General features: G+C 36.8%; 1 protein-coding gene across 1 annotated transcript; it reads right to left on the bottom strand.

Moving 5' to 3' along the window:
- Positions 1-3,615: 3,615 nt before the first annotated feature.
- Positions 3,616-5,599, bottom strand: LOC143569820 (homeobox-leucine zipper protein ATHB-40-like). Its single transcript, XM_077055638.1, has 3 exons — positions 5,509-5,599; positions 5,106-5,416; positions 3,616-3,914 (listed from the first exon to the last, which is right to left on the bottom strand). The coding sequence occupies exons 1-3, from the start codon at positions 5,597-5,599 to the stop codon at positions 3,693-3,695; spliced, it is 624 nt and encodes a 207-aa protein (XP_076911753.1). The 3' UTR covers positions 3,616-3,692.
- Between the last annotated feature and the right edge of the window lie 138,580 nt (positions 5,600-144,179).

Raw genomic sequence — 144,179 nt, 5'->3', positions numbered from 1 at the left:
ATACATTTTATTTTTATTATATTTACATACTTATGAAAAGATAAACTACATAAATCTTTTGAGTTATAGAGATTAAAAATTGAAAGTTCATCTTTTTGGTTAATAATTAATGTAGTTGAGCATCACCATTTTAAATAATTAGGATGTGATAACTTTAAACGATTTATTTATTTTATAGAGTTGTACTTCTTATTAAAAAAACTCAAATTTATAGTGGTTTGGAAAATGAAATATATTTTTTTAACTGAATTCGAATCGATTCGAATTCGAATTGAATTTGTCGAATCTATTTCGAATTCGTATCCTGCTTCAAAATTTTAAAATTCGAATAATTCGATTCGAATATTCAAAATTCGATTCGTTAAACACCGCTATGTGAGAGAGAAAAGAGGTTGCTTCGAATGGATTTATGGGGGGCGCAAATCCTTGAGTTCTCGTAGAACCAGGCTAGTGTTCCATGACCAAAATGAACACAAAAATGAAGGGTTAACCAGGGTAGGAAGAGTGTTGTGTGAAATATAATAGCGTCTACGTCAAAAGGGTTGGTTCAAAGACATCGCGTCTACTAACCGATAGGAGACAAAGTATATTTCACAAAAGAATGTTCAAAGGGAACACTTACTTCTCCTACACACTCAGCCACTGTAAATATATATTTGACACTTGGGTGTACGGATAGATCTCCATTCATGTGGGGGATTGTTGGAAATTTTAGTATAACAATTATTGTAATGTAATTATTATTACTAAATGTAACTATATTTGAATGAGAAATCGATGAGTTACAAGAGTTAATTGAGTTATTCAAGTCTCATAAGTGTTGCACTCAAATTATAAATTAACTCTTATAGTTAATGGTGTACTAACTCAAGACCTTTGGTTGGGACATGGCTCATCTATATATATTACCATAGGTTCTTGGCTAAAATTTTGAGAGAGTAATTTTGTTCATGCAATCTCACACACAACCAAAAGTATTTCCTAACTTTTTGATCTTATGCGCTCTTGTTTCAGTTATAGTTCAGGTGTTAGGCTAATCCCGACAGTACTTTCTGCTACGGCTGTTGTACCCTGGAAGACAGGTGGGTTCACCTGGGTGGCTCAAAATCTGTTTTAAGAGGAACGTGTTTTACACGTGCCTAAGTCTCCATGTTTCTCGCTTTGTTATTTCCTTCTAATATTTTTGTAATTTGGCTTCTTTAATGTGTTCTCCATTTCCTGTTTATGTAATCTGGATTATGATTAATAAAATTATTGGTTTTGTTTTTTGAACGGTTGTCCTACAGAGTTTTTTCACAAGGACTACAAAAAACATACATTTTTGCAGGTGGTGGGCCTAGGTTAGGGGGGGGGGGTCTTGTACTAAAATTTAGAGTAAAATGCCAAAATAGTTCGTGAGGTTTAGTCAATATTACAAATTTCATCCAAAAAGGTTCTTTTTCGCATATGAACCATCCAGGTTTCCTACTTGTTGCTAATTACATTCAAATTGTTAACTCCACGAATTTTATTTGTTGACTCAAGGGCAAAATAGTCTCTTTAGTATTATTATTAATAATTTTGATCTTTTACCCGAACATATGTGTTTTTCATTACAACATATCTTCATCTCCATCAGTTCATCACTACTTACCGCACGCCAATCCACCCCACCACCACAACTTCGGCTGCCTTCCTTCACAAATAGTTAGTCTCATATACCCTTTTGGGTTTCTTAGTTCTTACTGTTTGCAAGTGACTTCATTTTCCTTTTAATGAATTTACCTTAAAAAAACGTGCGACATTTTATGGTTTATGTTGTAGGATTCCATCTAAAATACAGCCCATAAATGGGTTTCCAATTATGCATGTTTCATGTCATCATCTAGAATCATAAAAACATTTAAAAGGCAAGATTATCCATAAACAAGAATATCAGCCGTTCATTATTTTCGTTTGGCCCCATCTTGCAGTTTAGTTGTCAACTTGGGATAGGTTATAACAAGACATTTTACTTTGGGGGATAATGACGTGAAACAATCATTTGACGGGAAAATTCCCAAAATAGCTTTTTTTAGAGGTAAGATTTCTAAAACAGTCCTTTTTTTTTTAAAATAATTTAAGATTTGGACTGAAAAGACGTATTAGGAAAAGATAATAATAATAAGGGACCAGTCCAAATTCTAAAGGAAAGTAATGTAGCAGACGGGATATTAGAAAATAATGAAGTTAAAGTTCAAATTATTTTGTAATCTTGGAACAAAAGTCCAAATTTTTCCAAAACTTTTTCTTTTAAAAAACCGTTTTGAGAGACTGATTTTTTATGTTTCCTACCTCTCCCGTCCATATTTTCAAATTCTTGAAAAAATATATTTTTTACAATTATACCCCTAAACCACCGGCACCACCTTGAACCACCACCATGACCGACGCCTTCGGCCCAACCCCATCACCACCACCGTCACTACCACCATAGCCGCCTCCACCACCGCTGCACCCATCACCGCTGCACCATAGCCGCCGTCGCCCCCACCCCATCACCACCACCGGCTGTTTCTATGGGCATGCCATTGACCCACAAGACCACTCTCCCACCCACAACCTCCTTCTTCAACCCACTATTGTCACGGCGTTGGCTGCGGCAGTTGTAACGGCGTCCATGGTGGTTCCGAAGGTGGCACAGGCGGCGTCCGGTGTGACTCCGTCGATGAATAACTTCTTGCTCAGTATCGGAGCCGGTGGTGTTGTGTTTGGTGGGATTTTGGGAGCAATCATCCGGTGGTGGTGATGGGGTGAGGGCGACAGCGCTATGGTGCAACGGTGATGGGTGCAGCGGTGGTGGAAGCGGCTATGGTGATAGTGACGGTGGTGGTGATGGGGTTGGGCCGATGGCGTTGGTGATGGTGGTGGGGGTTTAGGGGGTATAATTGTAAAAAATATATTTTTCCAAGAATTTGAAAATATGGACGGGAGAGGTATGAGTCATAAAAAACCAGTCTCTCAAGACGGTTTTTTAAAAGAAAAAGTTTTGGAAAAGTTTGGACTTTTGCTCCAAGATTACAAAATAATTTGAACTTTAACTTCATTATTTTCCAATATCCCGTCTACTACGTTACTTTCCTTCAGAATTTGGACTGGTCCCTCATTATTATTATCTTTTTCCAATGCGTATTCTCAGTCCAAATCTTAAATTATTTTGAGAAAAAAATGGCTACTTTAGAAATCTTCTCTTTAAAAAAGGCTATTTTGGAAATTTTCCTATCATTTGACTAAATATATAATCAAAATAGCCATCAACATATTTTTCAAAAGATCAATTTGAGTAATTGAGTCTTAAATAAATCTTTAATGAATTAAGGAAACTTTAAAAAGTCAATATTGAGTGTCTTTAGGTTTTTATGAACCATTTCTAGTTTGATCATATAAGCCAGAGTTAGTTCTTTCAACGATCAAATGACCATGCAATATGCATGGACTTGCATGCATATTTTAACAATCAAATGACCATAATGGCCTTCGTGCAATCAACTTGAAAGAAAATGTTCATAACAACCTAGCTACTAGTGTTAATTTTCAATTGACTCAAAGGACTATTAAGTATTCAATAGCACCATAAGCATTAACCATAAAGCTAGGATAAAAGATGTACATTAGATGTTACTATCTACAAGACTAGAATTCTAAAATTATTTAATTACATTTCCCCTAATTAATTAGATATTAAGCCAGTCCATTCCTCCCTGTATATAGCTAGTTTCTTGCAAATAAAATGCATCTTCAAATCCTTCCATCCCAAATCCTCCAAACAATGGTGCCTCTATTGCATCCATAGAGAATGACGAACTCGGGCTTGTGCTCCATATCCCTTCAGACCGCTCAACTAGTTGATTTATCTTCTTTTCCGCTTCTGAGAGTCGTTCCTTAAGCTTTAAGACCTGTGTCATGCTTGATGATTAGGTTTATTTTCTAAAATGTCACTCATAACCCGTACATATGTTATAAAGATGAGTTTCTTATTTATGGACACTATTAAAAGTATCTAAATTTAGTGAACTTTTTAATAGTTTTGAAAATTGGTGTTGTATTCTGGAAGATGAAGGCCCACGTGGGAGATGTGTCATGTGCTACTCCACCAAAAATACTGTCAACAACCTTAAAAAACTATGGATCAACACTTGTGTGATAATAACATCTTTTGCTGGACCAATGGGATTCAAGTTTCCTTATTCTTGTCAAAATCACATGGTGTTTCCTGTTACTTTGTTTCAAACCTCGAGCCATGCACTTCCAATTCCAAATTAGTCTTGCTTATTTTTGGATTAAAAAAAAATTATTGTTAGGGCCACTTGGCACCTACCCATTAGTCATCTGCCATATTCATACTCTTTTATTTTTCTATATTTATATTTTTCTTAAAAATATGTTCTTGAAAAACAATATTGGCGTGTCTAAAGTAGCACAAACCAATTCAAGTAACAAATAAAGATTAAGAATAGTGGTTGTATCCGTTTCAAATTAAATTAACTAACTAAACATAAAAATATATAGCTAAAGTAATTACTATTACTTGATAATTCATCATTATCATCATCGTACTCAGTATATCCCACCAATAGCAGAGCTATGGTAGGGGTTTGAGGAGGGTAAGATGTAGACAGTCTTACCTCTATCTCGTAGGAATAGAGAGGCTGTTTCCAATGAGACCCCTTGCTCGAAAGTAGTTTTGCATCAAGCCTTGGACATAAGACACATAACACTCAACCATCGGCACACCGGTAAATTGGTGCATGTACCTTGTCTTTCGGCTATCAATGCCACCACATGATGCCTGATTAACCTTCCGTCACTTTTAACGTTATTTTCATGAGATTAGTAAAATAACGTCAAAATTAGTGCAATTTCATTTTTGCCCACCCGAGGGTTCACACATATATATAATATATGCGCGCACCGCAAACAGGGCGTTATTACTTGATAATTATATTAAAAAAATGAATAACTTTAAAAACTGTAACTATAATTATTCTAAATATTTGTATTCGATGTGTGACACTAAATGATATATGCTAATTAAGTATCTATATCGTTTGTGTGTGAAGATTGTTTAAACAATAAACAAAAGGTACCTCAGTTTCAAGTCTGCATTTTTCAACAACGGTTGAATCATGTTCAGATTTAAGCTTGGAGTACTCTTCCTCAAGCTTCTTGCTCTTCCACCGAGCTCGCCGATTCTGAAACCAGACAGCCACCTGGCGCGGGTCAAGCCCGAGCTCAGACGCGATCCGGTCCTTTCTTTCGGACTCCAGCTTGTGCTCATCCCCAAAGTTTTGTTCAAGCATGCTCACTTGCTCATCACTCAGCTTCCTCTTCCTCAACCCACTGCCGTTAGCATCTGTTTTGTTCTTCTTTCGCCTTCTTCGCGGTTTCGCAACTTCTCCTAGAGATCAGTATTACAATTCAATTTAATTTAATCACACAAATGTATATAACACAAAACAATCAAAAATATTATTGTAAATTAGTTCAAACCTTGTTCGGGTATGAGTTGGTCATAAATCCCAGGATAATATTGGGAGATAAGAACCATCTGATCGTCGATACGAGTTTGAGGTTTCATCATGGTTGGAAGAGGTGTTGTTGTTTGGTGACAAGTGGGTGGTTTAAGGTGGGTACATCAAGGGAGACTTAATTTATTTATAAAGGTGGAGTGGAGAGGAAGGAGGTTATACTGTTACTTTGGGTCATCCAGTGACTTTATTTGTAAAGCTTTAATGTCTATATTGACCTTGTATATTAGAACTTTTCCTTTTCTATCCTCCATTAGGTTTTAACCTTTTAGTTTATTGCAAAGATATAAGAGTGAGTTGGGTGGTTGTCTATTTTCTCCCTTGGGGTTAAACTATAAATTTTGTGCATATATGGCTTAGCACTTGATTCCCCTATTTGAGAAGAAGTAAATTCGAATATTACTTCTACCACTTCTCATGGTTTGAGCACCCACAAATAGGTGGGTTTGGGACGATTTCCACGCATGTTTTCTTTCCCATTTATGTTTAATTTATTTTCATCCCTATACTTCTTTTCCGAAGTTTATCCAAAAAGTTTTGGCAAGTCATGTCTGAAAAAAACTTTTAACATTATGAGGAAAATAAATTACCAGATTGTGTAATAACGGGTAGAACACTTTAAAGTTAGTAAACAAATACATTTTATTTATATATTTCTTATTATTTTTGGCATGGTCAGGGGGTCTCTGGATTTGGACAAAAGCTCCAATTGACCCATTGGGTGGCATTTATTCTCATTTTAGTCGGTGAGTCACTCTTACAGGGAGAACCTTAGCATCTTAAAATATATATATATATATATATATATATATATATATATATATATATATGGGAAGTATAAAATGAAAACCCACTTGAGTTGTGAAAACCCGTAAAAACCCTATGTAATATCATTTTTTTTGGACACACAATATATATATGTTGTAACATTTAATACAAAACCTCGAAAAATAAAAAAAAAAATTTGTTTTGCTATTTTTTAATAATTTTTACAAACTTTTATATATGTTTTCAGACGAGAAAAAAAGTTATATTTATATTTACATTTTAACTTTAATTATGAACCACAAGATATAAACATTAATTAAAAACATATGGTTAAGAATGAGTTATAAAGTTTTCACAACTCAAATGAGTTTTTATTTTAACCATATATATATATATATATATATATATATATAATTTTGGGAGATGCGCTTTAAGGGTTGTACAACTTACATCAAGTGTTGCACATTTGGTAGCTTAGATGTTCAAACCACATGTCATCCATTAACTTTGATTTTTTTAACATAGTTATTTAATACACACACTTAAGAGCATTCCCAACCCATTCTCTAAAATTATGTGAGGAGGGTTTGTAAATTATAGGGTGGGGTTGTGAGTGTAAATTATAGGATGGAGGGAGAAAAGGTAGTGATTTTTTGTAAATTTGGAAAAAAAGTAGTGATTTTTTTTGTAAATTATAGAGAGGAGAGAGAAAACTGTAATGAAAAAAGTATAAAAAATATTATTTAATTGAACAGGAGAGAGAAATATAGTGTTTTTTAGTGTAATTATATGATATATAAAGATATAGGGATAGGGAACGGGATGAGAATGCTCTAAGTTCTTAACTAAAGAATGTAGTTGGTGACTTGGTGTAGTGGTAAGGTTTTTGGGTTGTTAGAGCATTCTCAGCCCATTCTGTTGATACAAGTTTTGTACGTCTCAGTCTTTATCAGGGCATTAATGTAATTAGTTTAAAGTATAGGGATCTTAATGTAAATATGGCTAAATGGGCCATTCGCTCTAATGTAATGTTACATTCGTTACCCCGTAACGAATGTAACACATTCGTCTAATCTGTAAGCTCATTCGTTAACCCAGATTAACGAATGAGATAACGAATGAGGGCTATTCGTTATATGTTAAATGTATTAACGAATGAAGAGTTCATTCGTATGGTTTAATGTAACGAATGACACATTCGTTAACTGTTAAGTTAACGAATGTGGTCATCCCCTATATATAGTCTGTAAATATTCATTAAAAAGGTTTCCAGTTTGTTTATTAATCATCTCTCGTTACTCTGCCAATTTATTCTCTCATATCATTCATATCGATCATAACGTATATCAACCTTAATCATATACCTAAACATCATGTATCGTCGTAATCATAAGGTCTAGATCCTTTCCGTGCTCATCCAAGTACTTACAAGTGGTATCAAAGCCTTGGAGCTGATCTTCGATACATAATCGAGTTAAAACCGTAATCAATTGATCAATTTCGAATATGAATTGATTGATTTTGTGAGTTAATTGAAGTTCAAAACCAGAGACTGGTTATTCGTTAAATTGAAACTGATTGAAGAATGTTTGTGACTTCGGACATGGCTAGATAGGTTCGGATTTGGTATTGGATTGTTTTGATATAAGTTTTAAGTAGTTTCAGTAAGATTCGGACGAGTTCGAAGTTGAAATTGGAAGTTTGAATCGTTGAAGACTTATTCGTTAAGATGAAGTCTTATTCGTTAGGATGAAGACTGATTCGTTACACTCATTCGCTAAGACCTAACCGCTCATTCGTTACAATTTCAATCTCATTCGTCACCTTATTCGCTAAGATCAAACCTTATTCGTTCAACCTTCTTCGTTAAGCATGATTCGTTAAGCCATATTCATTAACTTTCATTCGTTAACGAATATATTAGACATTCACTAAAGTAATCAACTTTTGACGAATATCCCATTCGTTAAAGTATATCAGTTTTAACGAATATCCCATTCGTTAAAACCCATTCGTTACTGGTTCATTCGTGTGAACAGTAAACTTTGTTAATCCCTGAAGTTTATTAGTTGGTTTATCATGGCTGCTCAGAATTCATCTTATTATGCGTTAGCGTCACAGAACGTCTTATTGCAACAGATGCTGACGATGGATAACGAGATAGGCAGTCATAATAAATGTCCCAAGCTGTTGAAACTATCGGACTTTGCCCGTTGGGAACCAAGATTCCGTGCACATCTGGGATCCGTGCATCCTAGCAGTGTTCGTTTTCTTGATGATGTTTATGCTGCACCACTGATCGGTAATGACAACACGAGTTGGACTTCGAAACCTTTTAAAGATTATGAGACACATGAGTTGAAGGACTTTGAAAGTGAGACGAAAGCATATTCTACACTCACTATGGCTTTACCGGAACATATTTTTCATCAATATAGTACGATCAAAGTCTATGCTTCACTGTTTACTACCTTGAAAACGAGAAGTTTGGGCAATACTCTCGAAAGCAAGAAGACTTTAGTGAAATTCCAATTCAGAAACTTTATTCTGATGAAAATTGAAACTGTAGAAGAAATGATCAACCGTTTCAGCCACTTGATTGTTGAGATGACTTTTGTTGATCTTGAGCCAACAGAACAAGACAAGATTGATACTTTGAAAAATGCTTTACCTACAGACTATACGACTTTCCTGTTTGTGCTTAAAGAGAACGGATTCTTTCAGAAACCCGAACTAACTACTGTACAATTCATTAACAAGATTGAAGAAAGGGAATTCGATCTTAAATGTCAATCTACTTTGAAAGAAAATCAAAATCAGCAATCGTCAACTCAAAACCCGTTACTTTATGGTGGTGCATTACCAGCAAATAATGCGACAAGCTCAGTGCCTATTAATGCATTCTTTAATCCCAAGAGGATCCTAACGTAAACAGTCCCCATAATGTATGTTTCATGGAGAGTGGTGCAACTGGCAACTCAAATGCTCATACATCAAGCTTACCCAAGGTTAATTTACAAGAAGCTGAACAACAGTTCGCTTTTGTATGTGCGTTCATGACTTCATATGAACAACTGGTGGGAAGTAAGATTGCTACGAGCGATCTCACAGATGAGGACTGCGATCAAATCGACCCAGATGATCTTGAGCTTATGGATTTGAAGTGGAACATGGCCATGATTGTTCGAAAGGTTAAAAGATTCATGCAACAAGAGGGAAAAGATCTTCCCAAGTTGAACAAAAGGGTTGGGTTTGATAAGTTAAAAGTCAAGTGTTATAATTGCAGTGAATTTGGCCACTTTGCCAAAGAGTGTGACAAGCCGAGGAAAGATTATTCTGGCTCACGCAATTCTGACCGTTCTTCTACAAAGTCTTCATCTGGAGGAGATAAAAGTAACACTGCTGGCTCTGATGATCAAGACAAATCTTCTGTTACTCAAGCTTTATTGGTAAATGACGGAGTTGATTGGTCTCAACGTTTATTGGGAAACCAGGCAAACGTTGCTATCGTTGAGCCTGTGAAGAATTTTGAGGATGCAGTAGTGATAATATATTGGAGAGTAGTGATTCGTCTGACTCGGAGACTGACAGTGATCAATCTCTGTCATCTCAACCAGAATCAACTCCTGAGAAAACTGAATCTTATGCCTGCATGGCTAAGATTGATGAGGTAGGTCCTACACCTCAAATTAATGTAAATGAACCTGCATCAATAATGGTGGATTGTTCTGAGTGTGCTGTGTTAAAAGCCAAACTTGAAACAACATTAACTCAAAACAATACATTTACTAATGATTACTTTACGATCAAGGAATGCTATAAGCAAAAGACAAAATTGCTTGAGCAAGCTAATCTGAAAATTCAGAAATTATCATATAGTAATCATGATCTTAAAGCAAAGGTTCATTGTAAAATTATTGAAGTGGGTCAACATTTAAAGGAGATTCTTCGTCTCCGAACTTGTATTTCCAATCTCGAACAAGAAAAAATGGAATTAAATCATAAACTTAGTAAATTCAGATATTCTTCTTTTCTGTTGAATGAAATAATCGAGGTTAATCATTCACATAAAAAGAATGGAAAAGCAGGTTTGGGATACGTTGAAATTCCTCCTCCATTTAATCAGGATTACAGTAGCATTCATAAGGCAGAAAATTCTTTAAATATGCCTACTGATAAACTTGAAACTGTTGATTCATTTGAACCAACTCGTGAACCAGTTAATATTGAAAGCAAAAAGGTGTTTACCAAAAATGAAATGGACGGTTCAATCGAGGAGCTGACTGAAACAGATGTGATTGTTAAAAATAAGGACATTCCAATTGACAATCACATTCTGTGTGAACCAGAAGATTTTGAAAAAGCTGTTTATGGTGCAAAATCCTCAAGTGTTTCTTCAAACAATTCACGTGTTCCTAAGGATACTCCTAAAGTAATTCCAAAGGAACATTATGTAACTTCCACAGACAAGCTTTCAGTGTCTGATGAGGAATTAATGCGATTCAATAATCCTCCACTGAAAACTTCAACTGGAAAAGTATTTAAATTAAAAGGTCTCTCAAAAGTGTTCTCAGACAAAGAAGTTCCATTGAATCTTCTTAAACCAGAATTAATTGAAAGTGTATTTCAAGATGAAACTACTAAAATGACTGAACTTGAGAAGAAATTCTTTCAATCAAAAACTAGTAATGTTCAAAAACAAAAAACAAATGTTTTCAAACCTATAAAATTCATAAAATCGTCAGGTTTGGAAAATTCATCGAATTTGACAAATCTTGAATTTTACAAAACGAAGAAGGGTTTAAAACATTAGTCATCGAAGAAGGCCACTTTTGAGTCACCTAAATCTGATGATCTTAAAACTTTGATATCACAACCGATCGGTACATCATCACAACAAAGTTTAGACTCTCGACTGTGTTTCAAGTGTGGTGAACCGGGTCACGTTTCAAGACGATGCAAAGCAAAGATCGACAATATCAAAGATTATTCAACTTGCAAGACTAAATCTTTTTCAAACACAAAGGAAAATCAAGTTGATGATTCTATGATAATGTATTCAAACATCAATCCGAGGAAAGTAATTCGGGTTGATGCACTTAATGTATTGAACACATGTGTTGATCGTGCTCAACCCATCTGTTCAAACACAGATTTGGAAAGAATCTGTGATGGTTATCTTAAGAAGAAACTTAGAAAACTGCCACTTATTCTCAAGTACCGAATACGTGTGTTAAATTATTAAGTTCTCCAAAAGTTTCAAAGGGAGAGCCCAAGACTGAGGCTTGGGCTGCCTTTTTGGACTAATCATTTTACTTGTTTATGCAGGGTACATCTAGGTTCATATCAAGTCAAAAATGGATATTGGATAGCGGATGTTCTCGGCATATAACCGACAACCTAGACCTTCTGAACAACATTAAAGATATTCAAGAGGGTTATGTGGCATTTGCTGGTAATCAAGGAGGAATGATTACAAAAGAAGGGAAGTTTCAAATGGTAGAATAACGTTTGAAAAGGTTAATTATTGTGAAAAGGTGAATCATAATCTGTTGAGTGTTTCACAGATTTGCGATAAGAAGTTCACCACCATATTCACCGACAAGGAATGTGTTATTCTTCAACCGGGATACACAATTCCAGAAGACATGGTTGTCATGCGATCACCTCGATCAAATGATATTTATGTACTAGACATGTGTTACGATTTCAAAGTTTCGCCCTCATCTACTTGCTTCGTGTCTAAAGCAACGGAGAAAGATTCTATTCTTTGGCATAGACGCATGGGACACATTCACTTAAGAAAAATGAACTTTTTGATGACAAATGATTTAGTGAATGGAGTGTCCCTCAAGAACTTCAAATTTAATGATCATTGCGTCGCATGCAAGAAGGGGAAACAAAAGAAGAAATCACACCCGACCAAATCACTAAACGATATCGTTACTCCTCTGGAACGACTTCATATGGATCTCTTTGGTCCAGTGAACCGTGCTAGCATTGATGGAGATTTTTATTGTTTGGTTGTGACGGATGATTTCTCTCGTTACTCGTGGGTGTTATTTATTGGATCGAAAGATCAAAATCCTGTGCTAATTCAGAACCTTATTACAAAGATTGAATCACTTTACAAACTGAAAGTGAGACGAATTCGTAGTGACAATGGAACTGAGTTCAGGAATAATGTATTGGATTTCTTCTGTATACAGAAAGGAATTCATCGGGAATTCGGTGCACCTTATGTTCCTCAACAGAATGGGGTATCTGAAGGAAAGAACCGTACGCTGATTGAAGCTGCACGTACAATGCTAGCTTATTCAAAGCTACCTGTTCAATTCTGGAACGAAGCTGTGAATACCGCTTGCTACACATTGAATCACGTACTAACGGTAAAGAAGCTCAAGAAGACTAGTTACGAGCTTCTACATAATTGTAAGCCGAACTTAAAGTATTTGAAACCATTTGGGTGTCCATGTACTATGTTGAAGAAAGATGTTGGAAAGTTCGATGAGAAAGCTTTTGAGGGTTATTTCTTGGGTTATAACTCTCCGAAGAAGCGGATTTTCAATCTTTCTTCTGGCTGCTTGGAGGAATGGTATCACGTTGATTGTCAAAGTTATACGAATCCACCAACTGGTACAGGACCCGATTGGATGTTCGACTACGATCGATTATTTAATTCATTTACATCAACAGTTAATGACATACCTGAAGATCACGTTAGTTCTTATTTGGAGGACCAATGTCTTCCAAGTCCAAGGTTTTCCTCGGTTGATGCAAGTGACTCTCCTAATGTATCTGATACGTCAAACGATGTTTCTGAATTTTCCGATGATGCTGAGTTTTGTTGGTGCATGATGTCAGTAGTTCAGTGTCGAATGTCTGTAATCTTGTTAGTTATATTTGAGTTTTGTATGTAAGCGAAGTTGCTAACAAGTTCGCTGATATAGGCGAACTTGTTAGACAAGCGAAGTTAGTGACAACTTCGCCTGAACATACCAGGCGAAGTTGTCGTGTCTATATAAGCTGATTGTTACGGTATAGAAACAATAATCAAGAGTTAGAGAGTTTATTCGTGTATTCGAGTCAGAGAGTTTTGTATTCAGTGATCATAGTATCACGTGTTTAAGGTTGGAATACAACGTGTGTTTGGTTATCGTATCGTGTGTTAGCTCGTATTGTTTTCTATACTCGTAACGTCTTACGTAGGGATTCCGCACCTACGTAGAACGCGATATCTCGTGTAGATCCGGCTGGGAACCTACAATTGGTATCAGAGCTTTTGCTCGATTGTGTGGTTCGGGATTATCACGCGGGTGTAGAAATCGTTCCGTTCGACTATTCGCGGGACGAGTTTTCTGAGTTTTTGTGCTATACTCTCCTCCTACAATCTTAAACAACCCATAACACCTTCGCAAACCTCGAAAAACCCAGAAATCTAATCTGCAGAAAGTTCGTGTTCATCAGGCGAAGTTGCCGTCACTGTTAGTAGGGTTTCGGCGAAGATATAAGGTTAAGCGAAGTTATACACAACTTCGCCTACCTCTGCAAGTTCGCTTACCTCAAGCGAAGTTACCCACAACTTCGCCTACCTCCCAAGTTCGCTCAACTTAAGCGAAGTTATTCTCAAAGTTCGCCAATCCGGCGAATTTAAGAAAGTGAGCGAAGTTACAAATTCACGCGAAGTTAAGTTTTAAGCGAAGTTATCCACAACTTCGCCTACAGTGCTGTTTGAAAATAAATTTTTTTATTTTCGGATTTCTTTGAGTTTAGAAAAAGATGTCTTCGATAAACATTACCGAACTAGTAAAGATGGAAGTAGAAGCAGGTTCGGCTACAAAGGCACCTAAGATGCTTAAGAAAACTGATTATGTAGCGTGGAAAGATCGTTTTGAACAATATGTCAAGTATCAAGATGCCACGATGTGGGTGTGCATACAAGATGGTTACATTCCACCTACTGCTGAGTATGAAGGTCGTGATCAGATCAAGAAATACAAAGAGATGGAAGAAGAGGAGAAGAAAATGTATGAGGCATAAAGCAAAGCTCATGCAGCAATTACAATGGCTCTTCCATAAGAGATACTTCACACCTTCCGAAAGTATAAAACTGCTAGAGAGCTTTGGGAAGCACTTGAGAACCGGTTTGAGGGCAATGTGGGAATTCGTGCCTCGAAAATTAAACTTCTAAAAACTCAATTCTCGGTCTTCAAGTATCTGAAGAATGAATCACTTGATGATATCATCACTAGATATTATCATCTGATAACTGAACTCAGCAACTATTCAATTGCTTACAAAGAAGATGAGATTGTTGAAAAGCTTCTTGATGCTCTCCCACCGAAATGGGAGATGTATACTGTGTTGATGAGAGAAGACAAAGACTTTGCTGACTATGACCTGGAGACAGCAGTTAACAAGCTAAGAACGTTTGAACTGAACATGGTACGAAAGGAGACACCTACCGATCAGGTTCAAGATCCGGGTATGTATGGGGCAAAGGTTAACTCAGGATCAAGTTCTAAAACTGAATCATCTGCTTATTACTCTAAGGGAGAGTCAGGCGCTAACTCAACACACGAAGGGCATGTATCTCTCAACATGAACGGTGATGTGTGCTTTGTAGCAGGAGGATCAAATGCTTCTCAACCTCAAGCGACCAAGAGTAGTTTTTCCCCAAGTGTGTCAAACAACAACTACTCCAAGATGCCCATGAGTGTTAAATCTGCTGAACAGCAGTTTGCTCTCTATGCATCTTTTATTGCTTCGTATGAGAATTACATTTAGGGTAAGATTGTTGATCCTGCAATTTTGGATGAAGACTATGATCAGATCGATGCTGATGATCTGGAGGAGATGGATCTGCAGTGGCAGATGGCTATGATTGTCAGAAGGGTGAAGAGGTTCATGAAGAAGACTGGCAGGAAGTTTGTCGGAGAAAGGCCAGGGTTTGATAAGTCGAAGGTACGCTGTTACAACTGTCAGCAGAATGGCCACTTTGCAAAAGAGTGCAAAAATGAACGTGTAGAACGCAGTCAAAACAGATCTACACAGCAGAGTGGTAGTGGTAATGACTATAGAGCCATGATTTCCAGACAGAACGAGGAGTACAACTGGAATCTGCATGTTGAAGAAGTATTTGAATAGGCCAACTTGGCAAACATCCAAACTGCAGATAGCGAGAAGGGAACTGGCGAAAATGAAGCTTACATGGCAGATGTGGCAGACCAGCTCTCCGAGGTAAGTACCGAACTCCCTTGTACTAAGTGTGAACATCTGTCTGAACAACTGACAACTTTAACTGATCAGTTTGTTAGTTTGGATGCGCAATTTAAAACTTTAAAAGAAGATCATCATTTCACTAAATCTAGAGAAAATAGTTACAAAGTAAAAATTAAAGCTAGTGAAAAAGATATTAAAAGTCTTAAAGCAAAGCTTGCTGAAAAAATTCAAATGATTGATCTTAGCTGTGAAGTACTAGAAGAGAAAACCAAACTAATAGCTGAAAGGGATAAGCAGATAGCTGATCACCAGGTAAAAGTGGTGGAACTCAACAGGAAACTTGAAAAATTCAGAAATTCCACTGCTATACTTGATCACCTCGTTAGTGATCAAGGTTCCCCAGTTAAAAGGGGAGGAATTGGTTATCATGAAGTTCCACCACCTTTCAATCATAATTACACTTATGACCCTAGTAATCAGAAATCTGTCGATGTTGACTATGGTCAGACAGTTCCGGTTAAAGTAACGATTAAAGAACCAGAAGTTAGTAAGCCTGTTGCAAGTGATAAGATTTCTGCTCCGAGTCCTGTCTCATCTAACTCAGACAAGTCTTCTGAGTCGAGTGAGACCAAACAAGAGGAAGTATTACCAAAAGGTGGAGAGAAAAATAAAACACCTGAAAAGAAGTCTCCACTAAACCCGTATGTCCCACCTTATGTGAGACAAACGGGCAGTAATACAGCCTCAACATCTAAAACAACTATGGAAAAGAAAATTGAACACAGGAGTTGTTTCAGATGTAATCAAATAGGACACCTAGTTGCTGATTGCCCTCTGAAACAGAGATTCAGAGGTGTGAGGCCTTCGAGAACTGAGAATAGAACTAACGGAAATGTTAAAACTGAAAACCCATCAAAATTAAGAAATTGGTCTAATTCAGGTTTTCAAAGAAAAAGATCTCAGTTTTTCACTGCTAACAACCAAACCATAAGTAATAATTCTTTTAACTCACGAAGGTTTGGATGGCCTCATAGTCAATCCACAACAAGGTATCCTGTTAGGACTCACAGAAATTATAATGATACTAACTTTGGACAGCCAAGGTACGGAATGTATCGACCCAAGACCAATCGGTCTTGGGTCCCCAGATTTTAATGATCTGCTTTAATCGTGCAGGAACAGTTGAACAGGGCTGCCAACAATCAATGGGTTGTGGATAGCGGCTGTTCCCGGTACATGACGGGTAACAAGAAATTGTTACACGACTTGAAACCTGTTCAAGGAGGAAGAGTGAGTTTCGCAGGAGAGAGCAGTGGAAGAATTACAGGAATAGGGATGGTGTCAAATGGAAAGATGACTTTGGAAAAAGTAAATTTTGTTGAAGAACTGAAGCACAATCTGCTGAGTGTTTCGCAGATCTGTGACAAAGAATACACCGTACATTTTACAAAGAATGAGGCGATCGTGCTATATCCTGGTTTCAAGATACCAGAGGATTGGATTGTTTTGAAGGCTCCAAGAGTGAAAAATACGTATATCATGGATATGAGATCGACTGAGATGGCCACAGAAGAATCGTGTCTTCTGTCAAAAGCAACGGAATCGGAGTCCGAGTTGTGGCATAGGAGAATGGGCCATATTCATCTTTGGAAAATGAACTACCTTGTCAAAAATGGGCTTGTGCTGGGTGTTCCCTTGAAGAATTTCAACTTTGAAGACAAATGCTTATCATGCAAAAATGGAAAGCAACACAAGAAATCCCATCTCACCAAGAAGGTCAATTCAATTGTCAGTACCCTAGAATTACTTCACATGGATCTCTTCGGTCCCGTGAATGTAAGAAGTCTAGGAGGAACATCTTACTGCTTGGTGGTCACTGATGATTTCTCTCGATATTCCTGGGTATATTTCCTGAAGTCAAAGGATGAAACAGTGCAGTTGGTAAAGAATTTGATTACCAAGGTTGAGAATATCATGGGGAAACGGGTTAAATTCATCAGGAGTGACAATGGAACTGAGTTCAAGAACTATGAGATGGAGATCTTCTGCTTACAGAAGGGGATAGAACACCAATACAGTGCACCGTATACACCGCATCAAAATGGAGTGGCTGAGAGGAAGAACAGAACTTTAATTGAAGGAGCCAGGACCATGCTGGCTGATTCGAAACTTCCCGTGGTGTTCTGGGCTGAAGCTATTGCAACAGCCTGTTATATCCTTAATAGAGTGTTAACTATGTTGAGGAAAGAATTTCTACGAAGATGATATGTGATGAGGAAGACACTTTGGTGCAACGACCACAGTTTGATGAATGTCAGCCTTCCTCGTCAAATGCTGTCAATACCCCTGCTGCCTCTACTGAAGAGGAATTCATCAATCCGTTTCACTCTCAACATCAATCACCCATTGATGAGCTATCTTCGAACTTGGAAGATAATCTGAATGTCAGTTCGGTTTCGACTACGAGAATTCACAGAGATCATCCTTTGGAGAATGTGATAGGTGATCTGTCCGCCGGTGTACAAACAAGACAAAGCTTGAATGAGCACACCTGTGTTTACACAAGCATTAAAGAATCAGGCATAATCAACGAGTGCTTGTACACCTGCTTTATCAGCCTGATTGAACCAAAGAACTATCAAATGGCTCTTAAGGACAGCTCGTGGGTCGAAGCCATGCAAGAAGAGTTAGCTCAGTTTAAGAAAATGGAAGTATGGAACTTGGTTGCAAAACCACGGAATGTGCATGCGATAGGCACGAAATGGGTCTTCAAATGTAGAAGATATGAGAAAGGGATTGTTATCAGGAACAAGGCGAGGCTGGTTGTAAAAGGTTTTAATCAGCAAGAGGGGATTGATTACAATGAGGTGTTTGCTCCTGTGGCAAGATTGGAAGCCATTCGGCTGTTTTTGGCATTTGCTGCTCATAAGGAGATGAAGGTCTTTCAGTTGGATGTGAAGAGTGCGTTCCTAAATGGTAAAGTCGATGAGGTTGTGTACGTTGAGCAACCTCCGGGTTTTCCTGACCCTGACTTTCCCGATCACGTGTTCAAGCTAAGTAAAGCGCTATATGGACTACATCAGGCACCTCGTGCCTGGTACTCAACGTTATCAGATTACTTGCTTGAGAATGAGTTTGAAAGAGGTAAAATTGATAGCACATTATTCTTCAAGAGAAAGGGTAGCGACTTTCTGTTGGTGCAAGTCTACGTGGATGACATTATCTTTGCTGCATCAAAAGTCTCCATGTGTCAGGAGTTTGAGGCCGTCATGAAGAAGAGATTTGAAATGAGTGCTATGGGTGAACTAACTTTCTTTTTAGGATTGCAGGTTGATCAGAAGAAAGACGGGATGTTCATTCATCAGACGAAGTATGTCCATGATGTTCTCAAACGCTTCAAGATGGAGGACAGCACTCCATAAGATACTCCAGTCTGCGTCAATCACAAATTGGGTGCTGATTCAGACAACGATGCAGACGTGGACCCAACCCAATATCGGGCAATTATAGGTTCTTTAATGTACTTAACTGCTTCTAGGCCTGATATAATGTTTGCAGTTTGTCTTTGTGCACGCTTTCAGGCAAACCCAAAAGAATCTCATTTGAAGGGTGCAAAGAGGATACTACGGTATCTCAAAGGCAAGCCGAAGCTGGGGTTGTGGTACTCGAGAGGAGGAGACTTGGAGCTAGTCGCTTACACATATTCTGATTATGGAGGGTGCAATCAGAGTCGGAAGTCTACAACTGGTGGATGTCAGTTTCTTGGTGGCAGACTTGTGTCGTGGCAATGCAAGAAGCAGACCTCAGTCGCAATTTCAACCTGTGAAGCAGAATACATGGCAGCATCCAACTGCTGCTCCCAGGTTCTTTGGATTCAACAACAGTTGCGCGATTATGGTCTGAATTTCTCACTTACTCCTATTTGCATTGATAACACTGCTGCTATCTCAGTAACTAACAATCCCGTAAAGCACAGTAAAACTAAACATATTGATATTCGTCATCATTTTATACGGGATTGTGCTGAGAAGAAACTGATTGTGCTCGAAAAGGTTGACACGTTAGATAATTTCGCTGACTTGTTCACGAAAGCGTTTGACAAAACTAGATTTCAAAACCTTGTTGAGCTGAATGGGATGATCAATCCCGAGTAACCATGTCGTGTGTTTTAGTTTAATAAAAAAAAAAAAAACGTCACTATCGCTTAGAATTATGTCGGTTACTTCAGTTTGAAGGACATGTCTTCGGATATGTTTGGTCCTCATTTCTACTTGTAGAATATGAGAATAGCCATTAACCAGATGACTGAAAGTGACCGGGGCGGTTTATGATGTGTTTTTATTCTTTCGCTGAAAATTAGTCGATCATACTTAGTTAGAAGGACACATACTTGTATGTGGTCGGTCCAGCTGATCCATTGGATCTTCAGGATAGCCGTTTACCTAAAGTCTTTGACTTGATCGGGGCGATTGAAGTTAAAATTTTTTTATGGGAGATGAAATTATTTTTCAAGTCTACTACTTTGTAAGAAGTACCTTTACTATGTTTAACAGAAAATTGATCTAACCTTGGAAAGTGATAGATATACTGATTCTGTGTGTTTAACTAGTGAAGTTATTAGGCTTAAAAGACTTTAGAACATTCATTGTATGTCATGGTAGCTTTTTATGGTGCGTAAAAGTAGAAGTGATACTAACTAAATCTACTCGATTTTATGTGGAAACTCCTTAAGAGTTGTGCATGTCTTCATACATATCTTTCCGTATGATAGGCAGAAAAGCGATTACCCAGTCATACACGAGCCCGTGAGTGTTCTGATTCCGTAAAGATAGCGTGTCAAGACGCTGCAGTGATCCAGATTCGGGACTTGTAGTTATTTTCTACTTGAAGTTGTGAATATACATGTTAAATAAAAAAAAAAAAAAAAATTTAGAGTTCATAATGTTAATGATTATCAATCAAGACGCAAGAAGGTGAACGGCAAGATGAGTCTGAAAATCGAAGAGTAATTTCTATTTAATCAGACACTACGGGTCGAGGTCAATTCGGGGTGACTTGGGGAAAGCCAAATACGCCTTGAGAATAGATAGGAGGCATCATAATCTCTGAGTTGTTGCCCACTTAAGTTTTGAGCTTAATTGAACCTAACTCGTATCACAGAAACGATGAAAACCATTTTAAGTAGATTACCTGCTTACAACCTGTTTCTTTATGTCATAATACAGCTGTGCACGGATCTGTGTGACAGTCACGAAATTAGTATGATTCCAGTTCGGATCTTTTCTAAAACATGGTAGTCCCTGACGAGACTGAAATTTGATCCCGTGTACTTTAATTTTTCAAATTTTTGTTACTTTTGTAACTGTTTGATTTTATACCTGGTTACTTGGTCTTGATCGTATCATTTAACGCTTTAAAGGATGTTTGTAAAACTTTATTGAAAATTGTTAAAAGTGTAGGGGTTTGTTTTGTAAATACAGGCGAACTTGTTCATAACTTCGCCTGGAATAGGCGAAGTTATCGACAACTTCGCCTGTACTAACTTTGACCCTATATAAAGAAGTTTTAAGGTCAAACTGTTCATTATTTCAAAAACACCAAGCGAACTTACTCTCTGTCAACCTAAGCGAACTTATCGATCAGCTTATTCTCGATCCTCTGAGTTTAACCTTACTTAGATTCTAATCCGATTATAGGTGTGTAGGGTTCTAATATCAATGTTTTTGAGGTTAATCATCTGTTGTTTCGACTCGATTATCGACCTCGTCTTTCGAAACCTTAAACACCCGATTTCAAACTTGTTTTTACGTGATAGTAAACTACTTGGACGTCTAAAACTTCATAAATTCATGTATTTCGGAGTCCTCGATCTCCGAAATCATCATCTACACGTCGTTAAAAATCTCTAACTGTTGCCGATTCAAATTCAGCGAAGTTACAGTTTAGGCGAAGTTATCCGTAACTTCGCCTGATTATTGATTTTGAAACAGTTTATGAGGCGATGTTGTGATTAGGCGAAGTTATCAGTAACTTCGCCTGGACCATTTTACTTAACTATTATCAGACGAAGTTCAAGTTGAAGCGAAGTTGTTTCCCAACTTCGCCCCACCTTTAACTTCGCCTATACAGAATTGATCACAACTTCGCTCATGGTAACAGGCGAACTTGTGATTCGCTTTGACGGTTATCTAACTTAACCTGTTTGTTGCAGATATGGCTGTTGTTGCTGGAGCAGGTGGTGCAGGCGGTGATGACGGAGGTGATCACCAGAGACAGTTCTTCCCGGGTCACAACATGTACATAACATTAGACCCGGAGGCGAGCGGAGTTGATGATTTCCGCGAAATCATCACATTTCTTTTACGCTCGAGGATATTCCACGCGATTACAACAACTCTGCCAATATCCTTGCCCAATATTGAGGATTTCTGGCAGACAGTGGAATACGACTGTAGAGTCGAGCCCCCGGTGATGCGCGCAACAGTCAACAATCAGATTGTTCAGTTCTCTTCTGAACAAATCCGGGCGGCTTTACGATTTGGGAATGAAACAAGGGATGACCCAACAGAGTTTGTAGCTCCTTTCCGTGATGGAGCGTTTTTGAGGATGGGATACTCTGGTCCTTTGGGGGATACGCAGAGGAGGAAAGGTTTTTTACTTGACCAGTGGCGCTTTCTCATGCATGTCATGATTGTATGCATGTCAAGGAGAAAGGCGGGCACTGATGGCATGGGCGCGACCATGCAGTCAGCGATGACTGCTCTGACTTACAACAAGCGATTCAGCTTTAGTCAGATGGTCTTTTATGAGATTGATCGTCAACGAAGAGCGATGACGCATGAGCGATTCATCATGTATCCAAGATTCCTACAAATGATCTTGAATCATGTTGCTCCAACGCTTCCTCAGCGCCGTCCGATCCGATACGTTGAGAGTGTGAACAAACGGATCTTCGCCCAATGTAGATCCTCCAGTGCGAGGAGCAAACCTGAGCTCCGTCCTCGCCATACTCCACTTTTTGGGTACTTAATCAACCCAGGGTATGTGCCTGCTCGAGGGGACGAGTTTAGGGACCCGGCACCACAACAGGCAGGAGCACCTCAAGCTATACCTGCTGCTCCTGTTGTGTCACCAGAGGAGAACGTGGACCTTGATGCAGAATTTGGTGGTCAAGGCTTCTTTGATATGGATCGGGTGGATCCAGAGGAGAACGTTCAGGTTCCGGTTGAACGTGCTTCGACTGTGAATGTTACTAGGGCAGCTACAACGGTGGCTGGCTCAGATTCTGATGATGAAGTGGCAGAGGCAAGAAGGATGTTGGTTACTCGAGAAAGACTACATGGGAAAAGAAAGAGAACAGATGATGATAGCGAGTCTGATTATGAGGATGAGGTACAACAGTTGATCCGGAGGTCAAGAAGGGAACGAATAGGTGCAGGATCAGGAGCCGGTGAGAGCTCTAGGGTGGTACGTTTCACTCCACCAGCACTATCCGGTATGACAATGGTTCCCTCATCACTACAGGTTACAAGGCCAAGCGCTACGGGTGTTCCCGTGGTGGCTACCTCGTCTACTTTTGGCCTCCCACCCACTACTTTCCAACTTTCAACTCCTGAGATCGTTTCATTGCCGCCTCCGACCGTTACTCCATCGGAGGTCGTGGCACAATTTATAGAGTCGGCTGTTGTGGCCACTACAGGGCTATCGGTGACGATACCACCTGCGGTTACGTCTATTTCTACTTATGAGGTCCCGGTGACATCGGAAATCCCTCCTCAGTACACTCAAGATATATCACATATGAGGTTCGATTTCGATGCAACCCTATCAGACTCTGAACGAATAGCAGCACTGGAACGGGTAGTGGCAGAGCAGTCAAGGATTAATCTTATCCAGACCCAGGCTATTCAGCGCCTGGTTACAGAGAATCAGATGCAGTCGTCCCTGCTAGTACAACATGGAAAAATCATAGATGCTTTCAAGGAGTTCTTGGCATCTCAGGGGGAGACGAGCTGTAAAGGCGACGAGTTGAGGACCAAGAGACGAAATGATAGAGACGATGATCCCAATGCATCGAAAGATGCAGGTGGTGAGTTGTCAAGAACTGATCAAGCTCTTGGAACTTCCACAACTCAGGGGGAGTCGACAACTGCAGCTGGTGGTGATGATGTGGTGGTGGTGGATGTAGAGGAGATGGATGATGTTTTGGTTGGTGATGATGATGTACTACCGAGTGATGTGATAGAGAAGATTGGTGAAGAGATTGTGATGGATACAGAGATAGAAGAGGGAGAGATAGTAGAGGAGAATGTGGAGCATGAGATACCGCAAGTCGATAACGTAGATATGAGTCAACAGATTGGGAATGATGAGTCTGAATGGGAAGAGCAGCCTAGATGGAAGGAAGGCTATGCTCAGTGGTTCGTCAAAACGAAGAAACCGGCGGTCCCTACAATGTTTAAGAAGAGTTACAACATTAAAGGCTATGCTGAAGCGAAGAAAGGGATTATATGCTGGATATATGATGAGCAGTTGAGGCTCTTCGTGATTAAAAGGTATGACGGTATTCAGTACTTTAGAAGGATGTTAAGATCGTTGAATACACTGCCAGAATGTGAAGTGAAAGACTTAGCCAGATTGGGATTGATAAACAGAAGTGATGATAATATGGCTAGAGTCATTGGGAAAATTGTGTGGAAAGAGAGTATAAAAGAGAAGAAATTTGAGCTGCTGAAACCACAAAAGGGAAAACTTGTTGAAGACAAGGATAGAGGTTTAAGAGCTGATGGAAAACCTTGGATGATTATGAAGTATAAACCGATCCGGTGTTTGAAAGAAGTACCGATGAAATTAATGCCCAAGGATGTGCTTAAAGACCTAAAGTGGTGGTATGTATATTGTGAGACAGCTGAGGCAGTGATGGAAGACGAGGATGAACAAGAGGTGCTAAGAGTTTACGATCCGATGCACTTGGTAAACTTATCGCAAGCTGATTTGCAGGTGTTGAATGATAAGAAGATATTTTATATTCCTGCTTGGAAAGACGAAGCGAGGAAATATCAAAGAGTTGTCTCGGTTTGTGTTCGAGAAGAAGTGCATGCTTGAAGATAGAAGATTGAAGATTACAAGACACGTGTTTGAAGCTAAAGAGATGAAGCTACTGCCAAGGGGGAGTCTGTTGGTGCATGATGTCAGTAGTTCAGTGTCGAGTGTCTGTAATCGTGTTAGTTATATTTGAGTTTTGTATGTAAGCGAAGTTGCTAACAAGTTCGCTGATATAGGCGAACTTGTTAGACAAGCGAAGTTAGTGACAACTTCGCCTGAACATACCAGGCGAAGTTGTCGTGTCTATATAAGCTGATTGTTACGGCATAGAAACAATAATCAAGAGTTAGAGAGTTTATTCGTGTATTCGAGTCAGAGAGTTTTGTATTCAGTGATCATAGTATCACGTGTTTAAGGTTGGAATACAACGTGTGTTTGGTTATCGTATCGTGTGTTAGCTCGTATTGTTTTCTATACTCGTAACGTCTTACGTAGGGATTCCGCACCTACGTAGAACGCGATATCTCTTGTAGATCCGGCTGGGAACCTACAAGTTTGTTGATTCATCATCTGTAATGGTAGATGAAGCTCAAGAGACTACCGAGCCTATTCTAATTAGTGATGATTCATCATCTGTATCTTTAGACACTGCGGAGGAGAATATCACCAATTTGGGTGATAATGTATCTGTTCCTGCGAAACCTACTTTACATATTCATTCGCAACATCCACAGGATCAGATAATTGGTGATGTGAACGACAGGGTTCGCACAAGGCACCAATTGGCTAACATATGTGATGATCAATCTGATCATAATGTATCTCCTACTGAGGATTCGATTGTTTGTGCTTACGCGGATTTGCACTCTTTGGGTATCCTTAGTATCACACAATACACCTGCTTTCTATCACAGATAGAACCGACAAGTGTCGCAATGGCACTCAAGGAACCATCATGGGTTGAAGCTATGCAGGAGGAGCTGCAACAGTTTGTTAGACTGGGTGTATGGAACTTAATCGGCAAACCCGATCGCATTAAAAAGGCGATTCCTACAAAATGGGTTTTTAAGTGCAAGAAGGACGATCGTGGGGTTATCGTGCGAAATAAGGCGCGATTGGTCGTTCTTGGTTACAATCAACAGGAAGGCATAGATTATACAGAAGTGTATGCTCCGGTGGCACGACTGGAAGCTATACGAATCTTTCTTGCCTATGCAGCCTACAAAAACTTCAAAATTTATCAAATAGATGTGAAATTGGCATTCTTGAATGGAATTCATGAAGAAGTGTACGTGAAACAGCCTCCTGGCTTCGAGGATCCAGAATTTCCTGAGCGTGTTTACCGTTTAAACAAAGCGCTGTATGGTTTGCATCAGGCCCCGAGAGCCTGGTACAGCACGTTGGCTGACCATTTGATTGAAAGTGGATTCAAGAGGGGAACTGTGGATTGTACGTTATTTTACAAGAATATGGGTGATGATCTGCTCCTCGTCCAAATTTACGTGGACGATATTATTTTTGGTTCGACAAACGATAGTTTATGCAAAGAATTCGAGAAAACGATGCAGACAAAATTCGAGATGAGTTCGATGGGAGAAATGAGTTTCTTTCTGGGTTTGCAAGTTCACCAGTCTGACGCTGGGATCTCTATCCATCAGACAAAATATGTGAATGATGTCTTGAGCCGATTCAAGATATCCGATGGCAAAATTCCCTCTACTCCTCTTCCCGTGGGTCACAATTTATCACCGGATGAATTGGAGGATACCGTATATCCGACCCTATATCGAGCTATGATTGGATTACTCAAGTATTTGACTGCTTCTCGACCGGACATTATGTTTGCTATCTGTTTGTGCGCTAGGTATCAATCGAGTCCCCGAGTGACTCACCGGGCGATAGTAAGGCGTATCTTACATTATCTTAGGGGAACTCCAGACATTGGGTTATGGTTCCCCAAAGACGATAACTTCGATCTCACCGCCTTTACTGACTCGGACTATGGAGGTTGCAAGATCAATTTCAAATCGACAACGGCTGGATGTCAATTCTTAGGAAACCGGCTTGTTTCCTGGCAGTGTAAGAAGCAGACAACGGTCTCAACTTCAACAGCCAAAGCGGAGTATGTGGTGGCCTCGAGTTGCTGTTCACAGGTTCTCTGGATCCAGCAACATTTGTGGGATTATGGTTTGAAGTTTCTTACTACTCCTATTTTTATTGATAATTCTGCTACAATCTCTATCACCAAAAATCCGGTCCAACATTAAAAAACAAAACATATTGAAATCCGTTATCACTTTATACGTGATTGCTATGAAAAGAAATTAATATCAATTGATAAAATTCATTCGGATTTTCAAAAGGCTGACCTTTATACCAAAGCTTTTGACAAAACGCATTTTCAATACTTGCTTGGTGTAAACGGTTTAAAATCTTTCACAGAAATTCAAAAGCTTGGTTAGATCATTTTTTTATGTTATTTCAATTTTTACTGTTTTTAGGAGGAGAAAATAAAAAAATAAAAAAATATTGTGTTTTCGTTTGTACAAAAAAATTCTATAAACTCTAAAAACATTCAAATATTGAAAAATCCAAAAACATTAAAAAAAATGCTTCTCAAAAATGAGTTTTGAAGCAAAAAGGAAAAATGATAGTACATTGACTTAGCGGACCTAACACATGAATAAACTAGACTAAAAAGTGTCGTAAGATCAATAGCATGATGTGTATGATAGGCTTAACAGATCGTATAGGTGCTGAAAAGATACAAACTTAAATGCTTGCCAAATCTAGTGGTGGTACATCTTGATGCATGGTTAATATCCGTATTAAGAAACAAAAAGTTTAAAGATTGCTGTGTGTGCATGCGTTCATTTTTGAAGAAAATTATGCTTTGTTTTATCTTTTATTTTGCAAAGAAATTCAACTTAATTTTTTTTTCTTTATTTTTTTGTTCAAATATTGGATCCTCTCCTGCGCGATAAGATTATCCGACCTGAGGGTTAATATTTGAATATTCTGGTTTATTTTTCTTGGTGTTTCGTACAAGCCTTGGATCTCTTCCGCGTATACTATAAGCACAAATGTGTGAAAGTCATGTATCGAACTGGGGGTTAAGGCCTGTAAAACTTCAACTTATTTTTATCTTTTTATTTTGTTAAAATGAAACCTTATCTGCGTGTAGTAATACTGATCTGAAGAGAAAATTTTAACTTTCTGCTGTATTTTCTTTTTATTATTTTTGCATAAGTCACAGCTAATCAATTTAAAGAAAAATGAAACACGTACATGTGAAATTCACTGTAAAAGAGATGTAAAAATTGTGTCTGATAGGTGGGTTCCACATAAGATTTGTGCTTAATTGAACCTTAAAATTACGGACGGATCTGTCTAAAGTTTAAAGTGGACAATTATATCTGCAATCATCTTTGGGTTACGTGCATAACAATGTCAAAATTGAAGTGTAGTCTAGGACGTTATTAGTCAATATTATTCTCTGCTCAACTCACAAAAATATGTACTGCTTTTCATTTACTGTGTTTAGTTCTTTGCTACTTGAAAATTTTCAAAATATACAAAAAGATTTTATATTCTTTTTATTTTTCTGCTTTAGTTTCGATTTGCCAAGCTAGCGAATTAATCATTGAGAAAAGGAAAAAGAGTTAAACCCCGGAAAAAGTTTAAGTAAAATCGTGCTTAACGTATTTTCAATTGGTAACAATTGATGTTTTAACGTAAAAATCCATTTAAGTTAATCAGTACCGATACTTGTTAATCGGGAATTTTAATGTATACAATTAAAACCTAATTTGGATTTAATTGATTAATTTAATTCATTTGAAAACCCTAATTTGGTTTTTAATGATTATTTAATTCCTTAATGAGAAATTATTTTTCTCATTCGTTATGGAGGTTTGGTGATTCGTTAACATGTTTAACGAATGTAAAGCCATTCGTTATTTAAATATAACGAATGAGTTATCTCATTCTCTATATAGACATTCGCTTCCGTTGTGCATAACGAATGGAAGACATTCGTTTAAACATTTAACGAATGAGAATGGTTAATGTATTATTCGTTAAAGATTAACGAATGAATTATTTATTCATTAAAGATTAACGAAAGACTTAGTTATTCGTTAACAATTTAACAAATGAGAGAAGATTTGCCTAATTGATTCAACAGTTAACGAATGACCTCGATTCGCGTGAAATTATTGGATATAATCCCAAGGTTAGACGAATAACGGTTCATTCGCCTAATTCCTATTCCATTGCCTTCTCTAAACGAAACTCTGCCAAAACTTCATCAGAATCCATTACTTGCATATTTGCCTAATTGATTATTATCTTTGTGATCAGCAGGTAAATACGATAATCGTCATATGTGTTTCACGAAGATTTATCGGTGGTTTAAGTGTCAAACTGATTCAATAAAGACGTGAACCTTAATTGAATAATTAGAAATCGATAATATTCGTATATGAGATTACATTTGAATCGATAATTGATGGATTATTACATGCACTTGGTTTCCGAACACAAACTCAATGGTTAATCGTACAGATTGTTTGGAATTTTAATAGATTCTGATATGAACACGACGATTTTGACTATAAATAGCCAAAATTGTTTGTATTTTGACTCTCAGATTAGTCGAACAGACATTCTAGACTGATTCGTTATTTTAATAACGAATGAAGCATGATTCGTTATCTTTATAACGAATGTAGCTTGATTCGTTAAGACAGTTAACGAATGACTGTCTGATTCGTTAAGGTAACGAATGGATTCTTTAATTTCATAACGAATCAGATTGGATTCGTTAAAGTATACCGAATCAGAGTGATTCGTTAAATTTGATTCGTTACTTGTAACGAATAGGTTAACAATTAAGGATAATTCTTTAAAGATAACGAATGAACCTTTTAATGTATAACAAATGTCCCATTCGTTAACGAATGTGATTGTCATTTGTTAAATAGTTTGATTATTTTGGAATATTTTACTAATGTATGTTTGTTCTTAACAAAAATGGCACTTTCTTGGAATAAGAGCCACAACATATGTGCGTTTTTAGAGCCGAACTTTGAAGATACTCCTATCTTTGGGGGTATGATTATTTTTCTCATCCGCTCAAGAATCTATAAGGCCATCTCTACCCGAACAATCGTTTATCAGAAAATAATCAGGGAATTCTGGAATACAGCCAGAATTAATGAAGCAGAAAATCAGATTGAAGCGGTTGTTCAGAACAAGCGGGTAGTGATAGATGTTGGGGTTATACGAGACTCACTGGGTTTTAACGATACTATTGATGATAGGTGTGAGTTCGATCGAGCGTTGATCAGAGGATTATTCGGCCGAGTAAAGTATAATGGAGATTTAGGCAAATCAATGTACAACAAAGCGAACTTGTGTGAACAATACAAGTATCTGCTTCATGTTCTTATTCATTGCCTGGGTGGTCGGAAAGGAGGTTTCGACGAGTTTAGGGTGATGCTACAATCTGCATTCGTGGCTCTAGTGCTGAATAAACCATTCAATTTCTCCGAATTGGTTTTTTATCATTTGAAAGAAAACATCACCAGCAGACATAAGTTCTTAATGTATCCCAGATTTTTACAAATGATGATAAATGATTTGGTGCCTGACTTGGAAAAAGATCAAGCACACGTGATGAAGCTAGATCATATGAATGAAGAGACGATGCGACGTTTGAGATCGTACAGAGGTCAGAGTTTGGCAGATCGACCAAGGTATAAACGTTTGATTGGTCATCTAGCAAATATTGATTATGTTGCGCCACCTAATGATCGTTGGGCTCATGACGATTCCGATTCAGAACGTGAAGGTGGTGATGGTGATGATGGTGGTGATGGTGATGATGGTGGTGATGGTGGTCCAGGACCACAAGCCAAGTTAAGTTATGAACAGAAGCGTAAGCGTAAAGGTAAAGAACCGATGACGGAAAAAGGGGAGAAACTCAAGAAATAACGAGTTAGAAGGGGTTCGGGTATTGAGATACCGAGTCAGCCGTTTGTGCCTTCTACTGCTGTTTCTACTCCTATTATTTCTTCTACTGCTTCTCCAGTTCCACAGATTCCACGATCTCCTACTCCTACTACAATGACAGATTTTCCTCGTTCTCCAAAACCTGTGCAAATGCCTACGTCTCCAAAGCCTCCAACTCTGACTTTGGCTACTATTGTGAGGCCTGATCCTCATTTTGGAGACATATTACATACTGTATTGGCATAGATGCCTACACCACAGCCAACGACATCTGTTACTCCTGTTACTCCAACATCGTTGCCGAGGCCTGAGCACTCTTTTATGTCATTCAGTCGTCCTCAGGGTCCTATGCAACCAGTGCATCCTAATTTCTATCACATCGCTCCTCATGCTCAATCATGATGAATCTGTTGCATTTACAACACACTCAAATGCAAGCAGACAGAGCTGCAAATGAGCTAGCGCAACGAAATTTGCTGAGGCATCTTCTATCGGCTCAGTGTGATAATAAGGAACTTCGAGCCCTAGTTGTTGCTCAGGGGGAGAGGTTAGACAAACAGGATGAGATTATTCCTCAACTGACATGCAAAGAAGATGAATTAAAGAAGTTGAAGAATAATGAAGACGATCAGGATGGTGCAGGGGGTGGGGTAGATCAGCAACAGGGCGGAAGTTCCACACCGTTGGCGGGTAATAAGACTGATGCGAGTGTTGGTGGTGGGTCTGAAGCTAGTAATCTACAGATTGTTCCATATAAAGATTACACGAGAGCCAAGCCAATAGATGTTATTCCGGCTAACATGCTTCTGTTTGTAGGAATGGATGGGATTGTATACAGTATGGTGAATGCTGATGAGATCGAAGAAGGTGAATTTGTTGATCATTCTTTAACGAAAGAACAAATTTCCTTGCTTCTGGATCTAAATGATGATGAGATTGAGGAATTGGGTAAGAACGTGGATGTGGATATGGAAGATAGTACTGATACAGGTATTCCTCACGGGAATGTACCTAATTTTGAAGAAGTGGAAGATGTTACTGCTGAAGAATATCCGGAGTTTTACACAGATAATAACAATGACTCGGGTATTCCATTCTTTTCAACTTAGCATTTCAATGCGGCAGAGCGTCGATTACATGAAGAAAAAGATAAGTTAAAAACTGCAGAATCGAGCCATGTGTCCACTACAGAGAAGAAGCGGAAACGTGCTTTTGATGGTATTTTTGAGCATAACGTTGAGAAGATGAATAAGATGATCGAGACTTTCAGATATCATGACCGAGAAGATGTGAAAGTTGAGAAAGCTCGGGAATCTGCATACCAGATGAAGAAGTACAAGCCTGCTAAAGACGTTAAAGGTGATATGGTGGCCTGGCAGTACGATTCAGATCTTAAGGTATATATCGTTAAGTGGGAGCACGATATTTATTATTTCAAACGCCCACATGATATTTTATCTATGCCTCGATGGGATGTACGAACCTTAGCTAATTGTCCGTTTGTTAATCGTGGAGACGATAAATGGGCTAGCTGGTTCTACTGGCAGTTATTGCATGAAACCCGCTTTGGTTTCAAATTCTTCCAGCCTCAGGTGCCGACACACAAATATATTGACGAGATAGATGCACACACGGGATGGAGGAAGTTAATCTTAATAGTGAAGCCGCCGAAGACAATGAAGAGGGTTTCGATGAAGATATTCCCTCAGAGTCTCTTCACCTCATTTAATTATTGGTATTATGATAATCGTACAGGTGAAGCGGTTATTGTTTATGGCCAGGGTTCACGCACGAAGATGTTACGTGTAATTGATCCGATGTGGCTGGTCAATCTATCTGAGTCTGACAACGACGCGTTATTCACAAGTCAGATCAGATTCGCTAATGTAAAGGATTATGATCTTGCAATGCAGTTTCAGAGGGTTGTTCGTGTCTGCTACGCATACAAGATTCATAGCTGCGTTGATTGGGTTTCAACGCTAAAGTATGATAAAGAGCTCGAGACGAAGGGGAGTTTGTTGATACACGTTTTGTACGTCTCAGTCTTTATCAGGGCATTAATGTAATTAGTTTAAAGTATAGGGATCTTAATGTAAATATGGCTAAATGGGCCATTCGCTCTAATGTAATGTTACATTCGTTACCCCGTAACGAATGTAACACATTCGTCTAATTTGTAAGCTCATTCGTTAACCCAGATTAACGAATGAGATAACGAATGAGGGCTATTCGTTATATGTTATATGTTAAATGTATTAACGAATGAAGAGTTCATTCGTATGGTTTAATGTAACGAATGACATATTCGTTAACTGTTAAGTTAACGAATGAGGTCATCCCCTATATATAGTCTGTAAATTATTCATTAAAAAGGTTTCCAGTTTGTTTATTAATCCTCTCTCGTTACTCTGCCAATTTATTCTCTCATATCATTCATATCGATCATAACGTATATCAACTTTAATCATATACCTAAACATCATGCATCGTCGTAATCATAAGGTCTAGATCCTTTCCGTGCTCATCCAAGTACTTACACATTCCCTTAAAATATGTGAAGAGGATTTGTAAATTATATGGTATGATTATGAGTGGTTGTGAGTAGAGGAGAGAGAAAATGTTATAAGGAAAAGTTAAATTTAAGGATTCACTATTCATACCCTATAATTTTTAAATATTTTTGAAAAGTGGATGTGAGTAGAGGAAAGAGAAAATATAATGATAAATGTATAAAAAGTATTATTTAATTAAACTTGAGAGAGAAAAACAGTAATTTGTAGTGTAATTATATGATATATATATATAGGGTAGGGAATAGGTTAGGAATGCTCTTAAACAAGCCACACCTAGGTTCAATTCTTGTGTGGTTGTTTGATAGAATATTTTTATTCTTTTTTTTTTAATTTATAACATAATTAAAACACATTAGTTTTAATCAAATTTACATTGTTGTCCATGAACTTCACAATAATTAAACTAGAGAATATAAGCTTTAAAAATTTATTATTTTGTTTCCTTTATGTTATTTTTGAAATTTCTATTTTATTTTATTGTATGTAAAAATGTTGTGTTGTGTTGTATTTATTGTTTTGTTGATGTGTTTCGTCAACATGAACCATCGTGCATGGTTCAACGTTTTTATATTTACTTTTCATTTGTTTTCTTTAATGATTCATGAAAGGTGGTAATGATGACGACTTCATATTTTTGAGTAAAGTGAATTTGTAAATAAATGATTTTACACCCTCCCTTCTCCAATACCCCTACAATGCGGGGTGTAAACACTAGTTGTTTACTAACTACGTGAGACATTCACTTACATCACATGTGTGACTGTGTATAAAAACGTTGTCATTATTTTCAAAATTAGTCAAGCTCCTATAATTTTTTTTAGGTATTATAACCTTAAATTAATTTGTTTCAATCCTTGATCTTCTTAATATTATGGTAATAATTTTGACTTATATTTATCATTAGTTGGCTAGCTTTATCTTTAACTAGTTGATTTCCTTTATCTTTTTCCTTAATAAATATCAACTTTGATATTAGGATAATATTGACGTTTTTATTTTATCATTTATTAGTTAGCCTTTTGATTTGTTCGTTATTTTTATCATTATCTTTTACATTTTAATTTATGTCAATAAATAATATAGTTTTATGTTATTCGATACCCTTAAATTATTATTACCAACTTCATTTTACTTTTTGTTCAATTTTTACATTAAAGATATTTTAGCTTACTTGTTAATCTCTTGCATAATAAGTGCATTTTTGAATATTAAAACTATTGTTAGTATCATGATAGTTAATATCGAGAGGAATACCGCTTTATTGACTTGTACGTAACTCAAGCAATAAAATTTATATTTGTTTTTCATTTTATAGATATCAATGAAGTAAATAAATTTATGATTTATGGCAAGTACATTTCAAATAATTTATTTATTTTTCCATTAAACCGACCATTTTATTGGTTGAATATAATATACTTTCACGAAAATATCATGTTTGTCTTACTTAAACTATGCTTGATATTTTTATATATCACCCACCAAACTTATGGAAACTTATGAGTGCCACAGCCATTGTATCTTAAGCACAAAACAAAACTGATTTGGATTACAGTCAAAATGGCAATACGTGCAAGGCTTTTGATCACTCACTTGAGGAAATGTTGTATATGGATAAGAAAGCCTTCCCTATCTTTTAGCTTTTAACCTCAGTTTACATATGTAGACGACTATGTTTATGTCTAATGTCTTAACACATGAAAGAGAAAAAGGTCTAGGATTGGGTCCCAATGTTTTGCACGCCAACTTTTTTTTTGTTTGCTTGAAACCCAGAATATTAAGATAATTAAGTTATTGATATATTTTTTTTAACGCTTTTGAGTTTTGAAAACTTAAGATGATAAATTGATCCTTAAGATGATGACTTAAAATTCTTGAAGTATGCTTATCTCACTAGATAAGATAAGTATCTAGAAGTTTTATCTTTTTTGCTTTTAAAGTCGCTATCAGATTTAAATTCTAATTTAAAACCATCAATTTATCCATTACAGCTTCGAATAGTTTGTTCGGACAACTATTCGGAGCTAGTTTGTTCAAAGCTAGTTTTTTTTTCCATTACAACCTAAAAAAACATCAATTTATCAACAGGAATTTAAAAAGAACCTTTTTTAAAAAAGTTTATGAATGAGTCATCATCGTGATTTTATTGTTCAATTTGTTAAAAGCAACATATTTTATGGGTGCCGAATTAACAATGATATATTTGCACCCATACTACTTGACATTTTATTGGTTCTTGAACTTGATCAGGTGGCTTTCAAAGTGTTTTTTGATTGATCAATCAATGGGCTCCAATATCCTGTTAAATTTCAACGTTTTATATTAAAGTTTTTAGGATGTGACATATGCTTTCCTTTTTTTTTCTTCTTTTTTTCGTAATATAGCTCACTAATCATAGTGTTGATTCTATATTAAACGCATAGATGCTACAGAATATATAAGGTTTTTATAGTTGCAAGACCAAAACTTCATGCTTCTAACGTCTGTAAAACCTGGTATCATTTTAACTCGGGTTAATCTGATGTTGGAATCTAAACAACTTTATGATAAAATGTAGTCATATGAATAAAGACATGTTTCCACGCCAGGGGGTGGTCGTACTGGCATATGCACATGGGGGGCTTCTAAAATCTAAAACTACATTTGACACGCGTCACACCCCCAAATCCACAGTATCTAGGACCACACCTCCTATCCATCTGCATCCTTCCACCTAAACACAAACATATGTTAACGGTAGCCGTCAATACATACAACTTTCATGTATCTATACATGCTATTCCACTCATGGACTCATGGTCCAATTTTATGTAAAGTAATTCAACAACTTAAATATAAATATTAAATAAATAGGTATTGGATTTTAATAACTCCAATTCATCTATTATCTAGAAACTAATCCGAGCTTAAAAAATGTTTACAGGTGATCTCACTTTAATCGTATTTTCCTTCAACAATTTCATACTAACTAAAAACTAACTCCGTTAGTTTTAATGGAAATCAGAACATCAATTGATATGATAAACAACAATGGAACTATATTATATCGGATTAATTGAATGATTATTAATCTTTGTGATGAACACCTAAGATCAACGTGGTATTTATACAAGAGTTTGGATGGATAGCTGCTGCAACTACCCTCACGACGGTTATAAAGTTTATAACGGCTGCAGCAATTACCATAGGTTTATCCATAATAATAATACAATTCTAACCCTAAGTAATAAGTATATTTATAAGTAACAAATAAATAGTAAACCTTAGTAATGTTCATATCTCTAATAAGCTTTTTATGACGTATAAAATACATATAGGATTACTGGAGGGAAATACGTTCAAAACTGCGACCGTCTGCAAACATTTAATAAGTTGGTAATTGAAGAAACACTAACCGGACCCCGGACAGATTACAAGTAACCTGGGGGTTGAATAGATGTTTCCCACGAGGGGTTAAACCCGGCAAAGATGGTTCTTCTGATAACCTGCAAATCAGACACCGTGAGCTCGTCACTGAGAAGGGGGGGGGGGGGGTTCCTCCTTGTGACCACCCTCCGGCGTGAGAATCAGACTAGATTGCTCTTGAATATAAATGTATATTAAGAGATTGCTAGAGCAGATATCAGGTATAATATATCAGATACAAGATGGTATATGATGATAATGTGATAAGATGAGATGATCATACCATTTGGGGTATTTATAGCCGAAGGTAGGTTTCCAAGGAGGTGTAGCCGGCTGAATAGCATTCATGTTCTACCAACTGTGGCCTACGCACGTGCCATGCTGGTAGTTGGTGGGTAGGCAGCGGCTGATAGTGACCAGGCCTGCTGTGTACTATTCCTTTTCCACCAACTACAGGCTATGCACGTGGTATGACAGGAGTTGGTGAGTAGGTAGCGGCTAATAGTGACATACAGTACAAGAGCATGCTGCTCGCCATACTGTTGTCAATGAGCTGTCGTATCTTTGGTCAGATCTTTTACCCATACCTCGTCAGGTACAGTACAAAAGATCTTTCAGTATCGTACGGACTGGCTCATTTGGGCGGGAGTATTCCCCCTCCCGCCTTTGTGTGGGATTGTTCCCGGCTTGCTCATTCCTTCTTCAGGTGACTGCTGAATTATTATGAGAGTTAAGACTTGTGCGTGTAGCCATGCTGCGCGGGTGGCCTTCCCTGATGGCATGTATCCGCAGCTGCGGGAACAGGCGGAGTACTTCACCATTGGGAGGCATTTCCAGCGGGGACAGCTTGCGTACTGCGCGTAAGGACGTCACGTCTCTGAGCGTGGTGGGTCCTGCTGATCCAGTTGGTTTCTGCACAGACGTTCCTTTAGTTAAGTCTTGCGGGTTCAACCGCGCAGACGTCCGTTAAGGAGTCTTGCGGGTTCAACTGCGCAGACGTCCCTTTTCAATGTGAGTTTTTTCGGGTCCAACTGGGCTCTGCTGGGACCTACCTCTTCAAGTCCCCCCAGTCCAATGTTCTTCTCATGAATGTTTAATAAAGTGAGGTGAACTTTTGGACTTAAGCAAAGGGTTTTTGAAAAGGGTTTAGTTTTAAGGTTTTCTATGGGGATTCTTCCCGCGGAAGTCCTAATGTCACGCAGAATTTCCCACTGTTCTGCTAGATCTTTGGGTATGATGCGGGTAGGTCTGTAACCTCCTCGCAAGTCAGGAGCGTTGAGTACCTCTTGTGTAGATTCTCCATGAGGTTTTGGTAGTTTTGAACATAGTGATCAATTATGTTAAAACCACCAATTCCATCTTGAAGTTTCAGACAATCTAGTTCTCGACGTTCCCGCTATGCGGGGATGTTATTCCCGTTTGCACAAGCATGGCCCAGAAGATCCTTCTTGGTTTCATTTCCCTGCGGGTGCTAAGTATGTGAAGGGTTTTGCCTTGACAATGTACCCGCACCCGTCTTATAGTTACTTTAATTCCAAGGTATTCCTGGCGTCAATTCCCTGCAGGTGCTAGGTATGTGAAGGGTTTTGCCTTAACACTGTACCCGCACCCGTCTTATAGTTACTTGGTTGCCGAGGTATTCCTGGCATCAATTCCCTGCAGGTGCTAGGTATGTGAAGGGTTTTGCCTTAACACTGTACCCGCACCCGTCTTATAGTTACTTGGTTGCCGAGGTATTCTTGGCTTCAATTCCCTGCGGGTGCTAAGTATGTGAAGGGTTTTGCCTTGACACTGTACCCGCACCCGTCTTATAGTTACTTGGTTGCCGAGGTATTCCTGGCGTCAATTCCCTGCAGGTGCTAGGTATGTGAAGGGTTTTGCCTTAACACTGTACCCGCACCCGTCTTATAGTTACTTGGTTGCCGAGGTATTCTTGGCTTCAATTCCCTACGGGTGCTAAGTATGTGAAGGGTTTTGCCTTGACACTGTACCCGCACCCGTCTTATAGTTACTTTACTCCCAAGGTATTCCTGGCGTCAATTCCCTGCAGGTGCTAGGTATGTGAAGGGTTTTGCCTTAACACTGTACCCGCACCCGTCTTATAGTTACTTGGTTGCCGAGGTATTTTTGGCTTCAATTCCCTGCGAGTGCTAAGTATGTGAAGGGTTTTGCCTTGACACTGTACCCGCACCCGTCTTATAGTTACTTGGTTGCCAAGGTAAGGGGTATATACCCGCTTACTTTTGAATCTTTGAGACTTGCGTTATAAACGTTATATGAATTGCGCATGATTATTTTAGTTTATTTTAGCAATTTTCCCAGTACTTTGGATAAGTTAACCGTTCGACGCGCGGTTGTCAATAGGTTCGGTTTCTTCTTATGATTTGTGCGGTTAGGACCGGCACTTTCATTTAGTGGAATGACCAAAGTTTACCTATGACTGACCTGCGTGAAGGTTTGCCGTTTTCTGGGTTTATGCGGGTTTTGCCGCCTTCCCCACGCAACGACTTTCCTCGTAATTATGCGGTGAAGACCGGCATATCCGTGTGGAAAGTTTATAAGTATAAATGTAAAATCATCAGCGTCAATGTTCTAAGGAGAATCATTTCCATTAGAAGTGGCTCTGGGCCTTTTCTTTACAAATTTGGAATTGATCTACATGTAACATTTGCGTAATTGAGCTCCGTTCCATGTTCTTGGGACGGGAGTGCCATCGAGCCTTTCGAGCCGGTATGCGCCCTTTCCCAGTACTTGTTTGATAACGTACGGTCCTTCCCAGACAGGGGTCAGCTTTCCTGGGCGCTCTTGGTTCGAAGCCTCGTTGTTACGCAATATGTAGTCTCCTACGTTGAAGTTGCAGAGTTTTACCCGCGTGTTGTAGTACTTTTGCATTTGCCGTTTGTAGTTCTCTTCACGCATTGCGGCTAAGTCTCTGCGTTCCTCGGTTAGCATAAGGTCTAGCCGTCTTTCCGCATTATTGTCCTCTGGTTGAATCATGACCCTTGGTGAGGGTAAACCAATTTCGACCGGGACCATGGCTTCGGTGCCATAAGTGAGGCTGAACGGGGTTTCTCCCGTACTTGCCTTTTTCATCGTTCTGTGTGCCCAAAGTACGTGTGGAACTTCGTCCACCCAGCCGGATCTGTGTTCCAATAGTCTTCTCTTTATGCCGTCGACGATGCTCCTATTTGCTCTTTACACCTCACCATTACCCTGCGGTCGCACTCACTGCTCATGTTAACCGGGGTAGTGTTCGTAAAAATTGTGTAGTCGCCGGTATTCCCCCCAGTAGCTGGGGTTGTGGTTACCGGAGTTTCTTTAACCATTTTTCCAGAAGTTTGAAAAAACTGAAAAGAAATGAAGTTCTAGCTTTTATGCACGGATGGCGCCAATGAAGAAACACTAACCTGACCCCGTGCAGATTACGGATAACCTGGGGGTTAGATAGATGTTTCCCACGAGGGGTTGGACCCGGCAAAGATGGTTCTTCTGATAACCTGCAAAACAGACACCGTGAGCTCGTCACTGAGAAGGGGGGGTTCCTCCTTGTGACCACCCTCCGGCGTGAGAATCAGACTAGATTGCTCTTTAAATATAAATGTATATTAAGAGATTGCTAGAGCAGATATCAGGTATAATATGTAATACGAGATAGTATATGATGATAATGTGATAAGATGAGATGATCATACCATTTGGGGTATTTATAGCCGAAGGTAGGTTTCCAAGGAGGTGTAGCCGGATGAATAGCATTCCTGTTCTACCAACTGTGGCCTACGCACGTGCCATGCTGGTAGTTGGTGGGTAGGCAGCGGCTGATAGTGACCAGGCCTGCTGTGTACTATTCCTTTTCCACCAACTACAGGCTATGCACGTGGTATGACAGGAGTTGGTGAGTAGGTAGCGGCTAATAGTGACATACAGTACAAGAGCATGCTGCTCGCCATACTGTTGTCAATGAGCTGTCGTATCTTTGGTCAGATCTTTTACCCATACCTCGTCAGGTACAGTACAAAAGATCTTTCAGTATCGTACGGACTGGCTCATTTGGGCGGGAGTATTCCCCCTCCCGCCTTTGTGCGGGATTGTTCCCGGCTTGCTCATTCCTTCTTCAGGTGACTGCTGAATTATTATGAGAGTTAAGCCTTGTGCGTGTAGCCATGCTGCGCGGGTGGCCTTCCCTGATGGCTTGTATCCGCAGCTGCGGGAACAGGCGGAGTACTTCACCATTGGGAGGCATTTCCAGCGGGGACAGCTTGCGTACTGCGCGTAAGGACGTCACGTCTCTGAGCATGGTGGGTCCTGCTGATCCAGTTGGTTTCTGCACAGACGTTCCTTTAGTTAAGTCTTGCGGGTTCAACCGCGCAGACGTCCGTTAAGGAGTCTTGCGGGTTCAACTGCGCAGACGTCCCTTTTCAAGGTGAGTTTTGCGGGTCCAACTGGGCTCTGCTGGGACCTACCTCTTCAAGTCCCCCCAGTCCAATGTTCTTCTCATGAATGTTTAATAAAGTGAGGTGAACTTTTGGACTTAAGCAATGGGTTTTTGAAAAGGGTTTAGTTTTAAGGTTTTCCATGGGGATTCTTCCCGCGGAAGTCCTAATGTCACGCAGAATTTCCCACTGTTCTGCTTGATCTTTGGGTATGATGTGGGTAGGTCTGTAACCTCCTCGCAAGTCAGGAGCGTTGAGTACCTCTTGTGTAGATTCTCCATGAGGTTTTGGTAGTTTTGAACATAGTGATCAATTATGTTAAAACCACCAATTCCATCTTGAAGTTTCAAACAATCTATTTCTCGACGTTCCCGCTATGCGGGGATGTTATTCCCGTTTGCGCAAGCATGGCCCAGAAGATCCTTCTTGGTTTCATTTCCCTGCGGGTGCTAAGTATGTGAAGGGTTTTGCCTTGACAATGTACCCGCACCCGTCTTATAGTTACTTTACTTCCAAGGTATTCCTGGCGTCAATTCCCTGCAGGTGCTAGGTATGTGAAGGGTTGTGCCTTAACACTGTACCCGCACCCGTCTTATAGTTACTTGGTTGCCGAGGTATTCCTGGCGTCAATTCCCTGCAGGTGCTAGGTATGTGAAAGGTTTTGCCTTAACACTGTACCCGCACCCGTCTTATAGTTACTTGGTTGCCGAGGTATTCTTGGCTTCAATTCCCTGCGGGTGCTAAGTATGTGAAGGGTTTTGCCTTGACACTGTACCCGCACCCGTCTTAAAGTTACTTGGTTGCCGAGGTATTCCAGGCGTCAATTCCCTGCTGGTGCTAGGTATGTGAAGGGTTTTGCCTTAACACTGTACCCGCACCCGTCTTATAGTTACTTGGTTGCCGAGGTATTCTTGGCTTCAATTCCCTGCGGGTGCTAAGTATGTGAAGGGTTTTGCCTTGACACTGTACCGGCACCCGTCTTATAGTTACTTTACTCCCAAGGTATTCCTGGCGTCAATTCCCTGCAGGTGCTAGGTATGTGAAGGGTTTTGCCTTAACACTGTACCCGCACCCGTCTTATAGTTACTTGGTTGCCGAGGTATTTTTGGCTTCAATTCCCTGCGGGTGCTAAGTATGTGAAGGGTTTTGCCTTGACACTGTACCCACACCCGTCTTATAGTTACTTGGTTGCCAAGGTAAGGGGTATATTCCCGCTTACTTTTGAATCTTTGAGACTTGCGTTATAAACGTTATATGAATTGCGCATGCATATTTTAGTTTATTTTAGCAATTTTCCCAGTGCTTTGGATAAGTTAACCGTTCGACGCGCGGTTGTCAATAGGTTCGGTTTCTTCTTATGATTTGTGCGGTTAGGACAGGCACTTTCATTTAGTGGAATGACCAAAGTTTACCTATGACTGACCTGCGTGAAGGTTTGCCGTTTTTTGGGTTTATGCGGGTTTTGCCGCCTTCCCCACGCAACGACTTTCCTCGTAATTATGCGGTGAAGACCGGCATATCCGTGTGGAAAGTTTATAAGTATAAATGTAAAATCATCAGCGTCAATGTTCTAAGGAGAATCATTTCCATTAGAAGTGGCTCTGGCCTTTCCTTTACAAATTTGGAATTGATCTACATGTAACATTTGCGTAATTGAGCTCCGTTCCATGTTCTTGGGACGGGAGTGCCATCGAGCCTTTCGAGCCGGTATGCGCCCTTTCCCAGTACTTGTTTGATAACGTACGGTCCTTCCCAGACAGGGGTCAGCTTTCCTTGGCGCTCTTGGTTCGAAGCCTCGTTGTTACGCAATATGTAGTCTCCTACGTTGAAGTTGCAGAGTTTTACCCGCGTGTTGTAGTACTTTTGCATTTGCCGTTTGTAGTTCTCTTCACGCATTGCGGCTAAGTCTCTGCGTTCCTCGGTTAGCATAAGGTCTAGCCGTCTTTCCGCATTATTGTCCTCTGGTTGAATCATGACCCTTGGTGAGGGTAAACCAATTTCGACCGGGACCATGGCTTCGGTGCCATAAGTGAGACTGAACGGGGTTTCTCCCGTACTTGCCTTTTTCATCGTTCTGTGTGCCCAAAGTACGTGTGGAACTTCGTCCACCCAGCCGGATCTGTGTTCCAATAGTCTTCTCTTTATGCCGTCGACGATGCTCCTATTTGCTCTTTCCACCTCACCATTACCCTGCGGTCGCACTCACTGCTCATGTTAACCGGGGTAGTGTTCGTAAAAATTGTGTAGTCGCCGGTATTCCCCCCAGTAGCTGGGGTTGTGGTTACCGGAGTTTCTTTAACCATCTTTCCAGAAGTTTGAAAAAACTTAAAAGAAATGAAGTTCTAGCTTTTATGCACGGATGGCGCCAATGAAGAAACACTAACCTGACCCCGGGCAGATTACGGATAACCTGGAGGTTAGATAGATGTTTCCCACGAGGGGTTGGACCCGGCAAAGATGGTTCTTCTGATAACCTGCAAAACAGACACCGTGAGCTCGTCACTGAGAAGGGGGGGGGTTCCTCCTTGTGACCACCTTCCGGCGTGAGAATCAGACTAGATTGCTCTTTAAATATAAATGTATATTAAGAGATTGCTAGAGCATATATCAGGTATAATATGTAATACGAGATAGTATATGATGATAATGTGATAAGATGAGATGATCATACCATTTGGGGTATTTATAGCCGAAGGTAGGTTTCCAAGGAGGTGTAGCCGGCTGAATAGCATTCCTGTTCTACCAACTGTGGCCTACGCACGTGCCATGCTGGTAGTTGGTGGGTAGGCAGCGGCTGATAGTGACCAGGCATGCTGTGTACTATTCCTTTTCCACCAACTACAGGCTATGCACGTGGTATGACAGGAGTTGGTGAGTAGGTAGCGGCTAATAGTGACATACAGTACAAGAGCATGCTGCTCGCCATACTGTTGTCAATGAGCTGTCGTATCTTTGGTCAGATCTTTTACCCATACCTCGTCAGGTACAGTACAAAAGATCTTTCAGTATCGTACGGACTGGCTCATTTGGGCGGGAGTATTCCCCCTCCCGCCTTTGTGCGGGATTGTTCCCGGCTTGCTCATTCCTTCTTCAGATGACTGCTGAATTATTATGAGAGTTAAGCCTTGTGCGTGTAGCCATGCTGCGCGGGTGGCCTTCCCTGATGGCTTGTATCCGCAGCTGCGGGAACAGGCGGAGTACTTCACCATTGGGAGGCATTTCCAGCGGGGACAGCTTGCGTACTGCGCGTAAGGACGTCACGTCTCTGAGCGTGGTGGGTCCTGCTGATCCAGTTGGTTTCTGCGCAGACGTTCCTTTAGTTAAGTCTTGCGGGTTCAACCGCGCAGACGTCCGTTAAGGAGTCTTGCGGGTTCAACTGCGCAGACGTCCCTTTTCAAGGTGAGTCTTGCGGGTCCAACTGGGCTCTGCTGGGACTTACCTCTTCAGTAATAATCCCAGCAATGTCATGCAAATGTAAGAACTATTTTGGGTTATGTATTTAGGATTGAAAGTTTAGGGTTTTATGTTTAAAATAGTGGTGTGGATTTGTTTTGATGTTATATATGAAAAACCATGCAGCCTTTTTATTTGAAGGGATGAAGTAAAAGATATTTGAAGTGTAGTACTAATATGGATATTGGTTAGGTATTGCTCCGGGATCATCCTGCTGCTTGCATGTTCGTGACCTTATCCGATATATGCATAAGTGTAATATTTTCCTAAGTTGAACCGATTATGTGAATCCGTATGCAAATTTTGATAATGTTTGGAGCAAATATAGGAAATGCATGCATGTGCAATTGAATAGAATAAGACTGGTATGAAATATTGTTGCAAAGTGATGAAATTTTCCTGATTTAGTGTCCCCCTTCAAGAGTTACACATAAAAATAGCACATACGTTCTCTCTCTTTTATCCCTTAACTTAGAAAAGCTTATCTCTTTCTGAATATGATACACAAAGGTTGGTCTATAATGCATGGTGAAAATTGCTTGACACTGACTAAAGCTATTTCCCTCTTTTCATCAAGTTGGTTATGATAATATAGCTAGGTAACTAGCTTGACTGATGTCTTAGTTTCTAGTATTGTGTGAGGGTTGGGAGTGGAATTCATTTATACTCATCCCAACCATTCTACCAATATCAAAGTAAGCATGCTCAATTAAAATATATATGTATTTGAAAAATATGGCATTTTTGACGCTGAATACATTCTTTATATTCATGTGTTAGAAGACGTAACTTTAACATGAACATGTTTAACAGTATGTAATCACGTGGTAGGTATAATATATTTATCTAATCTAAACCACTTGGTAGACCGAACTCATAAAATATAGTATTTAATATTTTGTTTCACACTGATGGATTGATATTTCATCTACTTAAATATACTAAAAACTGAATATGATAATATGTATAAAAAGAAAAATACACAACTTATACTCTAATCTAAATTTCCTTTTAAGTTATCTGTTGTAATAAGATATAACAACCGACTATATATTTTACACGATTACATCGAAACAGAAGGCAAGCGGGCAACAAGCTGCGCCGCTACCTCTTTTTGAATTGCATGTCATATTGATTAAGTGTAAAGTAAAGAATAATATTTATTTAGATCAAGTGTTGTGGTAGATCAAGGAGACGTCACCCATGACCATTTGATTTGTTTTTATTGATCTTAACTCCTCCCCCTCTTTAGTCCCTGCCAACCTGCTAGCGCTTCCCACCTTGATGTCCATGCGTAATGGTGTGAAACATCCTTTGACGCCTAGAAAGATCATGAGATGGCCATGGGTGGCACTCCTATGGCCTCCAAAACACATGGTCTTATATCTCATACACCCTTACTTTCATTCTACATTTTGCAAACCTATTCGTTTCCACACATCAATGGATGAAATGACACAAACCAAACTTGTCAGAAATGGTTGTTGAACTTTGATTGATTCTTTAACCATTTAAGGGTTAAAAGTTATGGTTTCAACTTTCAACTCCACCGCAAAATAGTCCTACCAATAGGCCTATAAATTCATCATTCATGAAATCACTTTCTACAACCCCAGGTCTAGAGGAACATTATGGAAAACTTTGTTCTACTTTATTTAATTAATCCTATCTTAACCAACAAGGATAAGACCATGCGATTACTTAAGGTTGCTAAAGCAATTATTAATTTACATTTTACACTATAACCAATGACAAATTTGGCAATTAAAGATAAGGATGAGATCAGTGTGTGTATATATATATATATATATAGGGTTAGGTTAGAATAAAATCCCACTTGAGTTGTGAAAACTCTAGAAACTCATTCTTAACCACATGTTTTTAATTAAAGTTAATAAAAAATATAAAAGTTTATTTACATTTTCTCTCTCCTGAAAACATATATAAAAATTACTAAAAAAATGTAAAAAAATAGCAAAACATTTTTTTTTATGTTTTTTATGTTTTATATTAAATGTAACAATATATATTACATGTAACAAAAAAAAACGATGTTACATAGGGTTTTCAAACTATACTTCTTCTATATATATATATATATATATAGGGGGCGGTTAACGTACGCTAATACACTATCGTACATTAGGTACGCGAGGATCCAGAACGTACAATTATACGCGCTTAAATTATTAAATACAATTATACGATACTATACGCCGGTTATCAAAAGGGTATTTCCGTCCAGAACGTCCAAGTATACTTGATTAAATCTATTCTTCAATTCCCCAAATCTTTGTTCTTCAAAATTTTCCCAAATCCGGCAATCAAAAAACTAAATCTCTGTTCTTCAAAATTCCCCTATTACATAAAAACACAGTAAACAGACACAAAACCGCAGCCAGTCCGAATGATATGTTGATTAAAAATACCACAATATAAAATTAAAGAATAAAGCAAATCTTCTCTCACACACACAGAGTGTTCCGTGTTCGCATCTCCAGTTCAATTGTTGCTGCTGGTGGTGGTGATGAAAGCTAACTAACTGGTTCGATCTGACACCGGCTTCGAAATCCGAGTTTTGGAGGTCAATTTCTTCTCGCACATACATGTATCCCTTGATATTAGTTCAACTGAGATGATATAAAAAGCAATTTTGTTGGGGTTTTCAAGAAGAAACGTATTAGAAAAACGTTTTACCAAAACGTATTAGAAAAATGTTTTACCAAAACGTATTAGCAAACGAGTATTAGATGATCCCAAACGTTTTCAAACAGAAACGTATTAGAAAAACGTTCTACCAAAACGTATTAGCAAACGAGTATTAGATGATACCGGTAAATAAAACCTCAAGCCCTAATACGTTATGCTAATACATTCTGCTAATACATTATGTTAATACTTTCTACTAATACGTTCTACTAATACGTTCAAATCTTAAACGCTCAATGTCAAAAACCTATCATCCAGAACTCAAAATTGATAGATTGAAGCTTTAAATTGATGATTAATTGAATCGATTTCAAAGATTAACCGATCAATTGGCTTCAATTTCAATTTGTTGATGTCGCCGGCGAGCGGAATGGCGCCGGCGTCGGTGATTAAAGGGCGGCTTTCGAGGTCGTTTTTGGAGATGAGGCGGAGCTCGCATAAGGATTGGGTGCAGGTTTGTTCATAAACGGAGCTGAGTTTGCCGACGAGAGGATTAGTATAATTGTGATTTTGGGTTTCTGAAAATCAACGGTTAAAAGTGTCGCGTACGTAATGTACGATAAATGATTATTGTATTTTATCCTTTCCCTATATATATATATATAGGATATTTCAAATGAGAATCATTTTGAGTTTTAAGAACTCAAAAGAACTCAACGTAACAATTTTTTTAAAAATTTTTTTTACACACACGTAATATATGTAGGTTACATATATGTAAAAAAATTACAGAATTTTTTATGCACCAAGTCGACTTATTAGTTATTATATATGTGTAACGGGCGTGTAAAGTTGTGTAATCACTGTACATCTTTGATCTCTTTTATACTTTAATTTTTTAACCATATTTAATCTCAACCACATAATCTAATCTATTTAGTTAAATGTGTGGTCAATAATGAAGTTCTTAATTTCTTAAAACTCAACATGTTTTTTAAAATATCCCTCCCCTATATATATATATATATGTATAGAGAGAGAGAGGTGGGATCAAGAGAAAACTCATATTTAGAGAGAAAACTTAAAAACCGCTAAAGAATTATTTTTATATTAATAATAAAAAATATTTTCAAAATTCTGTTTTTGTCATTATTCTTAAATTTTCTTACCCTTCACTCGAAAAAAATAAAAAAATAAAAAAATTAAAAAAAGACCCACTGTAATGCACATACGCGTTACTATTCGATACCGTTGTATTACACATGTGTATTACTATGTATTTTTAAGTTCAAAAAAGTTTTTAATTGCATATATTAAATATTTGTGTATTGTATATGTGTAGTAGTGTTGTATTATATGGAAAAAAAATAATAATAAAACAAAAGTCGATGTAGTGGACGTGTGCGTTAATGTTGTATTACACATACGTACTAATGTGTATTCGACGTGCGTATTAGTCTTATATTGCATATATACAATAGCGTGTATCAAATATGTGCAATAGTACTGTATTCTATGCAATACAACACTTTTGCATATATGCAATGCACATTATTACACATGTGCACTACACCGACAAGATTACCAACAAGTTTTTTTTTTTGAACCAATAACAACATATAAGAATATAAGAATAATGGAAAAAAGAGAAACTTCAAAAAAAATTTAAAAAAAGTTAAAAATAGTTTTTTAGGAGTTTTTAAGTTTTCACTTGATCCCACCCATATATATATATGTGATCAGGATCATGTGAGAACTTTTTGGGAATTGAGAACTATGAGAACCATTTTGGACCACAAAAAATCCCAAAAATAAAAAAAATCGTAAAACAAAAAAAAACACAAAAATAAAAAAAGTAAAAAAATTAAAGTTCTTATTTATCATCCCGGTTTCTAAAAAAAATGTAAAAAAAAATTCTCGGTTTAGCTAAATTATACATATATGTACACACATTTTTTTTTCATATACACATATGTATAATTTAAGTTAAATGATAATGTACATATGTGCATATGTATAATACGAATTAAAAAGAAAAAAACATTTGGTTTTTTTAATGAAACCGGAATGAAATATAAGAATTTTGGTTTTTTTAGTTTTATAGAATTTTTGTTTTTTTTGTTTTATAACTTTTTAAAGGTTTTTTTAGTGCTCTAAAATGGTTCTTAAAGTTCTCAATTTGCCAATGGTTCTCTTAGGATCCTTACCCTATATATATATATATATATATATATATATATATAGGGAGAGAGAGGAGGGGGGGAGTTAACGTACAAATAAAATTAACGTGCTAATTATGATAATTAAGTAGAGTAATTATGCAATTACATCATGTAATAATTGCATAATTAGTATATGATGTAATTGCACAATTACTCTACTTGATTTCAAAACTAGTACGTTAATTTCATTTGTATTTGATACAAACCTTTTATATATATATATATATATAGAGAGAGAGAGAGAGAGAGAGAGAGAGATTCTTATAGGCTGGCTTGAGAATATAGTTTGATCATGAACTTGGGTTATTGGTTTAATGGGTGTTTTAAGGAATAAAATATTACAAGTTGCTTATGGTGTTTGGACACTAGCGAGGTATTTGCGTTTACATTAAACATGGAAAAGAAAAAGGTGTTATGCAAAAGATGCGCATGTTGTGGAAAGGATTCCATACTAATGCTTTTGAGTTGGTTAAGAAAGTAATTAACATTTTTTTAATTTTATTAAAGTGATGTTTACCATGATTAAGGATTATAAAATTAGGTGTCATCTTTATACCGACAGACCTCACCCTTGTTTCCAATCTTCAACTCAATGATTCTGTTCTTAAACATATGTAAATTAATTTGTGATTGGATCTAAACACCTTAGTTTCTAGCATACCCCAATGCTTTTCGTGTTCTTGGACTTAATTAGATATTGAACCATCGAGATTTCCTTTTAAAATAAACCCATCTCCACATTGTTGAAGATCAAATTATTAGATTTCAATTAATAAATATACCTTCTACACCAAGTATTATAGCTATCTCAAGGGTCTTTAAAACTTCTTTAAATTGATCTAACTGTCTATACTGATGCAAGTCGGAGTTTTAATGGCTTGATTCATTTTGAATATATGTAAATGATCAGAAAAATCATGTAAACCCATCAAAACCTAATAGTCAAATTGCCATACCGATTAAGCCGGGTTGTCTGATTGATCCACCTAACTCAACTAATTTTATTTGTCGCTTTTCAAAACTGTAATTAATGCTTTGTATATAATTTCTATCAATACCAACCAAATCAGATTGTTAATGTCCCTAGGTACCTAGGGGTTTGTCCATAATAAGGGATTAGCATGTGTAAATGTGATCACTTGTATAATTAGTCATTATCTTTTGAGTCAAAGTTGTTTGTGTCGTATATTCCACACAGTTTCCTTCCTTGTTTCCCTCCGCCATTAATACCATTGGATATAATATTGTCTTGATATAAGTTTTAATTAGTTTGTTATTTTCTTATACACACACTAGGTTAGTTACTCGTGTTACACACGTCTGAAAAATAAAGAAAATGCATTAGATATGTGGGTATGCTATATATTTTAATAATTTGGAAATGTCATATTTATAAGAACGAATAATTTTACATTAATTATAAGGTATTACTTTGTTGCTTTTATACATTATTAATTTTAAGTTGCAAAACAAATCTATGTGTTTGATTTATTTTAAAAATAAACATTCATACCGATATAATTATATTAATATTGTGTGTATAAAAATGATATTTATAACAAAATTTTGTCACAAATTTGAAAATTAAATTTACAAAGACTAAGGTTTGGTTGTAAAAGAAAATAAATAAAAATAAATTATGTTTTAAAATAAAAAAGAGAAATTATGAACAATCTAAAATTGTTGGGTTAGAAAGATACGAGAAGATAACGTAATTAGACAAACAATGTAAGACTATATATAAGATATGTATCCGTTGGTATTAAACAAAAGAAATATGAGTTAAAGGGATTCGAAATTTAAAATTTGACAAAATGATTACTATAATTGTGGTTTTTTCTTTACATTTTATGGGAAATTTACATTTGAAAAATTCATTTATTATCAGAATTTCTTTTATAAAGAAAAAGTATATTTAAAAAAAATTGATTGATATTAACATAAATTTTATGTCACACCCCGTTAAGCGAATTGCGGAAGCGTAAAACGGAAATGCAACAGATACAACAGGTATCAAATACATTGTTCATAAAGAAACATTACTAACTAATTTACAATATATTACATCGTTCTAACATCTTTTACAAACTAGGTGATACAATCAAACCGGTTCTTCAATTACTTTACTTCTAACTCAAATGCCCACGACATCAATCATCAGTCAGACACGTAACGCACAGGAAATTACTTCTCATATCTGATTACCTGAAAAGCATGTTAAAACAGGTCAACTACGAATAGTTGGTGAGTTTCATAAGTTTAACAAAATCAGTTCTGCATACCACACAGTCATAGTTTGTATGTACGCGCGTATGTAAAAATATGTATTCACGTTTGTATAAATATGTACAGCCATATCCTTTTGTGTGCATATGCACACATGTAAGTTTATAATATGAATTCGAAATTTCGGTAAAATCGTGATTTTTTGTTCGTACTACCTATTTCCAATTTCCGTGTTTAACCAGCCTCTGTGGACCCCCTTCCTCCCACAACGGTTCCTCGTTAACATCAACCACTGTGGTCCCCCCTTCCACCCACACTGATTCCACGTAAACTCAAACATTATATAGTGTACACGCAAATAATTAGTATATTCTACACATAGTATTTCCTACGGCTAATCACATAGCATGTATATAGACACATATACACATATAGTATTTATCATGTATCACCAAATACTGTGGCTCCCCATCCGCCCACAATACACATAATCACATTATTTCCTTAACATTCATGTCATAATCAAGTTAGTTCGTTTAGTAAGTTGCAGCAGAACTTGGCTCATAGGCCATACTCAACTTTAGTTTATAAGTTGCAGCAGAACTTGGCTCATAGGCCATACTCAACTTTAGTTTAGTAAGTTGCAGCAGAACTTGGCTCATAGGCCATACTCAACTTTAGTTTATTAGTTGCAGCAGAACTTGGCTCATAGGCCATACTCAACTTTAGTTTAGCAAGTTGCAGCAGAACTTGGCTCATAGGCCATACTCAACTTTAGTTTAGTAAGTTGCAGCAGAACTTGGCTCATAGGCCATACTCAACTTTAGTTTATAAGTTGCAGCAGAACTTGGCTCATAGGTCATACTCAACTTTAGTTTGTTACTATTGTGGCCCCCCTTCTGCCCACAATAGCCCCATAATCATCACAGACCACGTTATCCCCATGGCCATTACAGACCACGTTGTCTCCCAAATTAGTTATGTTTAACATTACATAACGTGTTTGTATAAACATGCTGTCACGTGTAATTTCATTATGTTTTGCAATTCGTATTATCTCCACTCAATATATCAATCAACGATAATAATCATCTTTCATAAGCACGTAGTCAATCATTATGTTTGTAGGGACTTTTCATATATAAATGTTCAGATATTTTATATCCTGATCCGTTTTCAGATAGATAACGTGTATAAACATGCTTTCCACCCCAAAAGTTTGTAAAATAGTTTAAAGAGTGGGGTCATGAAACTCACGGTTTTGTAGGCACTCGGTGCGAGATCAGCTTGGGGTTCGTTTCCCTTGCTATCACTTAGTCCCTATAGTCCATATTATAATAATATTAATATTTTAATATTATTATAATCTTGGTACTAAACTAGGCTGTATAACTAATCTGGGTATAGCTGGAATGCCCAGAAAGTGACAATAGGCTTAGGTTGTGATGTTGTTCAATGTCTAATACTTAAAACCGAACTTGGCTCAGATTCCCGTTTTCCCAGCTGGGCCAAGTTGTTCGTTTACGCGTTCAGAAAACAGTTATGGGAAAATAAGCTTGGGTAAATGTATTGGTTAATAAAATGAATAAGTAATAAAGAAGGATCACATACTGGGGTACCGGATTAGCCTCGGGGCCCGTTTCCGTTTATTCAGTTTGATTTGAGAAGAAACACGCACAATCCACCCGGATTCTCCAGGTTTCTCATAGAAAAGTTCGTTTTTACTTAATTAATCCGAAAATATGATTTTTGATCACTCTTGGTGTTTTGATATTTTCGCAGGTTCGTTAGTCGCGAACTTGCCGGTTGTTATAAAAATTGAATTTGTCTAATATTGAGATTAGCATAATTAATTAACCGTTAATCATTAAATTATGAAAATTTAACCATTTGTCAATTAAAATATGTAGATTTTAATAAAAATATTTATGGAATTATTTATTGATTTATTAATTTATAAAAATTCATTTTGTCAGCTATATTTCGCCTGAAAATCGTCCGTTTACCCCAAACAATTTCCAAAAATTCCACAAAAAATCCTGAATACTCAAATCGTGTCCCAAAACAATTTATATCAATTCCAAAATGTAAAAATTTTGTTCAATATTCTTTTCGGCCCAAATGCGGCTATAAATATTCGCACAAACGCATATGTACAAAACACCTTTAGACTTCTCCAAATGATCTCAAAATTATATGTGATCAAAATACATCAAATCTGAGTTCCCAGAAAAATTTCATAATTTTTGATGTATTTTAGCTATTTTTCCCAAATAAACGTCCCAATTCGGTAATAAATTCGCCAAATATTCTCAGATGGTCGAAAAATTACCAAATTTGAACAGGGACTCAATGACATGGTCCCTGATGTTTCTTAAAAATTTCAAGGCCTAAAAATAAGCACATCACAACCTTAACCTAAATAGCCCGTAAGCGAGTGTTTCGGCATTACCTTAGCGGGTTTGGCTCGTTTCCGACTTTTTAATCAAGTTTTCAGGTTCTTGTGCTTCTAAGCAAGCTAGGTACAAGTCCTATATCACAAACCAAGCAATATTTCATCAACATAACAGCCCTTAACTTAGGGTTTCGGCTAGTGCACAAAAACGAACTTTTGAACCGTAAAAACGCCGTTTCAATCCTTTAACCCGTGTTTATGGCCAAAAAAACTATCAAAACAGGTTCCTTACCATGTGTATGATCAAAGCATGTTTATGGACCATTTTTAGGATTTTTACACGGTTAGGAATTATTTTTAGTAACCAAGACATGTTTTTATGGTATTAAACAAGTTCAAAAGCTACTTATTTAAGCTCTTACCTTAGGTTTTCTTGCTGTTTTTGGCTGGAACAGAGTTTATGTCCAGAGTTTTCAAGAAAATGAGGCCAAAATATCTTGTATCTAGTTTAAATATGAAAGAACCAAAAAGGGGGGGGGGGCTGCTGATTGCGATCGGAGGTCCATGGGCCCATTTTGGGCTCAAGTTTCTGATTTCTCAAGCCCAAATATGAAAAGCCCGGTCCAAATTTAGTTCGGGTTCAATTTTTGGCGCGAAAAACTTATCGGGTGCGTTAAACAGCGCGAAAATAAGTGTTTTTCGGCTAGTTTTGTGTAAGATTATAAAAGCATACTATATGTTTGTAAAAATCAAAAATATTTTCACGGATCGCTTAAAACATTTCAAATAAGTGTTTGGTAAGTCTTTTTCGGCTTAACGGATGATGCAATGCTTGTTTTGTAACTATCTTTCGCGTTTAAATCTATAGCGGGTGGTTAAACGAGCATGTTTTCGTTTACTTGTTTGCTATCGAACTAAGGCCATTTAACTAATGTTTTGGCTCATATTAAACGTATATCACTTATAGATGGGTCCCCGAGATATCTGGGTCATAACCCCACCCGTTCGGTTATTCGTTTGTTCGTTACGCAATAAGCGGTTAAACGCTTATTCGAGTTTGTAAGTACTAAGGTGTACTCGGTTTTGCCACGGATGTCACATTCTCCCCCAGTTAAGAAATTTCGTCCCGAAATTCAATATGCCAAATATGCTCTTTTTGGGGAAAATTTTTATAATCATTTGTTTCGGAATTTGTTTTTTTTTTCTGTTTCCAAACACGTTTGATTCCCCGTTGTGGATTCCACTGAATTTTATTCAATGAGATTTTATTGTGTCGCAACTGTTTGATTTCCCCGCTCAGCATTTTCACGAGTCTCTTTATAGAGTTTAGTTGTATAAAAGTTTTCAAATAGTACTAATTCCGCCCTGTCAGTAAGGCACTCGTTTTGATTCGATATATGAAATATCGGGAGTGAAATAATTTTGTTTAATACGTTATGGGGTTAACTTTCAAGGCAATTTTGTACAATGCTATATATTTTAGAATCAACTCACCGTTTCTCAACTCAACTAACAACTTTCAAAATTTGATAACTTCTCGTATTTCTCAGTATAGCTCTCTTGTTAGCCTTAGGCGGCCTTCGGTTTGTTATTAATATTACGAGCTTTATTTATGATTCTCGAAATCGAATCGGATTTTGTATTTTGGGGGTCGCCAATTTTCAATTGAATAAGGTGGCGAGTTATACCACTTGTATAATATTATGATGACTATTAATGTACGAGGATTGAAATTACTGGTCTCACTTTCCTCTATTGTTTGAATAGTTTATATGGTTTGATTGTTTGTTAGAGGACTACAGCCCGTGCTCAGGTCGATTCGGGACATAAGGTTTCATACACAATTTACTAAGGATAAGATTTGTTAAGGCGTTTTTTTTTTGTAGTTGTTACAAATCAGAAGAAGGTATTTGAAGTGGATTAGTCAGGGAACTATCATTCAGCTTGAATTGCTTTCTCGGGATGTTTAAGGAACACATGTTAAGGGTTCCATTTTAGTTTGTTTTCCACTTCCAATAGGGTATCTCGAATTGTTGTAGTATCTCCGAGGATCTTTAGTACTCCCCCAGAACTTATAATAGTGCACACTTTATAACACATGAGCCTATGATTCCTTCATAGATTTCGCTTGCATCTTTATACTAGTACTCAGTTTATCCGAACATCTGGCCTGACTTTTCCTTGTTCATCACTCAGTTATTAAGGCTATAAAAGTTTAAAGTTCAAGTTTCGGTTACGGATAGTATAGTTTTCCTCATCCGTGTTTCATCATTGGGGTACTAGGTTTTGTTCTGTGTACGGGATCACTTCTTTATCTAGAAGAGGCAGTATAACAGTTCTATTTCTATATATAACCTTCATTTGAACTCAATTAACTAGTCCATACTGACTATTACACAATGACCCCTCACTTCCACCGGGAGTGCATCGATAGGGAATAGCTAGTTATTTAGGTTAAGAGGGTAGTTTTTCGAGTAATATGGTTAGTATTTATAATCTTACTTTTGGTGGTTTCTATAGTATACAGAATCGTTATTTTACTAGACGGTATATTTTCCAAGGTAATAACTTGTAGGAACGAAACGTCTATCAGTGTCCGTAATAAATAAACTAAAGTATATTAGGCATTACTAAGAACGTACCTGTCACTACATTTGTTCTATCCGGTTTATTCACAATACTGACCCCTAGTCGAGTTGGACATCGATGCCAGTCCTTGCCTTTGTCTTTCCATCGCAATTGGGGTCAATCTAGGGCAGTCTTTCTTGATGTGCTCCATACTACCACACTCATAACAGGCATTACGGTTTATTATGGGTTGGTTTTGGTAGACTGGTTGTTGTCGTGTTGGTTGCGGTTGGGGTAGTTGTGAGTCCTGGAGTTGGGTTGGTGGATTTATAGTATTCATAACGGTTCTCCAATTTCGGGCATAGTGTCCCACCTTCCCACATTTGTGACACACATTGGTCCGACATTCACCAACATGATGATAACCACATTTTCCACATCTAGGCAAAAGCCCGTTATACTTATCTTGCTTCACATCGGAACTGATCATAGCGTAATTTTGTATTGCAAGGCGCGCACATTTATTCCGTTGTCTCTCTTGCATTCCCGCTCCATAATTGGTTCGTTTTGTACCAGATGATTCCCCGGGCATTCTTAACGCACCACTTCTAATCAAATCAGAAGTTACAATGCCGGCTTGTAACACGGCATTTTCGAAAGTTACAGTGCCAGTTGAATTAACCAAACTCCTGACTTCGGGAGCTAAACCCCAAATGTAGCGTTCAGTGCGTTTAGGTTCTGGAGTAACTAACCATGGGACTGGACGAGCCAGTTCATTAAAGCGATGGGTATACTCCAAGTGATCTGCACCCTTCATTTCTAGATTCCAAAGTTCTTGCTCTAATTTCTGAATTTCGTTTATCGGACAAAAGTGTTTTATCATAAGATTTTTAAGTTCTGTCCAAGACATACGATTGGTTGCCTCTTGTCCTCGAATTTGCACAACAGTAATCCACCACATTAGCGCGTGGTCTACAAATGTAGAAGTAGCAAATTTGACAATACAATATGGTGGACAGTTAGTGATATTAATGATGGATTCAGTCTTTTCGATCCACTTTACCAGTCCATTTGGTCCTTCAATACCGCTAAATTCCATAGGTTTACATAGCATGAAGTTCTTAAGTTGATATCCGTGTTGCGGGGGATTTTGATTGTTACAACTATTGTTCAAGTTCGGTGCATTATTTAAAGTAATATTGGTATTCAATGGGGAAGTATTAGTTGTGATAGTATCAGTATTTATCGGGGGAGCATTTGTGGTTGTATTAGTATTTGTCGGGGGATTAGTATTTACGGCCGCGTTAGCGTTCGGCACTTGATTTGTATTCATAGTTGTACGGATACCAGCAGCGAATTGTGCTGCTATTGTCGGAAGTACTGTTTGTAGTTGTCGAGCGATCATCTCGGCTATATTTGCCTCCGACAACGTATTAACTTTCTTCGGGGCCATTTTATAACAATAACCGATTATCCCACAATTAACAAAATTCACATACGCTAATAATCACAAAAGGAATTACAATAAGAAGTAATCAGGTATTTCAGTAACACGTATATATCACACGGGTTTGTTCTCGAGTTTGAATACTAAGGATAGTACGTAAAATTGGCCTAGTAACCGCAAAACTGTGCATATATATTAAAAGTTGTCATCTCATGACAAGAAATTTTAACCCAATAGGAGTCAATGTTTGTATTAGAAATGCCCAAATCGTCCTCCATATTAGTATAGCGCACCACCATATGCTTGTATGGAGTATTAGAAGCTATACGCGACAATACCGTACTATCCTTATCTATCAAAGTACGCGTTATAACAATTACAAATAGTTCACAACTTGTACGACAATTGTTCCTATACGATCCCATTATTGGGAAGCTGTTTTTGTTCGGTCTCTCCTGTAGGTAGATATTTGCTCATTACGAGTTTAATCAGTACGTTATAATGGGAATGCAAGTGTACATTCCACCTGACTTCTGAATGTTTGTTAACTATAATCGTAAAATATATTCTTTCGCTAGGTCATTCAGTTTTCGTAGGCATGTCGGACTTAATAAAAGTAGTAGTTTACTGGTTGGAGGTAAGTAGGTTCCATTCCAGTCGGGGCACGTCATCATTTCGTGAGCATGAGATTTCTCTCCTATAATAACCAATTGGAATAGCAAAATATAGGAGAGGTTGGAGGTTGTCTTTCATAGATGGTTCGAAGAGTTTGCTAGTTAGGGAGGTTCATCAGAGTTAGTTGTACTGGTGATACGTAAATGAAATTACTATTATTAATATTTCTTTTTGAAATATTATTAGTACATTATATGTACTGGTAGTCACGGTCTGTTTATAGAATTAGGGATTGAATAAAGTAGTTATTATATTTATAATTCAATAAGTTGGATTCATCACTAACTATTTCCCCCATGGATGGTGTTTGTTTTTCAAACAACAGAAATCGAAGGATAACCAGAAAATAGTTTAGTTTAATGTCAAAGAAACGAGTACATGAAATAAATGTTAGACCCATGCTGAGAGGTATTATATGTATATATATATATAAATATATATATATATATATATATATATATATATATATATATATATATATATTCTTGAAATCATTGTCTATAGAACATGCCTCCAACGATTCTTTCCCGGGCCTTGCATATTAAGCCCCTTAGTGGTTCCGTCACATCACCAGACTTAGTTAAACTTGTTGAAGCATTCTCATATTCCCACTCACGGGCAACACTGGTTCTTTATCAATTGTAAAACTACTCACATCTTTCGGTGCAATCGCTAATCAGAAGATAATGTTTTTCGATAGTTTAGATCCGCACAAAAGATATTATTAATTAGGGCAGAAATAAAATATTTTATTTGTTATGAACAGATATAATATTAATTACAATAAAATATAATATTAATTTTGGTAAGATATAATTTTGATTAGAATATGAATTAATAGGGATTATAACCGAATATAATATTGGTTATGATAAGATTCAATGTCATCCATAGTACCGTGCGTACACGTATCCCTATACCTCGTCTCAGATAAGCACGTATGCACATGTCATATATACTTCACATCACCTTTATGCACGTATGTTGCCATTTTTACCTATCAATATATTCCGCGACTTCTCCCCGAATTCCCTCGCACAAGCAAGTCTGTTATTACGTTCCGGACCATAATAACTCACTTGCCCTTCGAGTTCATCCCGGCATCCATCAGTATCTATCGTTACTCATTAATAACTTTCCCAGTAATAATCGAGCCTAGGGTTATATTATAGGTATCCTATGGGATAACCTAATTCTTTATAACCAATGTCTCTGATACCAACTTCTGTCACACCCCGTTAAGCGAATTGCGGAAGCGTAAAACGGAAATGCAACAGATACAACTGGTATCAAATACATTGTTCATAAAGAAACATTACTAACTAATTTACAATATATTACATCGTTCTAACATCTTTTACAAACTAGGTGATACAATCAAACCGGTTCTTCAATTACTTTACTTCTAACTCAAATGCCCACGACATCAATCATCAGTCAGACACGTAACGCACAGGAAATTACTTCTCATATCTGATTACCTGAAAAGCATGTTAAAACAGGTCAACTACGAATAGTTGGTGAGTTTCATAAGTTTAACAAAATCAGTTCTGCATACCACACAGTCATAGTTTGTATGTACGCGCGTATGTAAAAATATGTATTCACGTTTGTATAAATATGTACAGCCATATCCTTGTGTGTGCATATGCACACATGTAAGTTTATAATATAAATTCGAAATTTCGGTAAAATCGTGATTGTTTGTTCGTACTACCTGTTTCCAATTTCCGTGTTTAACCAGCCTCTGTGGACCCCCTTCCTCCCACAACGATTCCGCGTTAACATCAACCACTGTGGTCCCCCTTCCACCCACAATGATTCCACGTAAACTCAAACATTATATAGTGTACACGCAAATAATTAGTATATTCTACACATAGTATTTCCTACGGCTAATCACATAGCATGTATATAGACACATATACACATATAGTATTTATCACGTATCACCAAATACTGTGGCTCCCTATCCGCCCACAATACACATAATCACATTATTTCCTTAACATTCATGTCATAATCAAGTTAGTTTGTTTAGTAAGTTGCAGCAGAACTTGGCTCATAGGCCATACTCAACTTAAGTTTATAAGTTGCAGCAGAACTTGGCTCATAGGCCATACTCAACTTTAGTTTATAAGTTGCAGCAGAACTTGGCTCATAGGCCATACTCAACTTTAGTTTAGTAAGTTGCAGCAGAACTTGGCTCATAGGCCATACTCAACTTTAATTTATAAGTTGCAGCAGAACTTGGCTCATAGGCCATACTCAACTTTAGTTTGTTACTATTGTGGCCCCCCTTCCGCCCACAATAGCCCCATAATCATCACAGACCACGTTATCCCCATGGCCATTACAGACCACGTTGTCTCCCAAATTAGTTATGTTTAACATTACATAACGTGTTTGTATAAACATGCTGTCACGTGTAATTTCATTATGTTTTGCAATTCGTATTATCTCCACTCAATATATCAATCAACGATAATAATCATCTTTCATAAGTACGTAGTCAATCATTATGTTTGTAGGGACTTTTCATATATAAATGTTCAGATATTTTATATCCTGATCCGTTTTCAGATAGATAACGTGTATAAACATGCTTTCCACCCCAAAAGTTTGTAAAATAGTTTAAAGAGTGGGGTCATGAAACTCACGGTTTTGTAGGCACTCGGTGCGAGATCAGCTTGGGGTTCGTTTCCCTTGCTATCACTTAGTCCCTATAGTCCATATTATAATAATATTAATATTTTAATATTATTATAATCTTGGTACTAAACTAGGCTGTATAACTAATCTGGGTATAGCTGGAACGCCCAGAAAGTGACAATAGGCTTAGGTTGTGATGTTGTTCAATGTCTAATACTTAAAACCGAACTTGGCTCAGATTCCCGTTTTCCCAGCTGGGCCAAGTTGTTCGTTTACGCGTTCAGAAAACAGTTATGGGAAAATAAGCTTGGGTAAATTAATTGGTTAATAAAATGATTAAGTAATAAAGAAGGATCACATACTGGGGTACCGGATTAGCTTCGGGGCCCGTTTCCGTTTATTCAGTTTGATTTGAGAAGAAACGCGCACAATCCACCCGGATTCTCCAGGTTTCTCATAGAAAAGGTCGTTTTTACTTAATTAATCCGAAAATATGATTTTTGATCACTCTTGGTGTTTTGATATTCCCGCAGGTTCGTTAGTCGCGAACTTGCCGGTTGTTATAAAAATTGAATTTGTCTAATATTCAGATTAGCATAATTAATTAACCGTTAATCATTAAATTATGAAAATTTAACCAGTTATCAATTAAAATATGTAGATTTTAATAAAAATATTTATGGAATTATTTATTGATATATTAATTTATAAAAATTCATTTTGTCAGCTATGTTTCGCCTGAATCGTCCGTTTACCCCAAACAATTTCCAAAAATTCCACAAAAATTCCTGAATACTCAAATCATGTCCCAAAACAATATATATCAATTCTAGAATGTAAAAAGCTTGTTCAATATTATTTTCGGCCCAAATGCGGCTATAAATATTCACACAAACGCATATGTACAAAACACCTTTAGACTTCTCCAAATGATCTCAAAATTCATATTTGATCAAAATACATCAAATCTGAGTTCTCAGAAAAATTTCATAAGTTTTGAAGTATTTTAGCTATTTTTCCCAAATAAACGTCCCAATTCGGTAATAAATTCGCCAAATATTCTCGGATGGTCGAAAAATTACCAAATTTGAAAAGGGACTCAATGACATGGTCCCTGATGTCTCTGAAAAATTTTAAGGCCTAAAAATATGCACATCACAATCTTAACCTAAATAGCCCGTAAGCGAGTGTTTCGGCATTACCTTAGCGGGTTTGGCTCCTTTCCGACTTTTTAATCAAGTTTTCAGGTTCTTGTGCTTCTAAGAAAGCTAGGTACAAGTCCTATATCACAAACCAAGCAATATTTCATCAACATAACAGCCCTTAACTTAGGGTTTCGGCTAGTGCACAAAAACGAACTTTTGAACCGTAAAAACGCCGTTTCAACCCTTTAACCCGTGTTTATGGCCAAAAAAACTATCAAAACAGGTTCCTTACCATGTGTATGATCAAAGCATGTTTATGGACTATTTTTAGGATTTTTACACGGTTAGGAATGATTTTTAGTAACCAAGACATGTTTTTATGGTATTAAACAAGTTCGAGAGGAATACCGCTTTATTGACTTGTACGTAACTCAAGCAATAAAATTTATATTTGTTTTTCATTTTATAGATATCAATGAAGTAAATAAATTTATGATTTGTGGCAAGTACATTTCAAATAATTTATTTATTTTTCCATTAAACCGACCATTTTATTGGTTGAATATAATATACTTTCACGAAAATATCATGTTTGTCTTACTTAATCTATGCTTGATATTTTTATATATCACCCACCAAACTTATGGAAACTTATGAGTGCCACAGCCATTGTATCTTAAGCACAAAACAAAACTGATTTGGATTACAGTCAAAATGGCAATACGTGCAAGGCTTTTGATCACTCACTTGAGGAAATGTTGTATATGGATAAGAAAGCCTTCCCTATCTTTTAGCTTTTAACCTCAGTTTACATATGTAGACGACTATGTTTATGTCTAATGTCTTAACACATGAAAGAGAAAAAGGTCTAGGATTGGGTCCCAATGTTTTGCACGCCAACTTTTTTTTTTGTTTGCTTGAAACCCAGAATATTAAGATAATTAAGTTATTGATATATTTTTTTAACGCTTTTGAGTTTTGAAAACTTAAGATGATAAATTGATCCTTAAGATGATGACTTAAAATTCTTGAAGTATGCTTATCTCACTAGATAAGATAAGTATCTAGAAGTTTTATCTTTTTTGCTTTTAAAGTCGCTATCAGATTTAAATTCTAATTTAAAACCATCAATTTATCCATTACAGCTTCGAATAGTTTGTTCGGACAACTATTCGGAGCTAGTTTGTTCAAAGCTAGTTTTTTTTCCATTACAACCTAAAAAAAAACATCAATTTATCAACAGGAATTTAAAAAGAACCTTTTTTAAAAAAGTTTATGAATGAGTCATCATCGTGATTTTATTGTTCAATTTGTTAAAAGCAACATATTTTATGGGTGCCGAATTAACAATGATATATTTGCACCCATACTACTTGACATTTTATTGGTTCTTGAACTTGATCAGGTGGCTTTCAAAGTGTTTTTTGATTGATCAATCAATGGGCTCCAATATCCTGTTAAATTTCAACGTTTTATATTAAAGTTTTTAGGATGTGACATATGCTTTCCTTTTTTTTTTCTTCTTTTTTTCGTAATATAGCTCACTAATCATAGTGTTGATTCTATATTAAACGCATAGATGCTACAGAATATATAAGGTTTTTACAGTTGCAAGACCAAAACTTCATGCTTCTAACGTCTGTAAAACCTGGTATCATTTTAACTCGGGTTAATCTGATGTTGGATCCTAAACAACTTTATGATAAAATGTAGTCATATGAATAAAGACATGTTTCCACGCCAGGGGGTGGTCGTACTGGCATATGCACATGGGGGGCTTCTAAAATCTAAAACTACATTTGACACGCGTCACACCCCCAAATCCACAGTATCTAGGACCACACCTCCTATCCATCTGCATCCTTCCACCTAAACACAAACATATGTTAACGGTAGCCGTCAATACATACAACTTTCATGTATCTATACATGCTATTCCACTCATGGACTCATGGTCCAATTTTATGTAAAGTAATTCAACAACTTAAATATAAATATTAAATAAATAGGTATTGGATTTTAATAACTCCAATTCATCTATTATCTAGAAACTAATCCGAGCTTAAAAAATGTTTACAGGTGATCTCACTTTAATCGTATTTTCCTTCAACAATTTCATACTAACTAAAAACTAACTCCGTTAGTTTTAATGGAAATCAGAACATCAATTGATATGATAAACAACAATGGAACTATATTATATCGGATTAATTGAATGATTATTAATCTTTGTGATGAACACCTAAGATCAACGTGGTATTTATACAAGAGTTTGGATGGATAGCTGCTGCAACTACCCTCACGACGGTTATAAAGTTTACAACGGCTGCAGCAATTACCATAGGTTTATCCATAATAATAATACAATTCTAACCCTAAGTAATAAGTATATTTATAAGTAACAAATAAATAGTAAACCTTAGTAATGTTCATATCTCTAATAAGCTTTTTATGACGTATAAAATACATATAGGATTACTGGAGGGAAATACGTTCAAAACTGCGACCGTCTGCAAACATTTAATAAGTTGGTAATAATCCCAGCAATGTCATGCAAATGTAAGAACTATTTTGGGTTATGTATTTAGGATTGAAAGTTTAGGGTTTTATGTTTAAAATAGTGGTGTGGATTTGTTTTGATGTTATATATGAAAAACCATGCAGCCTTTTTATTTGAAGGGATCAAGTAAAAGATATTTGAAGTGTAGTACTAATATGGATATTGGTTAGGTATTGCTCCGGGATCATCCTGCTGCTTGCATGTTCGTGACCTTATCCGATATATGCATAAGTGTAATATTTTCCTAAGTTGAACCGATTATGTGAATCCGTATGCAAATTTTGATAATGTTTGGAGCAAATATAGGAAATGCATGCATGTGCAATTGAATAGAATAAGATTGGTATGAAATATTGTTGCAAAGTGATGAAATTTTCCTGATTTAGTGTCCCCCTTCAAGAGTTACACAAAAAAATAGCACATACGTTCTCTCTCTTTTATCCCTTAACTTAGAAAAGCTTATCTCTTTCTGAATATGATACAACAAAGGTTGGTCTATAATGCATGGTGAAAATTGCTTGACACTGACTAAAGCTATTTCCCTCTTTTCATCAAGTTGGTTATGATAATATAGCTAGGTAACTAGCTTGACTGATGTCTTAGTTTCTAGTATTGTGTGAGGGTTGGGAGTGGAATTCATTTATACTCATCCCTACCATTCTACCAATATCAAACTAAGCATGCTCAATTAAAATATATATGTATTTGAAAAATATGGCATTTTTGACGCTGAATACATTCTTTATATTCATGTGTTAGAAGACGTAACTTTAACATGAACATGTTTAAAAGTATGTAATCACGTGGTAGGTATAATATATTTATCTAATCTAAACCACTTGGTAGACCGAACTCATAAAATATTGTTGGTACATGATGTCAGTAGTTCAGTGTCTAGTGTCTGTAATCGAGTCGTTTGGATTTGTGTTTGTATGTAAGCGAAGTTAGCTCACAAGTTCGCTGATACAGGCGAACTTGTGAACTAAGCGAAGTTAGTGACAACTTCGCCTGAACATGCCAGGCGAAGTTGTCGTGTTATATATTGATTAGGTTACGGCTTAATCAATAACATTAGGAGGGATTCAATCAGTGTATTCAGTTTACGTGTAACGAGTCCAGTATTAGTGATACATATCACGTGTTTAAGGTTGCAATATAACGAGTATTTGTTTATTGTAACGTGTGTTTAATCGTATCGTCTTCTACACTCGTAACGTCTTACGTAGGGATTCCGCACCTATGTAAAACGAGATATCTCGTGTAGATCCGGCTGGGAACCTACAATTGGTATCAGATCCACTGCTCGATTGTGTGGTTCGGGATTATCACGCGGGTGTAGAAATCGTTCCGTTCGACTATTCGCGGGACGAGTTTTCTGAGTTTTTGTGTTATACTCACCTCCTACAATCATAAACAACCCATAACAACTTCACAAACCTCGTAAAATCCAGAAATCAAACCTGCATATTCATCGTGTTCATCAGGCGAAGTTGCCGTCACTGTTCGTAGGGTTTCAGCGAAGATATAAGGTTAAGCGAAGTTATCCACAACTTCGGCTACCTTCTCAAGTTCGCCTATATCAGCGAAGTTACCCACAACTTCGCCTACTTCACAAGTTCGCTTACCTTAAGCGAAGTTATCTACAACTTCGCCAAATCAGGCGAATTTAAAAAGGAAGCGAAGTTCAGAATCAGCGAAGTTCAGAATCAGCGAAGTTCAGACTTAAGCGAAGTTATCCACAACTTCGCCTACAGTACTGTTAAAAATAAAATTTTTATTTTTCGGGTTTCTGTGTGTTTCGTGAAAGATGTCTTCAATCAACATTACAGAACTAGTTAAGATGGAAGTGGAAGCGGGTTCGGCTACAAAGGCACCGAAGATGCTTAAGAAAACCAATTATGTAGCGTGGAAAGATCGTTTTGAACAATATGTCAAGTACCAAGATGCTAAGATGTGGGTATGCGTACAAGATGGTTACATTCCACCTACTGCTGAGTATGAGGGTCGTGATCAGATAAAGAAATACAAAGAGATGGAAGAAGAAGAGAAGAAAATGTATGAGGCTGAAAGCAAAGCTCATGCTGCGATTACTATGGCTTTTCCACAAGAGATTCTACACACCTTCAGAAAGTATAAGACTTCTAGAGAGCTTTGGGAAGCTCTTGAAAACCGTTTTGAGGGTAATGTGGGAATTCGTGCTTCAAAGATTAAACTACTTAAAACCCAATTCTCGGTCTTCAAGTACTTGAAGAATGAATCACTTGATGATATCATCACTAGATATTATCATCTGATGACCGAACTCAACAATTATTCAATTGCTTACAAAGAAGATGAAATTGTTGAAAAGCTTCTTGATGCTTTCCCACCGAAATGGGAGATGTACACTGTGTTGATGAGAGAAGACAAAGACTTTGCTGACTATGACCTGGAAACAGCAGTTAACAAGCTACGAACTTTTGAACTAAACATGGTTCGAAAAGAGACACCTACTGATCAGGTTCAAGATCCAGGAATGTATGGTGCAAAGGTTAATACAAGTTCAAGTTCGAAGTCTGATTCGTCTGCTTACTACTCAAAGGGAGAGTCGGGCGCTAACTCAACACATGAAGGTCATGTATCTCTCAACATGAATGGTGATGTATGCTTTGTAGCTGGAGGATCAAATGCTTCTAACCCTCAAGCAACCAAGAGTAGTTTTACCCCAAGTGTTTCGAACAACAACTACTCAAGGATGCCCATGAGTGTTAAATCTGCTGAACATCAGTTTGCTCTCTATGCATCCTTTATTGCTTCGTATGAAAATTACATTCAGGGTAAGATTGTTGATCCAGCAATATTGGAGGAAGACTATGATCAGATCGATGCTGATGATCTGGAAGAGATGGATCTGCAGTGGCAGATGGAGATGATTGTGAGAAGGGTTAAGAGGTTTATGAAGAAGACAGGAAGGAAGTTTGTTGGTGAGAGACCGGGTTTTGACAAGTCAAAGGTGCGCTGTTACAACTGTCAACAGAATGGCCACTTTGCGAAGGAGTGCACGAATGAGAGAGTTGAACGTAGTCAGAACAGGTCGACACACCAGAATGGGGGTGGTAATGATAATAGAGCCATGATTTCCAGACAGAATGGGGAATATAACTGGAATCTGCATGTTGAAGAAGTGTTCGAACAAGCCAATATGGCGAACATCGAAACTGCAGATACTGAGGAAGTGACTGGCGAAAGTGAAGCTTACATGGCAGAGGCTCAAAATGAAGCTTGTATGGCAGATGTGAAAGATCAGCTCACCGAGGTAAGTACTAAACTCCCTTGCACTAAGTGTGAAAATCTGTCTGAACAATTGACAACTATAACTGATCAGTATGTTAGTTTGGATGCTCAATTTAAAACCTTAAAAGAAGAACATCATTTCACTAAAGCTAGAGAAAATAGTTATAAAGTAAAAATAAAAGCTAGTGAAAAAGATATTAGAAGTCTTAAAGCAAATCTAGCTGAAAAAATTAAAGTAATTGATCTGAGCTATGAAGTGTTAGAAGAAAAAACCAAACTAATAGCTGAAAGGGATAAACAGATAGCTGATCACCAGGTGAAAGTGGTGGAACTTAACAGGAAACTTGAGAAATTTAGAAATTCCACCGCTATACTTGATCACCTCGTTAGTGATCAAGGTTCCCCAGTTAAAAGGGGAGGAATTGGATATCATGAAGTTCCGCCACCGTACAATCATAATTACACTTATGATCCTAGTAATCAGAAATCTGTTGATGTTGATTATAGTCAGACAGTTCCGGTTAAGGTAACTAGTAAAGAACCAGAAGTTAGTAAAGGCGAAACAAGTAAGCCTGTTTCGAGTGTTAAAATTTCTGCTCCTAGTCCTGTCTCATCAAACTCGGACAAGTCATCAGAGTCGAGTGAGACAAAAGAAAAGGCAGTATTACCAAAAAGTGGAGAGAAAAATAAAACAACTGGAAAGAAATCTCCACTAAACCCGTATGTCCCAACATATGTGAGACAAACGGGCAGTAATGCAGCCTCATCATCTAAAACAACTGTTGAAAAGAAAGTTGAACACATGAGTTGTTTCAGATGTAATCAATTAGGACACCTAATTGCTGATTGCCCTCTGAAGCGGAGATTCAGAGGTGTGAGACCTTCAAAAACTGAGAATAGAACTAATCACTATAATGGTAAAAATGAAAACTCTTCAAAGTTCAGAAATTGGACTAATCCAGGTTTTCAAAGAAATCAACCTCAGTTTTTCCCCGTTAACAACCAAATCATGAGAAATAATTCATTTAATTCTAGAAGGTTTGGATGGCCTCATAGTCAATCTCCAAGAAGGTATCCTTTTAGGACTTACAGAAATTATTCTGATACTAACTTTGGACAGCCAAGGTACGGGATGTATCGACCCAAGACCAATAGGTCTTGGGTCCCCAGATTTTAATCATCTGCTTTAATCGTGCAGGAACAGTTGAACAGGGCTGCAAACAATCAATGGGTTGTGGATAGCGGCTGTTCCCGGCACATGACGGGTAACAAGAATTTGTTACACGATTGGAAACCTGTTCAGGGAGGAAGAGTGAGTTTCGCTGGAGAGAGCGGTGGAAGGATTACAGGAATTGGGACGGTGACTAACGGAAAGATGACGTTAGAGAAAGTAAATTTTGTTGAAGAACTGAAGCACAATCTGCTGAGTGTTTCGCGGATTTGTGACAAAGACTACACCGTGCATTTCACCAAGAATGAAGCGATCGTGCTATATCCTGGTTTCAAGATACCAGAGGATTGGATTGTTATGAAGGCTCCAAGAGAAAAGAATACGTATATAATGGACATGAGGTCGACTGAGATGACCACAGAAGAATCGTGTCTTTTTGTCGAAAGCAACGGAATCGGAGTCCGAATTATGGCATAGGAGAATGGGGCATATTCATCTTCGAAAAATGAACTACCTTGTCAAGAATGGGCTTGTGCTGGGTGTTCCCTTGAAGAATTTCAACTTTGAAGACCAATGCTTATCGTGCAAAAAGGGAAAGCAACACAAGAAATCCCATCGCACCAAGAAGGTTAACTCAATTGTCAGTACCCTAGACTTACTTCACATGGATCTCTTTGGTCCCGTGAATGCAAAACGCCTAGGAGGAACATCTTACTGCTTGGTGATCACTGATGATTTCTCTCGATACTCTTGGGTATATTTCCTGAAGTCAAAGGATGAAACGGTTCAAATGGTGATAAATTTGATTACCAAAGTTGAGAACATTATGGGAAAAAGAGTTAAATACATCAGGAGTGACAATGGGACTGAGTTCAAGAACTATCAGATGGAGCTCTTCTGCTTACAGAAAGGAATCGAACACCAGTACAGCGCTCCGTATACTCAGCAACAAAATGGAGTGGCTGAGAGGAAGAACAGAACGTTAATTGAAGGAGCCAGAACCATGCTGGCTGATTCGAAACTTCCTGTGGTGTTCTGGGCTGAAGCTGTTGCAACAGCCTGTTATATCCTTAATCGAGTGTTAACCGTTAAAAGATTAAATAAAACATGTTATGAACTTATGCATGGGAGAAAGCCCAACTTGAGTGGTCTTGAACCATTCGGGTCCCCGTGTTCGATATTAAAGACAAATTCTAAATTTGGTGAAGTAGCCGACGAAGGAATTTTAGTCGGATATGTTGTTGGGACTCCCAAAAGACGTGTCTTTAATACATCGACCAGCAAGGTTGAGGTGGTGTGTAACACTGATATCACAAGTTACAAATCACCAAAACTAAGCACGGGACCCGCTGGGGTTTTCGACTATGATAGACTTTTCAAATCTTTTAACATACCTTACTTGGATTGTGCAGAAGTAGATGAAAGAATTGCTTCGAAGATGATTTTTGATGAGGAAGACAATTATGTGCAACGACCGAAGTATGATGAATGTCAGCCTTCCTCGTCAAAAGCTGTCGATACCCCTGCTGCCTCTACTGAAGAAGAATTTTTCAATCCGTTTCACTCTCAACAACAATCACCCACTGATGAGCTACCTTCGAACCTGGAAGACAATCTAGATGTCAGTGCGGTTCCGACTACGAGAGTTCACAAAAATCACCCATTGGAGAATGTGATAGGTGATCTGTCCGACGGTGTACAAACAAGACAAAGCTTGAATGAGCACACATGTGTTTATACAAGCATTAAAGATTCAGGCATAATCAACGAGTGCTTGTACACCTGCTTCATCAGCCAGATTGAACCAAAGAACTATCAAATGGCTCTCAAGGACAACTCGTGGGTCGAAGCCATGCAAGAAGAATTAGCCCAGTTTAAGAAGATGGAGGTATGGAACTTGGTTGCAAAACCAAAGAATGTGCATGCGATTGGCACAAAATGGGTCTTCAAATGCAAGAGATTTGAAAAAGGGATTATTATCAGGAACAAGGCGAGGCTAGTTGTAAAAGGTTTTAATCAACAAGAGGGGATTGATTACAATGAGGTGTTTGCTCCTGTGGCAAGATTGGAAGCCATTCGATTGTTTTTGGCATTTGCTGCACATAAGGAGATGAAGGTTTTTCAGTTGGATGTGAAGAGTGCTTTTCTTAACGGTAAAGTCGATGAGGTTGTGTACGTTGAGCAACCTCCGGGTTTTCCTGACCCAGACTTTCCTGATCACGTATACAAGCTAAGTAAAGCACTGTATGGGCTACATCAGGCCCCTCGTGCCTGGTATTCTACACTATCCGACTACTTGCTTGAAAATGGTTTTGAACGGGGAAAGATTGATAGCACTTTGTTCTTCAAAAGAAAAGGGAGCGACTTTCTACTGGTGCAAGTCTACGTGGACGACATCATCTTTGCTGCATCAAAAGTCGCCATGTGTCAGGAGTTTGAGGCCGTCATGAAGAAGAGATTTGAAATGAGTGCTATGGGTGAACTAACATTCTTTTTAGGACTGCAGGTTGATCAGAAGAAAGATGGGATGTTCATTCATCAGACTAAGTATGTCCATGATGTTCTCAAACGCTTCAAGATGGAGGACAGCACCCCATACGATACTCCAGTCTGCGTCAACCACAAATTGGGTGCTGATTCAGACAACGATGCAGACGTGGACCCAACTCAATATCGGGCAATAATAGGTTCTTTAATGTACTTAACTGCTTCTAGGCCTGATATAATGTTTGTTGTTTGTCTTTGTGCTTGCTTTCAGGCAAACCCAAAGGAATCTCACTTGAAGGGTGCGAAGAGGATTCTACGGTATCTCAAACGCAAGCCTAAGCTGGGGTTGTGGTACACGAGAGGAGGAGACTTGGAGTTGGTCGCCTACACAGATTCTGATTATGGAGGGTGCAATCAGAGTCGGAAGTCAACTACAGGTGGATGTCAGTTTCTTGGTGGCAGATTAGTGTCATGGCAATGCAAGAAGCAGACCTCAGTCGCGATTTCAACCTGTGAAGCAGAATACATGGCAGCATCTAACTGCTGCTCCCAGGTTCTTTGGATTCAACAACAGTTGCGCGATTACGGTCTGAATTTCACTCATACTCCTATTTGCATTGATAATACTGCTGCTATCTCAGTAACTAACAATCCCGTAAAACACAGTAAAACTAAACATATTGACATCCGTCATCATTTTATACGGGATTGTGCTGAGAAGAAACTGATTATGCTCGAAAAGGTTGATACGCTAGATAATTTCGCTGACATGTTTACGAAAGCGTTTGACAAAACTAGATTTCAAAACCTTGTTGAGCTGAATGGGATGATCAATCCCGAGTAACCGTGTTTTTATCTTTATTAAAAAAAAAAAAAGGTCACTATCGCTTAGAATTATGTCGGTTGCCTCAGTTTGAAGGACATATCTTCGGATATGTTTGGTCCTCATTTCTATTTGTTGAATATAAGGATAGCCATTAACCAGATGACTGAAAGTGACCGGGGCGGTTTATGATGTGTTTTTATTCTTTCGCTGAAAATTAGTCGATCATACTTAGTTAGAAGGACACATACTTGTATGTGGTCGGTCCAGCTGATCCATTGGATCTTCGGGATAGCCGTTTACCTGAAAACTTCAATTTGATAGGGCGATTGAAGTTAAAAATTTTTCCGGGAGATGAAATTATTTTTCAAGTCTACTACTTCGTAAGAAGTTCCTTTACTATGTTTAACAGAAAATTGATCCAACCTTGGAAAGTGATAGATATATTGATTCTGTGTGCTTAACTAGTGAAGTTATTAGGCCTAAAAGACTTTAGAACAGTCGTTGTATGTCATGGTAGCTTTTTATGGTGCGTAAAAGTAGAAGTGATACTAACTAAATCTACTCGATTTTACGTGGAAACTTCTTAACAATTGTGCATGTCTCCATATATATCTTTCCGAATGATAGGCAGAAAAGCGATTACCCAGTCATACACGAGCCCGTGAGTGTTCTGATTCCCGTGAAGATAGCGTGTCAAGAAACTGCAGTGATCCAGATTCGGGACTTGCAGTAGTTTATCTGAAGTTTGTGTAAATACTTAAAAAAAAAAAAATTAGTTATTGAGACATTATAGAGTTCATAATGATAAGACTTCTCAATCAAGATGCAAGATAGAGAACGGGATTAAGAGTCCAAAGATCGAAGAGTTCCTACTATTTAATCAGACACTACGGGTCGAGGTCAACTCGGGGTGACTTGGGGAAAGCCAAATACGCTTTGAGAATAGATAGGAGGCATCATAATCTCTGAGTTGTTGCCCACTTAAGTTTTGAGCTTAATTGAACCGAACCCGTATCACAGAAACGATGAAAACCATTTTAAGTTAATTACCTGCTTACAACCTGTTTCTTTATGTCATAATAAAGCTGAACACGGATCTGTGTGACAGTCACGTAGTTAGTATGATTCCTGTTCGGATCTTTTCTAAAACATGGTAGTCCCTATCGAGACTGAAATTTGATCCCGTGTACTTTAAATTTTAAAATTTTTCTACTTATGTAGTTGTATGATTTTATATCTGGTTACTTGGTCTTGATCGTATCATTTAACACATTAAAGGTTGTTTTAAAACTTAATTGCAAATTGTTTAAATTATGGGGTTTGTTTTGAATTTTTTTTTAATTCCAGCGAAGTTGAGCATAACTTCGCCATTTATAGGCGAAGTTATCCATAACTTCGCCGGAACAACTCTGACCCTATATAAAGGAATTCATAGGTCAAACTGGTCCATTATTTTCCAAAACTCCAGCGAACTTATCTATCAAATCCCTAGGCGAACTTATCGTATACCTGGGCGAACTTCATCTCGATCTTTCTGTATTCAATTTTCTCAAGTTCTAATCCGTATTTAAAGGTGTGTAGGGTAATCGAATCAATTAATCATGTTCATTAACGTTTATCATCGGTCGATTCGACCCGTTTCACGTCCTCGTTTTTCGAACCCTTAACAACCGATTTTCAAACGTATCTTTACGTGTTCATAATCAATCTAATCGTCTAAATCGTCATTAAATCAAGTTTTACGAGATCCGCAAGCTCAAAATTGACCAAATCACGTCGTTCGATAAACCTAACTGATGCCGTTTCATATTCGGCGAAGTTACAGTTTAGTCGAATGTTACTAGGGCAGCTACAACGGTGGCTGACTCAGATTCTGATGATGAATTGACCGAAGCTGTACAGGTCTCGGTTGAACAAGCTTCGGGTGTGAATGTTACTAGGGCAGCTACAACGGTGGCTGACTCAGATTCTGATGATGAATTGACCGAAGCGAGACGGATTTTGGTAACACATGAACGGACTCATGGGAAAAGAAAGAGAGCTGATGATGATAGTGAGTCAGACTTTGAAGAATAAGTTCAACAGTTGATCCGGAGATCAAGAAGGGAACGGATAGGTGCAGGATCGGGAGCCGGTGAGAGCTCGAGGGTGGTACGTTTCACCCCACCCGCACTGTCCGGTATGACAATGGTTCCCTCATAATTACAGGTTACAAGGCCAAGCGCCACGGACATTCCCGTGGTGGCTACCTCATCCTCATTTGGCCTCCCACTCACTTCATTTCAACTATCGGCTCCGGAGATTGTCTCGTTTCCACCTCCAACTCTTACTCCAACGGAGGTCGTGGCACATTTTATTGAGTCGATGGTTGTAGCTACTGCAGGGTTATCGGTGACGATACCACCTGCGGTTACGTCTACTTCTGAGGTCCCGGATACATCGGCAATCCCTCCTCAGTACACTCACGATATATCTCATATGAGGTTTGATTTCGATGCAACCCTATCAGACTCTGAACGAATAGCAGCACTTGAACGGGTCGTGGCAGAGCAGTCAAGGATTAATCTTATCCAGACCCAGGCTATTCAACGCCTAGTTGCAGAGAATCAGATGCAGTCGTCCCTGCTGGTAGAACATGGAAAAATCATAGATGCTCTGAAGGAGTTCTTGGCATCTCAGGGGGAGACGAGCTGTAAAGGCGATGAGTTGAGGACCAAGAGGAGAAATGATCGAGACGATGATCCCAATGCATCGAAAGGTGCAGGTGGTGAGTTGCCAAGAACTGTACAAGCTCTTGGGACTTCCACAACTCAGGGGGAGTCGACAACTGCAGCTGGTGGTGATGATGTGGTGGTAGTGGAGGTTGAGGAGATGGATGATGACTTTATGTGTGATGATGATGTATTACCGAGTGATGAGATAGAGAAGATTGGTGAACAGATTGTGATTGATGATGAGATAGAAGAGGGAGATATAGTAGAAGAGAATGTAGAGCATGAGATTCCAGAAGTCGATAACGCAGATATGAGTAAAGAGATAGGAAATGATGAGACTGAATGGGAAGAGCAGCCTAGATGGAAAGAAGGCTATGCTCAGTGGTTCGTCAAAACGAAGAAACCAGCGGTCCCTACTATGTTTAAGAAGACTTACAACATTAGAGGCTATGCTGAAGCGAGAAAAGGGATTATTTGCTGGATATACGATGAGCAGTTGAGGCTCTTCGTGATTAAGAGATATGATGGTATTCAGTACTTCAAAAGAATGTTGAGATCGTTGAACACACTGCCAGAATGTGAAGTGAAAGACTTAGCCAGATTGGGATTGATAAATCGAAGTGATGATAATATGGCTAGAGTCATCGGGAAGATAGTATGGAAGGAGAGTATAAAGGAAAAGAAGTTCGAGTTGCTGAAACCACAGAAGGGTAAACTTATCAAAGATAAAGATAGAGGGTTGAGAGCAGATGGCAAGCCTTGGATGATTATGAAATATAAACCGATCCGGTGTTTGAAAGAAGTGCCGATGAAACAAATTCCCAAGGATGTGCTCAAAGAGTTGAAGTGGTGGTATGTAGATTGTGAGACAGCTGAAGCAGTGATGGAAGACGAAGATGAACAAGAGCTGCTGAGAGTCTATGATCCGATGCATCTAGTGAACCTGTCTCGAGCTGATCTGCAGGTGCTGAATGAGAAGAAAATCTTTTATATTCCTGCTTGGAAAGACGAAGCGAGGAAATATCAAAGAGTTGTGTCGGTATGTGTACGAGAAGGAGTGAATGCTTAAAGATGAAGATTCAAGATTGTTGAAGATTACAAGACACGTGTTTGAAGATAAAGAGATGAAGCTACTGCCAAGGGGGAGTCTGTTGGTACATGATGTCAGTAGTTCAGTGTCTAGTTTCTGTAATCGAGTCGTTTGGATTTGTGTTTGTATGTAAGCGAAGTTAGCTCACAAGTTCGCTGATACAGGCGAACTTGTGAACTAAGCGAAGTTAGTGACAACTTCGCCTGAACATGCCAGGCGAAGTTGTCGTGTTATATATTGATTAGGTTACGGCTTAATCAATAACATTAGGAGGGATTCAATCAGTGTATTCAGTTTACGTGTAACGAGTCCAGTATTAGTGATACATATCACGTGTTTAAGGTTGCAATATAACGAGTATTTGATTATTGTAACGTGTGTTTAATCGTATCGTCTTCTACACTCGTAACGTCTTACGTAGGGATTCCGCACCTACGTAAAACGAGATATCTCGTGTAGATCCGGCTGGGAACCTACAAATATAGTATTTATTATTTAGTTTCACACTGATGGATTGATATTTCATCTACTTAAATATACTAAAAACTGAATATGATAATATGTATAAAAAGAAAAATACACAACTTATACTCTAATCTAAATTTCCTTTTAAGTTATCAGTTGTAATAAGATATAACAACCGACTATATATTTTACACGATTACATCGAAACAGAAGGCAAGCGGGCAACAAGCTGCGCCGCTACCTCTTTTTGAATTGCATGTCATATTGATTAAGTGTAAAGTAAAGAATAATATTTATTTAGATCAAGTGTTGTGGTAGATCAAGGAGACGTCACCCATGACCATTTGATTTGTTTTTATTGATCTTAACTCCTCCCCCTCTTTAGTCCCTGCCAACCTGCTAGCGCTTCCCACCTTGATGTCCATGCGTAATGGTGTGAAACATCCTTTGACGCCTAGAAAGATCATGAGATGGCCATGGGTGGCACTCCTATGGCCTCCAAAACACATGGTCTTATATCTCATACACCCTTACTTTCATTCTACATTTTGCGAACCTATTCGTTTCCACACATCAGTGGATGAAATGACACAAACCAAACTTGTCAGAAATGGTTGTTGAACTTTGATTGATTCTTTAACCATTTAAGGGTTAAAAGTTATGGTTTCAACTTTCAACTCCACCGCAAAATAGTCCTACCAATAGGCCTATAGATTCATCATTCATGACACCACAATCACTTTCTACAACCCCAGGTCTAGAGGAACATTATGGAAAACTTTGTTCTATTTAATTTAATTAATCCTATCTTAACCAACAAGGATAAGACCATGCGATTACTTAAGGTTGCTAAAGCAATTATTAATTTACATTTTACACTATAACCAATGACAAATTTGGCAATTAAAGATAAGGATGAGATCAGTGTGTGTATATATATATATAGGGTTAGGTTAGAATAAAATCCCACTTGAGTTGTGAAAACTCTAGAAACTCATTTTCAACCACATGTTTTTAATTAAAGTTAATAAAAAATATAAAAGTTTATTTACATTTTCTCTCTCCTGAAAACATATATAAAAATTACTAAAAAAATGTAAAAAAAATAGCAAAACATTTTTTTTATGTTTTTGATGTTTTGTATTGAATGTAACAATATATATTACATGTAACAAAAAAAAAAACGATGTTACATAGGGTTTTCTCAACTCAAGAGGATTTTCAAACTATACTTCTATATATATATATATAAAGGGGGCGGTTAACGTACGCTAATACACTATCGTACATTAGGTACGCGAGGATCCAGAACGTACAATTATACGCGCTTAAATTATTAAATACAATTATACGATACTATACGCCGGTTATCAAAAGGGTATTTCCGTCCAGAACGTCCAAGTATACTTGATTAAATCTATTCTTCAATTCCCCAAATCTTTGTTCTTCAAAATTTTCCCAAATCCGGCAATCAAAAAACTAAATCTCTGTTCTTCAAAATTCCCCTATTACATAAAAAACACAGTAAACAGACACAAAACCGCAGCCAGTCCGAATGATATGTTGATTAAAAATACCACAATATAAAATTAAAGAATAAAGCAAATCTTCTCTCACACACACAGAGTGTTCCGTGTTCGCATCTCCAGTTCAATTGTTGCTGCTGGTGGTGGTGATGAAAGCTAACTAACTGGTTCGATCTGACATCGGCTTCGAAATCCGAGTTTTGGAGGTCAATTTCTTCTCGCACATACATGTATCCCTTGATATTAGTTCAACTGAGATGATATAAAAAGCAATTTTGTTGGGGTTTTCAAGCCGAAACGTATTAGAAAAACGTTTTACCAAAACGTATTAGAAAAATGTTTTACCAAAACGTATTAGCAAACGAGTATTAGATGATCCCAAACGTTTTCAAACAGAAACGTATTAGAAAAACGTTCTACCAAAACGTATTAGCAAACGAGTATTAGATGATACCGGTAAATAAAACCTCAAGCCCTAATACGTTATGCTAATACATTCTGCTAATACATTATGTTAATACTTTCTACTAATACGTTCTACTAATACGTTCAAATCTTAAACGCTCAATGTCAAAAACCTATCATCCAGAACTCAAAATTGATAGATTGAAGCTTCAAATTGATGATTAATTGAATCGATTTCAAAGATTAACCGATCAATTGGCTTCAATTTCAATTTGTTGATGTCGCCGGCGAGCGGAATGGCGCCGGCGTCGGTGATTAAAGGGCGGCTTTCGAGGTCGTTTTTGGAGATGAGGCGGAGCTCGCATAAGGATTGGGTGCGGGTTTGTTCATAAACGGAGCTGAGTTTGTCGACGAGAGGATTAGTGTAATTGTGATTTTGGGTTTCTGAAAATCAACGGTTAAAAGTGTCGCGTACGTAATGTACGATAAATGATTATTGTATTTTATCCTTTCCCTATATATATATATATATAGGATATTTCAAATGAGAATCATTTTGAGTTTTAAGAACTCAAAAGAACTCAACGTAACAATTTTTTTTAAAATTTTTTTTACACACACGTAATATATGTAGGTTATATATATGTAAAAAAATTACAGAATTTTTTATGCACCAAGTCGACTTATTAGTTATTATATATGTGTAACGGGCGTGTAAAGTTGTGTAATCACTGTACATCTTTGATCTCTTTTATACTTTAATTTTTTAATCATATTTAATCTCAACCACATAATCTAATCTATTTAGTTAAATGTGTGGTCAATAATGAAGTTCTTAATTTCTTAAAACTCAACATGTTTTTTAAAATATCCCTCCCCTATATATATATATGTATAGAGAGAGAGAGGTGGGATCAAGAGAAAACTCATATTTAGAGAGAAAACTTAAAAACCGCTAAAGAATTATTTTTAAATTAAAAATAAAAAATATTTTCAAAATTCTGTTTTTGTCATTATTCTTAAATTTTCTTACCCTTCACTCGAAAAAAATAAAAAAAATTAAAAAAAAACCCGTTGTAATGCACATACGTATTACTATTCGATACCGTTGTATTAAACATGTGTATTACTATGTATTTTTAAGTTCAAAAAAGTTTTTAATTGCATATATTAAATATTTGTGTATTGTATATGTGTAGTAGTGTTGTATTATATGGAAAAAAAATAATAATAAAATAAAAGTCGATGTAGTGGACGTGTGCGTTAATGTTGTATTACACATACGTACTAATGTGTATTCGACGTGCGTATTAGTCTTATATTGCATATATACAATAGCGTGTATCAAATATGTGCAATAGTATTGTATTCTATGCAATACAACACTTTTGCATATATACAATGCACATTATTACACATGTGCACTACACCGACAAGATTACCAACAAGTTTTTTTTTTGAACCAATAACAACATATAAGAATATAAGAATAATGGAAAAAAGAGAAACTTCAAAAAAAAGTTAAAAATAGTTTTTTAGGAGTTTTTAACTTTTCACTTGATCCCACCCACATATATATATGTGATCAGGATCATGTGAGAACTTTTTGGGAATTGAGAACTATGAGAACCATTTTGGACCACAAAAAAACCCAAAAATAAAAAAAATCGTAAAACAAAAAAAAAACACAAAAATAAAAAAAGTAAAAAAATTAAAGTTCTTATTTATCATCCCGGTTTCTAAAAAAAAAGTAAAAAAAATTCTCGGTTTAGCTAAATTATACATATATGTACACACATTTTTTTTTCCTATACACATATGTATAATTTAAGTTGAATGATAATGTACATATGTGCATATGTATAATACGAATTAAAAAGAAAAAAAAACATTTGGTTTTTTTAATGAAACCGGAATGAAATATAAGAATTTTGGTTTTTTTAGTTTTATAGAATTTTTGTTTTTTTTTTGTTTTATAATTTTTTAAAGGTTTTTTTTAGTGCTCTAAAATGGTTCTTAAAGTTCTCAATTTACCAATGGTTCTCTTAGGATCCTTACCCTATATATATATATATAGGGAGAGAGAGGAGGGGGGGAGTTAACGTACAAATAAAATTAACGTGCTAATTATGATAATTAAGTAGAGTAATTATGCAATTACATCATGTAATAATTGCATAATTAGTATATGATGTAATTGCACAATTACTCTACTTGATTTCAAAACTAGTACGTTAATTTCATTTGTATTTGATACAAACCTTTTATATATATATATATATATAGAGAGAGAGAGAGAGAGAGAGAGAGAGAGATTCTTATAGGCTGGCTTGAGAATATAGTTTGATCATGAACTTTGGTTATTGGTTTAATGGGTGTTTTAAGGAATAAAATATTACAAGTTGCTTATGGTGTTTGGACACTAGCGAGGTATTTGCGTTTATATTAAACATGGAAAAGAAAAAGGTGTTATGCAAAAGATGCGCATGTTGTGGAAAGGATTCCATACTAATGCTTTTGAGTTGGTTAAGAAAGTAATTAACATTTTTTTAATTTTATTAAAGTGATGTTTACCATGATTAAGGATTATAAAATTAGGTGTCATCTTTATACCGACAGACCTCACCCTTGTTTCCAATCTTCAACTCAATGATTCTGTTCTTAAACATATGTAAATTAATTTGTGATTGGATCTAAACACCTTAGTTTCTAGCATACCCCAATGCTTTTCGTGTTCTTGGACTTAATTAGATATTGAACCATCGAGATTTCCTTTTAAAATAAACCCATCTCCACATTGTTGAAGATCAAATTATTAGATTTCAATTAATAAATATACCTTCTACACCAAGTATTATAGCTATCTCAAGGGTCTTTAAAACTTCTTTAAATTGATCTAACTGTCTATACTGATGTAAGTCGGAGTTTTAATGGCTTGATTCATTTTGAATATATGTAAATGATCAGAAAAATCATGTAAGCCCGTCAAAACCTAACAGTCAAATTGCCATACCGATTAAGCCGGGTTGTCTGATTGATCCACCTAACTCAACTAATTTTATTTGTCGCTTTTCAAAACTGTAATTAATGCTTTGTATATAATTTCTATCAATACCAACCAAATCAGATTGTTAATGTCCCTAGGTACCTAGGGGTTTGTCCATAAAAGGGATTAGCATGTGTAAATGTGATCACTTGTATAATTAGTCATTATCTTTTGAGTCAAAGTTGTTTGTGTCGTATATTCCACACAGTTTCCTTCCTTGTTTCCCTCCGCCATTAATACATCATCATCGTCGTACTCAGTATATCCCACCAATAGCAAAGCTATAGTAGGGTCTGAGGAGGGTAAGATGTAGACAGCCTTACCTCTCCCCATAGGAATAGAGAGGCTACTTCCGGTGAGACCCCCGGCTCGAAAGTAGTTTTGTATCAAGCCTTAGACATAAGGCACATAACACTCAGCCATTGGCACACCGGCCGATTGGTGCATGTACCCTTGTCTTTCAGCTATCAACGCCACTACATGATGCCTGATTAACCTTCCGCCACTTTTAACGTTATTTTCACGAGATTAGTAAAATAACGTCAAAATTAGTGCAATTTCACTTTTGCCCACCCGAGGGTTCACACATATATACGTTATATGCGCGCACCGCAAGTAGGGCTTCCCTCCGCCATTAATACCATTGGATATAATATTGTCTTGATTAAACATGGTGATATAAGTTTTAATTAGTTTGTTATTTTCTTATACACACACTAGGTTAGTTACTCGTGTTACACACGTCTGAAAAATAAAGAAAATGCAATAGATATGTGGGTATGCTATATATTTTAATAATTTGGAAATGTCATATTTATAAGAACGAATAATTTTACATTAATTATAAGGTAGTACATTGTTGCTTTTATACATTATTAATTTTAAGTTGCAAAACAAATCTATGTGTTTGATTTATTTTAAAAATAAAACATTCATGCCATATAATTATATTAATATTGTGTGTATAAAAACGATATTTATAACAAAATTTTGTCACAAATTTGAAAATTAAATTTACAAAGACTAAGGTTTGGTTGTAAAAGAAAATAAATAAAAATAAATTATGTTTTAAAATAAAAAAGAGAAATTATGAACAATCTAAAATTGTTGGGTTAGAAAGATATGAGAAGATAACGTAATTAGACAAACAATGTAAGACTATATATAAGATATGTATCCGTTGGTATTAAACAAAAGAAATATGAGTTAAAGGGATTCGAAATTTAAAATTTGACAAAATGATTACTATAATTGTGGTTTTTTCTTTACATTTTATGGGAAATTTACATTTGAAAAATTCATTTATTATCAGAATTTCTTTTATAAAGAAAAAGTATATTTAAAAAAAAATTGATTGATATTAACATAAATTTTATGTCACACCCCGTTAAGCGAATTGCGGAAGCGTAAAACGGAAATGCAACAGATACAACTGGTATCAAATACATTGTTCATAAAGAAACATTACTAACTAATTTACAATATATTACATCGTTCTAACATCTTTTACAAACTAGGTGATACAATCAAACCGGTTCTTCAATTACTTTACTTCTAACTCAAATGCCCACGACATCAATCATCAGTCAGACACGTAACGCACAGGAAATTACTTCTCATATCTGATTACCTGAAAAGCATGTTAAAACAGGTCAACTACGAATAGTTGGTGAGTTTCATAAGTTTAACAAAATCAGTTCTGCATACCACACAGTCATAGTTTGTATGTACGCGCGTATGTAAAAATATGTATTCACGTTTGTATAAATATGTACAGCCATATCCTTGTGTGTGCATATGCACACATGTAAGTTTATAATATGAATTCGAAATTTCGGTAAAATCGTGATTGTTTGTTCGTACTACCTGTTTCCAATTTCCGTGTTTAACCAGCCTCTGTGGACCCCCTTCCTCCCACAACAGTTCCGCGTTAACATCAACCACTGTGGTCCCCCTTCCACCCACAATGATTCCACGTAAACTCAAACATTATATAGTGTACACGCAAATAATTAGTATATTCTACACATAGTATTTCCTACGGCTAATCACATAGCATGTATATAGACACATATACACATATAGTATTTATCACGTATCATCAAATACTGTTGTTAGTCCCGGTGCTGATCGATACGAGATCCGCACGAGGTCTAGGAGTGCGGAATCCTCCTAGACTCGTTTATTGGTGTATAGACGAAGAACACAAACACGTACACGATCAAATACACAAACAAATACAAGAATGGATAATCAAATCTGCAGATTCATATATAAAATAATCACGTTACATACCGTAACAAAAACAGAAAAACACGACTGACCCGAGGTGAGCTCTACCTCGGGTCGTCTCACACGACTCTCACTCTCTTGCTCTCTCTTGACACTCAAACTGTAACACACACTCTCTGAATTACTGGATTCCCTCTTCATAACCTAACACGACACATGTATATATAGACAATCTTCACGGGCTTGGGCTTCAGTAGGCGAAGTTGTTCATAACTTCGCCTAGGGCGAAGTTGTGATAACTTCGCCTAAGGCAGAAGTTGTTACAACTTCGCCGTTGGCGAAGTTGTTATAACTTCGCCTAGGCGAAGTTGTGCTAACTTCGCCTGTGACGATCCGCTGGTCAGAATTGCATAGCGACGGTCACAGAATGCACCAACAGTCTCCCCTTTGACCGTTGCTCTCAATTCTAACAAACACGAAAGATCATCTGTTACAAAACATGCACTAACAGACTCCCTCTTAACTGATGATCTTCTGTTTTGTTCATCAACCAGCCGTGTCTGAATCTGTCCTGTAGCTTCACAAATCTACCAATCACCCAGCGTCTTCCATATCAGATCTCCCCTTCAGTGTAAGCTTCTCCGACTATAACGATTGAGGTCTTTGAAATGCATGCATCCTCGTGCCAATAGATCATCTCAACCAATCACGTGAGTCCATCTGACTTCACCAACACATGAAGTTGGGCTTCCTCCACAACTTCACCAACTCGTCGGCATACGATAAGGTTTAATCTTCAACTACTCAACATCAGGTGATCAATTTCATCACAAAACCACCTTGACAGAATCTAACACATGACCATTAATTAATCCGAAGCATCTTCAATCACCAGGGATAACAATCAAGAACATAGACACTTTAATTCCCGGTTAAATCCAACTTGTTCCAGAATCTTCACTCGTATAAATAAGCATCACGTTTCAGGATCCAATTCTCGAACGCCTTGAAAATAACATAAATAATATGCTCTGACCGCAATCCAGTAATGACGAAAACCTTCAGTTCAATTTGACTTTCTTCGGTTGGTCAACCACGAACAACAACAATTTCATTGCCCACAAACACCCGAATATGTGTCAATATCCAGTTTCAAACAATATCCCATTCACAACCTCAACTCCAAATCCATAGTTGACACGTATTTGTTCACACGTAAGACCAAGAGATAACAAGATCACTCGTTGACGGAACAACATCTTTGGTCTCACAATAATCGTGTACACCCGGCCATACAGACGAAAACTCCAAACAATAATTTTTTTTTTTTTTTTTTTTTTTTTTTTTTTTTTTTTTTTTTTTTTTTTTTTTTTTAACTTCACCTGGCCATAACTTCGCCTGGCCATAACTTCGCCTGTTCATAACTTCGCCTGGCCATAACTTCGCCTGGCCATAACTTCGCCTAAACCCTAAAATTTAAGCGACAACTTCGCCTGAACCCAATAACTTCGCCTGCGGCGGCTGTTCGGCCGAAAACGCACAGAAACGTGCCAGAAACACCAAAAACGCAGATCTCGAACCATAGCGTAAGAGCCTAAGGCTCTGATACCACTTGTAAGTCCAAAAACGCAGTTCAAACTTTTTGTCTTTGATGGCTTCTTTCCAGACGATCTTTTCAATAATTCTCGCCATATTATCGTTACTTCTGTTAATTAGCCCCAGTCTTGCTAACTCTTTCACCTCGCATTCCGGTAGGGAGTTTAGAGATCTCAATAATCTTTTAAAGTATTGAATGCCGTCGTACCTTTTGATCACAAATAATTTCAACTCTTTGTCGTACAACCAGCATATAATACCTTTCTTCGACTCTGCATAGCCCTTTATATTATACGTCTTTCTAAACATTGTTGGCACTGCAGGCTTCTTAGTTTTAACAAACCATTGAGCACACCCTTCTTTCCAATTTGGTTGCTCCTCCCATACCGTATCATCTACCACATTCTCATCTCCCAAATCTGCTCTTTCAACAGCTGGAATCTCATGTTCCACTGCGTCATCCACGATCTCTCCTTCTTCCAACACATTCACCACATCAATATTTTCTCCAATCCTTTCAATTTCCTCCACGGGCAACACATCATCGTCATCATCATTCACAAAGTCATCAACCTCCTCCTCATCTAACTCCTTCAAAGCATCGATGACGTCTTCAACATCAGCATCGTCATCAACATCCACAACATCATCACCCGCTGCATCAGTTGACTCCCCCTCAGCTGTGGAAGCCCCAAGATCCTGAGAGGTTCTTGGCAGCTCACCACCTGCACCCGAAGGTGCGTTGGGATCATCGTCATGATCTTGTCGTCTCTTTGTCCTCAACTCATCGCCCCTGCAAGTCGTCTCCCCCTGAGATGCCAAGAATTCCTTGAAGGCATCGATAGTTCGTCCGTGTTCTACCAGGAGGGCGGCTTGGATTTGATTGGCTTCCACCAGGCGGTCAATGGTCTTCGATTGTTCAGCAACAATACGCTCCAGCGAAGCAATCCGTTCAGAGTCTGAAGCAGGCGTTGGAGTTGGTGGAAAAGTAGCAGCTGAAGTGACCGCAGGTGGTACACTAGGTAACCCTGCAGTTGTTGTAATTGTTGAGTCGACGAAGCGTGCAACTACCACCGGGGGATCAACCAGTTGGGGTGGTAGCGACACAACTGCTGGTGCCGACGCCTCGACCGTAGTAACCTGTGCAGTAGTAGGCAATAGAGACATACCTGACAAGGCAGGCGGAGCAAATCGTACGAACCTTGAAGTCTCCCCCGCTCCAGTGGCCATACCTTGTCGTTCTCGACGTGAGCGTTTCAGCACAAGTCGGACTGCCTCTTCCTCATCTTCATCATCTTCATCCTCATCCACAGCCCTCGGCCGCTTACCCGATATCCTCTCCCGAGTCACCAACAACCGTCTGGCCTCAGCAAATGTTTCATCCAGCTCGGTTTCAGCTACCGAAGTAGCCGCTGAGGTAGTACCCAAAATCTGAGAACCCGAGAGATCCATATCGAACAGACCGTGTCCACTGAAGGCAGCATCCAGATCAATGTTTGCAGCAGCAGACACAGCCTGCGATGAAGTAGCTGGCACAGCAGCAGAAGTGACAACAGGCGCAGCTGATACAGCATGAGGTGCTGCCGCCTGATGTGGTTGGGGATCCCTGAACTCATCCCCGCCTGCATGGACATACTCTGGGTTAATTAGATACCCGAAAAGAGGAGTATGCCTGGGACGACGCTCAGGGTTGCTCCGAGCGCTTGACGTCCTGCACTGAGCGAAGATACGCTTAGTGACACACTCAACGAATCGTATCGGGCGCCTTTGCGGTAGAGACGGAGCAATGTGATTGATAATCATCTGCAAGAAGCGCGGATACATAGTGAATCGCTCGCGCGCCGCAGCCCGTATTTGGCGATCAATCTCATAGAATATCATCTGACTAAATGAGTATCTGCGATTATAAGTCAGCGCAAGCATAGCCGATTGCATCGTTGCCCCCATTCCGTCTGTCCCTCCCTTCCTGCCGGACATGCAAACAATCAACACATGCATCAAGAACCGCCATTGGTCCAGCAGAAAGCCTTTCCTCCTTTGTGAGTCCCCCAGCGGACCCGAATAACCCATTCTCAAATATGCTCCATCACGGAAAGGAGCTGTGAATTCCGTAGGGTCATCTCTGGTTTCTGCACCGAACTGCAGAGCCAACCGTATATCCTCAGAAGAGAATTGTATGTTTTGGCCATTTACGGTTGCTCGTATCACCGAAGGCTCAGCCCTGCAATCAAGGTAAGCTGTCTTCCAGAAGTCCTCAATGTTTGGCAGGGAGATGGGCAGTGTTGTCGTTAAAGCATGAAATATCCTTGATCGCTGGAGAAATGTGATAATCTCCCTGAAATCATCTAAGCCTCGTGCATCTGGATCTAAGGTGATATATTGGTTGTGGGATGGAAAGAATTGTCGTTGGTCATCACCGTCATTACCACCAGTTCCTCCAACAGCAGCCATATCTGCACCAAACAAGACAAGTTAGAGAGCAGTAGTGTATTCCACAAGTTCGCATAGAACCAAGTGCGAAGTTGTGAGGTAACCAGTACAGGCGAAGTTAAGGGTGAGGCGAAGTTGGAGACAACTTCGCTTCGTCCTTAAGTTCGTCTGAAAACTGATAAGGCATTTGAAATAGGCGAAGTTAAATTCTTGGTGAAGTTACGGTTAACATCGCCACTGGAGAACTTAAGCCGAGGGCGAAGTTGGGGACAACTTCGTCATTGGCGAACTTCAGCCACTGGCGAAGTTGAGGATAACTTCGCCAAAACCTTAACTTCGCCAGAACCAGAACCAGCGACTGTTCAGATTCAATCGATTTTGTCCGATGATTTTCGGACAAAATCGATGATTTATAAGTGAAGAACAACATATTTCAAAGGATTTGAGACGTAAGGCTCGTCCATGATCACGTAACAAAGGGTCGGAAAAACTTGGTTTTGAAAGACCGACGATCCAAGGTCTCGAACCGGGTAAACTATTACGAACGAGAGAGGTAAGATACAAGTGATAACACATACCACAAGAATAATAGTAACAAGAAACACAAGATCGAAAAGACGATTGAGTATAAAGATCGCCGAAGGATTTGAGGTTTTATGTTCGCCGGAAGATTTATGAAAGAGCTACAGTGTTGAAACAGAACATATATAGGGCGGAGTTGTGTCTGGCGAAGTTACGAATAACTTCGCCATGGCGAAGTTAAGCACAACTTCGCCAAATTCAACATCTTCGCCAAATTCAACAACTTCGCCAGTAACTACAAAATCAGCCCTTTAAGTTTGAAAAATTTGTCATTTAACCTTGGAAGCTTCCAAAAAGAGTTATAACTAAAATGGTCATGTCCAAGTAACCAGTCAAAATTAATACAACTTAAAAAATAGGAAAAACTTATTTTACGAAACAAGGGATCAAATTTCAGTCTAGTCAGGGGACCACCATGTTTTAGAAAAGATCCTAACAGGAATCATACTAACTACGTGACTGTCACTTGGATCCGTGTTTGGCTGTATTATGACATAGAGAAGCAGGTTATAAGCATGTAATAACTTAAATGGTTTTCATTGTTTCTGTGATACGGATTAAGGTTCAGTTAAGCTCAAAAATTTAAGTTGGCAACAACTCAGAGGTAATGATGCCTTCTATCTATTCTCAAAGCGTATTTGGCTATACCCAAGTCACCCCGAGTTGACTTCGACCCATAGTGTCTGATTAACTTGTAGATACTCGTTGTCTGCTTCCCGTTTTCTTCTTACTCCAAACTTGAGAAATCTTGAGAAGTGTCGGTTCTCGTGTTTATTGTCACTACTTCTCATAAGTACATTTTTTTTTTTTTTTTTTTTTTTTTTTTTTTTTTTTTTTTTTTTTAATCACACATAAGAGTTTTCATCGGAGTACTAAACTACTGCAAGTCCCGAATCTGGATCACTGCAGTGTCTTGAAATGCTTTCTTCACGGGAATCAGAACACTCACGGGCTCGTGTATGACTGGGTAGTTGCTTTTCTGCCTATCCTTCGAAAAGATATGTATGAAGACATGCAAAACTCTTAAGGAGTTTCCACATTAAATTCGAGTAAATTTAGGTTAGTATCACATACACTTTTACGCACCATTAAAATTACCATGACATACAATGACTGTTCTAAAGCCTTTTAAGCTTAATAACTTCACTAGTTAGGCACACATAGTCAGTATATATATCATTTTCCAAGGATGGATCAATTTTCTTTTAAACACAGCAAAGAACTTCTTACGAAGTAATAGACTTGAAAAGTAATTTCATTTCCCAAAATAAAGTTTTGAATTCAATTGCCCCAATCATGTCAAAGTCATCAGGTAAACGGCTATCCTGAAGATCCATTGGATCAGCTGGACCGACCACATGCAAGTATGTGTCCTTCTTACTAAGAATGACCGACTAATTTTCAGCAACTGAAAGAAAAACATGTCAACACTGCCCCAGTTACTTTCAGTCTTCCGGTTAATGGCTATCCTCATTTCCTAAGTCGAAAACAAGGACCAAAACATATCCGAGGAGATGTCCATCAAACCGAGGTAACCGACTAATTTTAAGCAATAAAGACTCATTTTTTTTTTTTTTAAGGTAAAAACAAAGACATGGTTACTCGGGATTGATCATCCCATTTAGCTCAATTAGGTTTTGAAATCTGGATTTATCAAACGCTTTTGTAAACAAGTCAGCAAAATTTTCAAGTGTATCAACTTTTTCGATCTTGATCAGTTTCTTCTCAGCACAATCCCGTATGAAGTGATGACGAATGTCAATATGCTTAGTTTTACTGTGCTTCACGGGATTGTTAATTACTGAGATGGCGGCAGTGTTATCAATTAAAATAGGAGTGAGTAAGAAATTCAGACCATAGTCGCGCAATTGTTGCTGAATCCATAAAACCTGAGAGCAGCAGTTGGATGCTGCCATGTATTCAGCTTCGCAAGTTGAAATTGCGACTGATGTCTGTTTCTTGCACTGCCAGGAAACTAATCTTCCTCCAAGAAACTGACAGCCTCCTGTTGTTGACTTCCGACTCTGATTACAACCTCCATAATCAGAATCAGTATATGCCACCAGTTCAACGTCTCCTCCCTTTGGGTACCACAATCCTAGTTTCGGCTTGCCCTTGAGATACCGCAAAATCCTCTTCACACCTTTCATGTGAGATTCCTTTGGGTTTGCCTGAAAGCGAGCACAAAGACAAACAGAAAACATTATATCAGGCCTAGAAGCAGTTAAATACATTAAAGAACCTATTATCGCCCGATACAGAGTAGGGTCCACATCTGCGTCACCATCTGATTCAGCTCCCAATTTGTGATTGACGCAGATTGGAGTGTCATATGGAGAACTGTCCTCCATCTTGAATCTTTTCAGCACATCATGAACATACTTTGTTTGATGAATGAACATTCCATCTTTCTTCTGATCAACCTGCAATCCTAGAAAGAAAGTTAGTTCACCCATAGCACTCATCTCGAATCGTTTCTTCATGACAGCCTCAAAATCTTGACACATGGATATTCTTGATGCAGCAAAAATGATGTCATCCACGTAGACTTGAACCAGTAAGAAGTCACATCCTTCTCTCTTCACAAACAGCGTACTGTCGATCAAACCCCTTTCAAAACCATTTTCCAGCAAGTAGTCCGATAACGTTGAATACCAGGCACGAGGTGCCTGATGTAAACCATATAACGCCTTGCTCAACCTGTATACATGATCAGGAAAGTCTGGGTCAGGAAAACCCGGTGGTTGCTCAACATACACAACCTCGTCAACTTTCCCGTTAAGAAACGCACTCTTTACATCCAACTGAAACACCTTCATCTTTTTGAAAGCAGCAAACGCCAAAAACAATCGAATCGCTTCTAACCGGGCAACAGGAGCGAAAACCTCATTGTAGTCAATACCCTCTTGCTGATTAAAACCTTTAACAACCAGCCTCGCCTTATTTCTCACAATAATCCCCTTTTCATCTCTCTTGCACTTGAACACCCATTTCGTGCCTATAGCGTGCACATTCTTTGGTTTTTCGACCAAAGTCCAAACTTCCATTTTCCCGAACTGAGCCAACTCTTCTTGCATAGCTTCGACCCACGAGCTGTCCTTCAAAGCCATTTGATAATTTTTCGGTTCAATTTGGCTTATAAAGCAGGAGTACAAACATTCATTCATTATACCTGTTTCTTTTATGCTTGAATAAACACAGGTGTGCTCATTCAGGCTACTTCTGGTTTGTACACCCGAGGACACATCACCTATAACATTCTCCAAAGGGTGATCTTTGTGAATTCTCGTGGTCGGAACAGCACCGACATGTAAATTGTCTTCCAAGTTTGAAGAGATCTCATCTATGGTAGTTTCAGGCTGAGAGTGAAAAGGATTAATAAACTCATCTTCAGTTGAGGCCGCAGGGGTATCGATAGGGTTTGATGTGGAAGGCTGAGATTTTTCTGTCATCTGATGTTGCACTAGCTCCTCTTCCTCATCAAATATCATCTTCGTCACAACTCTTTCGTCTTCTTCAGCAATTTCCAAATTAGGTACGTTAAACGACTTAAACAGTTTAACATAGTCAAAAAGCTCAGCAGGTCCATTGCTTGGTTTTGGCGGTTGATAACTAGTAATGTCGGTGTTACAAACCACCTCCACCTTGCAAGTTGTCGTATTGAAGACCCGTCTGTTGGGAGTCCCAACAACATAACCGACTAGAATTCCCTCATCGGCTACTTCACCAAATTTCGAGTTAGTCTTCAAAATCGAACAAGGAGACCCAAAAGGTTCAAGACCACACAAGTTGGGCTTCCTTCCGTGCATAAGCTCGTAACAAGTTTTTCCAAGTCTCTTAACGGTTAACACCCGATTCAGAACATAGCAGGCTGTAGCAACTGCTTCAGCCCAGAACATCACAGGAAGCTTTGAGTCGGCCAGCATAGTTCTGGCTCCTTCAATCAACGTTCGGTTCTTCCTTTCAGCTACTCCGTTCTGTTGTGGAGTATACGGAGCGCTATATTGATGCTCAATACCCTTCTGAAGACAAAAGATTTCCATCTCAAAGTTCTTGAACTCTGTCCCATTGTCGCTTCTGATGAATTTAACTGATTTACTCATGACGTTCTCGACTTTTGTAATTAGATTCTTCACCATCTGAGTCGTCTCGTCTTTCGTTTTCAGAAAATATACCCACGAGTATCGTGAGTAATCATCAGTTATCACCAAGCAGTAAGAAGTACCGCCTAGACTTTGTACATTCACCGGACCGAAGAGATCCATATGAAGTAGTTCTAGAGTACCAGCAATTGAGTTGATCGTCTTGGTGAGATGGCTTTTCTTGTGTTGTTTTCCCTTCTTGCACGCTATGCATTTATCTTCAAAGTTAAAACTCTTTAAGGGAACACCCATCACAAGCCCATTTTTGACAATGAAGTTCATCTTACGAAGATGAATATGTCCCATTCTCCTGTGCCATAACTCTGATTCTGATTCGCTTGCCTTTGTCATTAAACAGGATTCTCTGGTGGCCATTTCAGTAGACCTCATATCCATCACGTATGTATTCGTTTCACGTGGAGCTTTCATTACTATCCATTCTTCTGGTACATGAAAACCAGGCTTCAATACAATTGCTTCATTCTTAGTGAAATGGACAGTATATTCTTTATCACAGATCTGCGACACACTCAGCAGATTGTGCTTTAATTCCTCCACAAAATTTACATTTTCAAGTGTCATTCTCCCATTCGACACTGTTCCTCTCCCAGTTATTCTTCCTCCGCTTTCACCAGCAAAACTAACTCTAGCTCCCTGAACAGGTTTTAAATCTTGCAACAAGTGTTTGTTGCCAGTCATGTGCCGGGAACAGCCGCTATCTACAATCCAAAGATTGTTGGCAGCCCTGTTCAACTGTTCCTGCACATTAAAACAATGAGTTAGAATCTTGGGACCCAAGACCAGTTGGTCTTGGATCGATACATCCCGTACCCTGGCTTTCTCAAGTTAGCGTCAGGATAATTTCTGTACGTCCTGTTAGGGAATCTCCCTGCAGATTGAGTGTAATGCCTTCCAAACCTTTGAGAATAGAAAGTGTTATTTCTTGTGGTTTGGTTGTAAAAATGAGGTTGGTTTTTATGAAAACTTGAATTCGTTACATTTTGGCAATTTTTAAAGTTTTCATTTTTAGCTGGAATAAAATGACGCTTATTCTCATTTTTATTTGGCTTCACATCTCTAAATCTCGGTTTCAAAGGACAATCTGCAACAAGATGTCCTAACCTGTTACATCTAAAGCAACATCTACTCTCCATTTTCTTGTCAAATGTTGGTTTGGATGTAGAGGTAGTATTACCAGCCGTTCGTCTCACATAAGGTGGGACGTACGGATTGAGTGGAGAACTCTTTTTAGAAACTTTATCATTATCTCCACTGGTGGGTAATTCTACCTTTTCTTTTGTCTGACCAGATTCGGACAACATATCCGAATCTGATGAGACTGGACTTGATACAGAAATATTCACACTAGAAACAGGCGAACTTGTTTCGCCACAGCTAACACTTGGTTTGACACTAGTAATTCTAATTGGGGTTGACTGAGCAATCTCAAAATCAACAGATTTCTGAACACTTGGATTATAAGTGTAATTATGGTTAAAGGGTGGTGGAACCTCGTGGTATCCGATTCCTGCCCTCTTTGCAGAGGTACTTGGATCACTCACAAGGTGATCAAGGATAGCCGAGGAGTTTCTGAACTGCTCAAGTTTGCGGTTCAGTTCCACCACCTTTACCTGGTGGTCAGCAATCTGTTTATCTCTATCAGCAATCAATTTTGTCTTTTCTTCCAAAACCTCATAACTAAGATCAATAATTTCTATTTTCTCAGCAAGTTTAGTTTTAAGACTTTTAATGTCTTTTTCACAAGCCTTTATCTTAACTTTATAACTGTTTTCTCTTGCTTTAATGAAATGGTGATCTTCTTTAACAGTTTTAAACTCAGCATCTAATTTGACATACTGATCAGTTATATTGGTTAGTTGCTCAGTCAAATTTTCACAATTAGCACAAATAATTTTGGGACATACCTTGGATCTACCATCCTGATCGTTCGCCATGAAAGCAGTTTCTTCTTCATTTGCTTTCTTCTCTCCATCAACCTTCTCAACTTCTACAGCTTCAGTCTCAGCCATGTGTGCTTGTTCACCCAAACCACTTGAGTGTTGGTTCCAGTTGTATTCTCCTGCCTCTCTAGTTAACATGGCATTGATCTCGCGGTTAATTCCAGAGTGTTGGTTAGGCCTAACTTGTCCCCGTTCAACTCTCTCATTCCTACATTCCCTAGCAAAGTGCCCGAACTGTTGACAATTGTAGCACCTTACTTTTGATTTGTCAAATCCAGGCCTACCACCAACAAACTTTCTTCCTGTTTTGTTCATAAAACGTTTTACCCGTCTCACGATCATTGCCATTTGCCATTGCAAATCCATTTCTTCCAAATCGTCAGCATCAATCTGGTCATAATCCTCATCAAGAACGGCAGGGTCCACAATCTTCCCCTGGATATAATTCTCGTATGAAGCAATAAATGAAGCGTAGACTGCAAACTGCTCTTCAGCAGATTTTACACTCATAGGCATCTTGGTGTAATTATTGCTTGTGGGACCAGCTGAATAACCACTTGTAGAGGATTGAGGCTTTGAAGCACTAGATCCTCCAGCAACAAAACATACGTCCCCATTTGAGTTCACAGAAACATTTCCTTCATGTGCAGAGTCAGAACCTGACTCCCCCTTCGAATAAAATGCAGCAGATTCAGGCCTTGAACTTGAGCCTGAGTTAACTTTAGCACCATACATACCAGGGTCTTGTATCTGGTCTGTGGGTGTCTCCTTTCGAACCATATTTAGCTCATACGTTCTGAGCTTGTTCACTGCAGTTTCTAAGTCACAGTTAGGAAAGTCTTTGTCTTCCCTCATTAACACGGTATACATTTCCCACTTCGGTGGGAGAGCATCTAGAAGCTTTTCAACGATCTCCTCCTCTCGATAGGCAATTGAATAGTTGCTAAGCTCTGTCATTAAGTGATAGTATCGGGTGATAATATCATCTAAGGATTCATTCTTCAAATATTTGAAGACGGAGAATTGGGTTTTTAAAAGTTTAATTTTTGAGGCACGTATACCCACGTTCCCCTCGAATCTGTTTTCCAGAGCATCCCAGAGCTCTCTTGCAGAAGTGTACTTTCGGAATGTATGAAGAACTTCTTGAGGTAGTGCCATAGTAATAGCAGCATGGGCCTTACTCTCAGCCTCATACATTTTCTTCTCCTCGTCATCCATCTTACTGTACTTCTTCACCACATCACGTCCTTCGTATTGCATGGTTGGAGGTACATATCCATCCTGCATGCACACCCACATCTTGGCGTCCTGATATTTGATATACTGGATGAACCTGTCCTTCCATGCCACGAAGTCCGTTCCCTTCATCAACCTCGGGGCCTTAGTGGCTGACCCCGCCTCTACCTCCATCTTGACTAAATCTGAGATGTTAATCGCGGACATCCTTGCGAAAACCTGAAAAACCTGAAAAACACAAAAAAAATATTAAAACAGCTCAGATGGCGAAGTTAAGAATAACTTCGCTGGAAGTTAACTTCGCTGAACAAGAACTTCGCTGGATCTTAAATTCGCTTGACTTGGCGAAGTTAAGAATAACTTCGCTTCGAATGAGCGAACTTAGGATGTAAGCGAAGTTGGGTGGTAAGCGAAGTTACGGATAACTTCGCTTTGGCGAACTTATGAGGTAAGCGAAGTTGTGGTTAACTTCGCTAATCCTTATATCTTCGCCGAAACCCTAATCTCCAGTGACGGCAACTTCGCCTGAATTCAGCAACTTCGCCCGATGAACGCGAAGAACAGTTCAGATCTGAAACTCGGATTTTAACGAGAATTTTGAAGGTTTAAAGGCTTAAACACACTGGTAGGTAGCTAGAATGAATAAACACACCAAAAACTCGTCCCGGTAACACCCGAAATGAAACGAAATCTACACCCGCGTGAAATCCCGAACCTCACAATCGAGCCGAAAGCTCTGATACCACTTGTTAGTCCCGGTGCTGATCGATACGAGATCCGCACGAGGTCTAGGAGTGCGGAATCCTCCTAGACTCGTTTATTGGTGTATAGACGAAGAACACAAACACGTACACGATCAAATACACAAACAAATACAAGAATGGATAATCAAATCTGCAGATTCATATATAAAATAATCACGTTACATACCGTAACAAAAACAGAAAAACACGACTGACCCGAGGTGAGCTCTACCTCGGGTCGTCTCACACGACTCTCACTCTCTTGCTCTCTCTTGACACTCAAACTGTAACACACACTCTCTGAATTACTGGATTCCCTCTTCATAACCTAACACGACACATGTATATATAGACAATCTTCACGGGCTTGGGCTTCAGTAGGCGAAGTTGTTCATAACTTCGCCTAGGGCGAAGTTGTGATAACTTCGCCTAAGGCAGAAGTTGTTACAACTTCGCCGTTGGCGAAGTTGTTATAACTTCGCCTAGGCGAAGTTGTGCTAACTTCGCCTGTGACGATCCGCTGGTCAGAATTGCATAGCGACGGTCACAGAATGCACCAACAACTGTGGCTCCCCATCCGCCCACAATACACATAATCACATTATTTCCTTAACATTCATGTCATAATCAAGTTAGTTCGTTTAGTAAGTTGCAGCAGAACTTGGCTCATAGGCCATACTCAACTTTAGTTTATAAGTTGCAGCAGAACTTGGCTCATAGGCCATACTCAACTTTAGTTTATAAGTTGCAGCAGAACTTGGCTCATAGGCCATACTCAACTTTAGTTTAGTAAGTTGCAGCAGAACTTGGCTCATAGGCCATACTCAACTTTAGTTTATAAGTAGCAGCAGAACTTGGCTCATAGGCCATACTCAACTTTAGTTTAGTAAGTTGCAGCAGAACTTGGCTCATAGGCCATACTCAACTTTAGTTTAGTAAGTTGCAGCAGAACTTGGCTCATAGGCCATACTCAACTTTAGTTTATAAGTTGCAGCAGAACTTGGCTCATAGGCCATACTCAACTTTAGTTTGTTACTATTGTGGCCCCCCCTTCTGCCCACAATAGCCCCATAATCATCACAGACCACGTTATCCCCATGGCCGTTACAGACCACGTTGTCTCCCAAATTAGTTATGTTTAACATTACATAACGTGTTTGTATAAACATGCTGTCACGTGTAATTTCATTATGTTTTGCAATTCGTATTATCTCCACTCAATATATCAATCAACGATAATAATCATCTTTCATAAGCACGTAGTCAATCATTATGTTTGTAGGGACTTTTCATATATAAATATTCAGATATTTTATATCCTGATCCGTTTTCAGATAGATAACGTGTATAAACATGCTTTCCACCCCAAAAGTTTGTAAAATAGTTTAAAGAGTGGGGTCATGAAACTCACGGTTTTGTAGGCACTCGGTGCGAGATCAGCTTGGGGTTCGTTTCCCTTGCTATCACTTAGTCCCTATAGTCCATATTATAATAATATTAATATTTTAATATTATTATAATCTTGGTACTAAACTAGGCTGTATAACTAATCTGGGTATAGCTGGAACGCCCAGAAAGTGACAATAGGCTTAGGTTGTGATGTTGTTCAATGTCTAATACTTAAAACCGAACTTGGCTCAGATTCCCGTTTTCCCAGCTGGGCCAAGTTGTTTGTTTACGCGTTCAGAAAACAGTTATGGGAAAATAAGCTTGGGTAAATGTATTGGTTAATAAAATGAATAAGTAATAAAGAAGGATCACATACTGGGGTACCGGATTAGCCTCGGGGCCCGTTTCCGTTTATTCAGTTTGATTTGAGAAGAAACGCGCACAATCCACCCGGATTCTCCAGGTTTCTCATAGAAAAGTTCGTTTTTACTTAATTAATCCGAAAATATGATTTTTGATCACTCTTGGTGTTTTGATATTCCCGCAGGTTCGTTAGTCGCGAACTTGCCGGTTGTTATAAAAATTGAATTTGTCTAATATTGAGATTAGCATAATTAATTAACCGTTAATCATTAAATTATAAAAATTTAACCAGTTGTCAATTAAAATATGTAGATTTTAATAAAAATATTTATGGAATTATTTATTGATTTATTAATTTATAAAAATTCATTTTGTCAGCTATGTTTCGCCTGAAAATCGTCCGTTTACCCCAAACAATTTCCAAAAATTCCAAAAAAATTCCTGAATACTCAAATCATGTCCCAAAACAATCTATATCAATTCCAGAATGTAAAAATTTTGTTCAATATTCTTTTCGGCCCAAATGCGGCTATAAATATTCGCACAAACGCATATGTACAAAACACCTTTAGACTTCTCCAAATGATCTCAAATTATATGTGATCAATATACATCAAATCTGAGTTCCCAGAAAAATTTCATAATTTTTGAAGTATTTTAGCTATTTTTCCCAAATAAACGTCCCAATTCGGTAATAAATTCGCCAAATATTCTCGGATGGTCGAAAAATTACAAAATTTGAAAAGGGACTCAATGACATGGTCCCTGATGTCTCTGAAAAATTTTAAGGCCTAAAAATATGCACATCACAATCTTAACCTAAATAGCCCGTAAGCGAGTGTTTCGGCATTACCTTAGCGGGTTTGGCTCGTTTCCGACTTTTTAATCAAGTTTTCAGGTTCTTGTGCTTCTAAGAAAGCTAGGTACAAGTCCTATATCACAAACCAAGCAATATTTCATCAACTTAACAGCCCTTAACTTAGGGTTTCAGCTAGTGCACAAAAACGAACTTTTGAACCGTAAAAACGCCGTTTCAACCCTTTAACCCGTGTTTATGGCCAAAAAAACTATCAAAACAGGTTCCTTACCATGTGTATGATCAAAGCATGTTTATGGACCATTTTTAGGATTTTTACACGGTTAGGAATGATTTTTAGTAACCAAGACATGTTTTTATGGTATTAAACAAGTTCAAAAGCTACTTATTTAAGCTCTTACCTTAGGTTTTCTTGATGTTTTTGGCTGGAACAGAGTTTATGTCCTGAGATTTCAAGAAAATGAGGCCAAAATATCTTGTATCTAGTTTAAATATGAAAGAACCAAAAGGGGGGGGGGGCTGCTGATTGCGATCGGAGGTCCATGGGCCCATTTTGGGCCCAAGTTTCTGATTTCTCAAGCCCAAATACGAAAAGCCCGGTCCAAATTTAGTTCGGGTTCGGTTTTTGGCGCGAAAAAACTTATCGGGTGCGTTAAACAGCGCGAAAACAAGTGTTTTTCGGCTAGTTTTGTGTAAGATTATAAAAGCATACTATATGTTTGTAAAAATCAAAAATATTTTCACGGATCGCTTAAAACATTTCAAATAAGTGTTTGGTAAGTCTTTTTCGGCTTAACGGATGATGCAATGCTTGGTTTGTAACTATCTTTCGCGTTTAAATCTATAGCGGGTGGTTAAACGAGCATGTTTTCGTTTAACTTGTTTGCTATCGAACTAAGGCCATATAACTAATGTTTTGGCTCATACTAAACGTATATCACTTATAGATGGGTCCCCGAGATATCTGGGTCATAACCCCACCCGTTCGGTTATTCGTTTGTTCGTTACGCAATAAGCGGTTAAACGCTTATTCGAGTTTGTAAGTACTAAGGTGTACTCGGTTTTGCCACGGATGTCACATTTTAGCCGTAAATAGTAAATGCAAAACAAAGTTGAAGGCAGGGTTTGAAGTATTTTTTTCATTATGTAATTCTCTATAATTCTCTATAATTCTCTTTAATCACTTTAATGTGCAAAAGTTGTAGCTGTTTCTGCATTGTTTTGGATTCGACAACCAAAACACATTTCATATTACATAAAGCAATGCTCAACAGGATCATGATTTTCTGCGTAGTCAGCAAAAATATAAGAACTTGTTGTGGCATCCAATTTATAATAAAATAAGGTGGTAACAAAATAATAGAATATACATCAAGTCATTTGAATCTTGAACTGATTTTAACGGACCTTTTTTGACCATATTATATGCATGTCCACTATCATGCTTCAACTTAAAAGTCTTAGAATATTCAAGTCTAACTAACGTAGCAGCTCTAATAGGAATTCTCTACAATTTGATAAATATTTGGTTGTGAGTAATAGCTAAAAGCATGGTGATTACAAAATTAAAGGGAAAAAACATAATAGAATAAAAAAATAAACCAAACTGGATAAATTCGTATAGTGGTAGTTCATTACAGTAAACAGCTATCAACATAATGATATCAAGAAAGAAATAAATACACCTTTCCAAAAGTTTGTGTGATTAATGCAACCAATATAGTTTAAGATGGACGAACCAGTGATAAAAATATGAGATAATTGAAGCCTTATATAGTTGAAAACAAAATGCTTTATTTTTCAAATGACTTTATTATAAATTAGAAGCCGTAATTAAATAATTGTATTTTGTGATTTATAAAAATATTGTATAATATATTTGAAAATGGTATCAAGAAAATGTCAAACATAATTAAATTTAATTAAAAGTTTGTATATTGTAAATTATGAAAAAATCAACAATTAAATATACTTTTGGTTTTATACTTGAAAAGAAAACATATTTATATATGTTAAGTCAAGAAATTTAACGTAATTACTATTTAAGTTTAGTTGGTAAGCAACTTTAGTTTAAAACATGAGTTTTTGGGTTCAATACCCGTATCACGCGATAATTTATTTTTTGAAATTTAAAATGTCTCACTGCAATGGAAAATAGGTCATGGGTTATATAATAAGAAAACGGATTATGAGTCATAATATACTAGAAAATAGCTGAAATGACATCCTATCGGGCTTAATTGAATGCCAAATACATAAATAGGTAGCCATGGTTTTTGTGAATGACAAACTAAACCGATCAATTTGGCTCTATAATTATTTAAAGTTAGTTCATTTTACATATTTACTCGTTTGTTTACTTTGATAGTATGAATTGATTAAAAAAAACTAATATTACAGTTTCAATTCTTAGGCATTGAGTTTGTTTTAAAAAATTGGTGTAGATTCGAAGTACCATAGTTTGCCGATAAAAAATAGTTAAAATTACAGTGCATATTGCAAAAAATAAGAATAGAAGAAGAAATATAAATAATAAAAGTAAACGATTCTATTTACATAACTGGCTCCAAGTTTCAAACTCGATTAAACTTTTAAATTACGAACAACCAAAAATTAATTGTGATAAGAACCGTTTGAATCTCAAACTAAACAGCTGGTCAACTTGCTTCGGTTAAGATTGTTCAACCGGTTTTTTGGGTACGAATACCTATTGAAAGTCCAGGATGGGTCTTCAGAGTGATGTGTAAGAACATCCACGAACAGATCTACCCTACGACGCTATGAGCAAAAATCATAACGAAGTGAAAAATACGAAAACATCTCTTTAATCTCTTCTTTTATTCAATGATAGTAGTGATAAGTACAATAGATTTGACATTGTAAATCTCAAGTACAAAATGGACCAACTCCACCAGAAGGGTAGAGGGACAAATGAACACAAATGTCAAGCAGCCTATTTATAGGCTTGCTTGAGACGTATGCGGCGCATAACTTATGCGCCGCATAAGTTGTTTGCGTTAGACATTAACATACAATTCATTCCTAATTCACATGCTATCTTGACCTAACAACACAAGACCTAAGTACTAGACATTTCATGCTCTTACAGACTCCCCCTTGGATAGTACTTGTTTTGTGGCATCTAAGCAAATAGACATTTCGTGCTTCAACAAACTCCCCCTTTGATATTGCTTAGATTAGGTCAAACAATCAACTCAATCATCAAGATATAAGATCCCTTTAATATTATGCTTTCCCGATCCGCTTCAAATGATTTGAATTTTAAGGCTAACTCTTCAAATGATTTGACTTTTAAGTCTAACTCTTCAAATGATTTGACTTTTAAGTCTATTTACCATCGGCTTTAAAATCAAGTCTTGTATCTTTCATGAGTGCAAAACAATCTACAATCCACTACTATCACATTCCATTTCCCATCTCCACTCTTTAATGATGAATCCCCAAATACATCTTGATTATACTTTTAAGCTCATTATATTTAATTCATCAATCCCCATCATTTACATGGGATATACCAACAAACATTTAATCCCATGTCTTATCTCTAAGTTCAAGATCTTGAATACTCAATGTACAAGCATTTATAGCTTATAAATAACGATACGTGTATGTTCATATATCAACGTGTAAGTCTTGTATGCAATGCATAATTATGTATGAACCAAATGATCTTACAAGCAGGTAAGTACTTATACTTTGACATTTCAACGTGTACGTGTCAGGACCATGAGTCGGGTGAAACCTTAGAAAAAGGTTGACAAGAACACAACGACTCTGTAACCCAAAGGCCTATTGAATATCCCGGCGGAATCAGGATATCCAACAAGTGGGAACGAAGGTGTGAAATAGCGGACACGAAACGATAATGAATAATCAATAAGAACACAATCTAAGACAAAGATTCACTGCATTTAATATATTATTAAATACAACAGCGAAAGGAATGTCTAGGGTTTCATGTATGACGGCGGCGGCTGTACGAGGAAACAAATAGAATATTCTTTTTGGAATGTTTCTCGTATTGTGTGCATTGTTATCCGTGCCCTAAATGGAAATCTAGGACCCTATTTATAGACCCTGACATTCATTCTAGAAGTTCCTAATCATTACATAATGAATGACAAAATAATATAAGTGTTGAGTTCTCGAGCAAGGTAATAATCTTGCTCAAGCATACTCACTACGCTAGGTATGCTCAATGAGTGTCCTCGAGCATACTTTACTTAGAATATCTTCAGTGAAGATATTCTCCTCCAGCAGGCTTCATTCCTCTTGACCAATTGAATTTTCCTTTTCAGTTCATCAAAAGAAAGACTTATCAAGGACTCATAGCTGTAGCCATATAATTGAAGAAACTTTATGCCTTTATGTTTAGCCTTTAATGATTCATATTCTGTTTCATCACTGGCTTTCTTTTCAATTCTCCTTTTGCTACTATCAGACTCTTTTAACAATTTTTCTCCCTCTTCCTTCTTCTTAGTTGCCTTTTTCACATAATCTGAGATATCATCCACAAGAGCATCTTTGTAAATTCTGTCAATTGTGTCAAAGGATTGCAAGTTTAGCAATGCAGACTTGTGACCAGCCTTTATTAAAAATTTTCTCTTTGATTTCCTCATTTTCCATCCTTCAACTTCTTTGGCTATTTCTTCCTTTAATAGTCTTTGCAGATATTTCAGGTCATAGTCAAGACTTATCAAATAATCTCTATCTTCATCTTCCTTTTCAACATCTTTTGTTCCCTCTTCATCCTCATTCTCATCAAATTGATCTTCCAAATAATGAAGAGCCCCAATGATTGGTTCTTCATCATTTACTGATTGAGCCCTTTTCCTTTCTTCAAGTTTATCAAGTCTTCTCTTGTACACCATTACTTTCACAGATTTTTGTCTCTTTGATTTTGGTGTTTCAACCTCAGCTTTATTTTTTCTTTTCAGTGATTCTCTCACTTTAGACTCTGGTTTAGATGGTTCAGAGGTTGATGGGACAAGTTTTGCCACTTGAATACTTGGTTCTTCAACTACAATTTCTTCATCAATCGATTCAGAGGTCTTAGGTTCTTCATCACTGATCTCTTCTGTTATTGGCTCCTCTTCATTAATGTTTTAAACTTCTTCATCAACTTCATTTATGATCGGTTCAGTAGTGTATTCAGGCTCTTCAACTATTGGTTCTCTTTCTTTGCTCATATCAATAAAGTCTTTTTGTGCTTTCTTGCAGCCATTACTATTTCAGGATGATGCCTTTCAGGTTTGTTCAGAATATCTATCAAATCCTTCATTATGACCAGTCTTACCATTGTACTGGCAGATATTTCAATAGTCTCATCCTTTTATTGATCAACTGGACCTAATAAAAGTTCTTGTTCTTTATCAGTCACCATCTCTGGATTGGCAGTTTCAGTTTGTACAGGTTCAGTCTGCATAGGCTCTTCGGGCTCAGTTACCACTGGCTCATCAGATTGTATATGCTCTAGATCATCAGCATTTTGTTTCTCTTTTAGAGCTTCCATTGTAGCCTTGATGGTAGCATCTGCCTCTTTCCTCAGTCTCTCATTTTCCTCATCTTTTTCTTTCATTTCGATTAGTGCTTCAAGCACTTCCTGAGGAATTTCCTCATTTTTTTCTTGATTCAAAGACTCCAATTCTTCATTTATTAGTCTTATAGCAGTTTTCACCGATTCAACTTCAGCCACATCAGCATCAACTACATTGTCTTTGTGAAGTATGTCATCACCAGATTGAACTTTGTGTTGGGATTTGGGATGTAAATCATCATCTATAGGCAATCCCTTTCCGTTTTTGCTTCATTTTTAACTTGGCTTCTTCAGTTTCATCTTCTTTATCATTGTCCCTCTCTTTATCAGAATCTCCATCTCCATCCTCATATTCTTGGTTTAACATGTTCAGTGCATTAGATGCATCAAATTCTGCAACCTCTTCATCAGAACTATCATATAACTCTTCAATTATTTTTAAACCCTCTGCTATATCATCATGTTTCTCCCTCTGTTTTGGTGCATCTGAGGTCTTCTCAATCTCAGAATGCCCCTATAGAGTTCGAATTTTCAATAAAGCCTCATATAATGCAGCCTCCAACGCTTTGTTTCTTGTCTCTAGGACCGCATTCTTTTCTCTTAACCTAATATTCTCAAATTCAAGTTTGGCGTTATCAACGACAATGTCATAAAGATTTGGACTTGATGGTGGGGTTTCTTGAGTTGGCTTTGGTGCGGGTTTAGAATAGGGTTCTGACTCAGCTGTTTCTGGAGATGGTACTTTATAAGGCTTAGGTTCCGTGGGAATTGATTGTGTTGGCTGAGTAGTGGTAGTAGCATGTGTTTCTTGTAATGGAGAGGATGGTGGGGTTAGAATATGAGTATCTTGAACGGGTTGTGTTGGTTGGGAAACATGTGTGGTACTGATAGGTACAATAAGTGGTGATGTTGGTGGTGAAGGGATATGTGTATCATGAATAAGTTCAGAGTCAGATAAGACTGGGTCGGTGGTGACAGGTAAGGAAGGATCATTGTCATTGACATCATTAACTTCAACAGAATCTGTGTCATCCCCTGTATGAGTGGATTGTTCAATCATAGGCACATCACCAACAACTTCTTGAGTGTCATCATTATTACCCATAACCATAGCATTCTCACCTTCAGGACCATTGTCCCTATCATCGTTCTGATCATTGTCATCATCTGCACTATCATCATCAACATCATCTTCTTCTTCATTATCACTGTTACCAGGGGTTCCAGGCACATCAATAGCCCCTAATGCTGGCACAAGCAACCATGGGAGAACATCCCAATCATCATTATCCTCAAACTTGCTCTTTTCATCTTTCATACGTTTGTAGATGTTAGGATCTTGTAATTTCAAAATCTCTCCTGTTCTTTGAAGATCTGGTAGAAATTGGTTTATCAGAATTTGCAGGAACCTTGGATACATAAAGAACCTCTGATTTACTTCCTTCTCAGCATTTGACACTAATCCTTGGAAGATAAATCTTGATATATTGAAGGGCTGTTGGTATAAGATCGCTACAGAGTGCCCAATTCCCTGCTTAGGAGTGTCCACGTCCCTCTCCTCGGAGATAAAGACCGGATGACGTGATGTATCAGAAAATGGTAGATTAGTGGAAAACTCCCCTTTTGGAACTGTCCCTCCTTCATACCTCCTTGATAACCCATAGTCTCTTGAAAGAATCTCAATAATCTTGGGACCAAGTAAGATGGCTGAGCATTAAAATTGTCATTTAGGTCCAATGCGGATCTAATTGAGGTCTCTGTAATCTCAATGTCATGATTTAGGACCGAAGCCTCAATCCTTTCCCCGTTAACATCATTCACATACGTAGCTGAGCCCCAAAAATCTGAAATATGGTTCCTGTAAATTGTGGGGCTCTCAGTAAGAGCTACTTTTAAGTTAGAGTTCCTCAAAAAGTTTATCATTAGCTCCAACTCCCGGTTGTCATCATCAAGCTCTAGCTGAGCGCACATATTGTGCCTATTTTCGAATTTTAAGGCCATCAGTTTTGCAAAATAAGAAAAACTATGTCAGTACACAAAATCGCAAAACTAATATTTGATGATAGGTAGATGATAATAGCCTCTTCAATAACCTGTTCCATAGTAATATGCGTACTTGCAAAAACAAGTAAACAATTAGTCCGTAATTCAATTAGAAACCCTAATTTCGAAATCGGTGTGACGATATCGAATAACGATGTTTTACCGAAGTCGAAACAGAGCTAATGGCTGTATTCGAAGTATAATCGAGCAAGTAAATGAGTATTCGAGTGAGCAGGGAAAGCACGAGCAAGAAGGGTTTTTCGTCTAGGTTTAAGAGAGAGAGGAAGAAATATGTGAAAAAGTTTCTAAGTTCCCCTTTTATACCTAACGTTTGGGTGGTACAGTACCTCCTTTTGTCGTCTAGTGCACGACAGTTGTCATTTAATTCAAATTTAATGTACCTCCCTTGCTCGAGCATACAGCCAAAACAACAGCTGCCCCCCTGTACTCGAGTACATAGTACGAATCTTGCTCGACATATTTGGAATATAACGCTCTTGAGTACTAGTATACTCGAGACTGTGTGCTCGAATAGACTTGTGCTTGATGCCTTAGCCAAATGTTTAATGATCAATACTTGCTCGAGTATTGAGTCATACTCGAGAGGTAGTGTACTCGAAAGTACTTGTCAAACTTTACTCAAAATGTATATGCATGAGACACACCTGTAATCTAACCATACTAGATTATGCATCATGCTCGAGATACTTAGAAATCTATCATGACAATACCCTACGCTCGAGATACACTTAGCAGTGTTGTAACCCTTGCTCGACTCACTTAAATTACTACAACTAAATGTGCTCGATGTACCCTTATGCTCGAAAGCCTTAGTAGGTTGAATCCTTCCTATGCTTGTACTCGAACGCACAACCTAAGGGTCTAGCATACAAGTTTGCTCGAACTCCTTAATAAATTGATCCATTAAGTTACTAAGCTCGAATTCTCATCCTTAAGTATCTAGCACACAGCTATGCTCGAATCACTTAGCAATTTATCCTTCAATCTCTTGTGCACGAAAACTTAGGTCTAACAATCAAATATGCATTCGTGCTCGAAACACATAACATCAAATTTCATATCATAACAGGTGCTCGAAAGTAAGATGCATGCTCAAAACTCTTGGAACAACAATTTTCAGGTCATTAGTATGTTCGTAAGTAACATGCATACTCGAAATACATAGATGAATCATACAAGTCATACATCATACTCGAAGCAATGTAATCACAAAAGCAAGCAAAGTTTCTTTGCTCGAAGTACTTAAAATGATTTTCAGTTCAGATTTTGAAATCAACATGTCTTATCCCAATGCTCAAATTGCAGTTTTGCGTAGAATATAATCATTTCTGAATAGTGAGCTGAACTAAGCAATTTGTTTTAAGGTGAAATAAGAGATCAAATTTCAGTTTAATATTCATTAGAAAACAGTTTCATAGAAAGATCTCATCATGGGATCAGAATATTAAAGGCAAGGTCACACCACTTCATAGTCAGTGTTATTATGACTTAAGTCAGGTTGACAGCAGGTAAACTTAGCATAATTATCATTGCTTTTTGTGATACATTTAAGGTTCAATTAAAGCATAAGTTAGGAATAGTTATCATTATATTTTCAGGTTGCCTCTAATCTCTTGTCAAAGTTTATTTAGCTTTCTCCAAATCACCCCGAATTGACTTCAACCCCCTGATGCCTTGGCCAAAAATTGTTTTTAGTATACTGAGCAGTTTATTTATTTATATATATATTTGTTTAGATTGTTGGGTTTTAACAAGATTATCAAAGTCATAAAATCCCAATTTTATGAAAAACGCAGCGGAAATTAGTTTTAAATCTTGTTAATTTCATATGTATAAAACCTATTTTACACATGCAAAACCCAAGCCCGGATCCATATACGAAATACATACTATCAAACACATGCATGTCACTATAAGTCCATGCATGTTAAAACCACTTTTCAAATCTAAGGAAGAGGAAGGAGATGATGATGAAGAAGGCAAGAATTTGAATATGAAGCTCCTCAAGCTAGCATACCCCAAGCTTTCCAACAAACACCACTTGTAGCTAGGATTTGGTAACACTTGACAACTCTTCCTTGTTCTTGGCCGTCCAAGAGAGAAAAGAGAGGGAGAGTGTGTAGAGGATTTTTCCTCTAGTGTTCTTTTACTTGTGAAAAACTAATGGAGAGAATGAAGGAGTTGGGTGGTCATTCAAATGCACCTCACTAGTCCCTAATCAAGAGCTTTGCATGCCTCCACTACCTTTAAAATAATAATAAAATAATAAAGGGAATGAGAGGGGGGGGGGGGGGGGGGGTTGGCCGGCCCCTTCCTTCATTGTTGTTATTATTATTATTTTGTTTTATAACATTCTAAACATATATATATATATATTGTGTTATAAAAATTATTACATTGTGTTATAAATATAACACAATATACGTAGCATGCTTGGTAATGTTATTCACATATTGTTACTTAACCATTTTTAATAACAATATGGAATGCTCTTTCTCAAATCATAAATCATCCACATGAATTATTTATTTCACAAGTACATATTATTTAGAAACACCTTTCCAAATAATTCAAGTGTTAATATTCATTTGTTATAATCATATCATATATAAACAAATATTATTGGTGCTTGTCTAGCTTGTTATTGGGTATGACTCGACTTGGATCATGACGTACTTGCCACATCAATAATAATATGTGTCTTGGGCATATCGAGTCCAACATAGATAACAGACTATAAGGTTGAACGTTGGACTTACATGCCATCCGGACTTACATGTCTTACATTCAGGGTGTTTAGGACTTATTTTGATGCCCCACCCCTGTAGTTCCCGTAGTGCCCCTTAAGTCATGAAATCAGATAACTTATTTCTTTATACTATTTTTGAGCCTTTTATATATTTCAATAACTTTTCTTTTCTTTTCTTTTCTTTTCTTTTGATAAATTTGCTTTATAGCAATAATTTATATATGCTCAAATACTTTGTAAATATTTAGTTAGACCAAAACACCAATAGGCTCGTGTATGATTGGATAATAACCTTTCTGCCTATCATTCGGAGAGATATGCTAGAGAGCATACCTTATCTTCTAATGGTTCACCACATCAGACTTAGCAGATTTAGATTTATATCACATATGACAACTACAGATTATGGAAAGCTACCATAGAGTGCCAATGACTGTAGTTAAAGCCTTTTAAACTTATAATCCATGGGTTAGTTATCTTAAACAGTTTTCTATCACTTCCCAAAGGTTGGATACTATTTCTATCCAAAAACCTTTAAGCTTCTATAAAGTTTGCAACTGAATAATCTTATCATATCTCTTATGAGATCATCCAAAAACAGTGTTGCTTAATTAAAAACATTTCACATTTTCAAAAATCATTTCTTTTGAAAATTCATTTTAAGCATTGATTCTGAAAACAGTGATGTCATTCAAGCCTATTTAACAAGCACACACTTAACCAATGTCAAACACATTCATTTTGACAGCATAGAACATTCAGATGAACACATAAGTCTGTCGAGCATGCTCAGAAATTCATCGAGCATACTCAAAAGTCTACCGAGCAACCTTAAAATTTATCATTTCAGTGCTTGTGCTCGAAAGACTTAGCTGCGAGCTCGAGCAGTAGACTTATGCTTAAAATAGTTTTCCAAGACACATGTCCATGCTCGACTAGTAGTAACACAAAAATTTTGCTCGACTTACTTGAGAAAACTCAAGTATGGTTTGTTTGTGCTCGAAGAGCATCAAACATTCCATCATACACAGAGTCATGCTCGAAATACTTGGAAAGTTTTTCAATACAAGAGTCTATGCTCGAGCAACTGAGCAATGACTTCTGTGCTCGAATGACTTAAAAAAGTTCTTCCAAGTACCTTTGCTTGTGCTCGAGGAGCAACAAGCACTATCAAAAGGTTTGGTGAATAAATCAGCCAGATTATCAGATGTATCTACCCTTTTCATTTCTATTAATCCTTTTTCTTGACAGTCTCTAATGAAATGATGTCTAATTTCAATGTGCTTAGTCTTAGAATATTGGACTGGATTCTTAACAATGAACATAGCAGCAGTATTATCAATTAAAATAGGGGTAAGTAAGAAATTCAGACCATAATCCAGCAGTTGATTCTGAATCCATAGAACTTGTGCACAGCAGGCAGAAGCAGCAATGTACTCAGCTTCAGCAGTAGAGATTGAAACTATAGTTTGCTTCTTGCATTTCCAAGACACCAACCTGTTCCCTAGAAACTGGCATCATCCAGAGGTTGATTTTCTACTCATGTTGCAACCATCATAGTCACTATTTTTGTAAGCCATCAAGTCAAAGGAAGGGTTCTTTGGATACCAAATCCCCAAATCTGGTTTTCCTTTTAGATATCTGAAGATCCTCTTAACTGCTAGCATCTGTGAGACCTTGGGGTTATCTTAGAATCTAGCATAGACACACACAGCAAACATAATATCTGGCCTAGATGCTGTAAGATACATCAATGATCCTATCTTGGTCCTATATTCATGCTGGTCCACCAGCTCCCCCTTTTCATCAGGTACCATTTTCTCATGTGTGTCCATTGGTGTAGTCACTGTCTTGAAGTCTTGGCACTTGAACTTGTTAAGAATCTCTTGTACATACTTTGATTGATCAATGAATATTCCATCAGCCTTTTGTTGCACCTGAAGTCCAAGGAAGAAATTCATTTCCCCCATTGAGCTCATCTTGTACTTGGATTTCATCACTTTCTCAAACTCCTTGCACATTTTTTCATTTGTAGAGCCAAAGATGATGTCATCCACATACACTTGCAATAGCAGCAGATCCTGGTTCCATCTTTTGTAGAACATAGTCTTGTCAATAGCTCCTCTGCAGAAGCCATTGTCCAATAGATGGTTAGACAACTTAGCATACCAGGCCCTTGGTGCTTGATGCAATCCATACAGTGCTTTGTGAGTTTGTAAACTTTGTTGGGGTGAACTGGATCTTCAAATCCTGGAGGTTGAGTGACATAAACTTCTTCATCAATCTTTCCATTCAAGAATGCAGACTTCACATCAAGTTAATAGACTTTAATATTCATTGATGCTGCATATGCCAGAAAGATCCTGATAGCCTCGAGTCTTGCAATTGGAGCGAAAACTTCTTCAAAGTCCACTCCCTCTTCTTGTAAGCATCCTAGAGCCACAAATCTTGCTTTGTTCTTGATCACTATCCCCCTTTCATCTTTCTTGTTCCTGAACACCCATTTTGTTCCAATAGCATACTTGCCTCTGGGCTTGTCAACCAAGTCCCATACATGTAAGTCTCTGAATTGAGCCAACTCTTCCTGCATAGCTTCTACCTAGCTATTGTCCTTTAAAGCTTGATTAATGTTTTTTGGTTCAACTTGGGATAGAAAGCAAGCATACAGGCAGATGTTTGATTTTTCAGAAGAACTTCTTGTCACTCTTTCGTGCAAGTCTCCTATAATGTTTTCTGCAGGGTGATTTTTTTCAATAGAGGTGGTTTGCACAAATTGTTGTGCAGACACTTCTGCCTCTAGATTGGTCATATTTAACTCAGCAGTGTCACTTTCATCTCTCTCTTGAGTTTCATCAGCTTCTTGAATTTGGTTAATCTCTGATGATGATGCTTCATTTGACCCAATTTGCAGGGAGTCAAACAAAGACTGAAACTTGTTTTCAAATTGATTTGTCACTCTAGGCTGAACAGGTTGTTGACTTTGAATGGGTTCACTTTCCACATCACTTGGACCTTCGTTACTGAAGTTTCTTGTCCATCCATCTCAACTTCAGCAGTTTCTTGATTGCTTCTCTCAAAGTTAAATCCATTTGGATTAGGAGCAACAGATGACCATAGCTTGTCCAGATCAACTTGTTTTTGTTTTCCTTTATCTTCAAAGCTGGTTCTGTACATGCTGTCATCCATATCTTCACTATAAATTTTGAAAGACTTGATCATCTTCTCCAAATAAAAAAGCCATTTGGGACCTTCAACATTGTTAAAGTGGTTTTCATTGAATATTATGTCAGAAGACTCAAAGACCACCATGTGTTCCTTCACATAGACTCTGTAAGCCTTTGAAAGAGATGAGTATCCCACAAAGAAGCATTCCAGGGATTTTGATTGGAATTTGTTCATATGATCCTTTGTAATCAACAGTGAGCATCTGCATACAAAAGGCTTTAAGAACTTCACATAAGGCTTTCTTTTAAAGATAACCTCATATGGAGTCTTATTTTAAGCTTTGTTTAGTAGAACCCTGTTCTGCACATAACATGCAGTGTTGATTGCTTCTGCCCAGAAAGTGACTGGCAGATTTGCACCAGCAATCATGGTTCTTGCAGCTTCAATTAATGTTTTGTTTCTTCTTTCTGCATCACCATTTTGCTCAGGAGTTCTAGGTGCACTGTATTGTTGAAATATCCCCTTAGAAGTGCAGAATTCTTTCATTGTTCCATTCTTGAATTCAGTCCCATTGTCACTTCTAATGATTTTGACCTTCCTCTCAAGCTGATTTTCCATCTTTAACACCTAGGTTCTGATCAATTCTGGGGTTTCATCTTTGCTGCCCATAAAATATACCCAAGTAAATCTTGAGTAATCATCTGTGATCACAAGGCAGTATCTCTTCTTTCCAATACTTGGAACACTCACTGGACCAAACATATCCATGTGAAGTAGTTCCAAGACCTCATCAATGGTGTTTATCATTTTGCTCTTATATGAGGATTTATGTTGTTTCCCTTTGAGACAAGATGTGCATTTTTATTCAAGCTTGGATTCTCTTGTGGGAAGGCCAACAACATGTTCACCTTTCACTAGCTTGTTCATGTTCTTCAAGTTGACATGACACATCTTCCTATGCCACAGTTTGGTCTCATTTAAGTGGCTTTGGAAATAAAACATGAACCACCTCTAGTTGTAGCAGTGTTCATCTCAGTTCATAGAGGTTGCCATTTCTTGGAGCCATCATCATGATCATCTTAGTTGGAATCACAAACTCGGGCTTCAGAATTAGGCAGTGTTCATCATTGAAGGCCACCTTGTACCCTTTGTCACAAACTTGAGAAATGCTGAGTAGATTGTATTGTAGTCCTATAACATGCAGCACATTCTCAAAGGATACCTTGCCATTGGTGAGTGTTCCTTTTCCAACAATCTTCCCTCCATTTTCATCACTCCCAAAAGCAACTGACCCTTCATATTTTCTTTCATAATTGATTAGTGCACTCTTGTCACAGGTCATGTGCCTGGAACATCCACTGTCCATGTACCATAAATCATTTTTGTTCAAGAACTGTTCATGCACATACACATAAAAAGGAATCAGCTGGATTCTGAGTTACAAACTGCATTAGTTTGTCATTCAGTTTCAGATGAAGATTCATCAGGAGTTGGAAGTGGAAGTGGAAGTGGTTCTTCATAGAAAACTTCACATTCTTCTTCTGAGTCAGATTCTGACCCAACTTTCACAACCTGTGGGATGATTATGTTTTCAGTTTGCTCAACCACATAGTCTTTCTTTTCAGTCAACTCCTTCTTAGTCTTCCACTAAAACCCTCTTGGTTCATAACCCTGCTTCATTAAGAATTTTTCATCCCCATTTAGAACACCAGGTCTTATCTTTGCCTTTCCTTTATCAGTTGACCTATTGTTCTTTGCAGGTTTGTTTGATACCTTTGCATCATCCTTGATTTTTAGCACTTGTTTCAGTCTCTTTTCCAGGACTGATCTATTCTCTTCATCACTTGAACTTTTCTTTTCTTCATTCAGGTATCTTTGATACATCTCCTTGTCTCCTTTCATGTCAAATCCACAAACCACATCAGGAACCACAAACTCTTCCTCTTCAAACCAATAGGCATCACACTTCTTGCACCAAACCTTACCATAGCTCCCCATGTCTTCAAGTAATTGTTGATCTTTAATTCTATCACTAGGTTTGGGGAAATCAAATCCTAGTGATGTTTTTGGACATAGAGAGTTGCTGAAGTCCATTTTGATTGGTTTGTTCAGATCAGGCTCCAGATGATATTTCTATTTAACAAACACTATTGGCTTCAACTTGGATGGGGTTCTTGAACAACTTCCACTTTCTTTTTCAACAAATCTTCTCATTGGTACATATTCCACATCTCCAATGTCAAATAGTTGGAGGATGGGACTGATCATAAGAAGATTTTATTACCACCTCATTTCTTTTTTTGTTTTCTGGCTGTGGTCTTGCACAAATGTCAAAGACTACATGTTCCTTTCTTATCTTTTCATAATGCTTCTTCAACTTTGGAGTCATGTTTGGCAGAAGAGGAATCTTTTCATTTTTCTTGCTTGACCCCTTTTTCTTCTTTCCCTTAGATGTTTTTGTGCTGCCACAACTGCAGTTACTATCCTCACTGGAGTATTCACTCCACTTTTTCTTCTCATTTTCCTTCTTGAAAGCTTTCTTTACTTCTGATTTCTCAGTCTCCTTCACTGCAAACTCCCCATTCTCATCCACAATCACATCATCATACTGTTTTACAAAATCATTCTTGTCATCAAACACATTCTTGAATTGTTTCAGATATTCACTCCTGCTTTCCTTGTCTACTTTCAGTGGGTAGCTGTCATAGAAAGGTGGTGGCACCTTTTTGTACTTCTCTTCCTTTGTCATTTTATCCACAAAACCCACTATATTTCCTATAGAAACAAGGTTCTTCAAGAATTCCATTTGAATTAACAAATCAACATTCTTCAATTTCTCTTCAGCATACATCTTTTTCAAACCCTCAATTTCAACTGTCATTTTTTATTGGGTTCGGTATGCCTGCATACAGTCTTCTTCAAGCCCCTTGATTTGATTCTCATAAGTTGCTTCACTGGCTTCATACACATTTAAGAATGCCTCCTTTCTTCCACACTCAGACTTCCATTTTCCAACTTCCTGATTTAATTCATCTATTGTAATAAGAAGGTCAGAAATTGAAATATCAGAATGTACCTGCGCATTAGATGATTCTGGCTTGTCCTGTACTTTGGCCATAAAGGCAACATTCGCCTTCTCAATCTCAGCTGCGTGGTTACTCCAATCAAACTCCCCATCCTGACGCACCCTAGTCACTACAACGTTTCCTTGATCCCTAACCTGATTCACATTGTTCTGATTAACTCTGTTCTGATTAGTGTGAATCTGCAGTTGGTTGTAAGCACAATAAGATTACAATGAACTTTAAAGTCAGTATCAAATACAAAATAATGTTTACCTAAAATATCTTCATTAATAATCACAAACAACCAAACTATTTACATTTAAGTTGGTTATTTCTTTGGGGTTGAAAGGTTTGTTGCTGGGGTCTGTTTTGGTTTTAATAGGGGTTTTGGTTGGTGATTTGATTTCTTTAACGTTGGAAGTTCTAATTCTAATTCTGATAAAATTGATTCTGATTTACTTAACTTGCTTTGGCATGTTGCACTCTCTTGCAAAGTGTCCTGGTTGTTGACAGTTGTAGCATATTGCTTTAGATTTGTCAAAACCTATTCTCTCGTTTGGTCCATTGAAGCTTGATCTTCCAGTTCGGTTGTATAATCTCTTGCTTCTTACAGCCAACATGGCTGCCTGCCACTTTATGTCCATATCCTCTAAATCATCAGCATCTATTTGTTCGAGATCTTCCTACACAATGCTTGTGTTTATCAGATTCTTGGCCACAAAGGCATGATATGACTCAGTAAACATGGAGAACAAAGCTTGGTAGTCTGTTCCTTGATTTGTGTTGTTCTGCACAAATGTTGACTGACCACTTGCTATTGAGGCGACATCATCTTCTATTAGCTGAACATTAAATCTTGGCTGACCGCCACAAGTTGAATTTGTCTTAGATGGCTCTTTAATAATTGGCTGCTGATTCTTGAATGAAAGATTTCCCATGGGAGCTACGAGAGCATTGTTTACTTGAAAACTGGGCTTATCATCCTTTATCATGTAGTTTTCAATTATTTCATGTTCCGCAACCTTTAAAAATGCAATTACATCATCCAATTTAAAATTGGGGAAATTTACTTTTTCCTTGATGAATTTGCTGGTTGTGTACCACTCACCAGACAAAGATGACAGAAGCTTCTTGTTCAGATCAAAATCAGATATATGTAGGTCTGTTGTTCTTATATCGTTCACAATCATCATGAACCTTTGCAGAACTGATTTTAGTCTTTCTCCATCCTTAAACTTGAATCTATCAAGCTGTTGTTTCAGTCTGTCTTTCTTGATGTTTTTTAGTTCTATATTTCCCTCAAACATGTCAACAACTGCATCATACATTTCTTTAGCAGTTCTGTGATGGTTGACTGTTTTAAGAATTTCCCAAGACAGGCCTAACTTCAGCATTGATAGTGCTTTGTCATCTCTCTTTTTTATCTTCAGCTCAACGGTGGCATTGTTGTTCGGAGCAGTTGAAGGAAAATAGTTTCCGTCATTGATAGAAGTCCAAAGCTCTGGGTCGTTGTAGTTTACAGCTGCTTCGAAGAGCACCTTCCATTTGATGAAATTTTCTTGTCCAAGCAATCTAGGAATCTTGTTGGTAGAGATTTCTTGGTCTTCCATTTTAGTAGATCTGGGATTTGCAGCAGTGAAACAGAATAAAGCTTCAAGCTTTTTCATGAACCCTCAGTCCCATGGCCTTCAGTGAGCTTCCACAGCTCTGATACCACTTGTCAGGGTCGTGAGTCGGGTGAAACCTTAGAAAAAGGTTGACAAGAACACAACGACTCTGTAACCCAAAGGCCTATTGAATATCCAGGCGGAATCAGGATATCCAACAAGTGGGAACGAAGGTATGAAATAGCGGACACGATACGATAATGAATAATCAATAAGAACACAATCTAAGACAAAGATTCACTGCATTTAATATATCATTTAATACAACAGTGAAAGGAATGTCTAGGGTTTCGTGTATGATGGCGGCGGCGGCAGCTGTACGAGGAAACAAATAGAATATTCTTTTTGGAATGTTTCTCGTATTGTGTGTGTCGTTATCCGTGCCCTAAATGGAAACCTAGGACCCTATTTATAGACCCTGCCATTCACTCTAGAAGTTACTAATCATTACATAATGAATGACAAAATAATATAAGTGTTGAGTTCTCGAGCAAGGTAATAATCTTGCTCGAGCATACTCACTACGCTAGGTATGCTCGATGAGTGTCCTCGAGCATACTTTACTTAGAATATCTTCAGTGAAGATATTCTCCTCCAGCAGGCTTCATTCCTCTTGACCAATCCTTGCTTTGCTTGAACTAGTTCATCGAGCAAGCTCATTCTTCTTGATGTCTTTAGTCTTGTCCTTGGACTTATTGAGCAACCTTTAGCATGCTCGGATGTAAATCTTGCTCGGGGAACTGAACTGTGCTCGAAGTCCTTGCTTTGATCATGTGACATCTTCTTATTGCATCCATGCTTTTCCCCATGTGCTCGACCATCCTATGCTCGTAACACTTGGTTAAAACTTGTATGATCAAGCTGTTGGCTCGATTGGCAATCCATGCTCGATAGAAGAATACTCTTGCTCGTTGAAGTGTAGCTTGCTCGAATCCTTAACACTTAGAATAATCAACCATTAAGGTTCTGAAGACCTTGCTCGAAGTAGTAAAACCATGCTCGATCGTCTAGGCTTGCTCGAAATCCATACTTAGCCGTTTTCTGAGGAGGTTGAAAAGATTCCAATCTTCCTTATCAAAAATCCGACCCAACAGTACGATATAAGGAGAGGATACGGAATGAATATTTAACAATCGAAGTGAATATACCGTATATGTAAGATACTTATGCAGCGTATATGTTATGCGGCGCATAAGTTATACGCCATTATGCTGCGCACAAGTTGGCTTGAAGGTTTTTGATAAAATTTTTTGGGAAAACGATGATGAAATGATCTGACTTTCAAGTATGTTGTTCAACACCAAGGATATGACAATCTATGAAGTTTTGGTGAGATTTGAACGGCTAAATCGTCTAGAATGATAAACAATGTGTAGAAAAGAAAGGTTTTTGAGCTTTTCTAAGTAGATCATGAGCCACAAGGCTCTGATACCAGTTGAAAGTCCAGGATTGGTCTTTAGAGTGACGTGTAAGAACATCCACGAATAGATCTACCATACGACACTATGAGCAGAAATCATAACGAAGTGAAAAACACGAAAGCATCTCTTTAATCTCTCTCTTTATTCATTGATAGTAGTGATAAGTACAATATATTTGACATTGTAAATCTCAAGTACAAAATGGACCAACTCCACCAGAAGGTTAGAGGGACAAATGAACACAAATGTCAAGCAACCTATTTATAGGCTTGCTTGAGACTTATGCGGCGCATAAGTTGTTTGTGTTAGACATTAACGTACAATTCATTCCTAATTCACATGCTATCTTGACCTAAAAACACAAGACCTAAGTACTAGAAATTTCATGCTCTTACACCTATCACGTGTTATATGAATTTTACCTTTTTTTTTGTAAGAAAAGTGTTGTATTTTTGCTTTGTGGTCAAGTATAAAGACATCCTAAGAAGTTGGTCTAGTGGTAAGAGACATGTCCTCTCTTAGTGGAGACGTATGCTTGATTCTCACTTGGGCTAGTTCTAAGGATATCTTAATGAATTGACGAATTAGGACTTTAATCTTTGGTTCGAACTCAGCAGGGGGCAAGGGTTTACGAATTCCATCAGGTTCCCATGCATCAGGGGGTACGATCTCATGACGATGGAGTAGTAGACCTTGGACATAACCACGGAAGGATAAGTTTACACGTGAGATTATTTTTCGTTCAATACACACACACACACACACACACACACACATTAGCGATTCTCTTTTCTTTTAAGTTTAACTTAAATGAAAAGTTTTACAATATAATATCCAAATTATAACAAATGAACATAAATGAATAAATATAAAAATTAAGTAGATAATTCATTCAACATCACATTAAAAAATAAACATAATCCAACATAAATTAATCAAATATATTTAAGTATATTATTAACTTCTTACAATAAATAAACTAAAACCCAAAAAAATGCATTCACAATATTAGAAATGAAAATTTTAAACAACCCCTCGTCAGGGGGGATAAAAGCTAGTAATAATATATATATAAACGAAAGTTTTAAAAGCTCTCTGGTTGCTCCCTAAATTCTCTCAAGCCACCAGATTGATTTATTTGTAAATGGAGGCTTCTCATGCATTTGACCCGAATTCACGGGTATGGGTGTCATCAAACCCAGATAGCTCTTATACGGGTTATAACATTTCATTACATTAAAAATTTATCTTACCAAAAATTTGATATGAAAATCATATAAAATAGGAATATACTAAAAATTATTATACGATTTAAAAAAATGATATTATTTATAATTAAGAACCAATTTTACAGTAAAAAAAATAAGCAGGTTATGGGTCACCAAATCCAGATAGCTTTTAAACGGGTTATAAGATATCATTTATTTGTGAAACCCTTTTATCGTCAAACCTTAAGTATATTATTAACTTTCTTACAATAAAGAAAATTAAAATCCAAAAGATAAATATCAAAAAACGAAAAACGTAAAACAACCCCCGTAATACGAGGGGGATAAAACCTAGTGTGTGTGTGTGTAGGGTTAGGTTCAAATAAGAAGTTTGATTTTCCTAGAAAGGCTAGGAAGGAGGGTATCTTAGTCTACTACTTTAATATTAAAAATACACTTACTTCAATTTCAAAAACCCACTTACATTAATCTTAAAAGCGCACTTACATCTTCATTCATCTCCTATAACCACCACCACTCCCCGCCCACCGCCACCACAACCATGACACCTACCGCCACCACCTCGTCGAAAAAGTCTGAGAAAATTTTATCGGGAAATTTCACCGAAAAGTCGCTGGAAAGCCACCGGAAAACAATTCCCCGGAAATTTCACTGGTAAAAATCGACGAAAAATTCACTAAAAAAGGCCATCGGAAAGCGACCACTGGAAAAACACTATGGAAAACACTATGAAAAAAAATACAATGTAAAAAAATATAATGGAAAAAACACTATGAAACACAAAAACACAATGAAAACACAATTGTATAACAAAATGTGAAAAGCAATATGAAAAAAACATTATAAAAAATACAATGAAAAACACACTTAAATAACACAATTTTGGTAAAACATAATTTATAAAAAAAGCCACCAAAATTTTTTAATTTTTATATAACAATATGGTACTCATATAAAATATAAAAAAACATTCATTATTATGGTGAATTTTTTTTTAAATGCCATTTAAAAAAGTTATGGACATTTTAAAATGATGGAAGAATTTGACATGTGCTTTGCATGTGAGGAGAGAAAGCTAACAAATGTGTTATCCCTATTATACTCTTCTCTTCGTTTCACACTTGATTTTCTCTCTAAACTAATCTCAACCATCCATGTGAAAACTGTAGAAACTGATTCTCAACCACATGATTTTAATTAAAATTTGAATCTTGTGGTTCACAATTAAAGTTAATAAAAATGTAAATATAAATATAATATTTTCTCTCTCCTGAAAACATATGTAAAAATTAGTAAAAAAAACAGTAAAATAATTGTTGATGTTTTGTATTAAATATAACAACATATATTACATAAGCAAAAAAAAAACAAAAAACAACGATGCCACATAGAGTTTTCACTGGTTTTCACAACTCAAATAGGTTTTCATTCTATACGTCTCATATATATATATATATATATATATAAAGGGGAAAGTTAGCGTACATATGAAATTAACGTACTAATTGTGAGAATCAAATAGAGTAATTATATATACAAGTAGAGTGATTACATGATGTAATTACATAATTACTCTACTTGATTCTCAGAATTAGCACGTTAATTTCATTTATATTTGTTTCAAACCTATATATATATATAGAGAGAGAGGTGGGTTCTAGTGAAAACTCCTCTTAAAAAGAAAACTTAAAAACTCTTAAAAACTTCTAAAAAACTATTTTTAACTTTTTAAAATTTTTTTTTTGAAGTTTTTTTTTCCCATTATTCTTATATGTTGTTATTGGTTCAAAAATAAAAAGAACTTGTCGGTAACCTCGTCGGTATAGTGCGCATATGTAATAATGTGCATTGCTTATATGCAAAAGTGTTTGTATTACATAGAATACAACACCATTGCACATATTTGATACACACTATTGTATATATGCAATATAAGACTAATACACACATCGAATACACATTAGTACGTATGTGTAATACAACATTAACGCACATGTGCACCACATCGACTTTTATTTTATTATTATTTTTTCCATATAATACAACACTACTACACATATACAATACACAAATATTGAATATATGCAATAAAACACTATTAAACTCAAAAATACATAGTAATACACATGTGTAATACAACGGTATCACACGGTAATACGTATGTGCATTACAGCGTGTTTTTTTATTTTTTTTATATTTTTTGAGTGAAATATAAGAAAATATAAAAATAATGACTAAAACAGAATTTTGAAAATATTTTTTATTTTTAATTAAAAATAATTCTTTAGGAGTTTTTAGAAGTTTTTTAGTTTTCTCTTTAAAAATGAGTTTTTTGTTGATCCTCTCCCTATATATATATATATATATATATATATATATATATATATATATAAAGACAAGCACGTGTTATAGTGGACATAGGTTTCAACAACCCTTAAATTGTGCCTTAAATTTAGGCCTATTATATGTGGCTTAGTACTTTGAAAGTCGTCATAAGCACCATTTTTTAGGTTAAATATAAATCACCCAATTAAAAATGCCAAACCTCTCGTTATCATTCTATTGGATAATAAGGTCTAATTTTGTCTCGAATATCACATAGTTTTTCATTACCATTCTATTGGATAATAAGGTCTAATTTTGTCTCGAATATCACATAGTTTCATAAAAATTATTTTTATGAATAGGGAATCCACTGTTTTCCCTAAAATTTAGGATTCTAAAAATGTCCTTCAAAAAATCATCTTTAACTACGTGTTTTAAACTCAAACTTGTAGTCAATGGCGTGTTTGACCCCCCAAACATGTAGTCAAAAACGTGGTTAACCTCTTGTTTGTTTGTTAATATTATATTATTATAATTAATTTTACTAATATTTGGGGTTTTTTTTATAATTTTTAATATATAAAGTTCTATATAATTTCGAATATACCGTTGAGACGTGTTTTTTAATCTACGTGTTGACATAAATTTTATTTAAAACCATGTTGGGTCAAATTATATTGAACATCTTGATATTAATTTGACATCAGTTTTGAGTATAGTTTATGTCAGCACGTAGATAAAAATAATCGCGTGTCAGCGATATATTTGAAATTATATAAAACTCTATATATTAAAAGTTATAAAAGAAAAACCAAATATGAGTAAAATGAATTATAATAATATAATATTAAAAAATAAACAAGAGGCTAAACACATATTTGATTAATGTATCCTATTCGTTTAATGTATCCTCATTCGTTATGAGATATAACAAATGGGATGAACGAATGAGGTTATTCGTTAGTAGTTAATGTATGTGTAATGAATGAATGTGTCCATTCGCTAGGTTCTTTAATGTATTGTAACGAATGAGATTTCATTCGTTAAGTCTGTTTAATGAATGAACCTCATCCATATATATACTCTGTAACGGTATTCTAAAGTAACGAAGTTTATTATTTTGAATATGAGCCTCGTTACGCTGTCCAAATCTCTCTGTACACATCTCCATATTCGTTCACATAAATGCATTACATCCTAACAGATCAATCAACGTATCACAGAACTAGATCCTAGATCCATGAACACTATGGTTCCTCAATTGGTATCAGAGACATGTGTTCAGATCATTGATTGATTTGCTAGTTTAATAGTATCGAAATTGCATTTAATTGATTGATTTCATTATTAATTAGTTGTTAATAGTATTCCGACGGTAACGCAACATGTAATTGAACAATTGAATATGTGTATGAGTACAATTGAATCTAAGATGGCTTAAGGACTGCTAATGATAGTCTGGTGATTAGTTTGACCAGATTAATTGTGTTATTACTGAATGAATTGACTGATTTGGTGAATTGAAGTAATGACGAAAACAGTGTGTTAAGTTTGAGGTATTGAACGGATTGGTTTTGGTTTAGTTTGTGGTTTTGGACATGTTTGGATAGGTTTGGATTGAGTTTACGGGTGTTTTGGTGTTGATTTCAGTGGAATTGGTTAGGATTTGGGAATAGTTTGTGAATATGGACATGTTTGGGAAGTATGAATGCTCATTCGTTAGCTTCAATGTTCATTCGTGTGAACAAGTGATATTTCATTCATTCAACGGTTGTCACTGAATTTGTATAGCTATCATCCACTCATAACTCCTCATTCGTTGTACAGTGTCATTCGCTATGATTCTATTCGTTTCCTTATTCGCTCAGTGACTCATTTGCTACCTGAACTCATTCATTACCAGAACTTATTCGTCTGGACTCATTCTTTATTCAAGCTCATTCGCATAAAACTTTCCTCATTCGTGTCCTTATTCGTTTCAAGTTCATTCGCTTAAACATCATTCCTGTTTGTTCAAGTAAAGTATTCATTCACGTCTTGTCCCTCATTCGTTCAAATAGCCATTCGTTTCTACATTGATTAATCTCACTCGTTAAAACCATTTTTCACATTTTGTCAAGTTTAGTCCTTGTTGTTTCAAAGTTTGTCTAAATCTCAATCATGGCAAACTATTATGCGTTAGCGTCCTAAAATGCTATGATGCAGCAAATGTTGAAAATGGAGAATGAGATTGGTTCACACAACAAGTGTCCTAAATTGTTGAGGTTAAGTGATTTTGCTCGTTGGGAACCTCGTTTTCGAGCACACTTGGGTTCTTTACACCTCGAATGTGTTGGAAACTTGAAAAATGTATACTTACCTCCTCAAGTGGTAAGTGCTACAACCGGGTTCACTAATAAGCAATTCAGTATGTACAGTGCTGATGACAAGAAAGACCTGAATAATGAGACCAAGGCTTATTCTACCCTCACTATGGCATTACCCGAGAATATCTTCCATCAATTCAACCACATAAAACCGTGTGCCACACTGTGTGCCCAACTGAAAGCAAGAAGTTTGGGAAACACGCTGGAGAGCAAAAATACTACGGTTAAGTTTCAATTCAGAAACTTTACTTTGCTTAAAGTGAAATGGTTGAGGAGATGATAAATCATTTTTGTCATTTTATGGCTGAAATGCCTACAGTTAAGATGGAACCGAATGAGGTAGACAAAATAGACACAATGAAGAATGCATTGCCGACTACTTACTCTACGTTCTTATTGGTGCTAAAAGAGAATGGCTACTTTGAAAATGAGAACCTAACTACTGAAGAATTCATCAATAAGTTAGAAGAACGAGAGTATGATATGAAATGCCAAAATTCGTTAAAGGATAGCCAAGATCATACCTTGTATGGCGGATCTCTTCCAGCCAGTGGCAATAGCTGTTCTGTTCCGATTACCGCCTTCTACACATAAAATGATGCTGAAGGAATTCAAGGTGGTAATAAGATACCTAATGTATGCTTCATGGTCAACTGCGGGTGCTAGCTCGTGAAGTTCACCACCAAACGTGAACATGAAGGAAGCAGAGCAACAATTTGCTTCCATGTGAGCATTCATGACTTCCTATGAATAGTTGGTGGGGAGTAAAATCGCTACCAGTGAATTAACTAAAGAAAGATTATGATCAGATAGAACCGGATGACTTGGAATTGGTGGATCTTAAGTGGAGCATGGCTATGATAGTCCGTAACGCAAAGAGGTTCATGCAAAGAACCGGGAAAGACCTACCCACGTTGAACAAATGGGTTGGTTTTGATAAACTTAAGGTAAAGTGCTACAACTGCCAAGAGTTTGGTCACTTCGCAAAGGAGTGTGACAAACCTAAGAAGGAGTACACCGGTCCCGGAACTCAAGACAGAAACTTAGGCAAAAGTTCAATTGTGTCTGAAAAGAAGCCGGAACAATCTGAGGGGGATTAGGTGAAGACTAGTAGTTCACAAGCACTGATTGTGAATGATGGGATTGACTGGTCATAGAAACTTATGGGAAACCAAGCAAACATGGTAGTGTTTGAAATTACTAAGCAGCTTCAAGATTTATGTGGTGATAACTTACGTGATGAGAGCGAATCTTCAGAATCCGAGACTAAATTGATGATTCATGTGTTCTCAAACAAAATCCTTTGCCTCCATGGCAAAGATTAAGGAGGTTTGTACTAACTCAAGTTTTAATGTATCTATGAATGAAGGTCATCAAACGATTACTTCTGTTGTGAGCACTAAGTGTGATCAGTGTGGTGAACTTAAGTGCAAACTTGAGTCTGCTTTACACCACAACGATCAACTAGTGAATGAACTCACTATGCTTCGCGAATGCCATAGACAAGCATCTAAATCGTTAGATCAATCATCTTTGAAAATCAAAAACTTGTCTGTGAGCAACCATGATTTGAAATCAGAAGTCAATTGTAAACTGGTTATTATCGAACAACACTTTCAAGAAATCCTAAAACTTAGGACATGTGTCACTAAACTTGAGAATGAAATCTTAGAGTTAAAAAAACAATATTAGCATGTTTAAAGATTCTTCATTCCTTATAAATGAGATTATTGAAGTTAATAATTCTCATCAGAAGAATGGGAAAGCTGGTTTGGGATTTGTTGAAATTCCACCTCCATTCAAGAATGATTATTCTTGTATTCATGAGATAGTTAAAACCAAACATGTTGAATCTGATCCTACATCAGAAACAAAATCAACTGTCTCAGAAAAACAAGAAAATGTTGAGGTGAAAGTGAAAACTGTTGTTTCTGATAAACCAGTTCTTGCAAAAGTTCATATTCAGAGCAATTCGGTGTTTACCGAAAATGAGATCGAGGGATCTATTAAAGAACTGGATGAACCAAATGTGATTTGTAAAAATGAGAACACTGCTGTTGAAAATCTCATTCTGTGTGAACCAAAAGATTTTGAAGATGCGGTTTATGGTTCACAATCTTCAAACAGTTCTAAAACTGAAACCGAAACTCATACTAAAGTCAACATATCAGAAAAACCTAAAATTTTCTGATGAGGATTTAATGAAATTCATTAATCCTTCGAAAGATATTAAGTTAAATCAAGGACGGATTTACAAGCTTTAGGGATTGATTAAAGTATTTTCAGACAAAGAAATCCCGTTGAGTTTGGTAAAATCGGAATTGGTAGAAAGTGTGTTCAACGATGAAACATCTATGGTGACTTGGCTTGAGGATACTTTCAAGAAATCAAAATTAATTAAACCTCAAGATAAACAGAATTAAACACTTTCAAGCCTATAAAATTTGTAAATTCATCAGGATTGGAAAATGTTTCTAACACGACCAATCTTGAATTTTATAAAAATAAAAAGGGTATTAAGAATATTGCTTCAAACTCAGTTCCTGTTGTGACACCAAAGGTTGTTTCAGCTTAACTTGAACCTTCTTTCTCATGTTTCGCCACAAAAAGTAGTTGACACTCGTTTATGTTTTATATGTGGTGAACATGGTCACATTGCCAAGAAGTGTGGGGCAAAGGTATCAAATCTTAAACATGTGGCTAAGGATCCAACTCCTCAAGTTAACATGAAACAACAACAACAACCATTGAAGTCACAAATTGATGAGTCTTCCTTGAAAAGTTATTCGAGTAGATGAACGTAATGTATCTGACAAACCATTTGATATTGCTCAACCAATTTGTAAAAATACCAATTCAGGAGTTATTCGGGACGGGTATTTGAAAAGAAAGTCAAAGCACCACCAAATAGCTGCCAAGACCTGGAATACGACTAGGAAGATCAATAGAACCTAAACATAACTATGAACTAGCTGGCTAGTCTCATTGATTGGCTTGTTCAAGGCATGGCACCAAATGAGAAGGAGCGCTTCCACAGCAAGGACTCTTCACACAAGATGGTCGAGCTGACCCAAGGGATCAATAAACAGTGACTTCTTCCTTGCCCTCAATTCTCATTCTGGAACAACAAGAAGATGGCGTATTAAAAGACCACCGAATGACTTTCTTTTGATACCCAAACAGTTTACCTTGTTTCTTTGGTGACCTTTCTCCGTTCCACAGCATCAATTGAGTTATTCTCATGTCCCGCAATCACAGTCGAAATCAGTTTTTAATGTGTCTTCGAAAGTCTCAAAGGGAAAGCCCAAGACTGAGGCTTGGGCTACCTTTTTGAACTATCATTCTATTCTTTGTGCAGAGTTCATCTAGGACAATTTCAGGAGACATGGATTCTTGACGGTGGATGTTCTTGGAACATTACCGGCAATCTCGATCTCTTAATAAATGTTAAACATATTCAAGGGGGATACATTGCTTTTGCGGGTAACCAAGGCGGAAAGATTACGAAGGAAGGAGAGGTTTCAAACAGTAACATTACGTTTGAAAAGGTAAATTATTGTGAAAAGGTAGATCACAACTTACTGAGCGTTTCTCAGATTTGTGATAAAAAGTATACTACCTTGTTCACCGACAAGGAATGTGTAATCCTTCAACCGGGATTCATGATTCCTGAAGACATGGTTGTCATGCGATCACCTCGATCGAATGATATTTATGTCCTAGATACGGGACTTATAGTATCTACCACACCTTCTGAGACGTGTTTTTATCTCAAAAGCAACCAAGAAAGATACGATTCTCTGGCATAGACGCATGGGACACATCCACATTCACAAAATGAATCATCTAATGGAGAATAACTTGGTGGATGGGGTGTCTCTCTAGAACTTTAAGCCAAACCATCACTGCCTTGCCTGTAAGAAAGGAAAACAGAAAAAGAAGTCTCACCCGAGTAAACTGATTAATTATATCGATACTCCACTTGAACGACTTCATATGGATCTGTTTGGTCCTGTGAATCATCCGAGTATTGCAGATGATCTCTACTATTTGGTAGTGAATGAAGACTACTCGAGGTACTCGTGGGTCTTATTTATGAGCACAAAAGACCAAACACCGGTTTTGATACAGAACTTATCACGAAGATTGAATCACTTTACAAACACAAAGTGAGACGAATTCATAGTGATAACGGTACGGAATTTAAGAACAATGTGTTTGATTTCTTTTGTATTCAATAGGGAAAATATCAGGAATTTAGTGCTCCATATGTACCGCAACAAAACGGTGTTTCGGAACGAAAGAATTGGACGTTAATCGAAGTGGCTAGAACGATGTTAGCGGATTCAAAGCTTCCCGTTCAGTTCTGGAACGAAGCTGTAAACACCGCGTGTTATACACTAAATAGAGTTCTAACGGTTAAGAAGCTCAAAAAGACAAGCTACGAGCTTCTTAATAACCGAAAGCCGAATCTAAAGTATTTTGAACCATTCGGGAGCCCATGTACGATATTAGAGAAAGATGCTAGAAAGTTTGAAGAAAAAGCATTCGATGGCTATTTTCTTGGGTACGCTTCACCCAAGAAACAAGTGTTTAATATTTCTTCAAGTTGTATGGAAGAGTGGTATAACGTTGATTTTCAAAGCTACACCACACCTCCTATCGGTAAAGAGCCTGATTGGATATTTGACTACGATTATTTATTTAACTCTTTCGTTCCATCGGTTGAGATACAAACAGGAGATTTGGTTCGTGCGTATTTGGATGATCAATTCTTTTTCAAACCAAGTTCTTCTAATTATGAAGAAATCGAAGTACTTGCTCAACCGGAAACATCACAAGATATTTCGGAATCTTTTGATGATGCTGAGTTGTTGACTCATTTTCTATACGTTTGGATGATTCTCAAGGAGTTCCCGAGGTTATTCACGTTGAAGATTCATCACAAACAGTCTCTTTAGACACAATTGAGGAAAAAAATACCAATCTTGGTGATAACGTATCGATTCTTGCAAATCCTATGTTAAGGGTCCATCAACAATTACCTAAATAATATAATAATCTGATATACTTTAATTATTTTGATCTATTATTATATAAATAATAATGATGGTCATATATAAATATATAAATCCATATATTTATTCTTACTGCCGACTTTTAGGTTATGCTCAGCATGATAAACTAGGTTATTGATACAAGTATATACACTTTGTAATATTCAAGAGATACGTAACATATTTTTCTATATATCATTGAAAGTAAATGTTCTTATATAACTTAAAAATTATGCGCGTTCATGTTATCAAATAAGTCATAGGTGTGAATTAAGCATAATAAAAATGACTATTTTATGATTTTCTTCTATGGATATCCTTTATGCTATTGGAGGGTAAACTAGATAGTCAACTCATTAAAAAGCTTAAAAAGTCCATTAAGAAAAGAATAAGAATCATAATTAGAAAGAAAATAAAGGCGATTAACCACTAAGGTTACAGTTGTGAGTGGTTTATTACATATAATTATTAGTTTATCAAAAATATCGGAAATCTTCATTTAGAAATATACATTAAAAACAAAAGGTAATTAATTTTATCAAAAAGATGGAAAACACGTTTAACTATACTATTAAAAGAAGACATATGTTCACATGGTATAAATTACGCCCTTTAGATGCAAAGTATAAGAGAAAATATACAAGTTCTCAATCTAACAAATTCCACTTCATTATCTATTTTGGTTTACTTAAAATTGTTTCATTTTTACAGTTTTGAAACAAAATGATAAAATGAAAAATATGTTATTAGTGGGAGTTGAACTCACTACCTTGCTTTTAAAATATTTGTGGCTTAGCAACTCAACTAGGATGAATTGATATTAATATTCTCTTTTACTTAATAGGTATAGATTCACAACATTTCATTTTGATTTCTCGTAAAATACAAATACAAATTATTCTTATTAATCTATATATTTCGAGAAATATGCAATTATCATCCATTCATTAATATTCATTGTGTAGTGCTTTATAGTTTATAAAATTATAATGTTCATTATATAATATATATATATATATATATATAATATTTTTTATATTTTTCACCCTTATGTTACACATAACACATTAAGCTGGACTATTAAATATAAAAAGAAAATGCCCGTACGAGAGACGTGTGTGGTGGGCAAATGGAAGATGTGGCATAAGTGGTCATTGTTCTTTCTTCTTTTATTTGAAAGTTAATTAAAACTATTTAACTTGTTCCACTAAATTGGGCTTTTAATCTAAGCACTGGCACATGCTTACCACTCATCTCATCACTGTTTTGTTTTTATTTTATTTTTTAATCACCTATTTTCAATTTCAAATTACTAACCACATTTGTGATTTTATGATTACTAAATTACAATAATGATTCATGTGCTTTACTTATAGACTAAATGCAGATTTGGTTCTTTATGTATATGTCTAATTGCATGTTAAGTTTCTCATCTTCAATAATTACGCTTGACATTCCTTATGTAGACGTTTTGCAACAAATTAGGTTCATTATACTAACTCGCCCTCCCTCTTCATCCTTCTCTTAACTATCTCCAAGACTATAGTACTATATATTATTGTTGTCTAGTGCAAACACTACAACAATTCGATTCCTTAATCCGATATGTGATAATTGTTAGTGACTGTCATATTGTTTAAATATCATTATTTTTTATAGTTGTCATAGTTTGATAGCGCACTAAAACCCACAAATGTATCATTTGATGGGATCTAAGCTTACGCTCACTTGTTTCTAGTGATGGTATATTGGAAAGATTTGCATTGGTGTTTTATTCTAACAAAGGAGAAACTTAAAATCAGTTTTGTTTAAGGTAAAACAACGGGTCGAGGCGAAGATTGAGAACGTAGTAGTTTGGTCTGAAAATCCAGGTGTTGGGAGTCAAGAACGCTTTATATTACCTAATCAAAGTAGTACTTATAAACACAAGCAAAACATGCCCGACAATGATGATGTTTTTAAACAGTAACTGTAACTTTGGCCTCTCCTAAGGCTACCTGTTGTAGCCCGCTAACGCATGGCGCGAGCCACATAGATGGCGCACACCATAACGACCTGCAGCAAGCGGACCCTCGCAAGCCAGGTCGTGCCCTGCAAAGAGCCGTTGGCGCGTGGGGAAATCGTGATTTGACCGTTAGAGGCCTACAAAAAAAACCATTCGTTGAAACCACCATTCGTCCAAACCAAAAAAGGCTTGGGTGGCTTCAACGGACTTCAACAAGTGTATATCCAGCATCCAGCCAGCACTGTATACACAATATTACAGGATAAATGTTGTGAATGGATTCAACGACAACACAGTGTAAAGTTCAAGTTCAGTGGTCCTCTGTAGAAATTGTGACATTTGTCATTTTTGGTTCGATTTGTATTTGTTTTCGTATTGTAAACCTGACCCATTTTGTTTTTTTGGATATTAATAAATTAATGATTTTTATGTTGTAATCATGTCTCTAACGACGTTTAAAATACTTATTTTGTGCTCAAAACAACCTAAAACGAACTACATGACTAAAATTGCCAAAAAAAAAACCAAAGTTTGTGTAACAATCTTTAATTTTCAAACCCGAAAACTCAATCCATTTATATTTTTGGATCCTCTTTTAATATCTTAACTTGATCGTTAACCTTATTTTACGTATTTTATACTTAAGTCATAGTCTGGGGGGTTAAAAATGTCAATTTCTAAGCTTTCTGTGAAAACTTGTTATTTGCGTACTCGTGTGATCAAATTTAATAAATTTCTCATTCATTCATTCATTCATTCATTATTATTATTATTATTATTATTATTATTGAATCAAAAATTATTTATTTAAAGTTATTAACATTATTTTCATATGTGCAAATACTTGAATATATATATTCATTTCATTAATTTCATGTGTAATCGTTAATTTGACATGTTGAACAGGGTATGCCTAGATAAATATTTTAACATGTTACATAAATAATAATGGTCATCTTAAATTATTTTTTATCCTAAGTATTCACTTGACACCTTTTATTAATAGAAACACATCTTTCTAGCATATTTCAAACACAATTTTCTCTTCAAGACTTACATACTTAACTCCATTCTAATAAAAATATAAATACCCTTCATTTTCATCATATTTCCTTTGCTCATTCATCTCTTCTTCTCTCTCTAAAACATTTCTCAAAGTAAGGTTTAAATTTATGTTCTTCATCTTTATCATATTTTCCTTGTTCTCTCTCTTTTTTTTTTGTTTATAATGGTTCAAAAACCATCATCTAATCATGTCAAGGATCCCACATTATCTGTACACCATGGTGTATGTTGTGGAGGATACGAAGAACTAAAAGTTGGAAGATGATCTTCAATGGTCACATCTTCACAAGTTCTTACATTCTTGAACTTTTTGTTCTGTTAAATATATTTTAATTTGTGAACCATAAGGATTTTGATGTATGACCAAAACATAATGTATTTATCATACCACAAGTGGTTCATAATTTTCTTTATCGTAATCTATTACAAAGCATCATGAACATTATTATTTACAATGTTCTAGATTTGATAGCAAAATTATTCGACAAAGGTTGAGAAACAACTTGGTCATAACAAACTAGAACGATGCAAAGACAAATCATATAACTAAATTTATTGAGTTATGGTTCTAAAAACTATTTATTTGTATTTTTGTTCTTTCTTATGGCTTCACAATCATTAGTTAAAAATTAGTGCGCAGATATGCACCTTTTTAGAAGAATGACTGTTTTAGCCAATCTCGGGTCCGAATCTGACCAAACTTTCCAAATGAAAGTTGTTCCTAACACAGTGATTTAGTTGACTGAAGTTTTTTTATAATTTCTAGGAATTGTTTCATATTTTTTAATAATTTATCTATCTTGGATAAGCAAGATGCCCGATTATGTTATCATTTTTATTTTCCTTTTTCAAGTAAAAGTTATCATATCATAATCATACTATAATCCTTAGTTAATTATTTGTCAAACACAAAACAAAATTAGACTTATTACTTTTATTTAGAGCTTACACGTTAGGTCATTCACACGCTTAAGCAAGATCTTAATCTTTTAACCCACCAAATTCAAGGTGAGTTTACATACCCCTTTTTCATCTTTTATATACTTTGGGGGTAGCATGTATACCCTATGTATTATTCGAGTTTTATTACCACATCTATTCAAAACAAAATTCAATTTATGTTTATGTGTGATTATTCCATGTTCTATGATTATCCTCCATGTGCTTAAGTGCTTGTTTTATTGTTTAGTGGTTTGGTATCTCATCCTCATCTATTCTCATCTAGTATGATCATACATTTATCTAAGTACATTGATTTTGTATCAATAGGAACGGTCTATATATATTTAATTGTTTATACTTTCATAAGAATTGCAATACTTATCACTGACATATGAATTGTGATTTTTATCTATATATATCTAAACTTAAACTTATGTGTTCTCACCAACATTCATGTTGACAAACTTTATTTCTATACACGCTACAGGTTCAAGTATTTGATGTTATCAAGATTGAAGATAGTTAGTTTGACTTATGATTTTTATTCAAAATACAAAAGTATGATGCAATTGATTCGATTATTTTAATTGTATACTTGTTTAAATGTTAATGAATTAAATAATTATTGTCAATTTAATTAGTGTGTTTTGAGCTACTATCTGATCAATGCATTACGCCTCGGCATGTTACGCCGCCTTTGGTCAGGGTGTGACAGTTTGGCAGAGAACTCCCACCTCACGTGGCTCGTAGGGTTGCCCTCAGCCTGCTACGTGGTGAGGCCCACAGTTCGTTTAAGCAAAATCAGTTATTTTTAACGTTTTTGGTTTGTTTAAGCTCGTTTAAAGCCTGAACTCGTGTAGTAACCATCCAAACCAACAAAGACTCAACCCATAATTATGAAAGAACCCTCCAAGCATGTTTTTATCAATGACTATAATTTATTTAAGTCGAAAATCATTTAAACAAAAGCATCAAAGTGTACCAGTTTATCCACCGGACAAAGCTTTTATCCAATCCTTCAAACCCTAATCTTTCCCCATAACTACCCACCTAGTCTCAACCATTTCTCTTACTCATCTTTATCTTTCTCTCCCAAATTCTTTGAACTTGCAAGTTGTTTTAGCTAGTTCTGTTTAAGTTTGACTTTAAAAGTCAACGGGGCTGATTTTTGCATTTCAATCCTTTTCAGAAATATATTTTTGATATTTTCAGTTGTTCTAAATTATCTTATGTTAAGAAAACCATTTTCATATTTAATTAAGCTTTTGGGCATTCAAACTCATATTTATGCATTTTCCGGCCTGTTTGGTAGTTTTTAGGAAGTTTACTCACTTAACTTTCTTGTTTGAGTTTAGATCTGGAAATTTTACTTTATTAAATTTCTATGATTTTGGATGTGTGGTAACCATCCTCGGTCTCATATTGAGTCAAGGACCGAACCAAAACCGAACACTCGTTTAAACACTTTAATTAACTCTTAAGCAACCATATTGCATGAAATATTCTAGATTTGAGTTTTCCTTTATATTTAGTTATATGGTGTTAGACATGTAGTAGCCATCCTCGGTTTCATACCGAGTCAAGGACCGAACCAAATCGAACACTCGTTTAAGCACTTTAACTAACTTTTAAGCGACCATGTTGCATCAAACACTTTAGATCTAAGTTGTTCTTTATATTTTAGTTATTATATGGTTGTTATGGAAGTGTAGAACAAATCTTGGCTTGAACTCATTTTTGGGTAAAAACCGAGTAAAACCAAACACTTGTTTTAACAAATTAGTCAATGTTTAAACCATCAAAAGTTCAACATATCTTTTTAGTTATGTTTTACTTTATATTTCTCATATTAATTAAGATTTTGGAAGTGTTGGAACAAACCTTGGCTTAAACCAAGTTTTCAGGTAAAAACCGAGTAAAAGTCGAACTACTCGTCTTAACGAGCTAGTCACCATTCAAACCACCAAAAATCTTTCCTAACCTTTTTAACTTATGCTTCACTTTAAATTATTTATATTTCTAAGATTATGGTATGTCGGAATCAAACTTGGTATAAATTATTTATATTTCTAAAACTTGTTTAAGATACTAATTTTATTGAAGTAATTCATATATTTAAATAGTCTGGTAAGTTGGATTAGGATTTGGTATTTTATCAAGTCCAGAACCGACTAAACCTAACAAACCGTTAAAAGTCGGATCTTGATGCTTACATTAGCGGGATCGTGTACATTAGCACTAAACCAACTCCTCTATGTAAAACTTAACAAAGGTTGAGTAAACTAAACATCAAAGACCCGGTTTCATGTAAAACTTATTTTATTTTATGCATACTTTATTAATCACATTTTGTAAAATACAACTTAAATTCCTGAAAACCCAAGTCTTGTTTTTATGAACTAGTTTACCATTTATATTCCATCTTCAAGACTCTATATTAACTAAGGATCTTTCAATCTAGGACGCGCAGGTTAAATGGTTGGGCTCGCTTTCTTGAAGTTTTTATTCTAGGTATTTCTTCATCAACGTCACTTTGTCCAAGTGAGTAATTTCATCCCCGTTTCCGCTTTTATACTTTGGGGTAGCTAGCATACTTACTCAAACAAAATGATTTAAGACTTGAATTCTCAAACCGCAAACTCTAGTTTATGTGTTACTTAGAACATTTGCTCGATTGCGTGTTATATGCCTCATATGATTAATCACTAAATGTGTGATAATAATACTAATAAAGGGATTAAAAGTTTTATAAAAGTTTACAAAAATTTTAAATGAATTTCAACTTGTATATTTAAGATTTCAGTACGTCGAGTGATGTTTCGGAAATAATATCCATAAATTTAAATTATTAAATCTAGACATATGTCCATTTGAGTAAGTTAAAATAAACAACTCAGACTATTACTTCTTATATTAAATCATATTCATTTCATTTTTGTAACATTAGCTACACCAAAGTACTAACAACAATAACAACAACAAAAGAAACTTTTACATATATCTCATCCTTAAGCCTCTTAATAGCTTCGATATGTTTGCCTTTGCACGGACTCACTTTGGTTTAAATTGGGGATATATGTAATTATTGTTGTTAGAAAGGGGATATATGCAAATAAGTCTTTAACTAGTTCATTAAGGGTAAAATGGTCATTTTTTGTTAATTTTAATAAAATGGGGAAGTATGTAATATATGTGGTTTAGAGAGGGAAAATATGTAATTGATTTTTAAAGGTTGGGTAAATATGTAATACGGAAACTTAGGGAGGAAAATGCCCCTTTTTATTATAACTTACAGATATTGAATAAATAAATTCTACGTGGGACTTTATTGTACAAAGCTTGGTTGTAAAACATAGAAATGGTTTCTAGATTGGTCTTTCAGGTGTGTTGTAGATCCGAAGACAATGGTGTGTGGTAGCTTTTTGGGCACCTAAGTGTGTTTTTAGGTGGTCCTAAACTACGTGTATGAATTCTAAAGCAACATTCCACTTATTTTCCCCCCTAATTAATAAACTTTTGTTTGAAAGGAATCATATCTACCATTTGCTTCATCTTGGAATTCCAAAATTAAATATTTAATTAGGTTGTAGATTCATCAAGATGCTTTGTTTATTCATATCAAAATTTACATCAGAGTTAAGATATAGCGTGTATTTGAATAATAAAAATTAGATCACTCTAGAAAGAGGTTAGGGTTTGAGACTTGTGATTGGTGAAATTTAAAAAGATGTTTGAAGTTTGAAATGATAACTGATAAGCACAGTGTATAATCTTTCGCTATCTCGAATGACTCTCTAATTATTTGATGTTTGGTGTTACATGACTTTAATGAAAGATAATAACGGAATACATTGAATGCATCATTCCATTTATATAGCTGGAGAACGCTAGGTTACATACAAAATATATCTAGGGTTACTAATATCCTGCGTGCTTTACCCCTTTAACCGTCTTCCCTACTCAACCTTTTTTCTTCTTTATCCAACATATGGTGTTAACCTTCTTGATTAGTTAGACTCGCATGGGCTCAAGCCATTAATGCTTCTGGAACTGAAGAATCATTGACTTAAACTTTGTCGAGGTAGTTGGGCTCATTTAATGTTCTTGATTGATTAAGGGGCTACATTGCTTTCTTGCCTAATCCTGATGATCACACCTTTTAGTTAATGATATGCCCTTTTCGTTGCCTTTTCCTTAACCGGCTAATTTGTTTTATCATGGGGAAGATTTAGCAGATTCTCATGAAATGGGCTTCTCCTTCTCCTTTAAATGGGTATGAGCTCCATTATCCAGGTAGGCTTTTCAAGTCCCTCAATCCCTTTGTTCTTATTATTTATAGTAGGGGTACGACACTTACATGTTACATCATTGTCATTTACTTATTTATCGCAGTTGGCAATCTGGTCCAATGACATGGGGGTGATGATTAATACTTTGAATCTTAGGGTCTCAAGGTCGAAATCTGACTCAAGAGGGTTTTCCTAAAGTGATGGGTTTTCTCCTTTATGGTGTTTTTGGGTGAGTTAGATATGGAGCTTCAAAATCAGTATAGATGGTTGATATTTTGTTTTAGGAAGGCTAATCCGGGTATGGTTGTGGTTCCAAACGCTGTTAACTTTTTTTTATTTTTTTTACCTATTTACCCCTTGCTTATTCAATCATTTTTCCCTTGGGCATGGTTGAGGATGAGAGGATTAGGCATGATTTGATAGACCTAAACCTCTCCGAGGACATGGTTGAGGATAGGAATTCGTGGAGAAGTAAAATTAAAGTTAAGGATTTTTAGAGAGAATTGAATACCTTAGGGCTTAGACTTAACTTATTTAGGTCACATACCATAATGGTATTTCCCTTACATATATTATTATTATTATTATTATTAGCTTTTATATAGCTGTTAAACTGTGATCTTATTATTAATATTATTATAATTAGTAGTAGTTTTTATATAACTGTTAAACTTTGATTTCCTTTATTTTGCTTCATACACATGTACTTAGAGCCGAGGGTCTCTCTGGAAGCCACCTCTTTATTCCTTTGGATAGAGGTACGGTGTGCCTACATCCCACCCTCCCCAGACCCTACTTATAGCTTTGCTGTCGGTGAGATTTTACTGGGCATGATTGATTGATTGATTATTCAATCATTTTTCCCTTGCGGCAATTGGATTTTGAATTTTAGAATCTTCACGTGACTCCCTATGATGTCCCAGGTTTCATTTATGTGGTCGGGAGCAACCACATGCCATAACCGCCGCATGACCTCTTTTCTTCGTTTCCTTCCTAGCCATTTTGTTTCTTCAAAGAGCCGCCTTTTAATTTTAGGGTTTGCATCTTGCTTTCTCATATGCTGTTTTTCGGTCAGTTTTTTTTTCGATTAGTGTCATTTTTTTTTCTTTACCATGAGTAATGAGGATTTGGCCACCGTTACATTAACCCTGACCATGAAAAAAAATGCCGACCTTTTGTTCGAAATATCGCATTAATCTTGCTCTAAACCCAATTTTAAATCATTTCTTTTTTAAAACTCGATAGAAAATAGAGTGGGTGTATATATCACTAGCATATTCTTAGATAGGATTGTTAGAGCATTCCCAACTTCTCCCCTAAAATGATGTGTGAGGGTTTTGCAAATAGGGTGGGGGCTATGAGTTGTTGTGAATGTAAATTATAAGATGGAGAGAGAAATGTAGTAATTTTTTGTAAATTTGAGGAGACTTAGTGTTCTGTTGAATTGGTTGTGAATAAAGGAGAGAGAAAACTGTAATAAAAAGATATAAAAAATATTATTTAATTGAACTGGTGAGAAATGTAGTGATTTTTAGTGTAATTATAGAGATAGAGATAAGAGACCTGTCGGAAATGCTTTTGAGCATTCTCAACCTATTCCCTAAAAAATATGTGATGGAAATTTGCAAATTATATGGTATTGTTATAAGTGGTTTTGAGTAGAGAAGAGAGAAATATTATGCAAAAAAGTTAAATTTGGGGTTTCACTATTCACACCGTATATTATTTTAATATTTCTGAAAGTGATTGTGAGTGAAGGAGAGATAAATGATAATGATAAAAATATAAAAATTTATTATTTAATTTAAAAGAATAGAGAAACTATATTGACTTTTAGTGTAATTATGTGATATATATGGGCTACTAGGTTATATGTCCGTGTGATATACGAGTTGAAAAAACAAATCTTTTTTCAATTCAATATATATATATATATATATATATATATATTAAGAAAATAAAATATAAGAAAAGTTGATGTACATTTGAAGGGAATGATTTAAATTTTGTATGTTTATTTAGCAATAAATGTTGACAATAAATGCTGACGTTTCTTTACTTGATTTATAGATCATCAACATATATTTTATATTAAAATAAAAACAACGAAGCATGCATAAAATTAAGCTGATTACATATTCATATTCACTATTGAATATTTAATCGTGTAAAGTCATCAATTTGATTCATTAGAGATCAAACATAACCTAATTCAACCCATTTGATTTCCATGATACTATAAACCAAACAATGTAAACTCACGTTAAGATGGAGCATGCAAATTTATTTATGAGCAAGACGTAAGCTTTACATACAAGATTTAAAATGAGGATTTTGAACACTATCTAATTAATGGAGTCGAACTCAACTTTTGATAAATTCATTTACCTGTTATAAACTCAAAAGTTCATGCAAAATGAGAGATGAAACTCATTCCTCAGAGTGTGCACGGGTCAAGCGGACTAAAGTCACTTGAAGTGTATTTAAAATGCTTAAAACCTTGTAAGTCCCTATATTATAGTCTAAGAACTATTTTACTTTTAAACAAAAATAGTTAGAAATCCAGATATGTGCCTCTTAAACTAAGTAATCTAAGTAATCGTTTTATTTTAACTCTTTTTATATTTCCCTTTTGTTTTATTATACGCTATACTATAGGGATGTTTAGGATTTTTTATTTCACCAACTTATTAACTTTTTGAAAAAGAATAATGTGTTTGGGATTGCTTTTGATGTGAGAGGGTAAAGTTAATAAGTAACTCTTATATAACTTATTAACTTATATTAAAAAGTTACAAGGATGTAAAATAAGGAATCCCAAACATCCCCTAAATCATTTTATTTAGAAAAAGTATCATCATAGAAATCGTATAACTTATTGTAATCCTATTTAATATACTAGTTATTAAATTAAAGTAATAAACTATGGACAGGTTGTTTTAGAAGAACAATTTGAACAAAAACTGACCATCATAAAAGCAAAAAAAATCAATTCCACATGTTTCAACCAGAAAATACAATATACGCGTCGCGCATATAATATTTGTGTTGCGGCGTAACACAATTTCGTTGTCATTAGAGGTTTTTATAAACGTTAATGATTGTCAAAAAAATAAAAAGAAAGAAAAGAAAAAAAACAGTAAGAACTAAGAAAAAGTAGGAGTGTAGTAAAGTGTCCTCAACTGCTTCCAATCCGTCGCCTACCATCAAGCGCAATAGATCCTCATTTATCGCTATGGCCTGAAAATTTTGGTTTCAACTTGTCCGTACTAATTGTTGTAAGTTGTAGCCTTCAGATCTAAGCAACTAGATTAGCATAAAATTGACTTGTATGAACCATTAATTTAGTTTTACCTTTGCTGACAAAATCTGATCCAAAGTCAAATGCCCTTTTGACCCGTATTAGCTTTAACCCAATTAAAAATTGCCTCGTAATCAAAACTTTCCGATACCTGTAGTTTGACCTACCTAGTTAAACTACAAATTCTCTAAAATACCCTTGAACCAATTTACACGATTTGAATCTGTTGGTACATAAACGTCTATTGCTACCGTCAAGCGCAATAGATCCTCATTTATCGCTATGGCCTGAAAATTTTGGTTTCAACTTGTCCGTACTAATTGTTGTAAGTTGTAGCCTTCAGATCTAAGCAACTAGATTAGCATAAAATTGACTTGTATGAACCATTAATTTAGTTTTACCTTTGCTGACAAAATCTGATCCAAAGTCAAATGCCCTTTTGACCCGTATTAGCTTTAACCCAATTAAAAATTGCCTCGTAATCAAAACTTTCCGATACCTGTAGTTTGACCTACCTAGTTAAACTACAAATTCTCTAAAATACCCTTGAACCAATTTACACGATTTGAATCTGTTGGTACATAAACGTCTATTGCTACCGTCAAGCGCAATAGATCCTCATTTATCGCTATGGCCTGAAAATTTTGGTTTCAACTTGTCCGTACTAATTGTTGTAAGTTGTAGCCTTCAGATCTAAGCAACTAGATTAGCATAAAATTGACTTGTATGAACCATTAATTTAGTTTTACCTTTGCTGACAAAATCTGATCCAAAGTCAAATGCCCTTTTGACCCGTATTAGCTTTAACCCAATTAAAAATTGCCTCGTAATCAAAACTTTCCGATACCTGTAGTTTGACCTACCTAGTTAAACTACAAATTCTCTAAAATACCCTTGAACCAATTTACACGATTTGAATCTGTTGGTACATAAACGTCTATTGCTAGGGTCTTGTATGTATTAAATTTGATTGTTAATGTCTTTTCGTAAGTACCCAACACATAAGTACCTTATGGACCGCATAAGTTATGCAGCGCATAACTTATGTGCTGCATAACATATGCGCTCAAAAGTGATTTTTCCAAATTTATAAATACCTTAGACTTATGCGTTTTAGAGAGATAGTTTTGGAGACTTGAGAGAGAACATTGTTTTTTGACATTGTCAAATCTTGTTGTATTTGATCTTTGACGTTAATATAATTGGAGATCATAGTTTCTTGTGTGTTTTTAAACTTCAATAGGTTCCACACTTTGAAGTATGAGTAGATAAATCTTATCGTCGATCCTACGTCAGCACGCATCACCGACACTATCAAGTGGTATCAGAGCATTGGGCTCATTATCTGCTTGGAAACTGCAAGATACTTCGTGTTTAGAAGACTTTTCATCCTAAAATTTTTCCAAATTTTCACAAGATGCTCTCTAAGTATCTGTGATAAACCCTACAAAATTTCAGCTCATTTCATCAAGGATTTCATCTTCAAAATGTCAAAATTGTTCAAAAACAACTTAAGCAGTGCATAACTAAGCTGACGCATAAATTGACTTATACGTTGACCTTTGTTGACTTGAAGGACTTATACGCTGATCAAACTTATAGAGACTCTAGAACTTATATGTTGACCTTTGTTAGCTTGAAGGACTTATACGCTGATCAAACTTATACGGACCCCAGAACTTATACGTTGACTTTGAAACTTATCCGTTGACTAGTCAAATCATGGAGAATTTGAACGCTTTTGTATCTTAACCTTCCATGTTACTTCAAAATTTGAACCTCGAGAATGAGATGGGAACACCAAACAAGTCACCCAAGTTGTTGAGGATGGAAGATTATCCATCATGGGCAGACAAGTTTGAAACATACATTCAAGCTCTGAACTACGAGACATGGATAGCCGTGGATGAGGAATATATTATTCCCAAGAATGAAAACGGAAGCAACTACCGTCTATCTAAAATTGATGAAAAGGCTAAGGCTCTATTTTTAAGGGAAAAGAAGATGTCAAACTTGTTCCAGCAAGCGATTAAGGCTGAGATTTTACAACTGCTTCAGCACAATGGTTCATGTTACTCGATTTAGCAAGCTTTGTTGAATAATGATAGAGGAAATCCTATATGAGGAAGAGTAAGATGACTCTCCTTAAGAAAGAGTTTGATATCTTCACGATGGTGAAGGGTGAATCGTTCGCACAACTCCTTGAACGATACTGTCACCTCATGAATGAAATGAAACTATTTGAGATTGATAAACCAGAATACGAATTCATTGACAAACTTGTTGATGCACTCCAGAAGAGTGAGGAACTTATGTCATGATACAATAGTCAAATCCTGTTGCCTATGCACGTCTTAACCTTGCCCAATTCATTGAGAAGTTAGAGGCTCAAGAGCTGGAGCTTAAAAAGAAACAAAAGACG

Source organism: Bidens hawaiensis, unplaced genomic scaffold, assembly GCF_021521415.1.
Source record: "Bidens hawaiensis isolate Kalapana, Puna unplaced genomic scaffold, B.hawaiensis_p1.1 tig00024654_1, whole genome shotgun sequence".
Taxonomy (NCBI): domain Eukaryota; kingdom Viridiplantae; phylum Streptophyta; class Magnoliopsida; order Asterales; family Asteraceae; genus Bidens; species Bidens hawaiensis.
The sequence above is the reverse complement of the archived record's forward strand: the minus strand, read 5'-3'. Positions and strand labels throughout refer to the sequence as shown.

Excerpts from the sequence above, each read along its gene's own strand:
- LOC143569820 (XM_077055638.1), bottom strand. The coding sequence starts at position 5,599 with ATGATGAAACCTCAAACTCGTATCGACGATCAGATGGTTCTTATCTCC. Across the intron at positions 5,417-5,508 it reads CCAACTCATACCCGAACAAG|GAGAAGTTGCGAAACCGCGA; the intron begins GTTTGAACTAAT and ends ACTGATCTCTAG. Across the intron at positions 3,915-5,105 it reads AATGCAGACTTGAAACTGAG|GTCTTAAAGCTTAAGGAACG; the intron begins GTACCTTTTGTT and ends AGCATGACACAG.